Consider the following 144,179-nt stretch of genomic DNA (forward strand, 5'->3'; position numbering starts at 1 on the left):
GTCTCTGTCAGTCAACAGACGAGGTTGGCCTGTACGCTTTTGTGCTGTACGTGTCCCCTCCCGTTTCCACTTTACTATAACATCGGAAACAGTGGAGCTAGGGATGTCTAGTAGTGTGGAAATCTCGCGTACAGACGTATGACACAAGTGACACCCAATCACCTGACCTCGTTCGAAGTCCGTGAGTTGCACAGAGTGCCCCATTCTGCTCTCTCACGCTGTCCAATGACTACTGAGGTCGCTGATATGGATTACCTGGCAGTAGATGGCAGCACAATGCACCTAATATAAAAAACGTATGTTTTTGGGGATTTCCGGATACTTTTGATCACATAGTGTATGTTCGGAGCGTATATTCATACGGAAACAAGTTCCTTGAAGATTATTCGTTAGAGAGCGTCTAACCTCCACCATCCTCTTATAACCCACAGTCGATTCATTAATTTTATTTTTAAATTAATTCAAATTTGAGCGGCTGGTCATAATTTCACAGCAATTGCCACGCTGAGATAGTGACACGCTACTGGGACAGGTAGCAACTGTAGAATTTAAAGAAACAGTTTTCATAATACTCATCTGTTATTGTTCATCGTTGTTGTCGAAAGTTGTAGGCTCATAATCCACGTCCATTCTAAATTCTGAGATGCAACTTCATTTACAGGTCTAGGGGATGCTCGGATCCATTTTCTTAAAAGATATGAACACTGGTTGAGTTTTTGTTGTCGAATAGATATATTTTTAGTTGTTTCACTTCACAATACAGTTAAGTTCAACCTCGATGCTAATTCAACACACACATGACGCGTACGCCATATTCGTACTGAACAAGAACAAAGATTTACATATGACAATATATAGCAAAGAAAATACTATAATATATAGAGTGGCCGAGCGGTTCTAGGCACTACAGTCTGGAACTGCGCGACCGCTACGGTCGCAGGTTCGAATCCTGCCTCGGGCATGGATGTGTGTGATGTCCTTAGGTTAGTTAGGTTTAATTAGTTCTAAGTTCTAAGCGACTGATGACCTCAGAAGTTAAGTCGCATAGCGCTCAGAGCCATTCCAAAGCAGGCTGCTTTGGCACCTTTCCAGACGCCATTAACTGCACACACATACTGATGTTCGCAACGTCACAAATGGTGTGCACACTGACTACTTGTAAAGTGATTAAAAACTTTAGATATATCTGCTGTGCATTCTGATCTTATTCTTCTTCGCCGGCCTGTGTAGCCGAGCGGTTCTAGGCGCTTCAGTCTGGAACCGCGTGACCGCTACGGTCGCAGATTCGAATCCTGCCTCGGGCATGGATGTGTATGATGTCCTTAGCTTAGTTAGGTTTAAGTAGTCCTAAGTTCTAGGGGACTGATGACAGATGTTAAGTCCCATAGTGCTCAGAGCCGTTTGAACCATTTGATTTTCTTCTTCTTCTTATATCTTCAATCATCAGGTTGGTTAGCAGCAGTTCCCCATGCATTTCTTTCCTTGCCCTTCCTCTTGAGAGCGGTAAAAGCGAGTATCCTCCAAGATCTGGTTGGTGTATTCTATTCTCGATCTGCATTTTGTATTCTTCCCTTCTGCTGTGCCTTCTGTGATACCTGTAAGGGTACGGTTGTGGCGAAGAAAGCGCTGTATCATTGTGAGAGACACAGATGCGAGCGAGGGTGTCGGGACTTGCCCCAGTTCACTACTACCAGCGCCACATCATAATGTGCCTGTGCATAGCATACAAAGTATTGCACCGTAATAAAAGAGTGAAATTAAAAACCGGAAATAGCTTTTCCAAACTTTGCCAGTGTATGTTTCAGTACATCAATGTTAAAATTGCTAAATCTCATAATGATCAAATGTTCAAATGTGTGTGAAATCTTATGGGACTTAACTGCTAAGGTCATCAGTCCCTAAGCTTACACACTACCTAACTTAAATTATCCTTAAGACAAACACACACACCCATGCCCGAGGGAGGACTCTAACCTCCGCCGGGACCTGCCGAATGATCAAATGAATAAGCTTCGTTAAATACATTATTTTAAGAAAAAAAAATAAGTGGCGCTAAATAATGCAGCTAGAAAGCTAAAAATTGTTCAGAATGTGCAAACGTATGTCACAATGAAAACTTACAAGTCTCAATTTGATCGGAACAGTATTTTGGTCCAAATCGGCGTTCTTACGAAAAATTAAATGCGCTAAATATTAGGCTCAGAAAGATGAAAATTCATATATGGTCTTAGTTTGGCATAAGAACATTAACTATGTGACTTCATGCAGCTACCTCTATCAGTTTTCAAGTCATCTACTGAAAACTAAATTTGGAACAAAAACGTCCTTATTCATAATAGATTAAGGATAATTTATATTTATGACAGAAAGTTCTAATTACAGCATTTAATTACACTCATTAAATAATACCGCTGTACCAAGTCTCAAGACCGTAGTGTAAATAACAATCAATATAATGGCTTTTAAAGAGGTAGTTCAGAGGTCTTGTTCTATTGTCGTTTTCCATTTTAAATTCTAGCCGTCAAAGTTTAAATGCAGTCAAGTTAAAACTTTTTCAGTAACTACAGAAAACTTAATTTAATTACATAAAAACTATGAAGATTGCACATTATTAAACAATAGAGATATTAATTAATACGTGTCTGAGATAGGGACCATTTAATACCACCGATTGACAGATGTTCCGTTCGGCGGTCCGCTTTACCCATGTAGAGGTATAAATACAACCAGAGAGGCTGTAACAAGAGGCTGATCGCATTGAGCTATCAATGTCTACGTCAGTCAAACGATGGCATACGCTGTGCCTCAGATGATGTCACGGCCAGGCTGCTACCGAACGCGTTTTCGGCAAAAGTAGGAAGTGAACTCGCAAGGACTGTACACCGTCCTGGATCGGTTAGTTTTCACTGACGTAACATTTGTTTGCCTCCCTTAATGTTGACAAGTGGTGAAATTATTTTCCGCTTTTGTGGCGAGCAATTAACTTTGATGATTGGGAGTCAGGGCGATAGACCATTTTATGTGGAACTAACCGTAGAGGTCGCCTCTGAAGTGCTAATAATGCTGTTTCTGATAGGGACATTATTATTATTATCAGGAAATTATTATGTTTGTACAGGTGAACTATTAGAGAATATATTAATCAGTTAGAACTCAGAACGTTTCTTTACAGTCATAGCCCGTGATCCCACAGAGTAAATAGCAAAAAATAGGAACATTTTCTTTCAGCGGGCACAAGAATAATGTGGACTTGCAGACTGGAAACTATGGTTAGTATGTTCTTCGTCGCTTTCTGACTGGCGGCAAAACTAGTTTTCAGACTCTTGAAAACGGCGACGAATATGATAAATCTACCTGCCGCCCCCCATCATCATGTCTCAGCAAATGGCCGACCCATGTGTCCCTTCTGTGTTCGATAACCTTCAGGAGACAAGGCTTCTCTTCCTCCGCTCCGTGGACCACCTCTTCTGTTGGTATCTTATCTGCCCAGGAAATCATGAGCATTCTGTGGTAGCACTACATCTAGAAGGCTGTTATTTTATGTTTTACTCCTTCTAGAGTGTCAGTGTTTCACTTCCATACAGCAGCACATTCTAGACATCTTTCTGGATCTGAAAAGGTTTCGTCTCTTGTGAAAAGCAGCTTTTGCCTGGTGGATTTGGCTACAAATATCCTTTCTTGACGTTCTGTCTGATGTAAATTTATTACCTAGGTATGCAAAGGATTCGACGGTTTTCAGGCGCTCAGTTTTAAATGAGCATTGGGACGTGGTGTTTTGTCAGCTCACAACAAAGATTTTTGTTTTACATTTATTAATTTCCATATTATAGGAAGCGTTGAGGCCCCTTTCCATCTGGGCCAGGATCGCTTCCAACTGTTCTTCATCTTCACTTAACACTACGAAATCATTAGCAAATTTCAGCATGTTTATTTTTTTACCATAATTTTAATTCATCTTATAGCTCCTAGAGTCTCCCTAGGTTCATCTATTGGCCTCTTAATGTACCCATTGAACAAGTCAGGAGATAAGGAGCAGATCTGTCGTACAGCCTACTTAATAATAGTTTCTACTTGACGTTCTCCACACCTTATCAACCAGATCTTCTCTATATAGTCTCTGCATCACTCTTCTGTCCTTATACTTCATGCCAAACTCTCTCAGCAACTTAAAGTACGAGGATCGGTCAAAAAGTAATGCCTCCCATTTTTTTTCTACTTAAAGAAATTAAGTTAAGTGAAAAATTTGAATTTGGCGCCATTCCTCAAACCTTCTTCTGCAATCCACTGCAGTAGTAACTTTCTGTGTCAACAGGTGGCAGCACAGCAGAAGTTTGTAAGATGGTCGACATCGATGTTCGTTTGAGACAGCGTTGTGTGATTGAATTCTTGAATGCAGAAGGTGAAACGCCCATACGCATTCATGAAAGACTGAAGAACGTGTATGGTGTTGTGACAGTGGATGTCAGCACTGTTAGACGATGGGTTCGTCGTTGTAAGGAAGCTGAAGGGCAAACACCGTTGACTGACGAATAGCGGAGCGGCAGGCCGGTGAGTGCAGTGACTCCACACAACATTCAGCAAGTTGATGACATCATTCGTGGTGACCGTCGGGTGACTGCAGATGAAGTGTGTCGCATTATTTCTCTTAGTAAAGGCAGTGTGATCACGATTATTAAACAATTGGGGTACTCAAAAGTTTGTGCACGGTGGGTTCCAAGAATGTTAACCGATCAGAATAAAGAGGCAAGGAAAACAATAGCCTCCCAACACTTGCAGCGCTTCCGTTTGGAGGGAGATGAGTTTCTGAAAAAAATTGTGACCGGGGACGAAACATGGGTGCATTTTTTTGAACCCGAATCAAAGAGGCAGTCAATGGAGTGGCGTCACACAAGCTCGCCGAGGAAGAAAAAATTCAAAACTGTGCGATCGGCAGGGAAAGTTATGGCAACAGTTTTCTGGGATACAGAGGGTGTGATTCTGGTTGATTTTTTGGAGCAGGGATGCACAATAAATTCTGTTCAATACGTCACAACCCTCAACAAACTTAAAGCACGTCTTCAGCGAGTGCGCCCAACAAAATCAATGGCAGATGTTCTTCTTTTGCATGACAATGCAAGACCACACACCAGTCGTCACACCTCTGACGAGATTGTCAAAATTGGATGGGAAGTTTTGCCTCATCCCCCATACAGCCCTGACCTGGCACCATCAGACTTCCATCTGTTTGGGCCACTAAAAGAAGCTCATCGTGGGATTCATTTTGAAGATGAGGAGGCCGTCAAAACATCCGTGCGTCAATGGCTTAGGAAGCAGAGCTGTGATTTTTACCGTGCTGGGATACATGCCCTTGTTCAAAGATGGACCAAAACTGTAGAGATGGGCGGAGATTACATTGAAAAATGACAAAATGATCCTCAATGTTGTGGTTTTCAACCTATGTAATTGCATTTAAATTTCCTGACAATTAAACGTAGAAAAAAAAAATAGGAGGCATTACTTTTTGACTGACCCTCGTACTGTCACCTGCCTGCCCTGTGAAATGCCTTTTTAATCATAAGCCGAGTATTGCTTATCGTAAGTCTACACCTCTTCTAAAGTAAATCTGGTAGTCTGTGATCTTTGTTCAAAAATGGTTCAAATGTCTCTGAGCACTATGGGACTTAACATCTGAGGTCGTCAGTCCCCCAGAACTTAGAACTACTTAAACCTAACTAACCTAAGGACATAACACACATCCATGTCCGAGGCAGGATTCGAACCTGCGACCGTAGAGGTCGCGCGGCTCCAGACTGAAGCGCCTAGAACCGCTCGGCGTGATCTTTGTGTCTATCCTGCCTTCTATCCGCCCTAGACTGATAGAGGTCAAGATCTTCGAGGCGTGTGTTACCAAACTGAGGGTCCTATATTATTCATATCTGTTTGCAGGTGCTCACTTTGGTGTCGGCACTGTGATACATTTTTTAAAGTCTGTTGGGAGCTCCCCTGTTTTGTATGTAACTTGTATGAGTTGGATCAATTCTTGATGTAGCCTTTCTCCAGCAGTCTTGAAGAGTTCTGCTGGTATATCATCAATTCCAGTGGCTTTCCTCAGGTTTTAGCTGTCTGATTGCAAGGTGCAGTCATCGCGCAAGGTATTGTCTCCCTCTTCTTCGGTTTCGTTCTTCTCAGCGTTCTGCATTTCCAGATCTTCATTATTTCCTGTATACCGGTTTTCAAGATATTGTTTATATCTTTCTAATATATCTTTCTGCTCATGTAATACTATTCCACATTCATTTTGGACTCTACTGCATTTTATTAGCCTCTTTCCAAAAAACTGTTTAACTGATTTATAGGCAGATTCTAGCGTTCCTGCCGTGATCATTTCATTTATCTCTTTGCACTGGTCCTCCAAGAATCGTTGTTTAGTCTTTTTTGATACTTGGTTGATTCCTCAATGCTCTGTTTTGCCTCTGTTCTTCCTCGGTGTTGACCTGTTTTAGCTTACATCTTAAATTTATTTTTGTTATTATGCCTTCTGTAATCTATTCCTTTTTATGCTTTGCCTTCTGTCTCCGAACTACTCCGTTTGCTACTAGCAGGATATTACTTTTCAAGGACTCGCATCTTTCTTCAACATTTCTGGTGTTGTTCATAACTATAGATATGACTGTTTGTTCGTTATATGTCCTTAATCTAGTCACATGCCATTTTTCACACGTTCTTTTGTTCAGTTTTTTGAACTTCAGATCACATTCTCCTATAACTACGTTGTGGTCATTATCTTTGCCTGGGTCTGGCAACCTCTAAAGATTCTTACTTGATTCTGGAGCCTTTGTATAACTAGAAAGTAGTCGAAATGATATTTCTTCCTCTCTCCAAAGGCTTTCCATGTATACCTTGTCCGTGTATGGTGTTGAAACCACGTGTTACATGTTAGTAATTGATGTTCTGTACAGAATTCTACCAATCTATATGCCTGTTCACTTCTTTCTTCAAGCCCAAAAGATCCCACTACAATGCTATCTCTGCCTCTCCCACTGTTGCATTCCAGTCTCCCATAATGATAAAGTTTCTAATTCTTTGACCATGTTTACAGCTCCTGATATGTATCTGTGTATCTGATATGTATCTATTTTCTGTAGGTCTTCTAGTTTTCATATAGTTGTCTTCTGAGACCTTTGAAGTAGTTATGAATAAATCTGTACATAACTATAAATTGATTTGCTGACGATGCTGTTGCAACAGAGCAGCTGAAACGCTAGAAAATTGTAGCGAATGCAGGAAGACATGCAAAATATCGACTGCACATGCAGGCATTTGCAAGTGACCCTCAACATAAACTAATTTAAGTTTCTAATTCTTTGACCATGTTTACAGCTCCTGATGTGTATCTGTGTATCTGATATGTATCTATTTTCTGTAGGTCTTCTAGTTTTCATATAGTTGTCTTCTGAAACCTTTGAAGTAGTTATGAATAAATCTGTACATAACTATAAATTGATTTGCTGACAACGCTGTTGCAACAGAGCAGCTGAAACGCTAGAAAATTGTAGCGAATGCAGGAAGACATGCAAAATATCGACTGCACATGCAGGCATTTGCAAGTGACCCTCAACATAAACTAATTTAAGTTTCTAATTCTTTGACCATGTTTACAGCTCCTGATGTGTATCTGTGTATCTGATATGTATCTATTTTCTGTAGGTCTTCTAGTTTTCATATAGTTGTCTTCTGAAACCTTTGAAGTAGTTATGAATAAATCTGTACATAACTATAAATTGATTTGCTGACGATGCTGTTGCAACAGAGCAGCTGAAACGCTAGAAAATTATAGCGAATGCAGGAAGACATGCAAAATATCGACTGTACATGCAGGCATTTGCAAGTGACCCTCAACATAAACTAATTTAAAGTACTGCACTCGTAAAGGTGAAAAGACTCCTTACTGTCTAATTGCAAGATTGCTGTACAAACACATCCATTAAATATGCATATTCAATTATTTAAAGTGGAATGCCCACATGAAACTATTATTAGGCAAGGCATGTACCAGGCAGAGTTAACGTGGAAGAATTTTCTAGAAGTGACGTCCCCCATACAAACGAGGTACTTCACAGTTCTGGCGCGAACAAGTATGCCCCGCCTATATCAAACTAATGTCACACTGTCTTTACTGTTGGCTACAATATCTCTGTTTGCTTCTAAGAAGAGGCTACTTCAATGACTACTGCATACTAGAACTGCTGTCCTCGAAATAATAGCGTTACCACTGTACTTTCGTAAAAGTAGTCAACCCATAATATAAATTTTTGGACAACTTTCGTCGAAACTGCACTGCTTTGGAATAGAACACACACACACAAACACCGAGTTACAATAACAATTAAATAATTACATTCTGGGTGTGACTGTATGTTTAGCTAATCAGTGTTCAGATATACTGTGACATACCGAATGATATTAATGTTGGCCTATCCTTAACTCTAACATACTTGCATACATGACCTTGACATATTTGCACATAGTCTGTACGGATAAATCTCACACTGCATTTGCCCTTCTGCATTTACACTGCAGGAGCTCTTGTGAATGTACGGCGTAGCTCCCTCTTGCACTTGCAGTTTTATCCTACATTGCATGAGCCCATGTGAATGCACTGTGTGGGTGCCCTCCTGCACTTATAGTTTTTATCCTACAATGCATGAGTCCTTATGAATTTACATTTTCTCCCTAAGAGAACTTGCGAGTGAGAGTTTGTTTTATACCGTAGCATGCGAATACTGCACTGCTAGTAAACCGTCCACAGTCTTTAAAATTTGTTTCTCGGAATGTTTCAATTAACCGAGCTGAAATAGAATTGGTAAAACTACAGCGTTCATATAATTGTGTACTAGCAATCTGTTTATTTTCGGAAAATGAAGAAGTGATATCAGAGACTACTGAACGTTGCGCTGTCGACCTTCCATTGCCTCCAGCTGCTGGCAAGAAGTCCTCTGGACCCCAGCTCCGTCGTTGTTTAGCGTCCACTGGTAACACGGCGATGTCTCCCTCCCAAAATTAAATAAATTAGCTGAAAATTTACCGGCACCCAAAATACCACTATACGCTGTTCGACGACAGGTATGATTTATGAATGGGATGCACTGAATTATTTCGTAGAACACGCTCACACACACAACTGTTATCGCAACAATGTATCCCACGCAACTATTCATTTCGCTGGAGGGAAATCAGTTTATTCAACGTTTTCATTCTCAACGTAAGTGATATGCTCTTACAACCAAAAACGTAGCTCCAGTTATAACACCAATATCAATGTTACCTATACTTCTTTGTCTGCTGATGTTTAATGTACCTTCTGTATCAACAAGCTCTTTGATGTAACATCTATGTAAATGTTTTGTTCATTATTCCGTTTCTGTCACAATGATTAATGTATGTGTGTAATTTTGAACGTAATGTTCTGTATAGGACTGGAAATGTTAAAACTTTACTTGTAGCACTGGTTCGTGCATAGGGAACTTAGCTGGTCCCTCTACTACGAAACTGACTTGACGGGAATGGAAAAGGTGGATTTGGCGGTCGAACTGCAAGGCTTCTTAGGGGTAAGGGTTAGCTCGTGGCTACCATGCAAAGTGTTCGCATCTTATATGCTGAATGAGACAAGAAGTGCAGCAAGATTATTTACTGGTAGCCTCTGACGTGGAAGAATTTGGACTCATTATTTATGGCATACTTTGGTAGCGCTGTACTACAAAGACCCAACGCTAAAAAGAGAATTTTCAGAGCTTGTTATACAGTAAGATCCACGGATACTTTTGCCGCCTTTTTGAATAGCCACAGAAAATCACCACAGCCACAATCTTCGTCTCAAATAAGCAGTTCAGTACTGTATACCTGCATGGACTAGTTATGTGGTTCTTTGTTCAGTAATAAGATTGTGTTCTTTAGACATTATATTGAAAGCCCGCATTTTATCCTGAGTCATTTACCTAGACAGGGTCCCATTCCAGGTTCTACGATATTTCTGAGTATCCTATTTTGTTGAACTGACCTTTTGTGGAGTATTCTTTACCATTCAGTGAGTTTTGTTTCTGAAATACTCCATGTGTTTTTTTCTTAGAAGGATAGTTATTCACCAAAGTACCATTGGAGAGAAATAATCTAAAGTGTTTCGCTTAATTGTCATCCTTGTTGAATGTACGTATGAACGTTCAGTATTGAAGTTTCCTGTACGAAGCTGTGATTAGTCAAAACAGTCATTGACCCGTAAACTTGAAAGGCCAAAGTAAGGAACAATTAATGTACACGTTTGTAAAAATATGTATATTACATGTGTCTGCAGTTAACAGTGTTTTTCATACTGTATAGCAACAAAGCTAGTCAGACTTGATCATAGTCACTGGTAGAATAGTTCCTGTTCTCACCCCCAACAAATTTGTTGGGCCAGATTTGCTTCCCGTATTACAATAACAGTAACGAATGAAATGCAACTACCAATTTTATAACATTTGTGTGCTATCTACATCCACATTGGTACTGCGCAGTTCACTTACGGCATGTACCACTACCGGTCATTTCCTTTCCTGTTCCACTCTCAAACAGAACGAGAGATAAACGATTGTCTACATGCCTCCGTATGAGGCCAAATTTCTCGTATCTTATCTTTGTGGTCCTTAATGTGAAATTTATGCTGTCGGCGGTAGAGTAGTTCTACAGTCAGCTTCAAATGACGGTTCTTTTTTCTCAATAGTGTACCTTGAAAAGAATGTCGCCTTCCCTCAAGGGATTCCCATTTGAGTTCCTGAAGCATCTCCGCAACACTTGCGTGTTGTTCTAACCTACCAGTAACAAATCTAGCAGCCCGCCTCCGAATAAATGCCTTTGTTTAAATGGACCTGTTACGTATCCAATCATTCGTGCAGTACTCAAGAACAGGTCGCACTAGCCTCCTACATGCGGTCCTCTTTACAGATGAACAACACTTCCACAGAACTCACCCAATAAACCGAAGACAACCATTCGCCATCCCTACCACAGTTCTCACATGCTGGTTCCATTTCATATCGCTGTGCAACGTTACTCCCAGATATTTAAACGACGTGACGCGTCAAGCGGACGCTACTAATGCAGTATCGAAACATTACGGGTTTGTTTTTCACACTCACCCGCATTAACTGTAATAAGTAACTGGCTGCTGCTATTCAAACCACAACAGATTCAGGGACCACATGTATATTTGTACCCTATCCGGTACAAAGAAGTGAATCTTCCCCGGTAAAACAAATAGTAATCAGAACAAATAACACTTCGAATACAATTTCAGTGAAAGTATTTCCCAGTAATTAAACAGACAGACAGATACACCTGTCCCTCCTGTCCAAGTTAGTAGAGCTCCGCCATTAGTAATCATTTACCTGTAATGAACATTAGCTTTCTGCTTTACTATATAGACATTAAGTGTTACTGACAGTCAGTTGTTGCCAACATGTTTTAATACTCCTTCTGTACTGTCCATGCAAAACCACTGGATATCGCTTGCTAAAGTGTACTACTGTCTCGTGTCCTATAATCAAAAAAAGTATTTCAGTATTAAGTACAATAAATAACCAAGCTGAATTCAGGACTAATCAGCATGTGCAATACACACTCTAGAATACCCACCAACAAGTACGTACTACCGTTGAATTGCTTCAGCCATTTGAACCGGGCCATACTCTAGTCGTTCAGCAAGCTGGATGGACGTATTGAAGGATTGCTGCACATGTTGGGCATAATGTATCGATGGTGTGTCACTGCTTTCAGCAGTAGTCTATGGAACATTCCCACACCAGCAGACCACCTTCTGGACGTCCGTGTAATACAGACGGGGATGGAGATCTCTTCTGAGCAGCGCGTTGCAAGGCATCCCAGATATGCTCAATAATGTTCATGTCTTGAGTATTTGGTGGCCAGCGGAAGTGTTTAAACTTAGAAGAGTGCTCCTGGAGTCAGCCTGTCGCAATTCTGGACGTATGGAGTGTCGCATAGTCCTGCTGGAATTGTCCAAGTCCGTTGTAATACACAAGGGACAAGAATGGATGCAGGCGGTCAGACACGATGCTTACGTACATGTCACCTATCAGAGCCGTATCTAGATGTATCAGGGGTCCCATATTGCTTGAACTGCAGACGCCCCACACCAATACAGAGCCTCCACCAGCTTGAACAGTTCGCTGTTGACATGCATGGTCCCCGGATTCATGAGGTTCTTCCATACCCGTACCCATCCATCCGCTCGATACAATTTGAAACGAGACTCGTCCGACCAAGCAACATGTTTCCACTCATCAACAGTCCAGTGTCCGTGTTGACGGGCCCAGGAGAGGCGTTAAGCTTTGGGTCGTGCAGTCATCAAGGATACACGAGTGGGCATTCGGCTCCGAAAGTCCGTAGTTGAATTGTTCGCACACTGACACCTGCTGATGGCTCAGCATTGAAATCTGCAGCAATTTGCTGAAGGGTTGCACTTCTCTCATTTCGAACGATTCTCTTCAGTCATCGTTGGTCCCGTTCTCGCAGGATCTTTTCCCGGCCGCAGCGATGTCGGAGATTTGATGTTTTACCGGATTCCTGATATACACGGTACCCTCGGGAAATGGTCGTACGGGAAAATCCCCACTTCATCGCTACCTCGGAGGTGCTGTGTCCCACCTCTCGTGCGCCGACTGTAACACTACATTCAAACTCACTTAAATCGTGATAACCTGCCATTGTAGCAGCACTAGCCGATCTAAAAACTGCACCAGACACTTGTTGGCTTATGTAGGCGATGCCGAGCGCATCGCCGTATTCTGCCTGTTTACAAATCTCTGTATTTGAATACGCATGCCTATACCTGTTTCTTTGGCGCTTCAGTGTATATAGTGTCACAACGAATGCGGACATCTTCCCATAGTTTCCGGAGAATCTACAATATTAAGGTTCACTAATTTCACTGTTTATCAGTTGTTAAGAATTCTTTTAATTAGAGATTTGTATCTTGAATATATATATATATATCCTTGACACACAGCAGCACCTGGCTAGCAGTGGCATCCTCGACGGCGAGGCGGTCGGAGGGCTGCTATACGCCGCTTCCTGGTACAAAGTAAACGCGCTTCTAACACGTCAGTTTTTTCACCTCGTCAGTCTGAATCACAACGCCCTACTTGTTGTGGGCGACAGTATTTTATTTTGAGAAGGCTGAGTCCACTCCTTCCCGTATCGGGGCTTAAATATTTTACTGACTGAGCCGTGCTGCGGCTCGCGTTGGTGCCGTGTGTAGGTTTCTGCCAGACCGTATCGTTTAGTTGGCATGGTTGCGTTGTTTGTCTTCTTCTCGTGTTCACTGGCGCCACTCGGTTTCGTAAGAGTTGTCTGTCCGCTAGTGGCATCAGCGGCGCTTATCGATATGTAGTTCTGCTGCCCTATCTTTGGGGCGACCTCGTTCTTCTTCCGTGTGGCGTGAGTGAGGAGTTCGGTTGGGGACGCAGGAGCAGCGAGGTCCGCACAGAGCGACAACACGCCGGGACCGCTGGCGACGTGTATGGACTGTCCCATCGAAGGGCAGTGGTCACGAGGGTGCACGACCTCGTCGAAACCGAATCCTGCATGTTTAAGTTGAGTGCATTGCAATTCGCGTAGAGAAATCTCCAGCATTGTGAAATCTAGCGGTTCTCCAGTGACTTGGGTTCGTGTTGCTGCTTGTAGTGTCGTCGAGGCGAAAAGCAGCGAGTGGAGTACCTGGGGAAGGCGGATCTGATCAGCCTTCCTGAGCTTCTAATTACTATTTACTATTTTCAGCTTCTTACATTGGTAAGTTCAACCACAAGCGGTATTTTTCTGTCTTGTGGCCGCTAACGCCCCAGTTACCTACCCTGGGGGTTAGTGTATGTAACGGCTGTGTACATTTCCTCGCTCTGTGGCCTCACCAAGACTATCATTAGTCGCTCCTTAGACTGCCACTAGTCCGAGTTGCCATCTTGTGACCTGAATGCAACTCTTGGCTCTCTTTTCTTCGCTTACGAAAGTGTTTTTGGTGCGACCTACTCAGAGGTCGATTCCTGGAGCACCGTCTGTCACTGGCCCTTGTGTTTTATTTTATTATTGTATTATTAAGTTACCATCATTTGTCTCACCTGTTTGGTGATCTGTTGTTTTTTTTTAGTTAACTTTTGCCATGCCATTCGCCGTTTGGCATATTTTATGTATGTTTGTTCAATTTTTTAATAATTGCCATTTTGGGCATTAAAGGCCTTCAGTCGTGAGAGTGGTTACTTGCTTTAAAATTCTAATTGCGACCTCATTGCCTTGTCTTCAAAACAATTGGCTACCTGTATTTTATGTATTGGCTAAATTTTAAATAGTTGCCATTTTTCGCGATAAAGGCCTTCAACCGTGATTGTGGTTACGTGCCTTAAAGGTCTGATTACGACCTCATTGGCTTCTTTTCAAAAATTACTTATTAAAATAAAAGAGTGGAATTGCAAACCAAACCATTAGTAACTGATTCGTGCCCCGTCCACAATCGTAACCCAATCCTGCCTTCCTTAATTACCGGGTTTCACTGACGTTTGTAGAACTGAAGATGTGATACGAAATGACGAAACGTATACAGCTGAAAATGGTTTGTTTCAGAAACAGGTTTTTTAAAGGCATCTACAGGAAATCGGCAGTTATCACTGCAAAAACTAGTTTCTAGTGCTCTAGATGGAGTGATTCAGTCTCAATTAGCGTCAACTCCTGCTGCGAGTCAACAAATTTTTTGAGTTGTAACTCACAAGTGGTTGGTTCCAGATCCGTGGTTCGGTGCCTTATTCCGCTGTCTGAGTGCTCCCCACATTTCAGAGTATTGTTGGGTTAGTTTGGCACTCTTCTCCGCTTCCCTCATTTGACAGCTGTCATCCTTAGTTCAGTACAACTGCCGCAACCCACATCAGTCACGTACTCGCTTGTGTTATCATATGTACGTGCCCCATGCGATTTTCTCCTTCCGTTATCCTCCCACTTACAGCTTTCAGTAATGACTCTTGTCGTAATATGTGCCCACTTACTTCACCCTTTAGTTTCATACGTTATCTGATCCAAAGTATCCGGTAAGTTATTAGTGGACATTATTGTGGGGTGTGTCCTGTAAAGTCGTAAAGCTTCGACTGCACCGCGACCAGAGCAGCTCCGCGAAACGGCACAGTGATGGCGTAGATCTGCACGCCTATGGAAAAATCAGGCAACGCCACACCTCCAGGAAGACAAGAGTTCAGCGCCCCCTGTCAACGCTGACTTAACCAGCCACCCATCGCTGGTCGGGCCCAGTTCGGTAACAGACTTCGAGAGCGTCAGTACTGAGTAATGGGAAGAGGATATTTAGCTTGCGTTCTGTGAGCAGTAATTGTGTGTAAAAGAAATTGCATGTAGGATGCTCAGGAAGCACATCAAGCCACCTCATAACGGAAGGGGTTAAGTAAGGTTTCTTTCTTTTTTATAAATAAAGTGGTCTATTAATTTGAAATTGTTGTGTACAGATCATTTTGGATTCCTGCCACCGGCCGGCACAACTTCTCTCCTTCCTTGTTTGCATCTATTCTGATTCCCACAGTAGCCTACACAACATATCCAATCTCCGCCTGTGTGACAGCTTGAACACTACAGGTATTTGAGGTACGTAAATGGTTGTGCAGGAATACAAGCCTGTTCTTCCTCAACAGCCAAGATCTGAGGAGACAGTAATGTTGGATGCAGGGGGTTCGAGCGAAGTAGACTTTCTAGTTCATTCCAAAGGTATTGGCTTGGCTCTCAGCACTATGGTACTTAACATCTGAGGTCATTAGTCCCCTAGAACTTAGAACTACTTAAACCTGACTAACCTAAGGACATCACACACGTCCATGCCCAAGACAGGATTCGAACCTGCGACCATAGCGGTCGCACGGTTCCAGACTGTAGCGCCTAGAACCGCTCGGCCACAGCGGCCGGCTCCAAAGATATTCTGTTGGGTTCAGCTCGGGGGTCTGGGCAGGTCATTCCGTTTCAGGAATGTCATTATTCAGAAACTATACCCGCACAAACTCTGTTTTGTGACTGAGTTTTCATATCCTTCCGAATGTAGCGTTATCTTTAAATTCAATGAGGGGACCACAGCGCAACTACGAAAAACGCCCTCTCCTACTTCACGGTTGGTTCTCCACGCGATGGCAGGTAACACTTCCCAGGCATTTATCAATAGTAAACCCTTGCATCGGATTGTCACAGAGTGCAGTGCGATTCACCAGTTCAAAGGACTCGATTCCAGTCATCCACTGTCCAGTGCCGTCGCTCTTGACACCACCTGTGCATCTCTTAGCGTTGATCAACTATTGGACCCCATTCTTTTTAACCCCCGAAGTACAGTCAGTGTGCTAGGTGGACACAACCACACTCTGCAATGCTCGACGCTCCTTGTACGTGAAGTCTACATGGCGTGATGTAATTTATTTTGATTTATATGTACGTTGATAGCTTTTAATAAAGTGCCATCAAAACAAAAGAGAAACAACTCTAATAATGCTATGAACAATGTAATGTAATTTAATTTATCCCGACGCGGATCAGCAATCAGCAAACTAGCTCAGTATTCAGGGTGGTTACGGGATTATAAATAATTAATTGTCTCTCTCTTGAATCATCACAGATATTCCTCAACATATATAAAAAATGTAGTTAAACCTCATGTGCTTATAACACCAGATAATATTTCATAGGTCATTTCAATGTGAAGCAATAAAACTCGTAACTCCAGAACGGAGTGTCGTCTCGAATACCAACATAACATAACAAGCGTAATCTTTTGCAGATGAAATCTTATACTAGAACTAGAATCCTGTGACCAGGCCTCTCTGCCTGGGATGTTATCTCGCAACCTTGAGAAAAATCTGAAAGTGAAATGTATTAAATTATTCGTTTAGTGTCCTAACCGGTGGCACGTTTCGAAGATGAGCTGAAAGAAAATTACTAATTATTTTCTAGCATGGTGCCTAACAATGGACAATGTTCCGTTAAGGCCACGTCTACTCAGGACACTAAAGGCTTAGCTTTACAAATATTACATACCGTACACAAATTTTAAGTCATGAACAACTATATTTTAGTTTCGTTTACAACTTACATAGACTGTTACAGCAATATGAGCCTCAGACAATCGTTCTTTCCTCTTCGAGACCAAGAACAGGAGAAGACAAAAAAAAGTTCAGTCACATAATCTCGAATGTCCATGGAACTTATTGCAACACAATGTATTTGTTTAATCTCTGGCATAATCGCCAGTTATTCATACAATAATTATCACTACCCGGCCGCTGGTGGCCGAGCGGTTCTAGGCGCTTCAGTCTGCGGTCGCAGGTTCGAATCCTGCCTCGGGCATGGATGTGTGTGATGTCCTTGGGTTGGTTAGGTTTCAGTAGTTCTAAGTTCTAGGGGACTGATGGCCTGAGATGTTAAGTCCCATAGTGCTCAGAGCCAATTATCACTACATGGAATTCATAAATTTCACATTCATGACCACTCCAGGAGATACACTACTATGGCCATGGTTCAGCTGTGGTTATTTCTTCGCATTTCTACTTTCACAACTACATCATCAACAGTCCCGACTTGGGCATCTTTAGAAGAGTTGAAATGTCCGTGCTGGAACTGTTACTCAGGTAAGAATGGAAATGAGCGTTTGGCGTCATTGGCCGGGAGGCCCTGACGGGGTAGGTCCGATCACCTTGGTGCAGGTCTTATTACATTCGACGCCATATTGGGCGACCTGCGCGACGGTGGGGATAAAATGATGATGAAGATATCACAACACCCACTCCCTGAGCGGAGAAAATCCCCGAACCAGCCAGGAATCGAACCCGGGCCCCCTAGGACAGCACTCCGTCACGCCACTATGAGACTGGTTTTTATGCTGGTCTGCACCCCACTTTGCGCCTCAGAAAGTACGATACACATACAGTTAAAGTACGATCGATACACACAGATCAAAGCTTACACAGTTCACTGACAGGGTCACACAAGACTTTCTTGCCTTAGGTACCTGAGGACTGCGGTGACAGAAAGAGCATCCGGCTGCAAAGCTAAATAAAATAAACTTGCCAAAACTGGAGTACAACAGAGCCGCTAACTAGCCAGGTTAAACACTAACGAAAGGAAGCAGATGATAAAATTAATGCATCTTTTTACAGGTTTCCAATTCACTCAACTCTTATTGTAGCAATAATGAATATGGAGTACATCAGATGATTACATTTACAGGTCAATAGCACAAGCGGTTTTGAGGTACCAGGTAGTGCATGGTGTACCTTCCATGGGCGGCAACGCAGGCGCTGCCTCTGGTATCCAGTCGACTGTGCAAATGGCGAATACTGTCCTGGGATACGCTATCCAACGGCTGCTCGACCTGTTCACGTAGGTTGTAACAGTTGGTTGAAAAGGCACACGAGTCCCATCCTATCCAAAACGTGCTCGATTGGAGACCAATCTGGACATCGTGCTAGCCAGGGAAGTTGCTGCGTGTCTTGCAGAGCACGTTGAGTTTCAGGGGAAGTGTGTGGGCGAACATTATCCTCTAGGAACCACTCATCACCTCGCTGTTGGTAAACGGCAAAAGAACAAGTCTCAAACATTTTGCACAAAGCGTCCCTTCCATTAACACCAAGGGTGAATGAGAGTTTCAGCACAGCCCTGGAGTAGGGCTAGTGTGTCTTGGACGAATGCATTCCACGAGACAGCGCTCACCAGATCTACGTCGTGTGCGCAAACGACCATCACTTGTGTGCAGGCAGAATCTACTTTCATCGCTGAAGATCACTGGCCGCCATTCCATCTTCCAAGTGACCCTTAACGGTGGCAGTGCAACCGTGCACGTCGATGCTGTGGCATGAATGAAAGATGGCCTAGAGGTATGCGGGCTTGTAGCTGCACTGCTAATAGCCGGTTCGCAACTCACAAGCCCTCTTATCTGTGCTGTAGTAGCTGCTGCTGCCCTTACAAAACGACGGTACTGGCGCACGTCTGTGCTGCATGAACGTCCAGAACCTCGGCTACGAGTGTGAGAATGTTCACGTGACAATTGATTCCAGCATCGTTGCGCAACTGATGCAGCGCCTCCAATATCTGGCGATTCTCCGAATGGACCATACCGCCACTGGGAAGGCTACAATTTGACCCCTATCAAACTCGATCAGTTGGCTGTAGGAAGGACGAGTGCGTCTCCGTGTCATCGTTGCCTGTTATACACACCTGCACCACACTGAGCGTTCCTTGTTGTGAGCTTTCCCTATTAAAGAGTAGACACAGGTGGCGCTCTGGTAGCTATGCCACTACGCTATTGTTGGCAGACGACGTTGAAACTACTGTCACTACATCTACCATCTCCTAGGTGGCATAAGAAGCCCCCGGATCAAAATCGACGTCGTCTGCTCAAGTGTACTAATTTTTTCCGGCTGCGCTCCTTGGCTTGTTGACAGCAAGAGATCCAGTATCTCATCATACCTGGCCATTTGTTCCTTCCGGGTTCGTAAAATGCTCTTTGTAGTTCAGAAAAGATTGTTATATCAGAGCCTACAGTGTTTACAGTTCAGGTTTCTAGCAGGTCACTACGAACAAAACTTCCTCCTAGTGCTATCGTTCTGTGGTTTCCTGTTGAAACATCGCCGCCACTCCCATTATCTGGAAGTAGCGTCCGTTACGACTAGAAACAATCACCAGTCTCAGAAGCCTGTAATAGCAATCAGCTGCCTTTCTCAGCTGCTCTGTAGAGTAGGCATATCTGCGAACTGAGCATCGTGTATTGCTTAGATCACCAACATCAAACTGGGATCGTTATATAACTTTTATGTAACGCTCTCTGTTTACATTTTGTGCTATGAGCGGAAATATAATACTAAGCATCTGTTACCTTTTCTTACACCTTTATTTATTAGTGAATCATTTATGGTCCGACGGTTGCAAATCGAAATACGCCAAAGGAGAGAAACTTACTTTATACAGGTCATTACCACAAAGGTGTGCTTACAGTTACGAAGCCGAGCGGTTCTAGGCGTTTCAGTCCGGAACCGCGCCACTGCTACGGTCGCAGATCCGAATCCTGCCTCGGGTATGGATGTGTATGATGTCCTTAGGTTAGTTAGGTTTAAGTAGTTCTACGTTCCAGGGGATTGATGACCTCAGATGTTAAGTCCCATAGTGCTCAGAGCCATTTGAACCATTTTTGAACAGTTATAAAACTGGTAAGAGGTGCTTCGTAGGTTGGAAAATAACGAGACACAGTGTAATAAAGAGTTTATACCGAAGAGTTGATTTGTGTGATTGCGTAGCTTTATATATTTAAGAGACAATTTTATATCAATTCGGTGATGTACAAGTGTGCTGCTTGTCAATCCATTCAAAGAATACACATTTCGAGCATTTTTCACTTCCTCCGGATTACATAGATCACGAAGCCATTAACCACATTTTAAACTAGATGTTACTATCAGTAGTACCTAAAACGTGGTGGATGATTACGTGCGAGTAATATTTTAGTTTCTCTACGGATGAACGAAGATTAAAAGCATTGTACCAGAGGCTAAAAGCGGAAAAAATTTGTCTCTGAAAAATATTTCAATCCCATCGGCAATTTAGCTCCAAATTCGAAGTTTCACTTCTGCATGCCCCTGCAGCATAATTCATAGAAACAGATATTCACGAATACCACAAACAGCAGCACAAAATCTAATAAAAATATAGCAGTGTCTATCGCAGTATTTCTATAACTTTTCTTTAGTATTAGGTATTTTATTTGTAGCTTAACGGAGGCTAAACGAATAGAGTGATCGTCTTCACGGCAACCAGCTTGATTCCTTAAACATCGGTCTAACTAAACACAACTAGCGATTTTCTCACACGAGATTCTGGAAGTCATGGGACAACGAAAGTAGATACAGCATTTCTTGACCCGCGAAAAGGATTTGAACAAGATTATAAGCGAAAGGGCTTTGTACTAATCTCTTCAAAGCTTTAACCCACGTTCATTCCAGGTATCGAATGCAAGTTGTTACGACGCCAGTGAATCGCGTATAGAGATAAAAGTGCTCTTACGGTGTCGGGTGCTTTTCCCTTGCTTGCTGCTACTTGTAACGGTTGGCCCGATGAATCATGAGTCAGACTTAAATGTGTAATGAGGTTGTCGTTTGTAATTTTCAATGGTTCGTAAATAAAGTTATCTGGGATATTGTTCCATTAATTTAGAATTTAATCAAATGGTTGGAATTCTCGGTAGAATCGGAAATAAGACATGCAAGTAGATTATTGCAATCACGAAAGTATACATCGAGCTACGGTATAAATCAGTGTATTATGGCAATAACGTGAAATGCTGCTTTTTTAAATAATAGAATATGACCCAATCTTTTAATTAACGCTAAAATACATTAAGAATTAATTTTTTCTGTGTAAATAAATCTGCAAAGTAAGAAGAAAAGGTCACGATTTAATGTAAGGAATGTATTCTTTTGCTTTTACGCTAAAGAATGTTCCAGAGAAATGTTTATTTATCACAACTGTAAAGCAAGATGAAGGCCGTTGCCGCAATTTGCTTTTGGGTTATATAAAAGCAGAAGCTGTGAGCTCTCTCTCTCTCTCTCTCTCTCTCTCTCTCTCTCTCGATAGTTTTCGACGGCGTTTCACAAAATGTAAGCGTCGTTCTTGTATCCATAACTTTTGATTAAATAGTTACGCTAATTTAATTACAACAGCCATGTTTAAATTAACAATCTACTTTCCCTTTTCATTAATTCCACATATCAAACTATTATGCTGCATTTTAGAACTTTTTCAGGTAGCAGCGAAGCAGAGTTGCCGACGAATTGTTTGGTGGCCACAATCGAACGCTAGTGTTCAATCGGCTGTTACTTTATCAAACTTTTATTTCAGCGTCCCTGAGATTCCTTTACTGGTCGTTTCTATCAGTATTCGGGAAATGCAATTACGCAGACTGCGTAATTTTGAGACCTGTCACTGGCCTCTCAATAATGCCGTCGGTCAACACGTTTTCGTCGGTCTGATGGGAATCTGATGCTGGTTGGCGGGATATATAATTTCATTATCCACAAGTAAAAATTTTCTATGCGTCATTTTACCATTTCAGAAGCTTTGCCACCAGTAAAAGCGATAAATATAATATTACATTTTTTAAAGTACCAGTAATATTATAAACGCTTTCGTGTTGAGATTTGTTGGCTTCGCCAACCAACAAGCAGATTACCGAATTCCAACCTGACCTAGGCCTCAGGCTTAGGTGTGAGCACATTTGGGTTTTTCCAGTCACTAAAAAAATCAGAGCAAACTTAAAATTCATAAAACCACATCACTAACAATTATTATGGCGCACTCCATACCGAAAACAAAAATATGTAATCAATTCGTACCTACTGCCAAAAGAAGTCATTAGATTTAGCTATTCTCCTTGGCTACTGTATGTTATCATCTGCTTGGCTACGGCCAATGTCAATGAATTGCCAATATCAGCATGCAATGCGAGAGCCGCCGACAACGTGGGTGTACTTTGGGCGTGTATACAAGATTCGTGATACTGTTGAATGGGATCTGTCTGTGCCAATGATTCAATGACTTTCAAATGCTGCGGGGCACTTAAGAACAAACTTTACGGCTGGCATAGTCACGTGACGTTGGATGCAATGTATGTTCTGAATGTTGACTCCGCGAAGCCCCTACAAACGCAACAATATATCGGCTGACCCACCAATTTAGTGGCAGCCTACATTCGTCGCGACCGACAGCACTGTGTCCTTTTGTCGTGATTTTTTTACCTTATGTACCTTGAGTTTATGTTCAAAGAGATTCCGCTTGGTTTTACACAGAAACAAAAATTGAGTTTTGCCTTGGCTGTTTTAGAGGTAACAAGACAAAAAAAAAGCCAACAGAAAGCTGTGATTATATGAAAGCATGGTGTCTGTTCTTTCGCCCGTGTCCGTGTTCATATCATTGATACACTTAGCTAGGCAAGGGATCCACCTTCTTCAGTGCAGATGCACGAATACGTCCGACCTCCTGTGGGAATCACAGGGTAGCGAACTAGGAGGAAACTACGACGCGCGGAGTGGCCGTGCGGTTTGAGGCGCCATGTCACGGATTGCGCGGTCCCTCCCGCCGAAGGTTCGAGTCCTCCCTCGGGCGGGGATGTGTGTGTTGTTCTTAGCATAAGTTAGTTTGTGTGTTAAGTCTACGGATCAATGACCTCAGCAGTTTGGTCCCTTAGGAATTCACATACATTTATACGTTTGAACATTTAGAAGAAAAGAAAAGGGACTGCGGGTAGATGGCCCTCGATGGAAATGTGGGTTGGCCTTGAGGCGTGCCAAGATAGTCTGCACAGTTGCGCTTATGCTGTGTCCCATATGGTGCAGTAGTTAACGCATCTGCCTGATAAGCAGCAGATCCCGGGTTCAAATCCCAGGCCGGTACACATTTTCACTCGTCGCCGCTGATTCCGCGTAATGTCCCGATGTAGCTGACAGATCCCCTCCTTTCCGTTCTTTTCTTCCCCTCTCCACCTTCAATTTACATATCAAGAAAACTATGGGCAAAGAAGTGGCTAATTCATGGAAAGAAGTTCGCCCACGTTGTTTTCCTTGAGCAGCTGAACCAATTTTCGTAATGGGATGAATCATGCATTTCGGGGCTGAACATCATCAAACAATTTATAGTGTCCCTTTTGAAATATTCAAGCCGATATATTTGAAGTAAATAATGAAAGGAATCTGAATAATATTATATGGAAATAAACGACAACTTAATAATGAAAATGTATTAAATTAGCTTCAAAGAAGATTATATCGATTGCTAACTTTGTCATTATTTATAAGAGAAAAAAATATATTTAAAATCACTTCGAGTCAGATCTTTTCTACTGCTGTATGTAAGGTACGCTTGATATTGTAAAGCGGTAGCGTTTTTTCTTATTTGTTCTCGTACGTAGCGAATAATTCAAGTGTGTATTCTGTGCTTAGTGGAAATATATTTACAAGAAGTGAGTGCATTGTGTTACTTAAAGAACCCATGCAAACAATTTTTCCTGAATTAATAATTGCAAGAAGTTATTTAGAATTTTTTCAGTCGCTGCGAAGCGAGCAGCGGTGATCTTTGACTGGCAAAAATTGGCTACCATTACGCGGCGTATTTAAATTTATTTTTTTGTATAACATATCACCACAGCCGGAGCAGAAAGAATCATTTCAAGTTATTCAATTAACTAAAGTGCAAAGCTACACTAATTTTATTTCGTCAAAAAATGCATACTTTCAAAGGTACGATTTATTCTAGGTCATTGAACAGCCTGCATTACATTTCGCCGAAAGCATTTGAAATAATTTGCAGGGAGCCTGGCGCAAGTAATAACCACAGAAAGAGAGGGATAATATATATTCTTAACAAAAAGAATTCAGTCATGAGAGAGGTTGTAAGCTGCAAGGAGAACTTTACGATTTCTAGTCGCTGGCCGAAGTTAAGTGGTCCTCAAATCCAGTGCTGTTGAATCCCCACAACTGTTAACTAGAATGATTCCTGAAACCTGCAGCGTGATTTATAATTGAATAAGGAAATACATCATGGTAAAGCAAAATAAGCAAAACAAAAGACCTTCATGTAAACTTAATTAATTCATGTACGTAGCATAAAAGATGAACTGTAAGTTTAAGAAACTCTTTTCAAAATCGAAGAAGAGAGACTACGCATGGTGGTGGCACACGCCATCTACTAAATACAATACCGGATAAATGAGAAATAAAGCATTTAGCAACAGTTAGAACTAAAAAAAAGACACTTTTGCTCTTCATAGCATAGGGCTTGCATGTAGGCTAGACCTCTATTTAGCAAAAGAATGAAGCAAGTACATTTCATGAATCAACAACCGTTGAATGTCGATATTTCAGTTTTTAAATTTCGTTACCGATAAATATCGAAAACAAAACGTAAAGGCAGAAGTACAAGAGGTCTACGGATTTTTTTCTATGTGCCACACGAAACCATTTCAGAACCGTTGAAAACAGTGCTTCATTTCTTGCTTCCATATTGCTGTAATCCTCGCGCGACGTGTCCCACAAACATCTGCAATCTTTAAATTCCTCCAGAAACTTTGTCTTTAAAGGGTCGTCCACCTCGCACCCTGTCACGTATATTAGAACAGCACTGAAACCGACGCGCAGTGGCGAAAGCGAACTTTTGTAGGGACTTTGGCACGACAGTACTACACACGGCAAAATTTGTTGCGTCGGCGTGGCGGGAAGGGGGGGGGGGGGGGGGGGGGAAGGTTCGTCGGCTGTCGATAGTGCTAACCTCGACATTCCGACAAGTAAAGTTCGTCGGTCGGTCGGTCAAAATACCTACACAGGTCTATTTTGTCGGTCGGCCGGACGGGTGACGCGTGTGCGATTCTACTGCTCCCTGGGTTGCCCCTGTGCAGTAGCAACGTCCTCGACGGTAAGGCAGGTGGCTGGTGTTCCTTGACCTCGGCGGACGGCGGCTAAACGGCCGGCTGGCGCGCTTGCGCACTGTGGGCGGGTTTGACGCGCCGTCCGAGGCCGAGATGCGGCAGATCGTCCCCCGCCAGTCCGCAGTCGCCAGCTACCAACAAACAGCATGCGCGCGGCTACGCAGGTCAGTACTCCGCCGTCACACGCCACTCGCTACCGGCTACCTGGCCGTCTTTTCATCTTTGCTATATTTCAAAATCACTGCCATCCGCTCCAACCAGTAAATCCCAGTTCTTTAAAGAATCGATCACTATCGTGTAAAGCAGCTTCAGACTTCTGAATACTTTAAAATGAGGGACTGTGTTAAATATTTGGTAATTTCGAGGAATGAATGCCTATCGAAGTCGATACATATCGAACGTGCGATCGTAAATCGATCATGCGACTCCGGTGGCGGGGGTTGTGAGTATGTTTACAGTGGTCATTGCAGCAACGACAAAAGAAGAGCGTTACAAAAATACTTGTAATTGCAAAGAAGACAACTTACCTCACTCGTCGTCGGTGTTGTCGTCATGTGAAATTCCATTACGGTAGTCTGGATGGATAATTTGGTAGAGTCGAACCATGTATTCTTCCTGATACTCGTTCATTTTCCGCACTCTCCGCAATGAAACTGTAACGGTATTTCAGCATCGAAACTGTTCTTACGAAGTTTTACACACTTCGCACCACCACAGTCTACACAGTCCCTTCTTTCCTCATCCGATAGTACTCCATATTTGCGACAAATAGTGGAACAATTTTCTACGCTGGATAAACATGGAATTACATTTTTCCGTGTGAGAGAATCCGCCGAAGAAACGTCAAGAACACCATACATCCCACTCACTAACGACATAAATCGTCTAGGTTTCTCTAGCAACTCACAAACAATTCGTGGAGGTATGTAATTTAGAGCAACTAAAGGAAGGACGGAAAACAGATAAGAATTACGATCACAAATAATTGATCACAACACCCGCCAATGGACTCGCATGATCGATTTACGATCGCACGTTCGATATGTATCGTTTGGACCCCACGACTTCGATAGGCAATCATTCTTGGAAATTACCAAATACTTGATGTTAAGACTTAAGCGAGAAGAAACTTAAGAAAACATTTGTAGTTATGTTTAAAGTTTTCTGGAATCCGCTAAGCCTCTCATTATCAAACACTGGATGAGTATAGTCTAGGCAATTCGCACTCCATTTCAAGCAAGGCCACTTTTTCACATATTTCAATGTTTATGACGTCGTATCTCCTATACCATGAGTCGTAGAATGATATAATTTAGCTGTTTGTTCGGTGGTATATGTGAGTACTGTCTGTGTTGCAAAGAGTCAGTAGAATAGCCGGTAGTAACTATCATCTTTCTTTCACAAAGCTGCTTTGTCAAACATTACGTTGGTGTCTAAGATCGTAGAGTTTCTGTTTTGCACTTTGGTATTCCTGTTGCTATGAGTTTATTTATCGATTGTCATTTTTAATTGTAGTTTACTGATGCTATCTGAGTTGACATATTGTCATTTGGAGATAGTGAGCTGTGGACACTATAAAATGGGTGTCAAGTGGAGAAATGGAACATTTCCGACATATTCTTCTGTCTGGGTTCAATAGATAGGCGATAGCTGTCTATTCAGCCAGGATCGTTTGCATCATGTATGAGGGTAATGTCACTGCACAGAGCACGGCAAGAAAATGATTTTCTATTTTCTCTGCCTCGTGATGACTGGCTGTTGTGTGCTGTCCTTAGGTTAGTTAGGTTTAAGTAGTTCTAGGGGACTGATGACCATAGATGTTAAGTCCCATAGTGCTCAGAGCCATTTTTTGAAAATGATTATCTCATTTTAAGGAGGATAGTTTTGATATTAGTGACTACCCACATTCAGGAAGATCTTCGGGGTTTGATACAACGTTTAAACGCTTTAATCCACAATGATTCACATCATTGTAATAGAGAAATGTGATGAACTATGATCATTCCACCATCGTGTGACATTTACATTCGAAGGAGAAGTTTCAAAAAGCGGGTGTGTGGACGCCACATGCTCTAAGCCAAAATAAAAAATAAAATAAAAAAATCAGTAGATGGGCATGTGTGCATCTCTGCTTGCTCATCAATTGGCTCTTGAACAATACCGACTGTTCCTATCCTGTATCGTCATTGGTGACGAGAAATGGTGTTTTTACGCTAACATAAGAAAAAGAAAGAAATGACTGAATCTAAACAAAGCAGCAACACCCAGTACAAAGCTCCACAAAAGATAATGTGGTGGAACAGCGACGGTGTGATGCAGGACTACTACGAATTGCTTCCCCAAGGGTAACCATCGCTACTGACATTTATTGTCAACAGTTGAGACGTCTTGTAGCCGCTGTCCAAGAACAACGACCAGGAAGGCCACGTGAAGCAATGCTGCTCAATCGAATAACCTCAAGGAACTTCCTCTCCGGGTGAAAATGCGCTCCGAACACAGCCTCAAAACCACGTGATTTCTACAGTCTCCGAATCGCAAAAGCGCTCCAACGTTGGCAGACTGTTGTAAATAGTGAAGGGTAATATATAATTGATGACTAAAGTCTCTTGTTATGTGTACCTGTTGTGTTTATTAAAATTATGCAAAAATGCTAGAAACTTATGCACAACCGAAAATATCTGATGTAGTGTCTATATGATCAAAGCTAACGCCTTGCCTTTAGATTTGATCAAAGAAAGCGATTATCTTCTGTTTATTGCAAGCGGCAGGCGTGTACCGGGTGGTTATAACTGAAGTACAGCTGTTTACGGAGGTTTAGTGTGAGCTGCAATTATCATATGGCAGCGAAGCTTGTCGGATTCCCTAATGCTTTAATGCGAAACAATATACAATGGAAAAAAAATTAGTTCCAACTTTGGTCACCTGGTGCAAATCTGGCACTTCACAACACCTCGTTGACATTTCCAGTGCTCATACTGAACAAACTGTTTAAGCAGCAGTTACTAATAAAATCAACAATATGGCTTTCTGACTTGTTCGAACCTTTCTGCCCATGTTCCACTCCTAATCCGTTACATATTGACTCATTTCTATACATCTTTCTTGCATTCAGAGAGCCAGATTTGCACCTGGTGGCCAAAATTGGAACTATTGTTTTTTGCTAGCGTAAATCGGTTCCGCATTAATGCATTAGAATTGCTGCCAAGTTTCGCTGCCATACGATAGTCATAGCCTTCACTGGACATACGCGAATAGCTACGCTTTAATTGTAACCACCCGGTGTAAACCTACTGTGAAACTGTTGTGTGTTGTGTATAAGGAGTGGAGAAGCACACTTGATACACTCTGTCTCTCACTGCGCCCCGGAGAAAGAAGTCTACTGGCGTCAAATCGGGGGACCGTGCTGGTCATCGCACAGTACATCCCCGCCCCATCCACCTATTTGGAAATGTCGCATCTAGAACGTCTCTGGCAACTTCTGCATTGTGTGCGGGACATCCATCACGTTGGAACCACGTTGATAGACGAGTTTCCAGTCCTAGATCCTCCATGAGGAGCGCTAGTGTGTTGAAGAAATGATGCCTATCGCTGTCCATTCAGTGTTCCGCGGTAAAAATAGGGACCCACAATACAGTTGTCTTTGATACCGCACCAAACACTGACGCTTCACTGTCGTTGATGAACAACTTGGCGAATCCAGTGGGGATTTTGCACGGACCAGTAGTGCATGTTCCGCATCATTACGATGATTTGTAAATGAAGCCTCGTCCGTAAACAACGTATAGCTGAGGAATACTGGATTACCTTGCAACTGCTGAAGTGCAAAACGACAGACTGCAATGCGGGATTCAAAGTCATTCCCGTACAGTTCTTGGCGCAGTGAGATATGGAACGGATGAAACCGATGCCGATGCAAGATTCTGCACACACTACTGTGACTTATTCCTACACTTCGTGCAATTTCTCGTACACATACCTGAAGATTGTGCGCTACAGCATCCAGAACAGCAATTTCGTTTCCATTGCCAGTCGCTGGCTTGTACGTTGACGTTTTGTGGGAGCCCAGCTTACCATTTCCGTGAGTATCTTGCAGATGTTGCCAATGGTTCGACGTGACGGACACCGCTGATCTGGGTAGCGTTCGGCCGATCCGGGTAGCGTTCGGCATACAGTCTCACAGCTGCGGTTGCATTTCTGTGACATTCGCCATAAATTAAAATAATATCCAGTTTTTCTTCTCGCTCAAGGCCGGAATATCGACTAGATGACTGCAAATGTAACAAGTCACGAGAAAACAGGTTTTAATGTAGCAACGTATGTGAATTACGTTACAGTACGAGAGCAGTTCAGCAGACCAGATAAGCAGAAACTTGTACACTGAAGGTAGAGCGTGCCGTGGTGATATTGGTATGTTTACAGCAGGATACAGGAGCCAGTGCAGGCAGCCCCTGCTCTGAGCACAGTACTGCATGCGATGCATTACGTCAGAAACTGCGACGCCGTTGCTATCCTTTACAAGCCACATATTTCAAAACTTATGAAGTTTAGAAACGTGAAACCAAGTGTGTTATCACTAATTGTACCTCTAGTTCTCATTTCGCAACAATAAATATTATGCGCAGGACATCCATCATTCTGATACCGCCTTATTTGACACATTATAAGAGGTGGACTGGTTCAGGTAAGGTACAGCTCAAAAGGGGCTAAAGTATCCTCCCTTAGGAGTGCCATCAATGAAATATTGACCAATGATGTGTTATCATACAATACCACACCATACATTAACACTCCACTGACGTAGTACGTCATTCACAGCACGATTACCGGCAGCTTAAGGTGCACGCTTGAGTCTCAGGACGTGCGCTAGCTGTGCGCTTCGTATACACTCCTGGAAATGGAAAAAAGAACACATCGACACCGGTGTGTCAGACCCACCATACTTGCTCCGGACACTGCGAGAGGGCTGTACAAGCAATGATCACACGCACGGCACAGCGGACACACCAGGAACCGCGGTGTTGGCCGTCGAATGGCGCTAGCTGCGCAGCATTTGTGCACCGCCGCCGACAGTGTCAGCCAGTTTGCCGTGGCATACGGAGCTCCATCGCAGTCTTTAACACTGGTAGCATGCCGCGACAGCGTGGACGTGAACCGTATGTGCAGTTGACGGACTTTGAGCGAGGGCGTATAGTGGGCATGCGGGAGGCCGGGTGGACGTACCGCCGAATTGCTCAACACGTGGGGCGTGAGGTCTCCACAGTACATCGATGTTGTCGCCAGTGGTCGGCGGAAGGTGCACGTGCCCGTCGACTTGGGACCGGACCGCAGCGACGCACGGATGCACGCCAAGACCGTAGGATCCTACGCAGTGCCGTAGGGGACCGCACCGCCACTTCCCAGAAAATTAGGGACACTGTTGCTCCTGGGGTATCGGCGAGGACCATTCGCAACCGTCTCCATGAAGCTGGGCTACGGTCCCGCACACCGTTAGGCCGTCTTCCGCTCACGCCCCAACATCGTGCAGCCCGCCTCCAGTGGTGTCGCGACAGGCGTGAATGGAGGGACGAATGGAGACGTGTCGTCTTCAGCGATGAGACTCGCTTCTGCCTTGGTGCCAATGATGGTCGTATGCGTGTTTGGCGCCGTGCAGGTGAGCACCACAATCAGGACTGCATACGACCGAGGCACACAGGGCCAACACCCGGCATCATGGTGTGGGGAGCGATCTCCTACACTGGCCGTACACCACTGGTGATCGTCGAGGGGACACTGAATAGTGCACGGTACATCCAAACCGTCATCGAACCCATCGTTCTACTATTCCTAGACCGGCAAGGGAACTTGCTGTTCCAACAGGACAATGCACGTCCGCATGTATCCCGTGCCACCCAACGTGCTCTAGAAGGTGTAAGTCAACTACCCTGGCCAGCAAGATCTCCGGATCTGTCCCCCATTGAGCATGTTTGGGACTGGATGAAGCGTCGTCTCACGCGGTCTGCACGTCCAGCACGAACGCTGGTCCAACTGAGGCGCCAGGTGGAAATGGCATGGCAAGCCGTTCCACAGGACTACATCCAGCATCTCTACGATCGTCTCCATGGGAGAATAGCAGCCTGCATTGCTGCGAAAGGTGGATATACACTGTACTAGTGCCGACATTGTGCATGCTCTGTTGCCTGTGTCTATGTGCCTGTGGTTCTGTCAGTGTGATCATGTGATGTATCTGACCCCAGGAATGTGTCAATAAAGTTTCCCCTTCCTGGGACAATGAATTCACGGTGTTCTTATTTCAATTTCCAGGAGTGTATTTCAAGCGTCAACTTCGCTTCGCAATTTCTCGGGATGTAATTGATGTATTGCGATGCAACCAACTCTATTATGTTTGTGATTTTTCATGCTATTGATTGCATATGAAATAATACGGGGTGTCTATTTAAAAATACACATGTTTGTGTTGAAAATAGTATTTATTTTCGTTTTAAAATTTCTCATAGTATTTGGTTTCCTAGGCCCCTGCAGTTTTTTAATATCTGTTGTTGTTCAGAGATATTTGAGGTGGCAGAGTTAGGTGAGACACCCTCTCGAAGTTTCACACACACACACACACATATACACACACACACACACACACACACACACACACACACACAGTCTCAAGAAAGTTTCACATTAATTAATTTGTTCGAAATTTAATTAAGTATATAATATATATTTGAACAATTGAAGCATTGGCAATGAATGAAGTTTTATAGACTTGCGGGTGCTCACCCATATCATGCTGAAGCAAAGCTGAATTCTGCTCAACAACATAGAATAAGTTTGTATCAGTGCACACGCCTTCCCAATGTGACACCGACTAAAGGCAGTTAGCACTGATCGCATTCCACCATCAGTGAAACACCGAATGCCGCCGCCCAGTGCGGTTACAACAGCCAACTCGATTCGCTACAACGAGGAACTTCCTTCACGTCGAACGCCTTATCTCCATGTAAGTCCGCGCACGACGGTTTAATAACACTACACTGCTCGGCTTTCACTGCCGTGTACAACTAGTTTTAAATTACACTTTGGCCCCATACCACTTCACCCCTGGCATAAACTCAGCTTCGATGAAGCACTGTAATCCACATTCACTTGCCCGTGCACAAATGTATCGATCGGTTCGCACTTTCCTCCTTTAAAGCTTCAGCGCTGCACGCTCATCATCTCGCGGTGAGCGATACGTCGCCGGCCGATAGGAAGATTCTGTGCAATCGACTTCGGACCGTTTCATTTAGAAGGGTCTTCTGTTTCTTCTTAGCCTATAAAACTTCCATTTTCTCGCTGTGTGCAAGTTTTCTCTCCTCTGTCCACTTCGATCTGCTGGTTTCTGTACTCCCGCCCCTTGTGGAGTGACCTGCCGGAATTTTGGACTGTTCTGTATGGTTTCTAGCGAAATTTCAAGATGATCCAGGTCTAATTTCACTGTGGTGGCACTTTTTTTTCTTGGACGCTCTCCCTCTTCCTGTCGTGGTGAAGCTCCTATTCGTGAGTCTGCTGAGGTGCATGTGGGTCAAAATGTCCTTAGAAGGTCAGTTGCCTCTTCCTAAGAGATGTGTATGTCTTCCTGGAGTTGGTACAGCTCACGGTTGTCTGATCCTGTAGTTGCCATTTTCTACTCTTATTGGTGATAGAGTTCTCCTTGGGATTTTCCGTTCCTTGAACTCTGTTTCCTGAGTGGATACTTTCTGTTCATCAACAGACGTTCAGGAAGGCATGCAATACGGAGGTTCTTACCGCTAAGTTGTGTTGTTTAAGGTTATTGGAAAGGTATTTGGAGATGTAAATGTTCTTTCAGGAGTGGTATACCATTTCCAACTTAGCACTTCTGGTATCTATTGCCAGTATCTCTCTCATCTGCTGAAATCCACTCTCCTAAATATTTGACTGCAGGGGTTTTACGAACGGTGGTGCTTTCTAATCGAATTGCAGTAGGACTCCCTTTATGTTACTAAGGAACTCAGTTTTTTCGATACTGACTTTCGAACAGGTATTAGCTGCTGTGCTGTATAATCTCTGTAGCTGATGAGTGACTTGACTTGACTTAATTCCTTTGGCGCCTGTGGGGGTATAGGACACCCAGGAGAACTCGCCATCCATCTCTGTCTTTGGCCATTTGCCTCAGTTCTGCCCAGGTCTTGCCAAATCTTTTTGCTTCCCCTTCCACTATCCTCTTCCATGTACCCCTTGGTCTTCCTCTCTTCCTTGTTACCTGGGGATTCCATTCCAATGCTTTTTTCCCGATGGCTCCATCTGGTTTTCTCAAGGTGTGCCCCAACCAACCCCACTTTATCTCTTTATCTGGACTTCTATAGGTATCTGGTTTGTTATTCTCCAGAGCTCCTAATTACATATTTTTTCTGGCCACCAAATATTCATGATGCGTCGAAGACATCTATTTATGAAGCTTTGTAACTGGGATGTTATATTTTTATCTATTTTCCAGCTTTCACTGGCGTACAGAAGGACAGCCTTCACATTTGTATTAAAAATACAGGTTTTTGTTTTGTACGTGATATTTCTATTTTTCCATATTGGGTACAATTGTATGAAGGCAGCATTTGCCTTTTTAATGCGATTTTTCACTTACTCTCCAGCTCCACCATCTTCCGTCACTATGCTACCCAGATGCAGGAATGAGTTGACAGTCTCCCCCCTCTGCTCACCTATTAACAGTGGCACCTCCATGTTCCCTGAATTTACTCTCATTTCCTTTGTTTTGCCTGTATTTATCTTGAGGCCAGCAGTCTCTGCTTCTTCTTTCAGCACGTTTAAGTTAGCTTGCATATCAGTCAGCCTTTGAGCTAATAAAGCTATGTCGTCTGCAAAATCCAAATTCTCCAGACGTTCATGGATCCCCCACTGGATTCCTCGTCTCCTGCCTGCTTTGACTCTTCTCATAACAAAGTTTAGAACAAATAGAAAAAGTGTTGGTGACAAAATGCAACCCTGCCGGACTCCAGTTGTTACATTTATGGGCTCTGTCATATTTCCCTTGTGCAGTACGCAACATTTGTAGCCATCATATAGATCTTTTATGATGTTTAAGATCTTCTTTGGTATGCCATACTTCCGCAACACCTGCCAGAGCACTTTATGTTTCACAGAATCGAAGGCCTTTTGAAAATCAATGAATGCCAGGTACATGGTTGCTTGGAATTCTTTGCTTTGCTCTAAAATGATCCTAAGAGTGTTAATAAGATCAACATAACTGCGTTGTGCCCTAAAACCGGCCTGTTCTTTACGCAGTCGCTTTTCAAGGGATTCTTTAATTCTGTTTAAAATAATTCTGGTGAGGACCTTACTGGGCACTGACAACAATGTAATACCACGCCAGTTGTTACAGTCTGACAAATTTCCATTTTTTGGGAGCTTTACTACCAAACCATTTTTCCACTCCTTTGGAGATTTCTCTTCAAGCCAAATATGCCTCAGCAAAGGATGGAGCATTTTAACAGTACTTTCAATATCGGCTTTTAAGAGCTCCGGTGCTATGTTGTCTAGGCCTGGAGCCTTTGTATTTTTTAGTGTTTTCAAGGCAATCCTAATTTCGTCCATTGTGGGACACTGCAAATTTATATCTTGATCTTCTTCGACTTCCTCTGGAACATCTCTTACCTGTCCCTCTTGGTTGTCTTCACAATTTAACAGTTCCTTGAAGTGCTCCTCCCATCTACGTAGCTGTGCCTGTTGAGCTGTAAGCATCACCCCATCCTTGTTCTTAACTGGTCCTTCATGTCTGAAGTTCTTCATTGACAACCGTTTGGTAATGTTGTAGAGCTCTTTCGTATTTCCTTGTCGTGCTGCCTCTTCTGCTAATTTTGCTTGCTCATCTATCCATTTCCTTTTATCTCGACGTAGCGATATTTTCACTTTTTTGTTCGCCTCCGTGTATTCTTTATGCGCTTCACTCTTCTGCACTCTTGTCTTACAAAAACTTAACTTAAGTTTTAGTTCTTTCCTGTGGCTGATTTCATTCCATATAGCATCGGAGATCCATTCCTTCCTTTGATGCGCCTTAAATCCTAAGATTTTTCCTCCCACATCTAAATAACTGTCTTTGATTTTTTGCCAACATGTTTCAATTCCCTCTTCCATAAAGTTTTCTTCAGAGAGGACCTGGAATCTGTTTTGTAGTTCAAGGGCAAATGTTTATTTGATCTGTTGGTCTTTTAACCTTGCCCCTGTGATTGAGATTGGTTCTATTTGCCACTATCTTCAGTCTGAATTCCGCCAAAACTAGGTGGTGGTCACTTCCAATGTCTGCTCCTCTTCTATTTCTGACATCTAACAGAGAGTGTCGGAACTTGCTGCTTATGACTATGTGGTCTATTTGATTTTCGGTAACGTGGTCTGGAGAAACCTACGTTATCTTATGGCAGTTCCCATGTGGAAACAATGTGCCTCAAATGACTAGGTCATGATCAGCGCATGTATCTATCAACAGTTCACCATTTACATTCCTGATCCCCACGCCATGCACGCCCATGATATGTTCAAACCCTTCATTTTCTGAACCAACTTTTGCGTTCAAGTCACCTATTAAAATTTTTATGTCCCTAGAATTTGTTTGCCTAAGGACTCCATTAAGCTATGTATAAAATGCAGCTTTTAATTCTCCTTTAGCTATTTCAGTAGGTGCATAGCATTGAATTACAGTGACATACCGCACATTTGTTTTAAAGCGTGCGGTTATTATCTGTTCTGAGACTGGTTTCCACTCCAGTAAGCTCTTCTTGCTGCTTTTAGATAGTAAGAGCCCTACACCATTCCTATGCATCGCGTCCTCACGTGTCTGACCCGCATACAGCAACACTCCACCATTTTGTGTTTGGAATTCCCCAGATTCTGGCCACCTTATTTCACTTAGTCCCCATTTATATAGTCGATAGTTCTCCATCTCTTTTTCGACCAGTCTTAGCCACCCTGCCTCTCTCAATGTCCTTACATCCCAAAAACCAATACGGGTTTTCCTTTTCAGGCCAAAGGTCATATCCTTAAGATCCATCCGGCTGTTTCTCCTTTTAGTTTCTGTTATATGTGTTTTTTGCTAATGCGGGTTATCAGCCCACAGCCCCCGAGTGTCCTGGTGGGGCTGACACGCCATGGTCTGGACACCTGCCAAGGTTTTATTTCGGGGCCTTACCCCTTAGATAGCTTTTCCTCACCACGACTACAGAACGCCATCCATCGCTTCGCAGTAAGGCCTTTGTGCGTCAACGTTGTCCTGGTTTCCAAGGATCTTGCACTATCCACATTAGGGGACTGTGTCTGCTGCCACACAATCACAGGGAGGAAAAGGAAAGGAGGGGAGTGTATAGGATGGGACAGAACAGAATAGGATAGGACAGGACAGGACACTAGACGGGACGTTGTGTGACACACTTTGTCTGGATCCTCTATGGAGACCTGTCTGGCTTGGGAGGCCCTGCTGGTAGTTACACAACCGTCGGCATAGCCCTCCACTTCATTGGATCACACAAACCCCCTCACCCACACGGACAGTCTTTCGTTAAGGCGGTGTCTCCTGAGGGGGAGCTGATGAATAGCCTCCTCTATATTGTTAGCTAACAAGACAAGTTCATCTCAAAGTCTAGGCAGGATACATTGAGGTTATCTTTCTTGCATCTAGTCTTCATTCCAGTTCTTGATGGAAGTGTGCAAGTCCATTCCCTTGTAATCTTCTCCAGCGAGCAATTGAATAGCACACACGAGAAGCCGTCACCTTGTGTAACTCCCATTTGAATGGTGAAACACTCAGAAAGATTATCTCTGCATCTGACTACGGAGGTGGTGTTCCTCAGAGTGGCCCACACTAGACTGGTGGTCTTCTCATCTAGTTCCACTTCTCATAGGGTAGCAGTGAGAGCTTGTCTGTCGAATCATGTGCCATTTCAAAGTCCACTAGGAAGGCTACTGTAATGGTACTTGAATTACGCAGCCATTACGGCATCTCACCTGAACCTCTCGATACCAGCTATATTCTACTGTGTTTCTGCAAAGTAGTTGACATATTTCTGAGACAACATTTAGATTTGGTTTCATTTGTGATACATCGATATGTTTATATTGCAATGATATTATTCTTATGTGTATTCTTTCTTTTGTCACTATGATCTTTGACGTACTTGTAACTCTGATTTTTGGGCGCGTAAGCGATTATTAGTTAGTTGAGTTGTTAGAGAGTCGGACGTTGAGAAGGTCAAGTCTTGGGCGTCATGTTGGAAATATGCATATTGTAGTTGGCTTATAAAATGTGAGGAAGATGTTTTCAAGTATGTTTTGTATTGTGAAGTGATGTTTTGTGTGTTACTTGATATTGCAATAAAAGCAATTAAGAGGAAGGGTAACTTAATTTCGGAGTGCTGATTATTTTTTTACATCACCATTGTCCAGCAAAAGTGTAATCTTCAAGGATGGTTTGTGAAGCGCATCTACAAAACTTTTGAATATAGCGGAATAAAACCTAGGCCTTTTTGCATCCGAGCTTGGAATCATAACCTCCTAGATTTTCAACGATTGAGCCATGATTTTACGACGAGACCAGCGTGGGAAACACAAAAAGATGAGTGCCTAGTTTTTTCATTATTACATGAAATGACTATTAACTGTGCTCTAATGACACCTGCCACATAATATGACTGTTGTTGCCCGATAATGCAGTATTTAGCAGCGTGAGCAGCACCACAATCGTTATTAAAATTTTGACCTTATATAAGGATGGTCTTGACTTTTTATTTGCTCTGTGCAAGACCTACTAGCTCGAAAATCAGCCCGATGTTCACCTACTTGGGATTCACCTTGGTTGGTGAATAATTATTCTGTCGTGTGATAACTGACGCCTATCTTCAACCATCAGCCAATTGAAGTTTTCAGCATTTCCGCGACCCTCTCCCATCCGTCAGACAAAACGGTGACCATTCGAGTAAACGTCTAGTGTAGCTGTCAGTCCTATTTGAAACGGGTCCCACATACCTGAGCAATAGGAAGATCTCACGAGATTTTTGTAAGCATTCTCCTTTGTAGCCTCACTGCATTTTCCCAGAATCCTACCAATGAACTGAAGTCTACTACATGCTTTACTTACGACTGAACCCATGTGATTATTGCATTTAACATCCTGTCAAATTGTTGCAACCAAGTATTTGCATGAGTTGAGGGATTCCAGTGTTCCTGGGTGAATTACTCGTTCCCATCTCTCATCGAATGAGGATACGTCCAGAATTGTCGAACATGGTCGTTTTGGATGATCAGGTTTTGTCGCATGGGGAGGCATAATGTTGCATGGGCGTACTTACCTCCAAATCGTTGAAGATGATACACTCGCCGGTCAACATTATGCTGACATTGAACTCCTTTCCCATGTTAGTCTGTTCATGGGTGAATTCGAATCTCACTTCGTTTTTATGGATTAAAATGTGCGACCGCACTGAACAGCGCATGCGGAGCAACTCTTGGAACGAGGCAATTATAGGCGAATGGACTGGCTTGGCCGTTTCACGACTTAAATCCCATCAAGCACGTATAGCACGCCTGGGGGGGGTTTGCACCACTTTCACGTGCACCAACGACCATCCAACAGTTTTCAACAGCGCTGATAGAGGAATGCAACGCCTTATCACAAGAGCTTCTTACCAACCTTCTGGACAGCATGGGAGCACGTTGCAGAGCAGGCATTACCGTCTGTGGTGCTCACACTCCCTGTTAAGAACCATTTCCGACTTTTTGTAATGTACACGGGACCATAACGAATTGCGGTGACTTCAGTGTAATTATTGTCTTTGAATAAAAGTGTCATTTCTGTTGGCCTCATTGCGTACTTCTTTCAGTTACCTGCTATACTATACTGTAGCAGTTCATTCTATGTATGGCCTAACTTTCGTCGTGCTATGTTATTAGGCAGGTACACATCATGAAAAAGTAAGTTTTGCACAGTAGTGTATTTTATGGGCGTTACTCACTTATCACGACATTGTGGGCTATTTTATGATGCATTCTGTATTTGTACTTGTCCCACCATGTTTGAATTACTGACGATTTTATTAATGGCATCAATAATGACTCCCTGTAATAACGACTAAATACAATTTTACAGGTAATTATTTAGGATGCAAGTTGATTCGGACGTTGTAGGATTACACAGTGTTCCCATCATAATATGATTACTTGGATGACTTCCTCAGTTCTCAATTAATTATGTCAAACTGTGTCAAAACATTATTCTTTCACACAAAGGATCCTAGTATCCAGCGATGAAAATATTTGACCAACTTCCTTTGAATTAAACCTACTGGAAGATAATGATAGTTTCAAAAACAGATTGAAATTAAACACTCAACAACTCCTACTCCACAGAGGAATTTGTGTGCAGGTTGTACGTATGTGGTTGGATTACTTTTAACGAATGTGAAATGCTGATACATTAATATTCGGTGTATCTGCCACTATGCTGAATGTAAAAATGCAGAAGTGAATGCATTGTGTTGTACAAGTGCCAGATGTCAGTTTGTGGTATGGAATTCCGTGTCTGTTGCACTCGATCGCTCAATACAGGGACGGTTAATGCTGTTTGTGGATGACGCTGGAGTTGTCGTCCGATGGTGTCCCATATGTGCTCGACTGGAGACAGATCTGGTGATCGAGCAGGCCAAGGTAATACACTCCTGGAAATTGAAATAAGAACACCGTGAATTCATTGTCCCAGGAAGGGGAAACTTTATTGACACATTCCTGGGGTCAGATACATCACATGATCACACTGACAGAACCACAGGCACATAGACACAGGCAACAGAGCATGCACAATGTCGGCACTAGTACAGTGTATATCCACCTTTCGCAGCAATGCAGGCTGCTATTCTCCCATGGAGACGATCGTGGAGATGCTGGATGTAGTCCTGTGGAACGGCTTGCCATGCCATTTCCACCTGGCGCCTCAGTTGGACCAGCGTTCGTGCTGGACGTGCAGACCGCGTGAGACGACGCTTCATCCAGTCCCAAACATGCTCAATGGGGGACAGATCCGGAGATCTTGCTGGCCAGGGTAGTTGACTTACACCTTCTAGAGCACGTTGGGTGGCACGGGATACATGCGGACGTGCATTGTCCTGTTGGAACAGCAAGTTCCCTTGCCGGTCTAGGAATAGTAGAACGATGGGTTCGATGACGGTTTGGATGTACCGTGCACTATTCAGTGTCCCCTCGACGATCACCAGTGGTGTACGGCCAGTGTAGGAGATCGCTCCCCACACCATGATGCCGGGTGTTGGCCCTGTGTGCCTCGGTCGTATGCAGTCCTGATTGTGGTGCTCACCTGCACGGCGCCAAACACGCATACGACCGTCATTGGCACCAAGGCAGAAGCGAGTCTCATCGCTGAAGACGACACGTCTCCATTCGTCCCTCCATTCACGCCTGTCGCGACACCACTGGAGGCGGGCTGCACGATGTTGGGGCGTGAGCGGAAGACGGCCTAACGGTGTGCGGGACCGTAGCCCAGCTTCATGGAGACGGTTGCGAATGGTCCTCGCCGATACCCCAGGAGCAACAGTGTCCCTAATTTTCTGGGAAGTGGCGGTGCGGTCCCCTACGGCACTGCGTAGGATCCTACGGTCTTGGCGTGCATCCGTGCGTCGCTGCGGTCCGGTCCCAGGTCGACGGGCACGTGCACCTTCCGCCGACCACTGGCGACAACATCGATGTACTGTGGAGACCTCACGCCCCACGTGTTGAGCAATTCGGTGGTACGTCCACCCAGCCTCCCGCATGCCCACTATACGCCCTCGCTCAAAGTCCGTCAACTGCACATACGGTTCACGTCCACGCTGTTGCGACATGCTACCAGTGTTAAAGACTCCGATGGAGCTCCGTATGCCACGGCAAACTGGCTGACACTGACGGCGGCGGTGCACAAATGCTGCGCAGCTAGCGCCATTCGACGGCCAACACCGCGGTTCCTGGTGTGTCCGCTGTGCCGTGCGTGTGATCATTGCTTGTACAGCCCTCTCGCAGTGTCCGGAGCAAGTATGGTGGGTCTGACACACCGGTGTCAATGTGTTCTTTTTTCTATTTCCAGGAGTGTATGTCGACACTCTGCACAGCACGTTGAGTTACAACAACTGCATGTGGGCGAGCGTTATGCTGGCGGAAAACATCCACTGGGAGCCTGTTCATGAATATCAACACAATAGTTCGAATCACCAGACCGATGTACAATTTTGCCGTCAGGTGTGTGCGATAACCTCAGACCGCAACTCTGGGTGTAGGTCCAGTATGTCTAGCATGCAGACAAGTTGATGGCTAGCCTCAAATGGCCCCCTCCTAACCAGCACACGGTCATCACTGACACCGAGGCAGAACCAGCTTTCATCAGAAAACTCAACAGATTCCACGCTGACCTCCAATGACGTCACCAGTGTCTCAAATGGCGATGGTTTGGAATCTGTACAATACACGCTACAGGGGCACTTGGTTTGGAGATGTCTTTGAAGTAACCAATTTGTAGCAGTTCGTTGTGTCATTGTGGTGCCAACTGCTGCTCTAGGTGCTGCTGTAGATGCAGTAAGGTGCACCAGAGCCATACGCCGAACACGATGGTCTTTCCTCTCGTTAGTGCCAAGCGACTGTCCGGAGCCCGGTCTTCTTGAGACCGTACACCCATGTGACCACTGCTGCCAGAAATCATGTACAGTGACAATATTCATGTCAAGCTCTTCAGCAGTTTCGCAGAAGGAACATTCAACATCTCGTAGCCCTATTGCACAACCTCGTTTAAATTCAGTGACGTGTTGATATTGGCGTCTTTGTCTCCTTACAGGCGTTCTTGACCAACATCAACTCACAACGGCCAATCTCAAAGACAACTAACGTTCACGAACGTTATTGCGTGTATTTAAAGCAAACCTGATGTGCATCCTCGTACTGGCGCCATTAGCACCACTATACTATGACGTCGACATCATCATTTAGTTGCAGGAATACGCCTGTCAACTTTCATTTGTGTCGCACAGCTCCTTCTTGGTGTTGCGATCTTTTTTCCGTCATTGTATAAAGAGCAAATTGTATTGCAGTACCTCAGATCTCCAACTGTCTACAGACTGAAGCATATCTGCTAATGACTACGTTACGTCGTCAGTATTTTTAACACGTTGACCTTTGCCACAACAATCAGGAGAGATATTCTTGAGTGAAAAAAGTACTTGAATTAAATTTTCGTCTGTGATGCTATACGGCCGTAATCGAGGTTTAAATGTGTCGTTCGACGGTACGACGTTGTCTGTGACGTTTCAGATTCGACTGTAGGAACTCAAAAAATCATAAAACTAAGCCCTCATCGTCAGGACATGCAGGTCTAGCAAAATCAGTTGAATATGAATTGAGTAGAAGATTGTGAACGATACTGTTTTATTGGCAGTAAGCTTGCGTTTCGCTGCTATCAGTTTCTTTTATATAATAAGTTTTTGTAGCTGTAACGCTCAAGTAAATTTTCTTCTCTAACTCATCAGATACCGTAATTTCTCGTAATTGGGGTCCAGTTTCAGCAATTATTTTTCAGTTTGTTTGCAGAGGTTGTATATATGACATTTAAATCACTTTTGCTTTTTTTCAAATGTTCAGTACACTGAAAGGAATATTAGCATTTTCCGGCCGTTAATTTTAAGTACTATCAAAGCAGTTATCAATTATTAATTATTGGATCATAGTCAGGTGCTGATGTCTCTAATTCTGGCCCACCTCACATATATTGTGGGGCTTACGGTTATGGCTCCTTTATTCGTTATCTTGAGTAGTAAATAAAAAAAAACGTTATTTATTACATTTACTTTGCAATCAATGAAATTTAAATATCAATACATTTGCCCCACAGGCCTTCGAATTCTTTTTCAGAATATAATACTCTTTCGTTGGATAACTCAGATGGGGGTTAAATTATGCAGATTACGTCATATTCTACATACACACTTCACAAGCCACAGTATGGTACATGGAGGAGGATACCTTGCACCAATACTAGTTATTTCCCTATAAGAAGAACCCATTCGTTAGGCCAAATCCACAATTGCGCATTTCTTTCCGTGAAACTCACTTCTTCCCCAGTTTTGCAAACTTTAATGACTCTACCTGCCCAGACTTCGCCCCCATATTTGACAATGTCAAAATCTTTAATTTTAGACATTATCCCCTGTCTCAGCGCTTTCTATTATTTCCCTTAAAGATAAGTTCATTGTATCAGCGGGATAAGAGCTGTGTTGACTCCCACCTATTCTCTTTAGCTGTTTATTGTTCATCATTTACTGCTACTTACCCGTAATTTGCATTAAAAAGAGCTATTTTAACTTGAAGTGCCAAAGTACCGTACCAACAACGTAAAATAATTTAAACTGAACACCCCATTGATGGAAATTTTGGAGCATAGTTACGTCTCAAAATTGAAGTCTTTATCAAATATCATACAATGCAAATTTCTTAAAAATATCTGTCACTCATCATTACACGGTATATTTAAATTTCCTTCTCTGCCTATGGTCACACGCGAAAGTTTGCAACAAAATCAAAATTACGTACATTTCTAGTAATTTGGCGGTTCCATAGAGCGCAGGACTTACTAGACTTCCAAATGCAGCACAAAAGACCTGTAGGCGACATGTGTACTGGTCTACACAATAATATAATAATCTAGACCGGCAGCTTACCCCACATTTACGATCCCGGACCACAGTTGTGGGAAATTACGGTAGTACAGGATGGAATGTATTGAGTTCCGTCTGGCTGCCTCGTTCTAATCAGCGCCGGCTGCTTTTAGCACCAAGCTCACAGGTGTTGTTAGAATCTTGCAGGTAGCAGACGTTAGAAAGCTCTTGTCCTTTACGACAACTGTTCGTGCATTAAAGCCGAAACACTAGGTACTCATTGTTTGCAAACAGTACGGGAGTTTGAGAGGTAATGTCTGGATGCACAGACATGGGGTTGCTAACTGGTGCCTACGAAACAAGCGAACTCGCAGTGAAGGTCACTTCGCGGCAGAAGACAGCGCTCTAACCAGTCTCGCGTTCTTCGGCTGCGACTCGCAGCAGTTTTTTGCACGCTTATGTCTGCGTCAGCACCAACTCAGATAAAGCTATGCGGTCTGAATGACGAGATTTCTTGGAACCACAGCGTTTGTAATTGACTGCATCACAATAATGATGAGAAGAGACGTAGCATAGACTTCAAACTTTTAGATCGCTTAGCTTTAACACTTAGTGGTCTTGGAAAATAGGTATCAGGAGTTTAACTAAACTTCAGAAAATATTTAACGTGTTTCTTTCCTGATAATAGCATCCTGAACGTGAATACTGGGAGTTCTTTCTATCCACAGCCGTAAAATTTGTCCAAATAGAGAGCCCGCAATGTAAAAATGAAATGTCCTCATCATGGGAAGGATTCCTGTAATAATAATAATAATAATAATAATAATAATAATAATAACAAAATAGGAAGAAGAAGAAGAAAGTTCAAAATTTAGCATGGATGTCTGTGACTAGGCATCGCGGATAGTTTAGAGCCTCTAAGAGCAAGCATGGCAACAGTTCTCAAGTAGTCCTACAGTCCAAGAATAACAAAGAGGAACGGATGTAAATTGCATGTAGACTGTGTCATTAACCAAAGAAGTACACTGACATCGATTTCCTTTGACCTTCCAACGTGCAAAACGGGATGTTAAGAATACTAGTTGCGCTACTGCAAAAAACGAAAAACAAATATTGTAAACTGAAGGCCAGTATCGGAAGGTAGAAGACAAACTGTGACCGAGAGGTTTCATCTCCCAAAGTATATATATTAACGACATGAGAGTAATCTGATTCCGGATCTACGGCCATAATCCACAAAGTCTGCAGAAACGATATCTCAAAGCCAATACGGCTATGCTCCAGTGATTACCTCGAAATGGGCTAGGACACAGAAGATTGTGTTAATCCAGTTTTGTGTTCACCACAATGCTCACATCTTTTCGATATCCTTCTCGACACGTAACCAGCACACTTGACACTGAGCAAGGATTTTTTCGTTCATGTGATCAGTATCACCGTATCATTTCATGTGTGTGTCCATTGAAGTAAGCACTAAATGTTAGGCTGTAGTGAATAAGCAATGACCAGACTCTCGTTTTCCCTGTACTTTACAAGATGACTCCTCAAACAACAGGAATCAGTCAAGGAGTGAAATGGTCACTCATAGCTTACCATTAGCAGATGGCCGGAAGCTAGGAAGACAAACTTCTTGAAGAAATCTCTATGTAGAGTCGTATTCTGACAGGTGATGTGTATTACTTTCCTATAGGTACATACACTTCAGACCTCAGTGAAGTGCATGGACGAGGGTAAGTAACTACAAAATTTTCCACAGCACTGAAGACCAGAGTGCCAGTCTGTAAGCACTGATTTTCATGCTAACAGAATTATATTCTGCAAATGGTGTTTCTATTTTCCAGCAGGCTGGTGCTGCGAAAATGAATGTCCTAGTCATAACAGCGCGAGCTAAAGAAACGAAGGCGCTGCAGTCCGGAACCGCGTGACTGCTACGGTCGCAGGTTCGAATCCTGCCTCGGACATGGATGTGTGTGATGTCCTTAGGCTAGTTAGGTTTAAGTAGTTCTAAGTTCTAGGGGACTGATGACCTCAGATGTTAAGTCCCATAGTGCACTGAGCCATTTGAACACTTTTTTTGAAACGAGCCCAGAGCATTAGATGCTCCGCCATTTTGTCGTAAGCGTTACAAAACATGCCTAAAATGCCCATCATGGGCTTATGATTTGGAACTACATGGAACAGATTTCCACATAAATAGCTGTTGAATCCCTGTCATTACATATGTGGCAGCCAATACATTTTCTTTCGGTTTGGGAATAGTTTAGTTCCTAAAGCAATCGAACAGTGGATGGATGGATATGGTGTTATGGGCGCTCAACAGTGTAGTCTTTAGCGCCCGAACGGAAACAATAACGTACGAGTGTCACTAAAATGCAGCAAGTGCAAAAATAGGACTAAAATTAAAGGTGAAAGTCTACATAGGCAGTGTGCACGTCAACAGTAGCAAAGTGGAAAGCTGCACATAAAGAGAAGAACTGCAAGAGAACGTACGGGAAGGGGTTAAAATTAAACACATAGCACATGTCTGGAACTGGCCTATTACAAGAATAAAAAGGAGTGGTAAGCCACTCGGCAACACACTAAAAATTCCAACCTAAAATTTTAGGCTGAAGCCCAGAAACGTCACAGTACCTTAAAACTTTCTTGACACTCGCCTCGTCATCGGCTAAAATCGAGAGCGAGAGCAGATCCCCACTAATATTAACTTCCGCCCTGACAGAACGATATAAATCACACTCAACTAAAATGTGGCGTACAGTGATTCGGACGCGACAGGCATCACACAGCGGGGGTTCCTCTCGCAGTAGTAAGAAGGCATGTGTAAGAGGACAGTGCACTATGCGAAGACGTGTAAGGGTCACTTCGTCCCGCCTAGGTGACCGGCAGGAGGAGCACCACGGCTGGATGGTGGGTTTCACCAACCGCAGCTTATTTTCCCTCACCGCCAGCAATTCCTCCTCCCACAATTGCATATACTTCCGCCGAAGCACAGAAACGACACCTTGCAAACGAATAGAACATTGTGTCACCTCCGGTAATCTGCAGGCGTCCTTGGCAGCTCTATCAGCTTGTTCATTTCCCCGTATGTCCACATGCCCTGGCACCCATCAAAAGGACACTTGCTTGCCCTGTTGTTGGAGGATGTACAGTTGGTCGTAAATCAGCTGTTCCAACTTCTCCGCTGGGTACAGGCTCTGCAGTGACTGTAATGCGCTCAGTGAATCAGAGCAAATTAGGAAGTGTTTGCCCTGAGTAAACCGTATCTGCTCCAATGCCTTCAGGATCGCGTGACGTTCTGCGGAAAAAGGAGTGTATTCCTGGGGAAGGCGAATCCTGATGACACGTTCGGGGAACACGACTGAGCAGCCAAGAAAATCCCCCTGTTGGGATCCATCAGTGTAGACTACTGTCAAATCATGATGCCTGTCTTAAATGTTAAAAAACAAAGATTTGAAAGTAAAATCTTTTGTACTGTCTTTCTTAAAATTTGCCAAATCCAAAATCAGTGTGGGCCTCTGGAGGAGCCAAGGTGGATATCTGCTCCAACCTCAACGTGAAACATTAAAACCGGCCACACCCATCTCTAAAATGCAATCCTTTGCACGAATCCCATAGCGCCTTGTTGCTCGTTGCCGGTTGCGAAAAAGCCTTTCCAGTGGAGGCCGAGCAACAGTGTGGTATGCAGGTGTGTATGGTGTGGATAATGTTTGATAAGCCTGGCGCACCATTAGTAGACGCCGCCGGAGGTGAAGTGGCGGTTCACCTGCCTCTGGACAGAGGCTCGGTATGGGGCTCGTTCTGAACGCCCCAGTGGACAACCGAATCCCCTCATGGTGCACCACATCCAACAGCTTCAAATAAGATAATCTGCAAGACCCATACACCGTGCATCCATAATCAAGCCGGGACCGCACGAAGGCTCTGTAAAACCGGAGTAGACAAGTCCTGTCTGCTCCCCATGTCTGGTGACTAAGACATTTTAAAATAGACAGCGCCTTAAGAGACCGTTTTTTCAGTTCCTTAATGTGTGGCAGCCACGTAAGTTTAGAATCAAAGGTGAGGCCCAGAAACTTCACCGTGTCTCTAAAATTCAGAACGGTGTCCCTGATCCTCAACTCAGGCAAGTCAAGAATGGAACGAGAACGGTTAAAAAGAACACACACCGACTTATCAGTTGAAAACTGAAAACCACTCTTCTGTGCCCATTCATCCAAACGTCGCAGAGTGAGTTGCAACTGACGAGTCGTCGTTGCAAGGCTTGAAGAAGAGCAAAATACAGAGAAATCGTCCACAAACAAGGAACACTGCACAGGACTTTTCACAACAGACGTAATACTATTAATAGCAATAGCAAAGACCGTCACACTTAAAACACTACCTTGAGGGACACCGTTCTCTTGTTCAAAGCGACTAGACAGTACGTCTCCGACTCGGTACCGAAAATAACGTGGCGACAGGAAGGGCCGAATAAAATTGGGAAGACATCAACGAAAACCCCATTCGTGGAGCTGCCTGATGATAAGATGGCTCCAAGTAGTGTCGTATGCCTTTTCAATGTCAAAAAATATTCCCAACAGGTGATGCTGGCGCAGGAGAGCCTGTTGTATAGCCGCCTCCAGGAGGGCCAGATTATCAAAGGTGGAGCGATACCTCCTGAACCCAAACTGAAAGCGACTAAGGACCTGTCTGGATTCTAACATCCAGACAAGGCGGCGGTTGACCATCCGCTCCAAGGTCTTTCCCACGCAGCTAGTGAGGGCAACACTACGGTAACTACCCGGGCACGTGCGGTCTTTCCCAGGTTTTAAAAGAGGAATTAAAATTGCTTCACGCCACGAGTCGGGGAAGTGACCGGACATCCAAACAAGATTAAAAAGTCGGAGGGGGATTTCTTTATTTCCCCCTGTGAGGTGCCGCAGCATGCTATAGTGGATTCTATCCTGACCAGGGGATATATCATGAGCCCCACACAATGCAGAATCCAGTTCCCACATGGAAAATGGGCAGTTGCACTCTTCTGTATTGGGTGAGCAGAAGTCAAAACTGCTCCTCTCAGCAGCCACACTGTGGGGCTGGAAAGCTGGATTCTGACTGGCGGTTGCAGTAATAGCTGCAAAATGAGCCGCCATAGACTGGGCAATATCTTTTGGGGTCGTTTGGAGAGTTCCATTCCACATTATAGCAGCCATAGGGCACCTCCCACCTCTCCCAGAAATCCTCCTTATGGTCTCCCATACAATGGAACTTCGTGTAGAACGATTAATGGTGTTCAGGAACTGCTGCCACGACCTCTTCTTGCTCTCTCGTATAATCCGACGACACTTTGCCCTCGCCACCCGAAAGGCTGCAAGGTTCTCTACAGTTGGCCGGCATTTGAACCTACGCAGAGCAGCCCGCCTAGCCCTGACTGCAGAGCGGCATTCGTCGCTACACCAAGGGACAGGCTGCCGCTTCGGTTGTCCCATGGACTGTGGGATGGACGCTTCACTGGAGCGATGGATCACTTCAGTAATATGATTCACCCATTCCTGGACACTGACCCGATGTTCAAACTGGGCTAGTTGACTATACAGTGCCCAGTTGGCTCTACCGAGCACCCATCGAGGTGGTTTCCTTTCCGGTTCCGCTGCATGTGGCAGGTGAATCTAGATGGGGAAGTGATCGCTGCTGTGTAAGTCATCAACCACTTCCCATGCAGCCGTGTGGGCGATGGTTGGAGAGCAAAGCGATAGATCAATGGCAGAGAACGACCCAGTTGCAATGCAAAAATGCGTGCTTTGATCTGTCTTTAGCAAATAGACACTGGAAGACAGAAGAAGCCTCTCGATTGCTCTACCCCTGGGGCAAGTACTCACAGAGCCCCAAAGCATATTGTGTGCATTAAAATCACCACAGAGGATGAAGGGGTGGTGGAGCTGTGTAAGAAGATCACTGAGAGCCTCTTCGTCGAGCACATCATGTGGGGGGAGGTAAAGCGAACATACTGTTAGCATATGATGCACATGTACTAATATTTCAACTGCCTGTAAATTCGTCGTGAGGGAGAGAGGCGAGGAGTGGTAGTCGGTGTTGACGAAGATACCTACTCCTCCTCGAGCTCGCTGTCCACTCAGGTCGTCCTTTTTGTGGAGGACAAAACCACGTAGCTCAGGGGTGTATGTTTCACTGAAATTTGTCTCTTGCAGACATACACACATAGGTCTATCCTGAATCAATAGACGTAGTTCCTCCACATGTGTCCTGAACCCTTGCAGGTTCCATTGTAATATGGGAGCCATCACGGTGGTTGTATTTTCTGCCTCTCTTTCCGCCGAGGTGGGGAGACTGCAGCGGGTGGAGGCTCAGTCTTGGGGCGAGATGATTGCCCCATATTCTCAGACTCCATCAGCTCTGGGGAAGAGTCTGATGAAGCGTCTAGTGGGACCACATTAACATGATCCGAGGGCTTACCAGCCGGTTTAGTCTGTTGGTGCTGCTTGACGTGTGCTTTCCTTTGTTTAGGGGGCTTTGCTGGAACTGGAGCTGGGGTGTTTATGATCATGCTGGGCTTTGAAACAGCCTCAGCAATCGGAGATGCCTGGGGCTCTTCAGTGTTAGCTACTGTACCTTTCTCTGCTGTTCGAGGAGGGGCTACAGGCTCTGATACACTTGCTGCCTTGCAAGTGCACTGACATGTGCAGGTGTTCGTGCCAACACTAACAACCTCCGGCTGTGTAGATGCATCGACTTTTGGAGACGGCTTCTGAACAATGGAAGCAAAAGACGTAACGAATGTGGGGGGCTGCATGGCCTTAAAGATCTTTCTGGCTTCACTGTAGGGGATACGCTTAGTTGTTTTTATTTCTTGTATTTTACGTTCCTCTAGGAAGATTCTACAGTCCCTACTCCAAACAGGGTGGCTTTCAGAAAAGTTTATACATCTGACAGGCGACGAACAGTCAATTCCGTCATGGGCAGCCTTACTACAGTTGCCACACATCGCTTCTCCTTTACACCCTAGAGTTGTATGCCCAAAACGCTGGCACTTAAAACAGCGCATTGGGTTTGGGACATACGACCGTACGTTTAGGCGAAGAAATCCTGCCTTGACGTGTTCTGGGAGTTTGGGGGTATTGAAAGTAAGAATGAAGGAGTCAGATTTCACCAGGTACCCATCCATCCTTTTCATGATGTTCTGAACGTCAACAATTCCCTCCTGAGCCCACTCACTCTTTAATTCTTCTACACGAATGTCAACGAGATCCCTACGGGTAATAACACCCTTACTGGAGTTCAGGGTGCTGTGAAGCTCTGTATCGATTGTGTATTCCCCCAAGCTTTTAGCTGTTTGAAGGTTAACTGCTTGCTGAGAAGTTGATGTTTCAACAAGCAGTGTCCCATTCCGTAAATGCTTCACTGATTTTAAAGTTCCAGCTATTCCTTCTAGACCCTTTTGGATATGGAATGGCGAAACCTTTTCAAAGGAACCCTCTTTCCTTTTTATTATTAAAAACACATTCTGGTTGTCAGTATGTGCTCTGTTACTCTGAACTGCTGTACGTTTGCTGACACCTAAGTCAGGAGGACTGGCTAACCTAGCCCTCTTGTTGGATTGGGCGGTAGTGCCTACCAGCGGTTCACCCATCCCACTGGCCAGCGAAAAATTAGGAGGAAAAGAGGAAGAATTTTTGGTATCCATGGTCGTCCCACGAGCAGCTAGGGAAACTTATGTCCATCCAGACAGAGCCCCGCATGCCTGGATAAGCCTTGTACAACTGAGGTGCGGCAGGTTCCCCAGAGGTTGCCCGCTAGCGTCTGTTCCACCTCAACAGCCATGCATCTTATCGGCGCTCAGCACACCTTAAGATTGAAGGTTTTTTTTATAGAGGTATGTACCGTCCTCGCGGGACCCCGGGTTCGCCAAGCCCGTACCCAGCAAACGAATGTTGAGCCCCCTGAGGGAGCAATCGAACAGTATACGCTATCACTGTTCTGATGAGCTTCAGCGACGCCATTGCTGTATTGTTACGAAATGGTTGCCGGAACCAAGGGATTTTTCGGGTTGTACTGAAACAAACTATGGGGCCAACGTAGGAGCTTCCTCCGTGGTTTGTAAATTTGGGCCGGGCGGGATTAGCCGAGCGGTCTGAGGCGCTGCAGTCATGGACTGTGCGGCTGGTCCTGGCGGAGGTTCGAGTCCTCCCTCGGGCATGGATGTGTGTGTTTGTCCTTAGGATAATTTAGGTTAAGTAGTGTGTAACCTTAGGGACTGATGACCTTAGCAGTTAAGTCCCATAAGATTTCACACACGTTTGATTCTTTTTTTTTTTTTTTTTTACTTAAAAAGAACAACATTCTTACGAAATCCGTAAAGTGTTTGTGCGAAGTTCATCTGTCCAGGAATGACAACGTAACTTAGAAATAGGCTACTCTAACTGTTTATGGCTGCGTGTTACTGAACGACTGTCGAATCTAACCAGATTGTGTTTCGTTAGGTAGATCTCTTCATGATTATAAACTGCTATAAGCCTCTTAATATATATTTGTAATGATCTTAGTATGTGGAAGAACGTCTTCAGAAAAATTTCCTTGAGCATTTGCCCCTTCCTACACAAAATTTTGGCCCCAGAGACAATTTATAACGCAGTCTGATGACATTTCATTAACACTTTTCAAGAGTGGAGAATGCTTACATTGGGCAAAGAAAAGGAAAGAGGGGCATAAATGAACAATCGAGTGAATTTTAAGGTCATAGTTACTTCTAGAAACTTCATAGTGTGATGCCATGAGGCAGATCAAATGTGATGAGCATGCGAGCCTTATATCTGTCTATCCTGAAATGTGGGGTAAATATGTGTAATAGTCAGGTCAAACATTTGATAAGCAGCAAGCTGTCTCGGAGTCTCCAAAGCACCACTTACCATCTAAGCTGTAAAGCTGCTAATAGCAGTTTCCTGAAAAGCTTCTGCTGGCTGCAGTTTTGCTTCACATTGACCGACTTTCCTGCTGAAGACAAAATTCAGAGTCAAGATCATTCTTGAATTTAGTGCATATTGGAAAATGGCAGATATGCGGCCGCATTTTGGACATGAATTTCGTAAGTGACGGAGGACTGAAAATAAATGGTACAGGCTTCAGTTAAGTTTCTAATTACTGTGACTCAATTTGCATCGTGAAAGTTAACACTTGTCCTGTAGTGGACCATATGGCATTCAAGACCACCGTATACAGGGTGTATCTCAAAGAAATGTAGAAAATGAGAAGGCTGGGAGAGTGGATCATAACAAGCATATTTCACATAGCAGACCATTTCCGCGTCCCTAAGCGCACGGCGTTAGGCTTTGTACGAGGGTCACTCCAGAAGAAATGCACACTATTTTTGTAAAAATACAGTTTTCATTCTGCATGTGTGAAAGCTTTACAGTGTGTAGATACATCCTTCCCGCTTGTGTTCAAACTTAGTTCAACCAGTTCCCATGAGTGGCGCCGTCACAGCATGTCTTCCAAATGGCTGCTACACTTGACGTTCGTCAGAAGCAACGTGCTGTCATAGAAATCCTGTTCTGTGAAAACGAGACAGTGGGAAACATCCACAAAATCAAATGGCTCTGAGCACTATGGGACTCAACTGCTGTGGTCATAAGTCCCCTAGAACTTAGAAATACTTAAACCTAACTAACCTAAGGACATCACATACATCCACGCCCGAAGCAGGATTCGAACCTGCGACCTTAGCGGTCGTGCGGTTCCAGACTGTAGCGCCTGTAACCGCTCGGCCACTCCGGCCGGCGAAACATCCACAAGAGGCTGAAAAAGGTGTGTGAAGATGCTGCTGTCGATCGCAGTACAGTTAGTCGGTGGGCAAGCAGATTACATGTTGAAAGCGGGCACGGCAATATTGAGGATTGTCCTCGCAGCGGCAGGCCTCGTACTACACACACTCCCGACCATGTGAAGAGAGTTAACGAATTGGTGACTGCTGACAGACGCATCACAGTGAACGAACTGGGATAGGGGAAGGAAGCGTTTGCAGAATACTGAAAGTGTTGGCGTTAAAAAAGGTTTGTGCCGGGTGGGTTTCCAGGATGCTGACAGTGGCTCACAATGAAACAAGAAAAACGGTATGCAGCGAACTTTTGGAACAGTAAGAGAATGGTGGATTGAATTTCTTGGAAGAACTGTGACAGGTGATGGAACATAGCTCCATCATTTTTCACCAGAGACGAAGAGGCAATCAATGGAGTGGCATCATACAAATGTACACAAGAAAAAAATTCAAAACCACGCCTTCTGCTGGAAAGTTATGGCTGCGGTGTTTTTCGATTCCGAAGGACTCTTTCTTGTGGACATCATGCCAAGTGGAACCACCATAAATTCTGATGCATATGCGACGACACTGAAGAAAATTCAAGCTCGACTGAGTCGTGTTCGATCACATCGGCAAAAGCAGGATGTTTTGCTGTTGCACGACAATGCACGGCCACATTTCAGTCAAAGAACCGTCGAAGTGATCACAAGACTCGGATGGACAACACTGAAACACCCGCCTTACAGTCCTGACCTGGATCCATGTGACTATCATCTCTTTGGGAAACTGAAAGACTCTCTTCGTGGAACAAGATTTGAAGATGATGACTCCCTGGTGCACGCTGCCAAACAGTGGCTCCAACCGGTTGGTCCAGAATTTTACTGTGCGGGTATACAGGCGCTGGTTCCAAGATGGCGTAAGGCAGTTGAGAGGGATGGAAATTATGTGGAGAAATGAAAATATTGTTCCTAAAGGATGTATCTACATACTGTAAAACAGTGTCGCTCGCCGCCAAGAGGGTAGGCAGAGGGTGCGCACGCAACATACCATTTGAACAGTCATGGTGACAGGTCTGTAGGGCTACGTTTTCAATGTATTGGCGGCATCAAAGTAAATGAGAAGTCAGGGTGAAGCTTTATAACCTTTATTTGAAAACAGTTACAAAAAATGCTCGAAGTTAAGCTCTTCTGCTCTAATGCAAACGTACAGCGATCCTGTAATGACGGTCGGACCCTTTGAAACACTCCTGGCAAAATGGAAATTGCACCAGAGACTGCCACAATACGCGCTATCAGCTCTTCACCAGTCTCAACAGGTGTTTCATAGACGACAGATTTCAGATAGCCCCAGAAGGAAAAAAAAAATATATCAGTGGGCGTCAAGCTGGGGGAACGTGCAGGCCATGTAACCGGCCCAACACACCCTAACCAGTTCTCACCAAAGGTTTCATCAAAATGTACTCGCAGTGCGTGTGCGAAGTGCGCAGGTGCACCATCGCTTTTGGGCCACATTCGCTGTGGCACGTTGAGTGGAACGTGTTCCAACGACTCTGGCAGAATGTCTCGTAAAAAGATTAAGTATCCGTTTGCGTTTAGTCACAGGGAGAACATGTATGGACCAACCAGATTGTCGCCCACCAAGAAGACCCAAATGATGACGGTGAAGCGATCTTGCTGACCACGGACAAAGGCGGAGTGCGGGTTTTCCCGTGCCCACACGTGTTGGTTGTGGCTGTTAAGCACACCGTCTCGTGTAGAGGATGCCTCATTCGTAAAAAAGTCTGGTTGAATGACACACTTTTGGAAATGAAATGAAATGAGTGTATGGAATTGTTGGCCGGGAGGCCCCATTCGGTGGAGTTCGGCCGCCGTATTGCAAGTCCCTTTTTAGTTGACGCCACTTCGGCGACTTCCGAGTCAATGATGATGATGGGCACACAACACCCAGTCCCCTGCCGGGAATCGAACCCGGGTCCCCTGCGTGGTAGGCGGAAACGCTACCACTACGTTATGGAGGTGGACACCTTTGCAAAAACCAGTGGCAACTCAATTTGACGTGTAAAATTTTCTGGGTTAAGGGCGTGAACCTTCTGAAGGCGTTAATGGTGAAAATCATCTTCACGGTACATACGTCAAATTGTGGAACCTGTCTCTCCTAAGGACCTGTGCATGGCGGCAAATGTGTGTGGATCTGGCACTCGACGATTCGGAAACCGCCGTACGTACAAACGTTGTGCACCGTGAGTATTTCCATTCTCCACCCCGTAAGCACAGTGCATGTCTGCCCTTTACTCCCATGAAGAGCGCTCCATTTCCTGTCCGCTTCACACAGTAACAAACACGAGAGTGCTCCAGTTTGATGACAAATTGACGCATGGCGAACCAGCCTCCTCAGTGTATACAGGTGCTGCCCTCTATGCAACCCCTATCAAACAGGCACTTGCGCGGCCAAAAGCAACGCGTTCACGTCCCAGTAAGAGGCCGAAAACCTGTAGTGTTGTCCCGACTGGAATATCCGCAACTATGTCGACTACAGCGTTTACAAATGAGGGTCATAAAACTTCAGCCCAACGTCTCTTTTACCTTGAGTCACAAATACATTGAAATCGTTGGCCTGCAGTCCTGCTACCGTGACGGCTTGGATGGCATGTTGTGTGCCTACTGTCTTGGCGATGCGCTACGCTGTCAATGTCGCCTAGCGCCGTACTCTAAGGGATGCGGACATAGGTTGCTAGGTGAAATATGCTTGTTGTGATCCACTCTACCAGCCCTCTAATGTTCTTCATTCGTTTCAGATACACCCTGTGTAAAAGAACTGAACATCGAAAAATTCTAGATACAACAAAAATTCTAAACACATCTAAATTAACGGGAATGTGATGTAGTCAATATAGCAACTCTACAGATGCGCGAGTGAAAAGTCGATCCTGCATCATGTGCATCGACGGTTATCTAGCTCTCTAAGTGACGGAAGTTAAATCTGAATACAAGTAAACACACACTTAAAACCCAGAAAAAAACTACAGACAAATATTATACTAACATAAGTAGCAAAATGCATGTCACAACCTCACCATATTTCATGTAGTTCTTTGCTTGACAAGGGCCTTCACAAAGGAGGCTAAAAGGTAGTTATCACACCAGTCGCCCACAAGAAACCGTGGAAGCAATGGGCAATAACAGCATCAGAACCAGAGTAGCGTACCGAAAGCCGAATGGAAGCAGAGCAGAATCACTATGTCCTTTGTTCAACGAGGCCCACAAACAAGCTACCCAACCTACATCACTCTGTGACTGGTTCATACTTACTGCCTCCAAGGTATATCCTAGCAGACATACCTTCGCTGGACCAGTGAAAGTCTATAATAGTTTAAGTAATCGATCACCTGGTACAGCAATATAAGGAAAGAGATTACAATTTTAAATATGGCTGTGAGCCAGCAACTGTACAAGAATATGATTTGTATAATGCATCCAACTGGTTGCAACAAGTTTTTACTTTAACCTGGTTTTGACACCATCTGTGGGTGTCTTCGTCAGTAACTCCAAAACAGATACATGTAGCAACAGGTGAACAGATTTACAGGCAAAATGCTACTCATGGTAAAGATGACACGTTGAGTTGCAGACAGGCACAACAAAAAGACTGTTACACATTTAGCTTTCAGCCAAATCCTTCTTCAGAGCTGCACACTCCCACCCCACAGCGCTCTTCTCGCCTCCCACCTGTACTCTGCTGTCCCTTCCCCTTCCCCGCCATCCCTTCCCTTTCCCCTTCCCTGCCCCCTCCAGGTTGCTGCTTTGTTCAACATGACAGCTGCAGTCTGGTCCGAGCTGCTGGAGATGGTGTTCATTTGTGCATAAGGTGTGCTCGGTTGTGTGAATAAATTACGTGTGTGTTCTTTTCTGAAGGCGGCTTTGGCCGGAAGCTAAGTGTGTATCAGTCTTTTCGTTGTGCCTTTGTGCAGCTCGATGTGCCATCTTTACAATGAGTAGCAATCTATCTTTTTCCTTATATTGTTGATGCTTCAGCATGTACTTTCCATTTTTAATGAGAAAGTTGGAATTTCAAAGAACAACTTTGAAAATATAGTCCAAGTTTTTTTCTATTTGTAAAACATATACTCATTCAGACTGCAACGCCAATCTATTTCCTGTAAAGTTTCTAAGTGCTATTTCTCAGTCGTGTCTTCTAAGCAATTGATATACACTCCTGGAAATGGAAAAAAGAACACATTGACACCGGTGTGTCAGACCCACCATACTTGCTCCGGACACTGCGAGAGGGCTGTACAAGCAATGATCACACGCACGGCACTGCGGACACACCAGGAACCGCGGTGTTGGCCGTCGAATGGCGCTAGCTGCGCAGCATTTGTGCACCGCCACCGTCAGTGTCAGCCAGTTTGCCGTGGCATACGGAGCTCCATCGCAGTCTTTAACACTGGTAGCATGCCGCGACAGTGTGGACGTGAACCGTATGTGCAGTTGACGGACTTTGAGCGAGGGCGTATAGTGGGCATGCGGGAGGCCGGGTGGACGTACCGCCGAATTGCTCAACACGTGGGGCGTGAGGTCTCCACAGTACATCGATGTTGTCGCCAGTGGTCGGCGGAAGGTGCACGTGCCCGTCGACCTGGGACCGGACCGCAGCAACGCACGGATGCACGCCAAGACCGTAGGATCCTACGCAGTGCCGTAGGGGACCGCACCGCCACTTCCCAGCAAATTAGGGACACTGTTGCTCCTGGGGTATCGGCGAGGACCATTCGCAACCGTCTCCATGAAGCTGGGCTACAGTCCCGCACACCGTTAGGCTGTCTTCCGCTCAAGCCCCAACATCGTGCAGCCCGCCTCCAGTGGTGTCGCGACAGGCGTTAATGGAGGGACGAATGGAGACGTGTCGTCTTCAGCGATGAGAGTCGCTTCTGCCTTGGTGCCAATGATGGTCGTATGCGTGTTTGGCGCCGTGCAGGTGAGCGCCACAATCAGGACTGCATACGACCGAGGCACACAGGGCCAACACCCGGCATGATGGTGTGGGGAGCGATCTCCTACACTGGCCGTACACCACTGGTGATCGTCGAGGGGACACTGAATAGTGCACGGTACATCCAAACCGTCATCGAACCCATCGTTCTACCATTCCTAGACCGGCAAGGGAACTTGCTGTTCCAACAGGACAATGCACGTCCGCATGTATCCCGTGCCACCCAACGTGCTCTAGAAGGTGTAAGTCAACTACCCTGGCCAGCAAGATCTCCGGATCTGTCCCCCATTGAGCATGTTTGGGACTGGATGAAGCGTCGTCTCACGCGGTCTGCACGTCCAGCACGAACGCTGGTCCAACTGAGGCGCCAGGTGGAAATGGCATGGCAAGCCGTTCCACAGGACTACATCCAGCATCTCTACGATCGTCTCCATGGGAGAATAGCAGCCTGCATTGCTGCGAAAGGTGGATATACACTGTACTAGTGCCGACATTGTGCATGCTCTGTTGCCTGTGTCTATGTGCCTGTGGTTCTGTCAGTGTGATCATGTGATGTATCTGACCCCAGGAATGTGTCAATAAAGTTTCCCCTTCCTGGGACAATGAATTCACGGTGTTCTTATTTCAATTTCCAGGAGTGTATATGCTGAACTCATGCATCATTTGCTCAAGATATGTGGGGCATTTCATATCGACTTACAGTTTATTTTTTGTCATCATTCTCGGTTCGCCATTTAACTCGTCATTACAGTTGTAAGTATGTAGTACTTCGGTCTAACCTTAGCTGACAGGACAATCACTAGAAGTACAGCACATTTGTCCACTTCCTGGCACTGGATAAGTGTGATCATCGAAGACGTGCTTTCAATGTAAGGAGGGTGAAACGCTGCTGATATTCACAGGCGATTGGTGAAAGTTTGTGGAGCTTGCGAACTGTCACATAAATGTGTTCTTGCAACAGGACAATGATCAGCTTCATACGAGTCGGAAAATCATGAATACCACGGAATGTGTGCTGATTACGTGGGTGCTCCCACGTACATAATCTTGTGTTTGCGCCGCACCCACAAAATTTTTAGTTGGTAAAAACGAAAAAATAAATATTTCTCACCTGCTCTTATCAAAAAGTAACAAACTATTAAAACACTGAGATGTAAGTTGAAATAACTGACCACTAAAACGTATCTTTTTGTTTCAAATCTGTTTATGCAAAGGTAACCAAGCAACACTCTCCCCACTACTTGCCTTTCTTTGGCCAGGGCAAAGGCATACCGTGATCGGAATACCTTCATTTCAGCATGCTTTTATGTTTCCTTACAAGTGAAACGCTACAAATACCCACTCCATTTGTCAACAATTGTTTTAAAGTATCTGCTTGCCAATCACAGGCGATTGGTGAAAGTTTGTGGAGCTTGCGAACTGTCACATAAATGTGTTCTTGCAACAGGACAATGATCAGCTTCATACGAGTCGGAAAATCATGAATACCACGGAATGTGTGCTGACTACGTGGGTGCTCCCACGTACATAATCTTGTGTTTGCGCCGCACCCACAAAATTTTTAGTTGGTAAAAACGAAAAAATAAATATTTCTCACCTGCTCTTATCAAAAAGTAACAAACTATTAAAACACTGAGATGTAAGTTGAAATAACTGACCACTAAAACGTATCTTTTTGTTTCAAATCTGTTTATGCAAAGGTAACCAAGCAACACTCTCCCCACTACTTGCCTTTCTTTGGCCAGGGCAAAGGCATACCGTGAACGGAATACCTTCTTTTCAGCATGCTTTTATGTTTCCTTACAAGTGAAACGCTACAAATACCCACTCCATTTGTCAACAATTGTTTTAAAGTATCTGCTTGCCAATCACAGGCGATTGGTGAAAGTTTGTGGAGCTTGCGAACTGTCACATAAATGTGTTCTTGCAACAGGACAATGATCAGCTTCATACGAGTCGGAAAATCATGAATACCACGGAATGTGTGCTGACTACGTGGGTGCTCCCACGTACATAATCTTGTGTTTGCGCCGCACCCACAAAATTTTTAGTTGGTAAAAACGAAAAAATAAATATTTCTCACCTGCTCTTATCAAAAAGTAACAAACTATTAAAACACTGAGATGTAAGTTGAAATAACTGACCACTAAAACGTATCTTTTTGTTTCAAATCTGTTTATGCAAAGGTAACCAAGCAACACTCTCCCCACTACTTGCCTTTCTTTGGCCAGGGCAAAGGCATACCGTGAACGGAATACCTTCTTTTCAGCATGCTTTTATGTTTCCTTACAAGTGAAACGCTACAAATACCCACTCCATTTGTCAACAATTGTTTTAAAGTATCTGCTTGCCAATATTGAGCTACAATAAAGAATAATCGGACGTAAAATGCAGCCGGTTGTTACATAGGGGAGAGTGGGGGAAATACGCGCACCTAAGGAAAAAGCGATGTGAACCATTCGTTACGTCATTAAAACCTACGAAAACAAGTACATACCATACAATGGACATTTCTCCACATATTCCTATCGTCTGTAAATAGTTATAAACAGTACCTTAATTTTGAACAGTAAAATTAAAAAAAGTGCAAATGCGTGGTATTACCCACCCATGAGGGTAATGACACGCAAAAGTACTGGGTAATAACACGTGAAAAAAACAAACCATAAAAATGTACAATACTTGCTATTTTTATTTATTAGTTACTACAAATAGTAAACAGTATGTTTAAGAACGAAATAATGTAATTCTACAAACATCTCTTATAATTTTCGTTTTTTACTTTTTTTTTTTTTTTTTAAGTGAAAAGAGTTCATTTTCTCATACCGTACAGCAAAGATCGCACTTGGAACCTTTTGGAGTGTTACAGCCACTACATTCTTCATGACTCCATCTGCTACAATAAATACATCGGTACCATAGTTCTCCATCCTTCCCAAACTCTCTACAAACTAAACAGACATCTTCTGAAATCGCCACGTTTTTATCCCTTTCCCAAGACGTGGCTCCACCTATTTGTTTAACACCTTTAGGAGCCAAAATTCTCTCGGGCTTTTGTACAGTATTTATGCCCGTTTCATCGACGTTGAACACTCACCCCTCTTTAGATTTATATTTATCAAAGACATGTTCTAAGTTTTTAAAATATGCATTAACCTCTTCTTCATTAAATGCCTGTATTCTCTTAATGCTAGTTACTTCAGGTTTTCTCATGCTAATACATCGGTTTCTTTTTAAAAATAGAGCTAGCCAATCCTTTCCAGCTAATCTAGATGACTAATCAAAATTGTTTGCAGTGCTGTTAGCCTCTGCACACTCAAATGCAATCTTTCGCAGCTGGATGCATGTAATGCCATTGTAATAACATGATCCCTTATCTCATTTTCCTGTTCTGTCGAAAATGTTGGGTTTCGTCCAAGTTTTGGACCCTCGGTATTTTTAACGTTCATTCCCGGTCGCAGAGTAGCTTCATCAATCCCGAAAGCTCTTGATACTTCTTATTTTTCTTCCAGATTTGATGGCATCAAGAGCCTTACAAAGTTCCTCTTGCGTCCATTTTGCTTTCTGGGTTTTTCTTTTATAATATCTACCCATCTGAAATTTTAAAAAGAACTTGTTAGTTTTGAAAATATAACCTGCAAGGGGGAATACCACGCACTTCAACAGCTGTGTGGCTTTACCCCACTGTAAGTTCGATGACTAACCTAAGCATAACTCGGCACCTAATTCAAATAGCGGGACAAATCTACAATTAAATTAAAGGTTTTATCTAGGGTTAGTAGTTGATACGCAAGAATTACATTAAAGCAACATATAGTAGTACTTACCTCGCAAAATGCAGCTGACCAAAACTACATGAGACATGCCGAAAATAAACAATACTTCACTGCTCCAACAATGCCACTGGAAAATGACTTGCATAAGCCGCGTAGTAGTTGTTACTCCTGCCGGCAGGGTGTAGCACCAACTGGGAACAGCTTGCGCCATTCAAACTGCGTAAATCAGCATGCGTGGGATTACCCACATGCGTGTAATTCCCCCACCTTCCCCTACCACCCCAATGGTTATTTTTTAAACATAACAGAGGTGTGGTTTAAGATTTGAGTGAAATTGTTTTCATGTAATCTGGATTGTTATCGTTTTGTTTGTTGAGACAATGGCTTTGAAGAACACGGCAGCTCCGCTGTTGATACGGACCTATTTTGGAAAGTTGGCGCCATTGTGCCATAGCTGCAATGGGGTTCCAGTTACTGCCACACCCACCATATTTTCCTGATTTGGTCCCTGACGGGAGTGTTCTCCTGTCGAAGTATCGGTGGTTGTCGAAGATGTCACCTGGCTGCATTCCCACAAATTGTTTGAACGTAACTGGATGTTACTGCAGTTTTAATTCAGTGGAATTAGGTAAGTGCATCATCAATGAAGTCAGTAATATGTAGTACATCAGCTATTGTCTTATTACACTCCCCTGCAGCACACTATTACTTCAGCATCTTAAGATGATAATTTTATTTGTTGTGACTGTCAGAAAATTATCGAGTCTTTTGAGAACTTGGTTGTATGCCCAACAGGTACATATTTTTTATGGAAGAAGTCGATGTGGTACTCAGTCAAACATTCACCGAAAGTCTAGAAACATCGAATCAACGTGGCTTCGCCAGTCCATTGTATTGGGTAAATCATATGGAAGAGTGTGATTTGAATTGCACATTAATGTTTTCGAAACTCAAACTGATTTCCGCAGAGTAGTTTTTGGCCTAGGTAGATAACACTGTTCTAGGATGCAGTTACAAATAGAAGCATGTGTTGGAGAGCGATTGCTTTAGGAATTGCTGGTGACATACAAAGCGTCAGTTTGAATACTGCCCGTGCTTTCAGCGTATTTAGTTTGATGGTGGCAGCTATGATTGCAGCCGAAGACGACACACTATACTATATCGCGGCGCCTGTGTTTAGCAGCACATAAAAGCGGCGATTGTTTACAGGTCGGCCTCCTTTTGGTGGTGGCCCTAGCACTGGCTGCCGCCAGTGACGAAGACACGACGCCGCTAGACTCCTCCACTGGGTCACCAACCAACTCTGTCGACGAGGAATCTTCTAGCAGCGAAAATGCTGCTGTGCTCTCAGGTAAACCGCCCAACAAACTGATCAGCGAGCTTCTCAAGAACAAGCAAAATAAATTAAAAATAAAAAACTACCTCTTATGGTAATCAAACCTTATAACTTGATTCACAGCATATACATTCATTACTGTCCTTTGTTGTTCCTTGTGCTGGCATACGCTGGCGCCAGCACACCATGCGGTATTGGGGTTACGAGACAATCGATAGAGGCTAATGACAAGACCCGCTGGAAACACGCCGCCAACGCTCTCTCAGCCGCCAGATAGCCACTGCGGACCGGAGGGCCAGTTCGTTCTAGTTAGTCAAGCATTTAGTTCGAGTTTAGCCAGCTAGTTCGAGCCCGTTACGCCAGTTAGTTCGAGTCTGTACGCCATGGAGTTCCAGCATATCACTGAGACAGAGCCACAGACTTAGCCTCTAGCACAGAGGCAGGCAGCACATCGCAACCTTATAGTCGATATAGCGGACTTCTACTTTAACAGAATTGAGGTTACGTGCACTATACATAGAAGAGCTTCTGCCACAGCACATGGAAACTAAAGTTAAGCTGTTTTTTATTAATAAAGAACCCATTTATTAATTGTGTGCAGTTTGTGTTATAGAGCGAGGATAGCGGCCACCAACCAACATCCTCTCCTTGCTTCCCAGAGACAACGAGACGACATAAAATCGGCTAAAGAGAATACGACCTTCCTAATACGTCTTTTTTTTCAAAAAGCAATGCATAGCACAAATATTATAATAGGACGAAAATAACCTCTACAAAGACTTCGAGGGCTTAACAAAATACAGAAAGAAGTGAGACAGATAGCTATACATGTCTTCAACAGCCTGATTAAAGTAACTATTAACAAGATGGCTTGATCAGGCTACAGTGTTAGTGGTCGTCGAAGGTAGGCACCAAGACAGGTTTGGGTCTAGCTACATCAATGTAAGAGGGTTTTTAGGATCACGCCCTCCTTACACTCCCATCTCTCCCCCACTATGACGTCACGCTTCCACCAAAATCCAAGATGGATATAGCGCATTTGTCTCAGAACCCAAAACTTTCTGGATTCGAGGTCTGTCATCTTTAAAATTTCTTAAATATCATCTGTTTTCCACGAATTTCATGTGGTGATAGTGTCTTGAGGGTAGTGGTGGGAGCAGCCCCCAAGACCACTATAAGGATAGGCCATCAGTGAAACAACTGCAGAGTTTTCATTAAACAATTGGAGCATTGGCAGACCAATTTAAACAGCTGCAGCGTCCGCCACTTTATGTAAACAATTAGCGACAGTGCGCGTTTTTCACGATTGGTAAAGAATTTAGAGAGCGGTATTATGTTACTTTATTACCGAAACAGCTGTGCAGAGCGAGCAGCTCCTAAACAATAATTATTTCAATATGCACACTGACGGGTGACCGATTAAGATGGCGGGCCAGGATTTCCCATCACATATAGGCCCTAACATTGCGAAAATTCTGGAATTCAAATAATGCCAGTTTTGCACGTTTTCCGCTAGCAGATCCACCCTTGCACCACCCCACAAACAATTGCCTGATAGTGTCCTTAGTCTGTAGGATGGAGACGCAGCAGTCGTTCCTTGGGACCTAAAGGCTATTCTTGTGGAGACACACAGAGATCGCCTCGATGGCGCGTGAAAGAGAAAATTAGTGACAGTCTTTGGTTTTGCCTCTTGTTTGAATATAGAACGCCTGTTTTGTACATAATTTGTTGCAGCAGAGAGCGACAACTAATGCTTAAGAAATTACTAGAAAGCTAAGTACAAAGAATGTAAAGTATTTTAAGACACAAAGCAATTACAGACATTGACAGCGAGTAGGCATTGATTGAAATCAAGAAGGAACGTTGAAAATCTGTACTGGCCCAAAATTCGAGCGTGGGCCTCCTGCTTACTAGACAGATACTCTGACCACTAAACCACACAGACACAGTCGTCATTACAACTGCATGGACTACCCCAGCACGCCTACCCTCACACTCAAATTCTCAAGTTCTCCACACACTACTAAAGTAGTGCCCCTTGCCCTTTATCCTCGTTACTCGCGGCATTTTCTCGATTCCTGTAAGAGTTCGATCCTGGTGTACATCTACACTAAACAGATCATTGGCCGTCTCACCTTGGTTATATATACAAGTAGCGTCTGTTCTTTCAGACATGTCCGAAAGAATTGACACGACATATACAGGGTAAATCACCTAAAATTTGCGTCGCAAATACTGCGGAAATGAGAAGTGCTCTTTATGTGCGGCTTTCACAGAATGGGTTGGTAGCCAGGAGCTCGTGTTTTTAGCCAATAAACAGATTGTAATAATACCCAGAAAATGTATTTTTAATAGAAATTGCCTATTGAAATTAAGAAACTAAAAATGGGGTAAATCAGAATGTCAGTAATATTTGTTGCAGGATCCTACTGCGAGTCGTTTACGAGATATCGTATTTTGAGAAGTTTCCACACCGACACTTTTTCAATACCTGTGGTAGCATACACTAAAGAATAACACAAGTACATCCACTAGTTATGTGGATTCTGACCTGTAACGAGAAAACTGAGCATCACAGGTTGTCTTCTAAATGACCGCTGGCAGCGGCAATACACACTTCCAGCCTGGTTTGGAACGACTGCTCCACACGTGCTAGTATTTCAGCGCAGACTACAGTAATACACCGTACATATCATCGGATGTAGTTGGTGTGTCCTTGTAGACACTATCTTTCTATGTACTTTCCCCACAGAGAAATGTCCACAGGCATCAAAACTGAGGAACGGGCTAGCCAACGTACAGGTCCTCTGCGTCCAGTCCAACGATTTGGAACGCTGTAGTACTTCGTGCACTATGGGCTGGACAGTCATCATGTTGGTACCATAGGTTCTTCCTGGTCTTCTAGCGTCCTTGAAGATGGTCTGTTAAGAGGGTGTGATATTTGTGCATCTGGAGAAACCCGTCTTAATACCCATGTACAGAAGTTAACAAGATTCACATAATCCTTTCATGCAGCTCTTGATGGAGAGAGATGTGATAGGAATCGAACCTATGTCGATGGAGAATGCATAGGACACTTGCCCGACTCACGCCACTTCCTCGTGCGATTTCACAGGAGCTAACGAGCGCATCAATTGTAACAGCAGCAAGATATTAATTTCCCCCTCTTGCGTCTTCACCTGTTTCCTTCTGTGACGTTGTCTAGGTGTTACTCTACCACTTTCACATAACTGGTTGAAGCGATTGATGGATAATTGCCGGGATGGTTGACATACACTGGGACATATTGGTGCAAGAAGAAAATGAATGCTTCCTACATTCTCCCATACACCATGAGCACGTTGGTAAATCCCATCGCTCACAGACGACCTATTCCTTGGACTGTCACACACAGGCCAGCAAGTCGCAATACACTCAGGGAACACTCAAGCACACTGTAAGAAAACATAACATCATCGTATCTAACAAGTAAGCAGGGTGAATGGGAACTTTTCAAAATACAGTATCTCGTATACGACTCGCACTGGAATCCTGCAACAAACACCACTGACATTCTAATTTACCTTACTTATAGTTCGTTAATGTCAATACGCATCATTCAATTTAAAAAAAGCGTGTGTTTGAACAAATAATACACTTTCTAAGTATTATTATAACCTGTTTATTGGCTAATAATACGAGTCCCTGACTACCAACCCATTCTGTGAAAATCGCGCATCAATAACACTTTCCTTTTCCGCAATATTTTCAAAAATGGTTCAAATGGCTCTGCGCACTATGGAACTTAGCATCTGAGGTCATCAGTCACCTAGAACTTAGAACTACTTAAACCTAACTAACCTAAGGACATCACACTCATCCATGCCCGAGGCAGGATTCCAACCTGCGACCGTAGCGGTCGATCGGTTCCAGACTGAAGCGCCTAGAACCGCTCGGCCACAACGGCCGGCGCAATATTTTCAGTGAAAGTTGTAGATGATTCACCCTGTATACGTAGTGCCTGTTCTTTCAGAGATGTCTGAAGTCTGCAGTGAGAAGCCTCGTTTTTTAATGCATATTACGATTCTACGGCAAAACCTAGATAAGTTTTGTCTGAAGCATTTTCTTCGTTTCACCGCAGATAACGCTGTAATCGGAGGAATAGAAATTGGTACACAATAGTAATTTACGCCATGCTACTCAATAGCACTTGAATATCCGATGGCACGTGGGATCCAACCTCCATGCTGCAAGGGTAGGACAGGCCACTACTTCATAACCTCTAATGGGAAACTCCATTCGCAACGTTGTATTCCTCCTACATATCGAACAGGGGACTACGCGACACACCACCGTGGTCGTGTAACGAACTATGATGTATAATGACAGGCAGTACAATGCGCCGGAGCTTACGTATCGTGCAGACGCAGTACAGATAGCGCTCTGAACATTACAGTATTGTGCAGTGTTTATTACCTGCACACCTACCTGTCATTTGGAGAACAGACGTGCAAGTGGACGATGGATGTTGCAACAACAGAAGAAAAAAATTATAACAATCCCGATTTACGGAGAATATGGGAGCAACGTTAAGGCCATGAAATATATTAGAAGTTATGGAATACTGGCCTGTCCTAACCTCGCAGCGTGGAAGTGGGGTGCAACGTGCCATTGGATATTCAAGGGCCATTGAGTAGCATGTGATAAATTACGGTTGTGTAGCCATGTCTATTCCTCCAGTCACAGCGCCATCTGCGACGAAGTGAAGAAAATGCTTCAGACAAAACGTATGTAGATTTTGCCGTAGAATTATAATCTGCAAAAAAAAAAACGGGGTTCCTATTGAAGATTTCAAAGTTGCTTCCTGCCTCTCACCCGCGCATGGTGAGAGGTGGAGTGGGGTGGAGTTTCGAGTGTAATATCATTGGATGTCCCCCCTCCGAGACATACAAATCTGAATTATAACTTTCTTGGTCCGATGCGTAGTTTTCGAGATATTTCAATGTCTTCAGTTAAAATCAACACCCTATTCTCAAAAAGTACTTGACAGATTTAACTGAAAATTATTGGCCGATTTACTTCAAATTTCTACAGTCGCATAAAACAACGAAGAAAATTAATCAAAAATTAAATTACTAACAAATGAATTACTATATCGTGGTAACCTCTCCGTAATTGCTATCGGGAGAATAAATTACAGCGGCAATTACCGTCTTGGAGGCAGTACCATCAGACGTCACTATATCGCGAGACAAGCGAAAGCCCGAGGATTTGACAGAAACATGATTGCAAACTCTTACTTACTGATTAGTTGCCATTGTTACATATGCAGCGGAAAACGCTGGCTTTGAAGAACCTACTGCCGAACGTAATAGAGGCCACATGGGTATGCCGCAAATGAAGACGTATTCAGCACTCGCATTCTGTTGGTACCCAGAGATTTAATTATGTACTTCGATTAAAGCGACTGAAGTTTCACATGCGGCTTGCATTCCCTGTGATTATCAAAAACACACAGGGCCAGTCACTTTGTGTGTCAGATATTCAACATCTCTGGCAGCGTCGGTCACTGCAGCTAGTTCTAGTTAACATTCCCTGGAATATAGAGGCTAAAGATCTCTCTAGTACTATTAAAACATTCACAGTAACGAAAGTAAAAATTAAATTATTGAGACTTTCACTTGTTGCTCCTTCATATTTTTCATTGTGATTAAGTTGACCTCCGGGTCTCTTCTTATATTTTAGAAGAACTTCCTTACTCAATATAGCCAGAAAAAAAGAACGAGTAAGGGTTGATGTTCCGTTGACGAAGAGGTTGTTGCAGACGGAGCCCAAGTTCAGACAGTGGGAATGTGGGGAAGGGGATCGGCCTTCTGTTTTTCAAAGAAACAACCCACGCGTTTGGTAAATCACAGAAGACATAAATCTGAATTGCCGGACGGGGATTTGAACCTCCGTCCTCCCGGATGCTAGTCCACCGCTCTACCACACTGAAGTGACAAAGCCGGCCGGGGTGGCCAAACGGTTAAAGGCGCTACAGTCTGGATCCGCGCGACCGCTACGGTCGCGGGTTCGAATCCTTCCTCGGGCATGGATGTGTGTGATGTCCTTAGGTTAGTTAGGTTTAAGTAGTTCTAAGTTATAGGGGACTGATGACCTTAGAAGTTAAGTCCCATAGTGCTCAGAGCCATTTGAACCATTTTTGAAGCGACAAAAGTGATTGGATAGCGCTATGCACGTATACAAATGGCGGTAGTATCACGTACACGATATGTAAAACGGTAGTGCAGTGGAGGAGCTCTCGTTTGTACTGCTACCTCGATTTGCTGCATTACACCACGCAAAAGGAGACCCGAAACGATATTGGTGGTTATCCCAAGACTTGTGTCACCTCAGTGTATTGCGCCACTTATCTCAGTACAGTCTATGGACCTACCATTCGTTTGGCCGCAGATTTCGGCAACCTCCATTTAATTTACACTACAGCCCTAATTAGAAGTAAACAGAGCAGTGTCATCATCAAAACGAAGGTTGCGCGCGGACGCTCTACTGATACATATTCCTTCTTCGTTTTCCCAATGTAAGGATTGAATATTTATGTATGTCCGTGTCCTACGTGCTTTCCAAAAGGAGCAAGTTTTTTTTTGTTTTTTGTTGTTTTTTTTTTTACTTCCAGATTTTATCCCAGTACAGTTCTTAAAGTTCTGTGCGCTAGTGCACCCATTGAATGTGAAATCCACTGATGGCTTCACTCGCTTTTAAGAATGGAAGAAAAAATCACACTAGGACAGATGCGGGACGTCAAGCCACGATGGAAGATTTGTATGCGTGCCTTCTCAACAAATGCCTTCGTTTTGTCTGCTCTGTGAGTAAAATTGTAGCCTGTGGAACACGTTACCACGTTGCTCTACATTTGGCTTCGTCCTCTGTTCTTTCCAAAAAGCTTGACATGATGATGATGATGTTTGGTTTGTGGGGCGCTCAACTGTTCGGTTATCAGCACCCGTACAAATTCCCAACCTTTTCTCAGTCCAATCTCGTCACTTTCATGAATGATGATGAAGTGATGAGCACAACACAAACACCCAGTCATCTCGAGGCACGAGAAATCTTAAACAAAGAACGCTCTAAGCACTCTAGTTTACGGTTACTTACCTATCTTCTCTAATTGTGATTGTGGCTATGCGTTCGTTTGCAGTCAGAAAGTTCTACACAATACTTGTTTCAAAATTCCATGCTCCCTTTCATCCCAAGCGTAGTATCAGGGGAAAATCCTAATGCTTCCTCTTTGTCTAATATTCGGATAGTTGCGGTACAATGTTAAAAATTAACATACGAACCTCCTTTTCAGAACTCCAACTGTGTCTGCCATTCCTGAGTAATGATTTTTTTCTTTTTTATTCGACGACTGTAAACATTCCTGAGAAGTCTCTCAGGAAAGTTAAAAATGACATTCAATACAATCTCACGACTAAAGTTTTTCTTAATAATTGTAGCCTACTTCACCGATTAGAAGAAATATTTCGTATTCTCGTTGCCCAAACGCATTTGTTTTTTCTTCTTTCTTTACGTATCGCTTTTTATTTGAGTCTCACACAACAGAACTATTTATTTATCTTACGAAGACAGGAGAAAATATTAGACAACTATTTACTATAAATATATACGTTTCTATACTGAAATACGCAATATCAGTTTCTCCAGGCAGAAACTTTTTCAGACGGATTGTGAAGATCTTCTCTCGTCCCTTCGAATGCTCTGAGGAAACATTCAATGTTATATGATGTAAAGTTTTGTGCACTTCGGGGCAGTCACATTGAGGGAAGGACTTCCATCCGCATTAGTGCAGGAACGCTCCACATTTGCCCCGGCCAGTTCTGAACCTATTTAGCATGCACAAGTGCCGCTGGGGCCAATGAAAACTTTCTGGTCGCTTCCAGGGAGTTTTAAGTAGTTGGAGATGCACCCAGAAAGTTTGCTCCTGCTATTGATCGTTCTAGGCATCTAACATACCGAACTGACTGCTTTGCAGCCTGATTGCTATGTGTCACAACGATTTTCTAGATCTCAATCGCTGCGGTTCTGTTAATCAAAATTTTGAGTGAGTTTATAATTCTGGTTGATTTTTATTCTTGTACGCAGCTCAGCAATGACTGTGATCTTCCTATGGATGCTGGTAGAATATTGTCACGTGGAAAAAGGTGTGAGTAGTCGAATGACGAACACTAACTTCACTTAACGAAGATTTATTCAGCACTTGCACATGCATGAGCGCGGAGCGAACTGCCTCTGGCCAGAACACATACGGTATATATACAGCTACAGAACATTCCAGTACAATGATTCTTGAGATTTGTGGATACTTCTAGAATATACTCGAATCGAGTATAGAAATTAAAATTTCACATTTTAGGTGAGGTTTGAACTCACGACGCTCCATGCGATATCCTAGCATCATAAACACTACACATAAACTGAAAATAAAAAATTAAACTTTTCACTCGATGGAAGACTTGAACCAAGGATCAGGTAGTGGGGTGGCGGAGGCAAGGTGGGCAGGGGTCGCAACCCGAGGCCTGGCCACGACGTCTCCTCCCTCCCATTCTGGGGATGTGGTACAAGGGATGCAGTTGGTGTATTATTGTGAATTTTTTTTGCTATTTTATTTTATTCATTTATTTTTAATTTTTTTTTAACAGTAAGGAACTGAAAAGTAGTAAGTGCACTCGTTGCGTCGAGTTGAGGACGAACTAAAAACATGCTAACAGTTGTAGAAAAAGGCATAAAGAAAGAGAGCAAAGCGCGGGGCTAAGGAAACCTTGAAACAAAACTGAAGGGTGGAATCCATACCACCATTAACCAGTGCTACATCTTGCACCGGATGGGAAACAAAAACTGCGAAGACCTTTTCGCACCGGGCACAAAAAGAGGAAATGGTGCAAACACTGCTACAGAGTGTGAGGGTTCACAACGAAACTCTCCATCTGCTGGATCATCCAGGTATGACTTCTCGTAATGACCAAGGTAGATCCCACGTTGTACCGTGTAGTGTTCTATCATCGTCTTGTAATTTTAGCTTCTCGTACCCGTGATGTTCCAGCTACGTGGAGGGTCATGGAACGCACTCCACAAATAATTGGAAAAATATTGTCGATACTTTGGGTTACGGAGGATCTTGCAATGTCATTCCTGCAAATAGTTCCAAAAGTCTAAAGTATCCTTAGTGCCGTCTTGAAACAAATAATGCACTGCATGTCCACGAAGCCACGTCATTGCATTAGTTTTAGTGTGTGGGTAATACGTCTCATCCGGGAAGAAGATAGTCTTGGGGTCGATACGATTCGGCGTTACTCGAAGGAAGTATGCAGACATTTGCCTCACTAAGTGCCACACTGCCGCAGACTCGCCACAGCTAAGACGGTGTTCATCGTTGTCTTGAACGCCACAGCTCGGGCACGTGGGTGAGTCTACCATGTGGATCGCATGTAGCCTTGATCTGGTCACCTGCTTACCGTTGACAGTGATATACCACATCGCCGTGACGTCAGTGTCCAGTGTTACGTGGTGAATTGTCCTCCATACTACTCGCCAGTTGACGTTCGGGTGCTTCCTCTCCACGACGTTATCGGGTCGTCCACGTTGCAGGACCCGATAAACCGTCTTTGCCGTCGCCAGGTGAGTCGCTGGTAAGGCAAGTCGAACGTAACTGAGTTCGAGGTAAAAGACACCGATGTAGAAGAGCGAGGAGGGGACGTGGTGTATCGGCACAGGTGGCGACAGGGAGGGCGGTGCTGGTGCTTCTATTAACAAACTGGTCAGACTGTCCGGACGGCGGTGCCATAGTTTGACTAATGTGCTCACAAATAGAGCGACCGCTCTGTCATTAACGTGATAAAGGCCAAGCCCTCCCCGATCCGGGGGAAGGGTGAGAGTCTCATATTTGATCTTGAAAAGCATTCCTGAACTCACGAAGGACCCAAAAGCCGCAAGTATACGGCGAGCGATCATCACCGGTATAGGTAATATCTGGGCGATGTGCGGAATGCGTGACGCTAAATGTGTGTTGACATACTGGGTCCTTTGGACGATGTCCAGGGCTCGTAGGCGGTTGTTGGCTATGCCAGTCCGAACATTTCGTAAAAGCCGTCGAAAGTTGTGAGCAGCGGTCCGTCGTATATCGTCTGTGAAATCAATGCCGAGACATTTCAAACTATCTCTGAGCTGTAAGGGGGTGACACTGTTCTCAGACAATCCGACCCCGATGTTCATCGCCACCGATTTTGCGACGTTGATACGACTACCAGTGGCCATGCTATATTTCGCTATCCAATTCAGTGTGCTAGCGGTGTCGTCACCATTGCGGATGACTATCACCAGGTCGTCAGCGTACGCTTTACATCGGAAAGTGTGGCCTCGTAACGTCATACCCGTTAGTCGTTGGCGCAGGCTGCAGAGGAGTGGTTCCATGGCCACAGCGTAAAGTAAAGTGGACAGAGGGCAGCCTTGGCGTATCGATCGAGAAATGGTGAGGGGCTGCGTAGATCGGCCGTTGACGATCACCTTGGACGTCGCGCCACGCAGTAGTCGCTTGACGACAGTGACGAATGGCTGTGGGTACCGCATATGTTGGAGGACCGCTTCCAAATAGTCGTGGTCCACTCGGTCGAAAGCTTGACTAAAATCGATTGCTGCCAGTGCACCCTTCAGACGACATGCCCTCGCCAGTGAAATCAAGTCACGATATTCACTGAGTGCTGTTTGAATATTACTGTCGCCTCCTAATGACGTTTGATCGGGTGAGATAACATTTCGTAAGGTCTGGCGTATCCGCGCTGCCAACAGTCGAGAAAAGATCTTAAAGTCGCAGTTCAATAGCGTCAACGGGCGGTAGTCCTGCAGTCGTGAGCCACCGGACGGTTTGTGAATAGGAATAATCATCCCTTCCACAAGGGCCGCAGGTAGCGGCACTTCCGGGGATAGTAGTTCGCGACAGATGTCCGTCCATCGGGAGGCTAATAAATATTGAAAAGTCCGGTAAAATTCCAAGGGGAGGCCATCAGGACCCGGAGACTTGTTGACAGCTCCTTTTCTAATGGCGTCGATCACTTCTTCTTCTGTAATTTCTTCCATCAAGGCCGCTTCCATTGCCGGGGTGACGGTGCTGTAAATCGTCTGAGAGACGTCCTCCAGTGCTGTCGGATCAGGGGTCTGAGCGGAATAGAGTTGGGAATAATGATTGTAGAACGCTGTGTTTATGTCTTGTTGCGTGGTGAGGCGACGACCGTCCTCCGCGTCGATGAAGCGTATCAGCGCTCGTTGGCGTCGTTTACGTTCATGAAGGACGTGGAACATTGACGGGCGTTCCCTCGGTATCCGATCCTGCGTCCTCGAGCAGATGACTACCCCCTCTAGGTGGCGTCGCATATGAGCGATGATCTGAGCCTTAGCACGGTGGACCGCCGTTTGTCGCTCCGGAGACGGCGCCATAGCATCGCAGTCGCGCAGTACCCTGAAGTAAAAGTCGAGTGTATGTCTACGCCAAGTAGCGTGATCGCGACCGTAGGTTATCAACGTTCGCCTCAGTGCCGGTTTGGCGCAGTCCAACCACCAGCGGATCATTGTGGAATATGCATGGAGGCGATTTTCACACGAATGCCATGTATCCTCAACGGCTTGGCGGCAATCCGGGTACGACAGGTGAGCGATGTTTAATTTCCACGGGCTGTGGCTTCTCCACACTTGTTGCCGCCGCAGGGTGACGGCACAAATGTAAGCTGAGTGGTCCGAGAAGGCTGCAGGCCACAGTTCCGCATCCTGTGTTCCAGCGGCGAGAGAGCGAGAGGCATAAATCCGATCAATACGACTGGAAGAGTGACTCGTGAAGTGTGTGAATCCCGGTCGGTGGCCGTGAAGATGTTCCCAAGTGTCCACCATCTGCAGGTCTCGAATTAGCGTCTCGAGTTCCGGGCACGGATTATGTCGCGGGAGTTGGTCTCTGGGCGCCAGTACGCAATTGTAGTCACCTCCAAACACCAGATGGTCGTGGCGGCCTTGGAAGAGCGGGGCGACGTCTTCCGCAAAGAATCGTGAACGTTCGCGACGTTTGTCCGTCCCAGAAGGTGCGTAGATATTGGTACGGCGGACACCCAGTACTGTGAGTGGCATTCCTCTTGCCCCAGGCAGAAACAGGATATCGTCCGCCACTATCCTTTCCCGAAGTACAGCGACACCGCTGCCTACAGGGGAAGCTGGAGAGACGCAAGCATCGTAACCGTACATGCCTGGGAAGTCGTCGACGTGCACTTCCTGGAGAAGGGCTATATCGATGGAAGCAGAGTTCAACATATCCTGAAGCAAGGATAACTTAACGCGCGTCCGTATAGTGTTGATGTTTATAGTTCCAACGCGATAAGATTGAGATCTGTCCATAGCACCCGTGTTGGCCATCAATATCCTTGTAAGGCTGTCTCGTCACTGTATCTGATGGCGGAAAAGGATCAACACTGGTGGGGTAAATTTCCCCGCGTGTCGTCTGACACGGTGGGCAAGGAGTTTTCCTCACAGTCGCCCGCCCAGTCGCCATGAAATACCATCGGCTGTTGGTGGCTGTTAATGGCTGCTGCGGCACTCGGCGCTGACTGCATCGGCTCTACTGGCTGGGAATCGGCAGCGGCTGTCTGCTTGTGATCCTGCTGTTCTGTGGGGTCGGAGGGGCTGAAGCCGTCACCACGGCGAACTGTTGAGTTTGATGTTACAGCGGCCTCTGTACCGCCGGTACCGTCATCGGAGTGTCCACAGTCCATGTCAGACGATCGCTGTAAACACTCGTCCGATGGAGCACGCCGCCGTCTCTTGTGTTTTCGCGGGGAACGCTGTTTACGGACGTGTGTTTCAGTATCTGAATGTGGGTGGATTTCTTCAGCTGCTCCGGTGTCAGGAAGAAAAGCCGCTGTCGGCACAACCCGTGGGTCAATGTCCATCCTGGCATCCATGTCTTCTTGCAAGGTCGATCGGTGATTATCTTCAGGTGAGTGCGCCGTTGTAGAGGCCGGATCCTGTACTGCAGAATCCATCAGTCTCGCTATCGGGGGCGGCTATCGGACTAATGTGGTCAGCATCGGAAAGTGTTGCTGCCCGTGCAACTTCGGCGTAATTCAGAGGAAGGGTCGTCACCGTAGAAGGAGTCATAGATTCACCTGTCGGGATTTGAGTTAGCCGTCGTCGGAGACAATCCGACCGGACGTGCCCTTCTTGGCCACAACCAGAGCAAGTGCGTGGCTGACCGTCATACATGATGATCGCCCTACATCCGCCGATGACAAGATACGACGGTACATGTTTGGTCAGTTCAATTCTGATCTGTCGTGCCCCATTAAGAACGGGGTACGTTGTAAAGGTGGTCCATTTTTCGGCCATATGGCTGATCACTCTGCCGTAGGGCTGGAAAGCCGCGGTGACTACGTCCGGTGGTACTTCGAAAGGGAGTTTGAAGACGCGTATCGTACTGAGGCCAAGCCCAGCGTGATAGAGACTGCCCCAATATGGCCATCAGAATGTTTGAATTTAAGATCGTTTGCATGTGCGCGCACGATTCTGTTGCACACCTCGTCACTTACTAACTTGACGTAAACAACACTGCTCGTGATAGAGAGATGGATACCAAATATGTCTCGCGGTTCAATTTTAACGTCGTCACGTAGAAAACGTTCCACTTCAAAAGCTCGCGGTCGTGCATGATCGGGTTGAAAACTGATCTTGATGGTGGTTTGTCTGTATGAATGTGCCATGTTGCATCGGTAGTGATGGACTCTAAACTAGCGACAACGCAGTAGTAAACAACTACGGGCTCTCGCGACCGCGCGGACGGGACGTAAACAAGACGTCCTCGCCGCAGCGCTGCGGAAAGCAGACTGCACTCCGGCGACTGTGCTACTCAGCTTCTTATGCGACAATATTACCAAGAACCGGTAGCCACTGCGTGTTTGTGGAACGAATGCACCCTGTGATAAGGCGCATTGTCTGACGAAGCTGTGTGCCAATTATTTTAGTGTGAGCACTGTTTAATCAAATTGAACAGCAATGTTTTGCGACTATTAAAGAGCTAAAATTGATGCATAAAAAGTTCTCGGTTTACTTGCCGCGTCAAATTTGGATAAAATCCCAAGCTTTCGATGACTACCTTCGTCATCTTCGTTTTGCCCCTGACGAAGATGACGGAGGTAGTCATCGAAAGCTCGGGTTTTATTCAAATTTGACGCGGCAAGTAAATCGAGAACTTTTTATGCAAGGACTCCGTCGCGAAAGACTTCGTAGTCATATTAGCTAAAATTTATGATATGAGGTCTGTGGCGTCCCAAGCAGTTCTTCTGGAGTGCATTGCTCCGAGTTTTCATTTTAGCTGACACATTCCAGAATTGAGTTTTGTACGTCAGTAACCCGTGTTGGATCGCACCTAGCTATTTTTGAGTGCTGCAATATTCAAGATTCTGATCTCAAAATGTGATGTTAGATTTGGCGTTCGCCATTGTTGTACATGTCCACAGCATTTGCCTTCTATTGCTCTGCACCTGTCACCAAGGTAGTGCTAAGAGAGCAACAACCTTTAAGAGAGACAGCTGGGTCAGGCATTAAGAAGGAAAGGTACTCGAAGAAGTACTTCTCAGGTCCATCAGCATCGTAAGATTGGACCCTCAGTATCAATTTCCCAACTGAACGTTAAGTGCATAGTCAGAGCAAAGAGCGAATGTTTATTCGAAACACTGAAAGAACATAAAATGGAGCTTTCTAATCTTCTTGATGGATTAACCCCGTTGTGGGATGCCAGTGCTTGAAACTGAATAATTGTCTTTCCTTTAATTCCTGACACACTGTAGCGCTTTTTATGTGTCAATAAAATGTTTGACTACTAACGTCACTTTTCCAATTTTATTCTGGAAAGGATCTCGTTCTCTTACACTGCTCATCATAATAAGAACTGCACACAGAAGGACACGACCGATCCACTGAAAACTGGGTGGACATGTTGCATACCATCAGATATGCCAATTATTACTTTTGCACAGTTGGCCACACACGCAGTGAATGTTAGTGAGGCTGTGACGTCGTGTCCACGGTTGATATAAGAGAGCCACAAACAGCCATGCTGCCAGTACAGCGGCCAGCATAGCAAGAGCATCACCTGAACGAGCACTATGACCAGGTGACACGTTCGACAGCAGGTTGCTTAGCTAGACGACCTACAGGCCCACATCATGGGGCCATAGGAGGCTGTGTGTTCCAATTTCGCACTGCGTGCTACGTCAGTCGTACGCACACAGCCATTGGCAATGGATACAGGAAGGAACACATGCACGAGATGTACAATCTGGACGTATGATACGCAGCACAAGGAGGGATGATCGACGGATCGTGTGCCATGCGTGAACGGATCCAACAGGAACGATGGAGGACATTCAGCGGGCTGTTCTGCCTCTGTGCAATAGCCCATAAGTGCCAGTATCTTCATACCAACCATTACGACACTTGCCATTTACACCCTCCGCAGCGTTGCACCTGACGGACATAGCGCCCCAGATTGGTAGCATGTCATGTTTAGCCATGACTCCCACCTCGGGTTTGTAGGCGACGACCACCAGTTCCTTGTTTGGAGGCGCAGTGGAGACCGCTATGAAGAGCTGGTTGTAGTCTTCCATAACACTTGCTGCCAGCCTGGTGTGATGGTGTAAGACCCGATATAAACAGCGCCCATTCACCGTCAGCGTTCCTAATGGGCTCTGTGGCAGCCGCATGGTACATGGAGGAGGTTCTGCAATCAGTGGCTCTGCCATTCGTTAACACCCTCACCCACGCCTCATTTCAGCAGAGCAATGCTTGTCACTATTACTCTTCCACATCCTGGGCGTTCCTTCCAGCTGTTGATTCTCTGCCATGGCCAGCCACGTCACTTGATCTTTCGCCGATCCAAAACTTGTACAGTGCCATGGAGTGTATCAACAGGACTCCACGTCCACCAATCAATTTGCAAGAACTGGCTACTCTGGTGCAAGCAGCATGGGGTGGAGGATTACAGGACTACGTCACAGACCTATACAGTTCTGTACGCCTATATTCACAACTACGAGGGCCTAATGCCATGCCAACATACAATTTTTGTGGCTATGCAGCACAATAAATGTTGGTCCTTTCTAAATTGAAAGTGTAATCATTTCACATGTGTGGTACCATCTGCTTACCTGACAACAGTGGCCGCAGTTTGATTTTTTAAGTTCGTTCTTTCTGAATCGCGTTTGTCTATTCCCAGTACGTTTCTGTCTTACACGTCCATTACATAGGGGCATGTAACTTCCAGGTGGCCAGCGCCGCGGCCGCGTCACTTGCTACTTCGAGAGCTGGGCTGTGTACCGGAAGAGGTTACGGTATGGCATCGAGGACATTCCAGGAGATATGTGTACACACATCATCTATTCATTCGTCGGGCTCAACAACGTCACGTGGGAGCTACAAGTACTCGACGAGAAGGTAAGGTCACAGCTTGCAAAGTAGCATCCCATATGGGTAATCTCAAAATCTATGTCAATTTCTTCACTTAGCTGAATTGGTCGAAAAGATAGCACCAATACCCACGAGACTAATTTCCATCCAGAACAGTACGGGGTTACCAAAAGCCAATGATGACAGAGTTTATTTTCTGCTAGTGATATTTGGTATTGATGTATTTAGGCACTTTAACACAGTTGTTGAAGAGGCCTCTAATGTCTATTGTACCATTCATGCAGGTCAAGAACAGGAGCGAGTACAGCACCAAACTTATTTTATATTTTTCCCTGGAGCAGGATGGCAGCAACATATGCGCTGCTTTTCAGATGAAAGACAGTAATTGTACAAAGAAGACATTTAAAATAACAGAATGGAGAAAATAGATATAAAAATGGGGAACAGTACGGAAGGGAACAGACAAAAAGGGGGGTACTGTAAAATGGAGATAAAAACCATAAAAAATTAGCGCACACAAAACAAAACCACACACTGGATCATAAAAGTATCGGCGGATGGCGTGGAATATCACAATCACTGACAATAACGCTATGTACAAGTCCAGCACACAATTAAAATCACAGCACTTGACGAACAGGAGAACAGCACTGAACACAACACTGTTGTAGTTCACTGATGACGATGAGCAAACAGAGAGGATCTGCCACAGGGCATACAGATGAGGGAGGAGGAAAGAATGGAGGGAGGGGAGGAGAGGGGGAGAAGGGAAGAAGGGAGGCAGGGGAGGTGAGGGAGGAGAGAAGAAGAAGGGAGGAAGGGGAGAAGATGTGGGAGATGGGCGGGGGGTGCACTGAAGAGGGCCAGGGAAGGAAGGATGTGGGAGTGAAGCAGTCGAGGAGGGGGTGCAGGAACTCAGAGAGGGAAGGAGAAAAATCCACTCTGGGAGGAGGGGAGAGAAAAAAAGAGGGCCCTGGCGAGGGGGGGGGGGGTGGAACAAGCCCAGGTTACAGTTGGAAGGAAGGGTATATGTCATGGTGAAGTTCAACATCCGGGAGGCGGAGATGCTGGAAATTGCCCTAATGATGGGTATGGAGGGTGTGGAGGTGGAGAGAGGGAGGGATACAGCCATAGAGGCGCGGCAATGGGTGGAGGGGTCGAAGCACCAAACTTTGTGGAACACCGTATTTAGTTTAGTCTCATGGCTGTGAAATCATATGCTACGGAAACCCCTCTGTTTTTCGTTGTAAAATAAGGAAAGCTCTGGAGGACATTGCAGTTGAAATGGCGAATAGCACTTGAAAGTGCTGCCTGCATTTCTCGGCACTTTCCCAAAGCGCTTGCTTGTCTGCCAACAGCTGGACGTGCAAGATGGCGGCTTTGAGAACTTCACGGCGCTGAGGCAGGAGTTTCCCGGCGTGCGGCTGCAGGTGGCGCTGGGCGGTTGGGCCGAGGGTGGCCACAACTACTCGGCCATGGTCGGCGACCCCGCCAGGAGGGCCAGCCTCGTGCGCAGCGCCGTCGGTGAGCCGTTCTGAGTCCTCGCTTTACTTCTACCATATTCCTTCAAATGAAGTCGCAGCCCATCGTTGGCAACTGCAGGATGAGAGCATTCCACTACCTGATACCACTACCTATTTGTTTTGTAGTCATGCGAGGCTAGTCCAGAAAGTAACGACCTGTTGTACACTCCCTCCATGCAACTGATATCTTATCCAAAGTCGAATGGTTTCCTTGACATAATGTCCCAAAAAGGGAGGGTGGTGCAAAATGACGTCCCGATACACCTGACCTGTTACAGTTCCTCTGTCAAAGACATGCAGGGGTGTACGTGTGCCAATGACAATCCCAGCCCACACCATCAAACCACGACCTCCATGCAGGTCCCTTTCAAGACATTAAGGGGTTGGTATCTGGTTGCTGATTCACGCCAGATGAAAATCCCGTGATAATCACTGTTCATACTATACCGTGAACATAACCTGGGACCACTGTTCCAATGACTATGTACTGTGTTCTTGACAACAGGGTTTACGGGCTCTCCTGTGACCAGGGGTCAGTGGAATGCACCTTGCAGATCTCCGGGCGAATAAGCCATGTCTGTTCAGTCGTCTGTAGACTGTGTGTTGGGAGAGAACTGTTCCAGCGGCTGCAGTAAGGTACCGAGCAAGACTACCTGCAGTACTCCGTGGCCGTTTGCGGGCACTGATGGTGAGATATCGGTCTTCCTGTGGCGTTGTACACGGTGCACGTCCCGTACCGTAGCGCCTGGATACGTTTCATGTCTGCTGGAATCGTTGCCATAATCCTGAGGTCACACTTTGTGGCACTGAGGGCCCGTGCTACGACCTGCTGTATTTGACCAGCCTCCAGTCTAATATTGTACCTAACGTCATCAATATGTGTTCTTTGAGTCATTTTCAATACATAGTCACCATTCGCACGTCTGAAAACGTCTGCACACTTACTCGCTGCACCGTACTCTGACATGCACCAACACACCTCTGCGTAAGTGGACTGCTGCCAGCGCCACCCGTGCGACGACCGCATGTCAAATGCACCTGACACGTTCCACATCATTACGAAGTGTCGTATTCATGATCTATGGAACGAATACTAATCTAATCTAATCTAATCTGCACGTCGGGAATTAACAGACTTTGAACGCGGAATTTTAGTAAGAGCTAGACGTATGGGACATTCCGTCCTGAAAGGAAGCGCAGCAAGTCTTACGAAACGTCGGCAATTTAGTTGCTTTAGTGTTTTATAATGCATGGCCTAATAGCCAAAATGATTTTATTCAAAACAAAATGGCCATATTTGCATACGTTTTACGGAGTGTAGCCACGTATGGAAGTGAAACATGGACGATAAATAGCTTGGACAAGAAGAGAATAGAAGCTTTCGAAATGTGGTGCTACACAAGAATGTGTAAACCTACAAATCGCCCACCAGAGCGTTGTTTCACCATGTGTCAGCATTATCCTTAATTTATGAGCATGAGTGTATATTGCCTAGACAAATGTATTCCCGAAGTTACGTTACTCCACATCAGTTAGTTTTTGATGGTGCGATTTTTTTCCTGTCACTGTATTTCGACGAATCTACGCCGTTCAGATTTTGAGATGAACGCGTGTTGTTTCAGCTTTCCTGCACAGGTACGGCTTCGACGGCTTCGACGTGGACTGGGAGTACCCGGGCAATGCGCCACGAGGAGGAGTGCCAGAGGACAAAGACGACTTCCTGTGCTTCATGCAGGAGCTGCGGGCCGCCTTCGACGCGGAGGGTCTGGGCTGGGAGCTGACCATGGCGGTGCCACTCACAGAGGACAAACTCCGCGATGGCTTCCACGTGCCGCAGCTCTGCAGGTTCTCTTACCCTCTTCTGCTTTCAGCCTTAGTACCTCACTGGCCATCAAAACTGCAGCGCCATGAAGGTGCCACGCAACAAACGTCAAACTGGCATGTGGCGTACTACTTGCTTCGAAATGCAAACGATCAGCATTTCAACACACCCTTACTAACTAGACACTCGTAACGCCATCGAGCCGGCCGCTGTGGCCGAGGAGTTCTAGGCACTTCTTTGGGCATGGATGTGTGTGATGTCCTTAGGTTAGTTAGGTTCAAGTAATTCTAAGTCTAGGGGAATGATGACCTCAGATGTTAAGTCCCATAGTGCTTAGAGCCATTTGAACCATTTCGAACGTCGTCGATACTGCCTGTGTATGGCAAGATTACGCAGCTGTTTTCTCATTCAGCAATAGCATTTCAGTATCAGACGATTTGGTTGTGCTTCTTGTAAGAGGGTGAAATATCGGTCAGCATATGTCACAAGCCGACAGAGGCAATTGGGTTCTCGCGACTTTCGTGCGAGTATACACTGAGATGACAGAAGTCATGGGATAGCGATATTCACAAATACAGATGGGAACAGTATCGCGTACACGAGCAACAAAAGGGCAGTGCATTGATGGATCTGTCATTTGTACTCAACTGATTCCTGTGGAAAGGTTTTCGACGTGATTATGGAAAATCATTAAGTGGTTCTCTGCAAATGGGCTATCATTAAATTTTGACAAAACACAGTATATACTGTTCCACACAGTAAATGGAATGATCCCATTAATAAATATAGACTTCGATCAGAAATCGGTAGCTAAGGTAGAATATTTAAAATTTCTAGGTGTATGCATTGATGAGGGGTTGAACTGGAAAAAACACACTGAGGATCTGCTGAAACGTTTGAGTTCAGCTACTTATGCTATTAGGGTCATTGCAAATTTTGCGATATACGTCTGAGTAAATTAGCTTACCATGCCTATTTTCATTCTCTGCTTTCGTATGACATATTCTGGGGTAACTCATCATTGAGTAAAAGAGTGTTCATTGCACAAAAGCGTGTAATCAGAATAATTGCTGGAGCTCATCCAAGATCATCCTGCAGACACTTATTTAAAGAGCTAGAAATCTTCACTGTAGCCTCACAATATATATATATATATATATATATATATATATATATATATATATATTCACTAATAAAATTTGTTATTAACATTCCGAACGAATTCAAAAGTAATAGCAGTGTACATGGCTACAACACTAGGAGAAAGGATGATCTTCACTACTCAAGGTTAAATCTAACTTTGGCTCAGAAGGCGGTAAATTATGCTGCCACAAGTCTTTGGTCACTTACCTAATAGCATCGAAAGTCTGACAGATAGACATATAGCATTTAAAAGGAAATTAAAAGAATTTATTAATGGCAACTCCTTCTACTCATTCGATGAGTTTTTGGATATACCGGTAGTAAGTGAGTAATTTCCCAACCTCCACAAAATATATAAATATATATTGAGTGTCATGTAAAATTTTGTCTAATGTAATATCTTGTATAGACACCTTTTATTAACCTGACACGTTCCACATCATTACGAAGTGTCGTATTCATGATCTATGGAACGAATACTAATCCAATCTAATCTAATCTGCACGTCGGGAATTAACAGACTTTGAACGCGGAATTTTAGTAAGAGCTAGACGCGTGGGACATTCCGTCCTGAAAGGAAGCGCAGCAACTCTTACGAAACGTCGGCAATTTAGTTGCTTTAGTGTTTTATAATGCATGGCCTAATAGCCAAAATGATTTTATTCAAAACAAAATGGCCATATTTGCATACGTTTTACGGAGTGTAGCCACGTATGGAAGTGAAACATGGACGATAAATAGCTTGGACAAGAAGAGAATAGAAGCTTTCGAAATGTGGTGCTACACAAGAATGCTGAAAATTAGATGGGTAGATCACATAACTAATGAGGATGTATTGAATAGAATTGGGGAGAAGAGAAATTTGGGGCACAACTTGACTAGAAGAAGGGATCGTTTGGTAGGACATATTTTGAGGCATCAATTTAGTACTGGAGGGCCGCGTGGAGGGTAAAAATCGTAGAGGGAGACCAAGAGATGAATACACTAAGCAGATTCAGAAGGATGTAGGTTGCAGTAGGTACTGGGAGATGACGAAGCTTGCACAGGATGGAGTAGCATGGAGAGCTGCATCGAACCAGTCTGAGGACTGAAGACCACAACAACAACAATACGTTTTACGCACAAACAAAATAAATTATCTTTTATTGGAAGACCTCGTTACGAATAGTTCATAGTGCAGCATAAGCTCTCTGAGGGAGTGCTTCGTTTCACTGATCCATCACACATGGTATACCGTGATTTTCATTGGACAACTGATAGCAACTAAAAAGTGCATTTTCATTCGTAATTACTAACAAATTATCTCAGAAGAAGATTGTAATGCCAAAAACTAATGTCTTGCACAAAACGAAAGTGAATGAATGCATCAACTATTATTTTTACAAAAGAATACAAGGTGTACAACTTTGCTTCCCCCGTTTGCCGATAGGTGGCGTCAACGGTAAGTAGCGGTCGAAAGAAGCAGATCGCAGACGTCAGTCAGTTAGCTTGGACCTCGGTCAACATAGCCTCATTCAAACATTAGTCGGTTTGTGTCTGCATCATAAAGTTGTTCTTGATTGAAAATGTCAGTTTACGAGCCTAATTCTCGTCATTTGCGGGAGGTGTTACTGTTTTGTTTCAATATGAAGAAAACAGCGGCTGAGTCTCATCGAATGCTCTCAAGTACGTATGGTACGGACGCTATTAGTGAAGGAACGTGTCGTGAGTGGTTTCAACGCATCAAGAACGGTGATTTTAACGCCGTAGACCGGCATAGTGGTGGAAGAGAGAATGTTTTCGAAGATGCAGAATTGGAGACATTGCTGAGTGACGACTCGCGTCAAACTCGAGAAGAATTGGCACGATTAGTAGGAGTGACACAACAAGCCGTTTCAAAACGTGTCAGGAAGAAGGAACTTGGGTCCCGTGTGAGCTGATGCCAAAAGACGTTGAATGGCGTTTGTGTGTTTGTGAACAGTGGCTTCAGAGGCAAAAACGGAAGGGATTTCTGCATCGCATTGTGACCTGGGACGAAAACTCGGCTCATTACGATAACCCTAAACGCAAAAAATCATGGGGATATCCCGGCCATGCTTCCACGTCGAAAGCCAAACCGAATATTCAAGGCCCCAAGATCATGTTCTGCATTTGGTGGGACCAGCCCGGCGTCGTGTACTATGTGGTGTTAAAACAAAGTGAAACAATCACAGGTGCTCGTTATCGAATGCAATTAATGCGTTTGAGCAGAGCATTAAAAGACAAACGGCCGCAATATAGCGAGAGACACGAAAAAGTGATTTTGCAGCACGACAACGCTCGACCCCACGTTGCAAAAGAGGTCAAAACGTACTTGGAAACGTTAAAATGGGAAGTCCTGGCCCACCCGCCGTATTCTCCAGACATTGCTCCCTCTATAACCTATTTAGATCAATGGCGCAATGCTGACCAACATTTCCGATCTCGTGAAGAAGTCACAAATTGGATCAATTCGTGGATCGCTTCAAAAGATGAACAATTTTTTCGACGCGGGATTCGTACACTGCCCGAAAGATGGGAAAAAGTAGTAGCCAGCGATGGAAAATACTTTGAATGATACATGTGTAACCAATTTGTTTCATTAAAGCATCAAATGTTAGCGAAAAATGGCGGGAGCAAAGTTGTACACCTTGTATTTCACAGGAACGAGTTGTTTTTAGTTCTAAATGTCATCCAATAGCCTTCATGTATCAAATCCATTCCAATCAAATAATTTAAATCGTGATTCCAAACCAAAGCAATTGGTATTCTGCACTGTCATTAAGCCCACCGGGCTAAATACAAGGGGCCTTCAATAAGTAATGCAATACATATTTTTCCCCCATCAGTTTCCGCTGCAAAATGCGGAATTTGTTGTGGGATATAGTGGAATATCCCAGATTCAGCCCATATAGTTTCATTAAGTTCAGATAGAGGGCGGCGCTTATATAACCTTCCATCTCCATCTGCATCTACATATATACTCCACTAGCCACCAAGCAGTGTGTGGCGGAGGGCACAATTCGTGCCAAAGTCATATTTCCCCCTCCCTCTGTTCCACTCGCTGATCGCGCAAACGAAAAACGACTGTCTGAACGCCTAAGTACCAGCTCTAATTTCCCTTATCTTTGAATTGTGATTTGAAAGTTGGCGGTAATAATATATGCTCTAAATCCTCGGCGAAGATCGGATTTCGGAATTTAGTGAGTAGCCCCTTCCGTTTAGCGCGTCGCCTATTTGCGAGTGTATCACACTTCAAACTTTCTATGAGATTTGTAACGCTCTCGCGATGGCTAAATGTACCAGTCACGAATCTTGTTGCTCTTCTTTGGACCTTCTCAATCTTTTGAATGAGACCCAACTGGTAAGGGTCCCATACAGACGAACAATACTCTAAGACGGGACGAAGTAACGTACTGTAAGCAATTTCCTTTGCTGAAGGACTTGCATCGCTTCAGGATTTCACCAATAAACCGCAATCTAGAGTTCGCCTTGCCCGTTACTTGTTTAATCTGATCATTCCATTTGAGATCATTTCGCATAGTCACACCCAGATACTTGACGGATGTTACCGCTTCCAAAGACTGGGCATTTATTTTGAACTCGTACATTAATGGGGATTTTCGCCTTTTTGTAACCAGTAGGCTACACTTACTAATATTGAGAGATAACTGCTAGTCATTAGACCACGCATTTATTTTCTGCAAATCCTCATTGATTTGTTCACAACTTCCGTGTGATACTATTTTCCTTAGACTACAGCATCATCGGCAAACAGTCTAATGCCGCTGTCGATACCATCAACCAGATCGTTTATGTGGAGCGTAAAAAGCAGTGGACCTATTACGCTGCCCTGGGGCACACCTGATGTTACGCTTGTTTCTGTTGAAGTCACCCCATTCAGAACGACATATTGCTCTCTGTCTGTTAGAAAACTTTCTATCCAACCGCATATGTCATCGGATAGACCGCAAGCGCGAACTTTTTGGAGCAAGCGACAGTGCGGAACTGAGTCGAACGCCTTTCGAAAGTCTAGAAAATTTGCGATCAACCTAGGTGCCGGGATCTAGAGCCTGTTGTATATCATGCACAAAGAGGACCAGCTGTGCCTCGCATGACCGCTGTTTCCTAAAACCGTGCTGGTTTCTGCAGATGAGCTTCTCAGAGTCTAGAAAGGTCTTTACGTCTGAACACAAAATATGTTCCATGATTCTACAACAAATGGCCTCTGTAACAGAGGTGCGTTCCAAGCAGAGCTGTTATTGAGTTTCTTCTGGCGACAAACAAGAGCATCGCAGGTATTCATTGGCACTTGCAGACTGTCTACGATGACCTGGCACTGAACAAAAGCACGGTGAGTCGTTGGGCGAGGCGTCTGTCACCATCGCGGAAAGGTCGCGCAAACCCATCCGATCTTCTGTATGCCGGGCGGCCGCACACAGCTGCGATTCCTGCAGTGTTGGAACATGCGAACACTCTCATTCGAGGTGACCGTCGGATCACAATCAAACATATTGCTGCATAACTGTGCTTCTGTTGGTTCTGCTGACACACTCGTCCACCAGTTGGGGCACTAAAGGCGTGCGCCGGTTGGATTCCTCGCCGCCTAACAGAAGACCATCAAGAGCAAGCAAGGACCATATGTGCGGAATTGCTTGCTCGTTATGACGTTCATAGTGACAATTTTTCTGGAATTTCGTCACAGGTGATGAAACATGGGTTAATGAGTTCGAAGCGGAAACGAAACGGCACTCCATGCATTGGTACCACATCACCTCTCCTCTGAAGAAAAATTTCAAAGTCGCACCCTCAGTTGGTAAAGTCATGGCGACGGTGTTCTGGGACTCTGAAGGAGCTATTCTGTTTGATGTCTTCCCTCATGGTGCAACGATCAAGTCTGAAGTGTATTGCGTTACCCTCAGGAAACTGAAACCTAGTTGGACTGTTCTTCCTCATCCACCCTACAGCCCAGATGTTGCACCTTCCAACTTCCATCTATTTAGCCCAATGAATGGTTCACTCCACGGGAAGCGGTATGTGGACGATGGGCAGGTTACTTACACAGCAGGACGTCGACTAGTAGAATGCTACAATGAGGGCATACGTGTTCTCCCAGAAACTTGTCCTAAGGCCGTCACATTGAATGAAGCTTTCGTTGATAAAAAGGGTTTTTTAGCCAAAAGAGTGGGTAGTAACATGGTTTACAGCAATTCTGAATAAAAACAGCCCGCTTTAAGAAAAAAAAATGTTGCATTACTTATTGGACGCCTCTCGTATCAGTTGTTCCTTCAAAGAGTACACTTATCGTTTTGGAAGACTGTGCATCAGCATCGGGCACAGCTTACAAAACTGCACGCGTGCACGATGTAATGCGTGTGCGCGGGTCGAGCATTGGCCCGTCTCGGTTTTGCTCGTCATTCTCGGAAATAGTCGGTAAAACGCGACATTTCACTACAATTGCGGGCGGCACGACATTTTTAAGGTTGGCAGAATCGTGGTGTCAGCTCTGTTTACCCATCGCTATTTGTGATATAAAGAAAGCTGATAGGTCCTGTAGCTGTTCGCACAAAAAAGAGGCAGTCTAGTGAACTATCGTCACAATATCTACTATGCAGTCTCGTGATCGACTGCAGCGCTATCTCAACCAGTTGCCTAGCGAACATTGTAGTGTAGATATAGAGTTGCCTATCTCCCAAATTGCTATTGCTTTTAGTGGCACATGATCCTGCACCTCTTAAATGTACCTAACAATGCAGAAACTAGACAGCAGCTGAACAGATGCGTGGTGTGTGGCCCGAAGATTACGCAGGGCGGCGAGTGTACTGAATGCTCAGTGAGGAATTTGACCAGAGTGTGTGAACGGTCCAGTCCAGGGTGGAGGGGTTTTGTGATGTTTTGAGCTAATTCATTCAGGTTACCGTGAACATGAACTAGAATGTTTATTTCAAGATTGCAGTGACCTAGTGTTATTCTTTCTCCTAGATCTTTACCGAGCGAGGTGGCGCAGTGGTTAGCATATTGGACTCGCATTTGGGAAGATGACGTGTCTAACCCGCATCCGACCATCTTGGTTTAAGTTTTCCATGATTTCCCTAAATCGCTTCAGGCAAATGCCGGGATCGTTCCTATAAAAGGGCACGACCGACTTCCTTCCCCATCCTTCCCTAATCCGATGGGACCGATGACCTCGCTGTTTGGTACCCTCCCACGAGTCAACCAACTAATCCCCTACATCTTTACGATGAGTATGCCGTGAACACTCCCGTCCTCAAAGACGGAAACAGATGATTTCATAGCGCTGCCCAGACACGCTGGATTGACTCTCTCAGTCACCCAAATCAAACATCTATTGGCTCTATAAATCAGCCAGTCTTCATCCCACAGAAAGTGTCAGACTATTTGGAACTACAGGAGAAGTGTAGCGATCAACATCCCTGCGATTTTGTAGCTATACGAGATATAATCACCAATGATTGGCTTCAGATGGATATGGCATGCGTGACGAAATTTGTGGAAACTGCTCCTTCCCAGACTAAGAACTTAAGCAAGGCTGATGACGGTGTATTACTGCATTAACTCGCTGCTTCTGGGGGGCGACTAATTATTTGTTGTTTTGGTTCATTTACTCATCAGTGTAGATTGATCGGACCAAAGGGAGTTGGGACCCTAGTATTATCAGATACCTCGTATCCTGGCGCTATAAATTCGCAACTCACTCAAGCAATTCCCTGGGTATTGCCTTTCTCTACCTGTGGTTATTAATCAGGTTAGGATTTTTAGCTGCAAATTTCAGATGAAAAAAAGAAGGGAAGAGGTACTAAAATAAGGTAAAAAAGGACAAAAGGTGCTGATTTACTCAATCAATTCAACAAATTCTCTTTCTCCTATTCTAGTTTATTGAGATCATCTCTCATTAGAACAAGGAATAAAAAAGGAAGCTGTTGTACTTCAAGACATTAAGCATCACTACATTTTTAAAACGAAATCTGATTCTGTTAGGAGATAGAATGTCTTTGTAGATGCTAAAGGTACTTTAGGCACGCACACACACACACACACACACACACACACACACACACACACACACAAGTTAGTGGGGCGAGGCTTTGTATTCACTCGCAATGGCAACTCCACAGATGAGGCCGTTCCCTCAATATCAGGATTTTTCTGAGGCCTGGACGCAAGTTCGTCTTCGGTAAAACCATCTAACTGCCCCCTCACGGAAGCAAAAATTTTCCATCGTTTTTGCTTTTCAAGACCTCCTAATGGTTTAATAGCAGCTCTCAGTTACTTGTAGCTATGGATGCAAAATAGTGCTATCTGCAAATTACATATTTGTTTCAATAGCCGATGTCTCTGTGGATTGCAGATTACACCTGCATCGTCTGGATCCAAAGAAAGCACAAACTTTTTAATCTTGCCAAATTCTCAAACAGCGTTGCAGCACACTCAGTCCCAGCTCCCCAGCGAGTAATGACCGTGAAAACTGCAATGGGCAAACCAGTGATATCCTCACAACCAATTACATGACTCGGAGCTTTCAGTAGAGTCTTCTTCAGGGTAGAGATGAATTGTTCTGCGATGTCGTGTTGAATTTACAAACCCTGTGAAGGGCATGGACCAATCACGTACATGCTTCAATTTAGGAGATGAAGTCTTCAGTTGAGTAACAGCTGAAACCATGTGTAGGGCCTGATGCGTAGCCACCAGACGAACTTATACACTTTCGATACCAACAGCCCACAGTTTTTGACGGAAGTCCGTGACTGACTGCATTACTGTACTGGCAGCTCGTACATTTTTAACAACACGGGCTTAATTTTGTCCCCAGCCAAGGGGAAATCTAAAATTTTCAAAACCTGTAGTTTCATAGAGTCTATGGTTTCATCCAGACTGATTCTCGCATCGCAGCCAGACACTTTCTCCTTGACTCTTTCTACGGTTTTTGGTAAACGGACTCCATTAAGTTTTTTTTCTTTTTTACGGAACTCTCACCGAGCTTTGACATTTTTGAAAAAATCCCTTGGAGGCTGGATGGTTTCTCTTATTGAGTGGTAGTCCTCTGTGCTGCACACAAATAAATGTTGAATTCCTTCAAATTTTGGATTTTTGAAGAGCACTATTCAGATGCATTTCGTAATAAAGGTTCGTGTGATTTGTTTGTTTGAAGAGTGTCGTTCTTTCGATGTTCAGAGCTGGATGCGATCCCGCTGGTGTTTTTCACGTAAAAAAATTCCAGAATCGCAAATAGTTCACCGCATAACAGTTCCATCTATTTCTATGGAATCTTGTTTGAATTCCTGAGCCAGAATTTAAAAAAAAGAAATCGGAACCGATAAAATGGAAAAACCTAGTAATACACTCACTTAGTAATAGATATCCATTCACGAACCGCACGCAACTCATTCTGATGAAGTTAAAAGGATGGAATGAAGTGCACTCATCGTCATTTGTAGTGTTTCGGGCTATTAACGTTGACGTAGATACAGTTATCTTCCATTGTTGCGGGTGTGCCTTTACTGAAATGGGTAGGCTTACTTTTCGCATTTCACTGCAAGCTGAGGAGGCGTTAATTGGAAGTTAAACATTTTATACTGGTTCTAACCCGCGTACAAATGCGTCTGAAGTCGCAAGTCGTTTCTCTCATAAATAATAAAATGTGTTCAAGAAGTTACAGTAAAACAAAAATGGGAAAAGAAAGGGATTATGGATATGGTTGGTGGAAAAAAGGGATGAAAGTCCCAAATAAGCGGAAAAGGGGCAACTAGAGGCAAAATTTCTAGTGTGATGTATTTCCGAAGAGCTTTCATTTACCCTAAGAAAGAAGGTGCGCACCTAAAAATTCTAGCCCTACCCTGATTATTATGTTTCTTTAATATAGAAATGGGGCTGGAGGAATTCGAGAAATATTCAGTTAGATTATGCTGTAAAGTTACACATGCCAAAATACAAACTTCTTGTCTCTTCCTTTATAGCATTGTGGACGCAGTCCACGTCATGGCTTACGACTTACGTGGGGAGTGGGACCACTTTGCTGACGTCCACAGTCCTCTTTATCGGAGGCCCCACGACACGGGAGCTTACGCCAAAATAAACACGGTAAGAGAGTACTTCTTGTTCGCTATCATTTGTGCTTTCGTTCTTCGCTCTTGCGAAGCCCTGGGTGTACTGGATGTGTGGATAACTTGCAGCACGATGGCTTACTTCTGTGGGAGCAACTGGGCTGCCCTGCAGACAAGCTGGTTGTTGGGGTGCCATTCTACGGCCACGCCTACAAACTGTGTGCCAACGTCACCGACTACTCTCCCGGCGCTTGCATCGTTCCGTGCACCAGAAATGACGTCTGTGGAATGAGCTATTACCAGGTAATTTTCACTACCTTCCATATTTCACTCTACGTCATCTTAAAGCGTTACCAGAACTGATTAGAAACTAGCGACGTCACTGTGAGACGCAAGCATCGGGTCTTCCACATCCGGGCTCAGTGCTACCCTCCGTGGCCCACGGGCTGTTTCACTGTCGGCAGCCCAAATTAATCCTACACAGTTTTTCGCGGCCATTGTACAGGGTGGACTAATAAAACTGGCCGAGAAAGTATTTTCAGTAAGACTGACGCGAGACTGACCTTTGTTAATGAACATGACAGAAGATAAAAATGACCTCTGTTGGCGTCGATGAGGCACTGTGCTCCTTTCACCAAACTGAGATGCACCTGAGGAATAGCAGCAATAGCAAAATGGTTCAAATGGTTCTGGGCACTATGGGATTTAAGTCATCAGTCCCCTAGACCTTAGAACTACTTAAACCTAACTAACCTAAGGACAACACACACATCCATGTCCGAGGCAGGATTCGAACCTGCGACCCTAGCGGTCGCGCGATTCCAGACTGTAGCGCCTAGAACCGCTCCGCCACTCCGGCCGGCCAGCAATAGCATTTTCAGTATTCTGTTGTTGTTCTTCCAGTATGTGAGTGGTATTTGAGTACTGCTGACCCTTCAATTTGCGTCCCACAGGTAAAAATCACAAAAGGGGGAGGCAGCGGGAGGGGGGATAGCCAGCGATCGAGGTGGCCAGGAGATTGCACATTACACTGAAAAATTATCGCTGAAAAACCGGGTTTCGGTTATATCGGTTTTTTTCAACGCCAGTTTAGCCTGAGTGTTAAAATCGCTCAAAATAGCCGGTATCTGATATAACTGATTTTCGGTTTTTTTATTCCTATTATTTCCTACAATAAACGTAGAAATCGAACAAAGATTAAAATTTTTGACTCTTTCAGTTACACGATGCATAGGCAAATAAAAGAAGACCATTTGCTGATTTTCTCGAAAAGTGAGATGGGTTAAATAGCACAAAAAATCACCAGTATTCTCCTATTGATTTTAATGTTTTGAAACTCTACTCAAAAATCATGTTGCAGTCGAAGATCATACCACCATTTGGCATTACAAACAGTCAGTGCTAAAAGGTGAAAACTACGGTTGAAGAACTGTATTTTTCATTCATGATACAATGTTGGCTTTCACGGCCAGTATTGTCTTCACTTAAAACTTCCGGGCTGATAGGCCGTGATCGATGTGTAAATTATATATACTGCCTATATAACCAGCGCTTCCTCGAGTTCTCTTTGCAGTTCGCCTCTTTACCTCCAGGATGTCTCCCGCAGTCGGAGACGAAACGTCGGGGGAGAGTTTTACACACCGACCACGGCCTATCAGCCCGGAAGTTTTGAGTGAAGCGCGTATTTTTCGTGTGACTTTCTCCGTTTTCAATGGCTTCAAGTAAATACAGGCATTCTACGTAGTTATAGGCATCAGATCAGCTACTTCCTATTTTTATTGCAAACCATGAATGAAATGTTAAGCTTTAAGTGTTCTCCTTATCAGATGTCGCAATTTAGTTTTTGCTCGTCCCGTTCTTAATCTTTTAAAGGAAATGGAGCATTGAACTTCATTGGTACCGCACTTCGTAAAATACTTGAGACTCAGCAGTACAATTATCTCCCAACGTTGATAGGCCAGATCGGGCAAGTCTTGCGCACTACATGTAAATTCGTACCATCCAACAGGCAATGCCACATGGCAACTGGTCCAGTACTATACCAACTCTTATGCCGTATGTTTGTAGTTTGTTTCTGTCGCCATTGTTATTAAAATAGCACTGATCGCTTTGCCCATTTTCTACAATAACGCAATATTTCAAAGCTATGGAAATTTTAGGAATAAAAATTACACTTTTTTAAAATGATTTATTTAAAACCCGAAAATTTTAACACTGGTGCTCTGGCTAATTGATATTTCGGTTTATTTACCTGGTTATTAGTAAAAAATTTAAAAAACGCCTGTTACAGCCGAGACCAAACAAATACCGGAAAATGCCGGTTATTCAGAACTAAAATACCGGTATCCGTTTTCATCTGTCGGTTTTTCCCATCCCTAGATTGCACTGCCTCATCTGATTGTCCTCCCCTCACCGAACACCTCTTGCACGTGTGACAACATTGTCAAGGCGATGTCAGCCGTTGCCCAGTCTTGCTGTAAATATCCATACAGTCGTTCATGACTTTTTAGTGGATCCACATATGGATTAAACAGGTTTTAGACACACCAGTCGGCATTAACATTTTGGTGAAAGAATCATGTTACAATATGGACACCACACACTGCACACCAAACGTCAGTCTTGAGATTATGCAACGGCTCTTCAAAGTACTGATGGGTATTTTATGATGCATAACGGTGCATGTTTTGTGAGACCATATACATTGACAGACTGAACCAGGCCTCATCTGAAGAAATGAAAACCTAAGGATAGCCGAGCGGTTCTAGGCGCTTCAGTCTGGAACAGCGCGACCGTTACGGTCGCAGGTTCGAATCCTGCCTCAGGCATGGATGTGCGTGATGTCCTTAGGTTAGTTAGGTTTAAGTAGTTCTAAGTTCTAGGGGACTGATGACCTCAGATGTTAAGTCCCATAGTGCTCAGAGCCATTTGAACCATTTTGAACCTAAGGATACAAATTCCCCATTCCACTTCAGTCAGAAGCTTAAGCACGAAAGTCCGTCTGAACGCTTTAATTCATGCACAACAGTAAATTAGTAACATATAGATCAGTCTTTTTATTACATTTCGACTAGACGATGTTTTAATTTCCAGTTGCACATATAAACAGCGCTTAGATTTCGTCGGACTTTGTTCAAGGCTTCCTGCACTCTAGCTACGTTCTCCAGTGCTCGAAATCTGACAAACAGGTTTCGGGCTCTATCTGTGGCTGGCGAAGTCCCTGGGCCAGATGCAGCCCTGTTCCAGAGGAAGCCCCTCAGCCTGCAAGGTCTGCTCACTCACAAGGTTTACTGGCAATTGGGAGCTCCAACATTAAGCGCTTGGGGATATGGCTGCCAAGGAGGGGAAAGAAATCAGTGAGCACTCTGTGTGCATACCGGGAGGAAGGAGGTGTCATTCCACATGGAGAGGGAGCTTCCAGATGCCGTGAAGAGCACAGGGTGCAGCAAACAGCGGATAGTGGCTTATGTTAGTAGTAACCATTGGTACTGCTGTGGATCTGAAGAGATTCTCTCCAGTTTCGAGTGGCTAGCTGAAGTGTAAGGACTGCCAATCTTACTTGCGAGACGGATTCGAAGCTCACCAATCGAAGCATTATCGGCGGAACCAACTGTGGTCCTTTTGTACAGAGCCGAGTGGCGGGTCTGAATCATAGGCTCAGGCAGTTCTGCGACAGTGTAGGCTACAGATTCCTTGACCTGCGCCATTGGGTGGTGTGTTTCTGGGTTCCACTTAATAGGAAGCAGCTGCACAGGCAGCAGGGGATCTGCGGAAGGGACTGGGCGATTTTTTAGGTCAGAGGGTCTCGGGAAACTACTGACAGGGAGTCAGTCTAAATGGGTGCAGGGCAAAAATACGAAGGTAGATCTGGCAACAATTATTATTGTAGTTGTAAACTGTCTTGGCTGTGTTGGAAAGAACCAGAGTTCCAAGCGCTAATAGAAGGCACTGAAGCTCAAATTGTTACAAGTATGGAAAGCTTGCTAAAGCCAGAAGTAACTTCAGCCGAAAACTTTTTCAAAGGACCTAACCATGATCAGGAAGGATAGATTAAATACAGTTGGTGGTGGAGGGAGATATATACCACATAAATTAATAAGAGATGATGCTGATCTCCCAAGGGACGCAAAATGGGTCAGGCAAATATTGCAGAAGCATCGAAAAAAGCATGCCAAATTTAAAAGAACTCAAAATCCCCAAGATTGTCTAAGTTTTGCAGAAGCTCGAAATTCAGTGCGAACTTCAAGGCGAGGCGCTTTTAATGATTTCCACAACGAAACTCTGCCTCAAAATGTGTCATAAAACCCAAAAATATTCTGGTCATATGTAAAGTACACCAGCGGCAAGATACAGTCATTACCTTCACTGTACGATAAAATAAGAATATTCTATTATTTGCTTCTGTGAACGTGAACGCGTTATGCAGGTCTTGGAGTCACTCACGTCCACCTAGAAAGTTTTTTGAGGTTAACGAAGGCGATGTTGGCCTGATGTACTCTGCGATGCCCTTTAGGTACACTGTCTAATGGATCGTCCTAAGAAATACCAAATTAAGATCAGCCTAAAGATGCCTAAATAAGGCGAAACGCGTAGTTGATAAATAAAAAAACTAAAATTGCAACCAAGCCTGTTGTTAACTAGTACTACTAAACACTGGTTTGCTGAGTCATGCCACAGATGGACTGGAAAATTTTCTATAATCTGAAAGGTGTACAGTCACACAAATACCCAAGAAAGGAAAAAGGATAATCCGCTGAATTACAGACTCATATCACTAACGTAGATTTGCAGTAGGATTTTGAAACATATACTGTTTTCGAACATTATGAATTACCTCGAAAAAACTATTCATTGGCAAATAGTCAACACTGATTCACAAAATAGCAATCTTTGCTATCGACAGGGGATGTGAAGTTGATCCCATGTCTTTAGATATCCAGAAGGCTTTCCACACCATCTCTTACAAGCGTCTTGTAGCAAAATTGCGTGCCTGTGGACTATCGCCTCAATTGTGTGATTGGATTCGCAATTTCCTCTCAAAAAGATCGCAGTTCGTAGTAAGTGATGGAAAGTTATTGAGTACAACAGACATAATATCTGGCGTTCTCCAAGGAAGTGTTATCGGCCCTCTGCTGTTCCTGGTCTAATTTAATGCTATAGAAGACAATCTGACCTGCTCTCACAGATTATTTTCAGTTATACAGTCGTTTACCGTCTTGTAAAGTCAGCAGATGATCAAAACGAAAATTGCTCAAGTCACACCAATACCCAAAAAGGGAAGTAGGGGTAATCCATCGAATTACAGGCCCATATCACTAACGTCGATTTGCAGTAGGGTTTTGGAACATATACTGAATACGAACATTATGAAGTACCTCGAAGATAACGATTTATTGACACGTAGTCAGCACTGATTCAGAAAATATCGTTCTTGCGAAACACAAGTAGCTCTTCATACTCATGAAGTAGTGAGTGATATCGACAGGGGATGTCAAATTGATTCCATATTTTTAGATTTCCAGAAGGCTTTGACACCGTTGCTCACAAGCGTCTTCTAACCAAACTTCGTACCTATGGAATATCGCCTCAGTTGTGCGGTTGGATTCGTGATTTCCTGTCAGAAAGGTCACAGTTCGTAGTAATAGACGGAAAGTCAACGAGTAAAACAAATAATAATGGTTCAAATGGCTCCGAGCACTATGGGAGCGGTCGCGCGGTTCCAGACTGTAGCGCCTAGAACCGCTCGGCCACTAAGGCCGGCAACAAATAATATCCGGCGTTCCCCAAGGAAGTGTTATAGGCCCTCTATTGTTCCTGATCTATATTAACGACATAGGAGACAATCTCAGTAACCGTCTTAGATTGTTTCCAGGTGATACTGTCATTTACCGTCTTGTAAAGTCATCAGATGACCAAAACGAATTGCAAAATGATTTAGATATCTGTGTGGTACGAAAAGTGGCAGTTGAACCTGAATAAAGAAACGTGCGAAGTTATTCACATGAGTACTAAAAGAAATCCACTGAATTTCGATTACGCGATAAGTCACAGAAATCTGAAGGCTGTAAATTCAACTAAATACTTAGGGATTACAATTACAAATACCCTAAATTGGAACGATCACATAGATAATGTTGTGGGTAGAGCCAACCAAAGACTGCGATTCATTGGCAGAACACTTAGAAGGTGCAACAGTTCTACTAAAGAGACTGCTTACGCCACGCTTGTCCGCTCTATTCTGGAGTATTGCTGCTCAGTGTGGGATCCGCATCAGATGGGCTTGACAGACTACATCGAAAAAGTACAAAGAAGGGCAGCTCGTTTTGTATTATCGCGAAGTAGGGGAGATAGTGCCACGAACATGATACGTAAATTGGAGTGGCTATCATTAAGACAAAGGCGTTTTACGTTGCGACGGGATATTCTCATGAAATTTCAATCACCAGTTTTCTCCTCCTATTGCGAAAATATTCTGTTGCCACCCACTTACATAGGGAGAAATGATCATGATAAAATAAGAGAAATCGGGGCACGCACAGAAAAACTTAAGTGCTCGTTTTTCCCACGCGCCGTTCGAGAGTGGAAGAAGGGTTCAGTGCCAGGCACTGTATTGTGAATAGCAGAGTAATGACGTAGATGTATATATAGAAAACCAGTTGCAAATTAAGTTGGAGGAGATACATGTACATTGCAAAGAGTGGCAATTGACACTAAATAAGGAAACGTGTGAAGTCATCTACATGTGTACTAAAAGTAGGGTTGCCTTCCATCAAGATACATCGGGAACGTCAGTGTTATGGACCTTCTAGTCCCGAAATACCAACAAGACCCAATTTTGTGCCGATATCACAAAATACTGTTACGAGCTTGACTCAAGTACTGAAGTAACGCCATCTGTTAGCTCATCATGTAAGTGCAGCCTCAGGTCTTCTCACAGATGGCATAACATGTTGCGTATCCTGTTCGACGCTGCAAGCACCTTCTAGATCTATCGCCATCATTCGAGAAAATACCAGACTTCTCCAGTAGTATGGGCTAGAACTATTTAAGCAGCGCCATGCGGAAGATTCGGGCAGCTTCCATTTGAAAAGTGATCTGATAAGACGATTATTTCTAAACGTAATATGAACAAAGAATGCAAGTTAGTAATGTTTGAAGAGTTTACTCCGGTTGTATAGGACGTGAAGTGTATAGTGACATGTACTTCGATAACTAAAGTGTTATTGTAGACTGTTTACCGACTAATAAATTTATCTTATCATAGCTTACGAAAAGTGACACTTTTCGGATGATTATACAAAAGAGTGGTCTTTTGTGTGACACGTGTACCTGTTTCATCTCAGCAACTCACGAAGATACAGCAAGTGTCATTTTACGGCATAAGCACCGGTGCATCGAACCACAGGGCTGAAAAGATGTTCTTTTAGTTTTTCAGTGCTTTACTGAAACTGACGGAATCCAACAGAAGCTGTTTCAATTTTATCCGCTGAATAACGAAACATCGGAAACAATTGCAAAGTTTTGTCTAGACACTTTGAGACAACTGCAGATTCCATTAGATAAATTTGTGAAGACAATAACTATCAACTTTGAAGGGCTTCATCGACACGACACGACACGACCAGGACTAGGAAAAAATGTAGGAGTTGGATGCCCTGCCCATATTCTCCACAACACTATATCAAGCGCTGCTGGAGTCTTTAACTGTTGACTCTGAAGTAATCTTCAAGGAAATTATTTAATTTTTTTCAGTTTAAACGGTAAGGACAGGAAAGGTGAAAGAGTTCTGCTTATACGTTGACGTCAGTCATCAGACGCTTCTACCTCATTCAGAAACAAGGTTGTTGTTATGGCTGGTTCAAATGGCTCTGAGCACTATGGGACTTAACATCTATGGTCATCGGTCCACTAGAACTTAGAACTACTTAAACCTAACTAACCTAAGGACATCACACAACACCCAGTCATCACGAGGCAGAGAAAATCCCTGACCCCGCCGGGAATCGAACCCGGGAACCCGGGCGTGGGAAGCGAGAACGCTACCGCACGACCACGAGCTGCGGACTGTTGTTGTTACTAATGCCCGGAGTTGAGAGAATTTTTAAGCTCTGGATTCCACTAAAACAATTTTTTGACGCCAAAGACAAGCCATCTAAAATAATTTCAGATTTTTTCAGTACTCCGATCATTGAAATTTACTTAATGTTTCTGCAGTCAAACTTGGCTGTGTTTGAAGAAAATATGAATAGCGTGGAGTAGAATAAAGTCTCGATAGTTGCAATAAGAAAACCATTAATCGACACTCAAAGATGTCTCAATTAAAAGCAAGACTGTCAATTTTACTGGCATGCAAAACAAAATAGGTTTGAACAAATTAAAGAATGAGGATCCTAACCAAGAAGTAATTAATTTGATTTCAAAATTTGAAAAAGAGACAACGGTTTTCTGAACCATATCATTTGATTACCTAGAGAAAAGGGCCATTTCTTTTAATAAATATCAAGTATTGATTGGATGACGCTGTCCGAAACCATAGATTGTATACCTGACTAAAAATGGTGTGAAGATTTCAGGCGAAAATTGTTTTCAGGAATATATGTATCGAAGAGCTTTTTAAAAACTAAGCGTGACTCGGAAGAATGGAATTCTAAACACTTCGGGGAAGAAGGGCGGATTTACTTTCTTACGGAAACCGAAAATCCTGAACACAAATGGCAACTGCTGAAATTATTCGAGTATTTGTTTTCTATTTCCGCACACGACGCCACTGCTGCCAGGGACTGTGGAAACAGTCTTCCAATGCCAGTCTTAACTACATGTTGACTTGAATGGCGTTTTATAAATAGCTGAAAGGGAAGCAAACGCTTTTTAAAAAGGTGAAATCTTCCGAAAAATATGGTGTACCAACTACTTCTGCCACAACAAGTTCCATTTAATTGCGTTCTAAATAAAAGTAATTATATTAAATATTTTTTTTACTTCATTTCTACAACCCCATCTCAGGGTGTCCCGACGAGGTCCCAGCTAGGTACTGCATCTCTAAGTAAAAGGAATCTGCTAAATTTCGGTTGTACGATAAATCACACAAATCTAAAGGTTGTAAAGTAAATTAAATACTTAAGAGACTACAATTACAAATAACTTAAGTTGGAACTATCACACAGATAATGTTGTGGGCAAAGGAAACCAAAGACTGCGATTTATTAGCCGAACACTTAGAACGTCTACTAAAAAGCCTCCTCACACTACGCTTGTCCGCCCTCTTCTGAATTACTGCTGTGTAGTGTGGGATCCGCACTAGATGGGACTGACAGAGGACATCGAAAAAGTTCAAAGAAGCCCCGCTCGTTTCGTATTATCGCGAAATATCGTGAACTGGAGTGGAAATCATTAAAACAAGTGCGGTTTTTGTTGCTTCTCATGAAATTTCTGTGGTGTCACCGCCAGACACCACACTTGCTAGGTGGTAGTTTAAATCGGCCGCGGTCCATGTAGTACATGTCGGACCCGCGTGTCGCCACTGTGATCGCAGACCTAGCGCCACCACCAAGGCAGGTCTCGTGATACGAGAGTGGTCTCGACCCCAGTTGTACGAGAACCTAGCTACCGCCCAGTTGTACGCGAACCTAGCTATCGCCCAGTTGTACGAAGCCTTTCTCTCTCATTAGCCGAGAGACATAATAGCCATCAGCTAAGTTAATGGCTACGAACTAGCAAGGAGCCATTTGTATCAGTGCCTATAGCTTACGAGTATTCAAGAGAGATGTATTCCAAGGAATTATTAAAAGTTAAGTAAAAAGCATCTACATACTTTTCTTCTTATTCATTCATAAGTTTTTATGTTCCAGACTTCACGCCCGTATGCTTATTGCCGTGCGTGCACTATCGGCTACAGCTTTAGTCTAGCTTTCATTTTCAACAATAAACTTCACGGTGTCGGTCCAGCTACCGACACTACAATTTCAATCACGAACTTTCTCCTCCGACTGCGAAAGATTTCTGTTGGAGCCCACCTACATAGGGAGAAATTATCATCACGATAAAATAAGAGAGATCAGAGCTCACAAAAAAACTAAGAGTTCGTTTTTCCTGCTCATTGTTCGTGAGTTGAGCGCTAGAGAAATATTTTGAAAGTGGTTCGATGAGTCATCTGCCAGGCATTTAATTGTGAATTGCAGCGTAGGCCTAATCTTATATATGCATCTGTAGATCCCTTTCAAGTGCTGTCTTAAACTATCGATTTCTGGCATTCATAACTTGCTCAATATTCAAATCTGGTAATAATCTTCAGAGTGCCTTTACAGTATGTTTCTGCTCATCTGAAAGTTAGGAAAACTCCCCAACACGTAAACTATTTACGACATTCATTTTCACTTATTCTCTACTACAGTGATAAAGCAATATTCACAATCCATAATCAAGCAGATACAAGAATACCGGTACCTCGAAAACTATCTGGAACCATAACACTGTCACCTCGAAACACCGCAAAATTTATAACACGTGATAAGCATATACATAACACCCACAGTAACACCAACAGTGCACTATCGCTATAGTCGTGGCAATTTACCATCTGTCACAACGTTGACACTAAGCTCGATTTACAGTTGACGAAAATAAAAACTGAAATTGCGCTGAGGTGAAAACATTTCTTCCGACACTCTGTCCCCGTAAAAATTCTTTGGACAAACCACATTGGTTACGACTGTTGATAAAATATCAGTACTGGTAACATTGTGAGCGGACAGTATGATGTAACCTAGAGGCAAGTATGTTAATCTCGTTGGCTAGTGGCGTGGAAAGGATTTATCGTTGCAGGAGGTGAGAACATAGGGATGAAATCATCTCCCCTGAGTAAGGCAATGCAACAGGGACATTTGGAACGACTTCTTCATAGTGGGTTTGCGGGTGGGACCCAACACGCAAGGGAAGATGCAGGCATGCGTCCGCTGGGAACTACAGTATAGAAACAATTCTCAGCATTTATTGGTTTTCTATGAAGCATTAGGGCATTAAACCGCCAAAGATGCTGATTTTAACAGATTTTTGGAAGATATACTAGGTTACTTAAACCAAAATTTTAAAAGAAAAGGTGGCAAATGAGTGTAAAATTATTGGGAGTAGAGAAATGCTGCAACAGTATCGCCCACCGCTCTGGGTAGTAACTACAAAATTGTATTCCACAAATTTGTTGACCGTACATTCAGGACAGATAATGATGTTCGAAAGACATGATTCAAGATGTTATAAAGTCCCTAATGAACTCCTACATTTTACCTAATATACTTACAGTATCTGTATATGGAATCTGCAAACCACTTTTGAATGATGTGTGCATTGATTATAAACCATTAAAAGTTAGAAGACATCAGGCTGCTAGCATTTTGAATCCATCCGCTAACAAAGTTAGCAATCAAACAAGTAGTAGTACTGCAGTAGCCATTTTGGAACATAACATTTCATTTTGTAATTCTTTGTTCTGTTTATGCTAGAAAGCGTATTAAAATAGTTCCTGAAACATCATGGGCAATGCCTTATTCCTTCTTTGAAAAAGAAAGCTCTCTTCCAAATGAGGTTAGATTGTCAGTACGCAGCGCAAAATATGAGTGAACTGTCTGAGGAATGTAAGGCCCACTCCCTCCACAATACATTTCTCCCCACAGCAGGTGAATGAAGCTTGATTCCTTTGCTCCTCACATCACTCTCTATGAGCACTCAAGAAAAGTTTGCAGACCATGTGTAATCCAATATAAAATATCCAGTTTTTAAGTTCTCGAAATTTTTGAGATCTTATGGTTACAATAAGACTGAAGTGATGAGTTGATGTTAGTCAAGAACACCTTTAAGGTGACCAAGACGCCATTATCAACAACCCACTGAGTTTGAATGGGGTCACATAATTGGTCTATGAGAAGCTGGAAGTTCCTTTTGCGATACTGCAGAAAGACTTGGCCGGATGTACCCACTGTACATGATTGCTTGCAGCAGTGGTCAGGAGAGTGTATGGTCGCAAGAACTCTGGGCACCCACGTGTCACTACCAAGAGGGAGGTCTGCAGTAGGGCTCTGGCGCACCCTGCTGCATCTACAACAGCAATTTGCGCAGCAGTCAGCACCACAGTGAGACAACAAACTGTCCCAAATCAGTTACTCCAAGAACAACTCCAGGCCAGATGCCCTGTAGTGTGAATTCCACCAACCTCAAACCACCACTATTTGCGATCTTATTTGAGGGCAGGGTGGAGGTCTGTTGTGTTTTCTGCTAAAGGCTGGTTTTGCCTCGGTGCCAGAGATGGCTCTTTCTTGGTTGAGAGCCTGCAACCAACCTGTTTGTGTGCTAGGCATGCTGGACCTACTCGTGGATTTATGATCTGGGGTGCATTTTCATATGACAGAAGGAGCACTCTCGTCGTTATCCCACACGCCCTGACTGCAAATCTGCATGTCAATCTGGTGATCTGACCTGTTGTTCTTCCATTCATGAACAGCATACCAGGGGGTGTTTTCCAACAAGATAACACTCACATATTGCTGTTGTAATCTATCATGATCTACAGAGTCTCAACATGTTGACTGGACCTGTTTGATGATCAGATTTGTCTCCAATGAAGCACATGTAGGATATGATTGGGCAACAACTCCAGCAAGATCCACAAATAGCATTAACCATCCCTGTACTGACCAGATGCAACAGGCATGGAACTCCATCTCACAAACTGACATCCGGCACCTTTACAACACAATGCATGTGCATTTCCATGCTTGCATTCAACTTTCTGGTGGTTACACTGGTTATTAAAGTACCAGCATTTTACATTTGCAAAGGTGTATCTTGCGCTTGCATTATCCTGCACTCTTGCAATGTTAATCACTTAAATATGTTACCAAGAGAAATGTATTCCAGAAATTTCATTGCTCTACATTAATTATTTTTTGGTATTGCGACTTTTTTCTGTCAGTACACACGCACAAACAGGTTGTTAATTTTAACTGAAGACATTGAAATACAAGTATATCGAAAACTACACATCAAATCAAACAAATTTGTTTGCCTCGGAGGGTACACTCAATGACACCACACTCAACCCACCACCCCACCCCGTGCGTTGGTGGTGTGAAGGGGGGAACAACTTTGAAATCATCAATGGGAACCCTCGTTTTTTATTGAAAATGTCAATCCTATGGCAACATCTACATATGTTTTGCCTGAAACATTTTCTTCATTTTGCCATAGATGGTAGTGTAATCGGAGAGACAGAAATAGGTACACAATTGTAATTTAAGACATGTTACTCAATGACTCATGAATACCCAGTGGCATGTGGAACTCCACCTCCACATTGTGAGGGTAGGATAGGCCAGAGTTTCATAACTTCTAATTGGAAACCCAACTGGCAACATTGTATCCTATCAAACAGTTGACTAATCAACAGGCCACCTTGCGCATGTAGCAAACTAAGATGTATCACACTAGGCAGTACACTGAGACTGGAGCTTACACACCATGCAGACTTCAAACAGATAGTGGCTCTAAACATTACAATACTTGCACTGTGTTCATTGCCTGCTCACCTACCTATCAGTTGGAGAACAGACGTGAAAGTGGACCACAGAAGAAAACAATGAAATGATCCTGGTTTACGGAGAATGTAGGAGAAAGTTAAGGCTTCTGTTGCCTTGTATGCTGAGCATTTTCTGAAGAAAGCTAGCTCTCATTTGTCCTTTTACAAGATTGTGAATGCCTCTATCTCTGATGGCAGTGAACAGACCACCAATAGGAAATGAAGCAAACATGTTACAGGATAAGCTAATGAAACGGCTGTACTAGCAGAAGTGCATCGAAACCCATGGATAAGTGCCCAGCAATTGCAAAGTGATTCTGATATGTCCATAGGTAAAATTGTCATAATGCTGCATCATCATAAGTATCAGCCATACAATGTGTCACTGCATCAAGAACGTCATGGTGCAAATTTCCTTAACTGGGTAGGGCTTTGTGAACAGGCACAACAACAAATGCAAACAACCCCCCAAGTTCTTTGCTGAGGTACTATTTTCTGATGAGTCTACATTCACTGACCACGGTAGCATTAACTGGAATAACATGCATTACTAGAGTGAAGACAATCCCCACTGGTTATGGAAAGCTGATCATCAATTTCCTTGGTAGGTTAACATATAGTGTGACAGCATGGGGAACAAACTCATTGGTCCTATTTTTATCAACAGCACACAAAATGGATACAAATATTGAACGTTTCTGGAATAGAAATTACCGGTAATACTTCAGGATGTTGCACTGGACGTTCGACAATGTATGTGGTTTCAGCATGAAGGTAGCCCAATGCATTACGCAAGTTAAGCATGGGAGGAGTCAGACCATGTTTATACTGGTCAGTAGATTGGCAGAGGTAGCCCTATTAATTGGCATGCTAGGTCACTGGAATTGATGTTGCCAGATTTCTTTCTGTAGAGATATTTAAACGGTAAGGTGTTCCAGTAAGTGCCAACAGGCCATGAAAATATGGTCAACTGCATCAGAAACGTCTGTGATGACATTCTGCTGATTAGCTTCTGTCCTGAGTGTGGTCAATTGAAAAGCAAATCACCAAGTGTATTGAAGTTGGCAGTACTACATTTGAACATATACTCTAATTGGAAAATTAGACTAGCATTCACATTGAGCCACAGGCACAGTGGCACGTCAAGTAGTCCCCTGTTCAGTATGTCAGAGTAATACAACATTGCAATTGGGGTTTCCAATTAGAAGTTATGAAATACTGGCCTGGCCTATCCTTGCAGCATCAAGGCGGGGTCCAACTTGCCACTGAATATGCAAGGGCCATTGAGTAGCAAGTTGTAAATTAAGATTGTGTACCCACTTCTATTTCTCTGATTACAATGCCATCTCTGGTGAAATGAAGAAAATGCTACAGACAAAACGTCTGCAGATTTTGCCATAGAAGCATAATGTGCAATAAATAATGGGGGTTCCCACTGAATATTTCAAAGTTTCCTCCCACCACCTACACATGGGTGTGCTGGGGGTTGAATCTGGAATCATTGGATGCCCCCTCTGAGACAAACAAATTTGAATTATAACCTTTTTGATCCAATGTCTATTTTTTGAGATATTTCAATGTCTTCAGTTAAAATGGACACCCTGTGTGGGGCACTGTCCCCTGTAGCTAATGTGAAAACCAATAAGACATTTAATGAACAGGAAAAAAGGCCCCAAAGAGCCTTGTACTCTCAGATCTCAACTCAAAATAGACTTTACATGTATGAGAAAGTATTGTTTATGAAAGTGCTGACTAAACAAATAATTCCTTTCAATCTGATTCATGAATGTGTTCTGAACCTAGCAAGGGTTCATGGTGCAGTGTTCCAAATTGTGAGCATTATGTAGTAAGGAAGACTGAAACTTTAAATAGATCAATTACCATTAATATTCCTGTCCTCACAACTTTTGTGTCTGCTTTGCTAATTTAAATTAATAAAAGTACATTATGCCAGAAATCAGCTCAAGCAAATGCACCAAGTATTTTCAGAAATAATTTTTACTTATTTAAACCTTTAACTGCTCTGGATGTGTTAACGCGCGTACCTATGTACCTGTCCCTGTGTGCTCTGAACGTGTTTACGCGTGCCACCAGTCCTTCTACCTGGTACTCTGAACATGTCTACACGTAGACATCTATGCTGTGTCTACGTGTAAACACTTTCAGAGTACCAGGTATAAGGACTGATGGTGTGCGTAAACACGTTCAGAGCACACAGGGACAGGTACAAAGGCACGTGCGTTAACACATCCAGAGCAGTTCCAAAATATGCTTCAGATTGACTCTTTGCTTGCTTCACTTTTATACCATTATCATAAATTCATCCAAATTTTAATCTGCAGCCACAATGGATAGTATGCCTTTACAAATTTTATTCACTATCTGTTTAAAATTTCAGATATGTAATGAAATTCAGAATGTTGGCGAATGGACTGTGAAATGGGACAAATATGGCATGGTTCCATATGCTTACAAAGGTAATTTGAACATTAAATGGTAGTTCTTGTAATTAAATTGATTTTTCATTATTTGTAGAAACTTGAAGAAAACATATTTTTACATATAGCTCATTCATCTATTGCAGGAAGAACATGGGTAGGCTATGAGAATCCCCATAGCCTTCAAATAAAGATGAACTTCATAAAACATAAAGGCTATGCAGGTGCTATGATGTGGGCTATAGATGAAGATGATTTTCAAGGGCTATGTGGTGAACCAAATCCTCTTCTTAGTGTTCTCCATAACAACATGAAGGAATATGTGGTTCCAGAATCAAAGAAAACAAATGCTATGGAAGTATGTAATACATTTTCTTCTTCCTATAATTCTTACTGTATAATTTTTTGTTTTCATACCTTTCTCTTTCCTTCTTTGCTCTACTGGGGACAATTACCGTTACAGAAAGATTCATTCTCCTCTCCTAAGTCTACTACAAAGATGCACCAAATGCAGTTAGGGTAAACTCATAATTTATTTTATAATCAGTCTAGTTTAGTGCTGCTGCTTCATTCACATTGACTTTATGATCTGCACAGTTTTTTTGTTTTTATTTAATGAAATGTTTATGTCGTTATGCCCATTGGTCCAGTGTAAAGCAACACACTATGCAATCACTGTGAAACCAAAAATCAGTTTTCTTAGTTCTAGCTTCAAATTTGCCTTAATAATGCATATTTTCAAAAAACCTTTCGGCCTATTTCCTCCCCTTTTAGGAGTGTAATTTCAAAAAGCCCCTTCTTGAGCTTAGCAGAGGTTCATGCATATGTGTAAAGACATATGCACAACGCATACAACTACTACCACCATCACACCTTAGCAAAAGCCCTGGCTGAGAACCTGAGAAAATGCTGCTCCTACAGTATGTAAAATTGCTAAGCAGCAGGTCTAAGGCTTCCATCCAGTCACTCACTGACCAACCTGGTGTGGCAGGTGAAGAAAGCAAAATGACAGCCGAAGTGTTAAATTTCACATTTGAGAAATAGTTCATGCAGGAGAATTCTACAAGTGCACTGCCATTTGACCATTAGACTTCCATACAGATGACATAGTAATAATCATCCCTGATACAGAGAAATAACTGAAAGAGCTGAAAAAAATAAGTTGTTGGGTTTGGATGGAATCCCAGTTTGGTTTTACAAAGACTGCTCTATAGCTTTGGCGACTTATTTAGCTTGCATTTACTGCAAACCTCTCACTCAGCATAAAGTCCCAAGAGATTGGAAAAAGCACAGGTGAATTCTGCATATAAGAAGATAAAAGAATGGACCCACAAAATTACAGACCAATATCCCAAACATCAGTTTGCTGCAGAATCCTTGAACTCATTCTCAGTTCAAATATAATAAATTTTCTTGAGATGAAGAAGCTTATGTCCACATGTCAGCATGGCTTTAGAAAGCATCGCTCTGCCCTTTCCTCACGTGGTATACTTCGAACTATGGATGAAGGGCAACAGGCAGATTCCATATTGCTAGATGTCCAGAAATCATTTGACACGGTCCCCACTACACACTATTATCAAAGGTAAGAGTACATGGAATAGGTTCCCAGGTGTGTGAATAGCTGGAACACTTCTGAAATGATAGAATGTAGTAAGTTGTCCTCAACAGCGAGTGTTCATCAGAGACAAGAATATCATCAGGAGTTCCTCAGGGAAGTGTGATAGGGCCACTATTATTTTCTATGTACATAAATGATCTGATGGACAGAATGGGCAGCAATCTGTGGTTGCTTGCTGATGATGCTGTTGTGTATGATTTACACAACATTTCTAGTTGGTGTAATGAATGGCAGCTAGCTCTAAATGTAGAAAAGATAACATGGTTGTGTAGGAAAGATAAACCTGTAATGTTCGGACACAGCAGTAGTAGTGTTCTGCTTGACACAGTCACATCATTTAAACGTCTGGTCATAATGCTGCAGAGCACTATGAAATGGAATGAGCATATGAGGGCTGTGGCAGTGAAGGCGAATGGTCAACTTCAGTTTTTTGGGAGAATTTTGGACAAGTGTGGTCCATCTTTAAAGGAGACTGCATATATGGTGCTAATGTGCCTATTCTCGAGTGCTACTCAAGTTCTGGGAACGGTACCAAGTTGGATATAAGGAAGACATCAAAATGATTCTGAGGCAAGCTGCTAGATTTGCTTCCTGTATGATCCAACAACATACAAGAATTACGGACATGCTTCGGGAACTCAAATGAGAATCCCTGGAGGGAAGTGACATTCTCTTGAAGAAACACTACTGAAAAAATTTAGAGAACTAGCATTTGAAGCTGGCTGCAAAATGATTCTATTGCCACCAACATACATTTTACATAAGGGCCATGAAGATATGAGAAATTAGGGCTCACATGAAGGCTTATAGATAGCCATTTTTCCCCCACTCTGTGAGTGGAACAAGAAAGGAAATGACTAGTGTGATACAGGGTACCCTGTTCCATTTGTTGTACAGTGGCTAGCAGAGTATGTATATAGATATAGATGTAGATGCACAAACAATGTCTACAATGAAAGATAACACTTTCTCTAAATTTCTAGTTTCTGTCCTTAGCAGTTTGGGCTGGGCGATGATGAGCCAGTGAATCAATCAGGCCCTTTAGCCCCCCCCCCCTCCCCCCTTTTTTGTGTTTCAAAAAACACTGGAACAAGTATTCCTACCAAGAACTCAGAAACCTATTTTCATAGATGTAGCGTTAAAAATGCTTCAGTGGTTATTTAATAATGATTTATTTAAAGAAAATCAGCCACTATTTCACCCCCTTAGGGGCTGAATTAGAAAAATGCTGAAACAGGTATTTTTTTTAATTTCTTTTTGAGAAACCAAATCCCAGATTTCATAGTTCTAGCTTCAAAACTGGGTTAATAGAAACATATTTTCAAAAAACTTTCATCCCTTTTCACCCCCTTAGGGGTATAAAATTGAAAAATCCCATCCTAAATTATGCCTACAGTATAAGATCAACTTCCTCTCCAAATTTCAAGTTTCAATCCTTAACAGTTTGGACTGGGCTATGATGAGTTAAGTCAGTCAGTCACGTCATTTCCTTTTATATATACAGACCTTTTCAAAAAACTGCATTCCATTTTTTTTTTAAGAAGATGGAATATATTGACACTACAGTCAGTCATAAAAACTAAATAGCACATTTCCAAACATACTGAACACATGACATTGCAAACAAGGAGATTTTTTTAAATGTACCCTCAATGGAAGGAGGAGCAGACGAAAGAAAGGAGAAAACAATTCAGTTGGTAAAAATCTACTGCTCAGCTATGCAGTAGTTCCTCCAATGCACAAACCTGAAATGTAGTGTTCTTAACATGCATTTGGATACTGCACTGTTCTTTAGTGTATCAATTTTTTCTCCAGTTAGGGAGCACACCAGTGTGTGGTGCATGTGGTATATCTGTGTTTTTGATAAGGATAGGAGCTGAAGCAATGAATTGAAATTTGTGCCTCAGCCGAAGCCTTGAAGCCACGTCTCCTACTTACTAGGCAGATGTGCTAACCACTACACCACCACAGCACTGCGACTGCCACAACTGCATGAACTACCTTAGCCCAGTGTTCTCCCTAACACAAACTTCAGTTCATATCTTCAGGGAGGGCATTGGGCTACAGTAGTATGTACAGCAGTGGTAGTCCCAGTGCTATGATGTTGTAGTGGTTAGCCCATTTGCCTCGCAAGCAGGAGACCTGGGTTCAAGTCCCAGCTGTGTCACAAATTTTAATTTATTGGTTCAGCTTCTATCCTTATCAAAGATAAACTTGAGATTCATATGTCTCCAAGAAAATGTAATTATGTCAGATCAAGTGTCTTTATGCCACTTATTCACATAATACATGGTAGGGTAGGCCTTAAGTTTCCTTGTGGAATGTTAAACATGTGCAAGTATCTTGATGTACTAACTTAGTACGTCATGAATGATACAAAACTGGAAAAGTAATAGTTGTAGTCCTCTAAGAACCCCTAAATAAAAGAATAATGCCCATCACTCTGCCGAGCAAGATATTGCAGTGGTTAGCACACTGGGCTTGAATTCGGGAGGATGACTCTTCAAACCAGCATTCAGCAATCCTGATTTAGGTTTTCCATGATTTCCCTAAATTACTTAAGGCCAATGCTGGGACGGTTCCTTTGAAATGGCACAGTCAATTTCCTTCACCACCCTTTCCTAATCCGAGCTTGTGCTCCATCTCCAATGTCCTCATTGTTGACAGATGTTAAACACTAATCTCCTCCTCCTTCTGTCACTGTAAAAAGTGTCATGAATAACAGATCAGCTAAAATATCATGAATCAAGCAACCTTTAAACACAATTTATAATTGGAAGAGATGGCTACAAGAATTAGGCAGTGCAGGTTCAATGCAATGCAAAATTAAAGTAAAAGTAACTTTATCTCATTCTTAAGTGTCCAGGTATATCATAATATGAGCCAACAAGTTGTAAAGACAAAAGTATCAGTGGAAAACAAGAAGTTTGCCTTTGATCTGCACCTGCTGGTTGGAGCTGCTCGTGGTAGTAGCCAGATGTGCAGGAGATGTGCTTGCTTGTGTAAATGTCTGTGTATTTTCTTTGCTGAAGAAGGATTTGGCCAAAAGCTATAACATGTAAAAGTCTTTTCGTTGTGCCTGGCTGCAACTCAACGTGCCATCTATACAGTGAGTAGCAGTCTGTCCTTTTCCTGATGTTATTGTAAATACTTCACTGTTTTCTCATTGTCTTATAAGCATGCTGTTGCATATTTCATATCATTAAGAGTTTCACACTAAGTCAATAAACAATACACTGGGCATCGCAAGGAGGTATGCATCTACATTTCAAGGGAGTTTCAGTCATCAAAAAAGGTCACCTCATCAATCACAACATGCCATCAGCTGCACTCAAGTGCCTTCATTATCCCACTGATAAAGCTTTTAATGATATTTAATTCATATTCATTGTTTACCAGGAAGGTAGAAATGAAGAAAACACCATAAAAAATTGGTCATAACGTATTGTTCAGTTTTCCTCTTTGCTCTCTGAGTAACACATTCTTTCATTTACTAAAACATTCTCTCATGCACATGGTAAACAGTCTATACATTGTTACAAAATTTTACTAAAATTGTGTTAAATTTTTCAGTCTGACATGATGCTGGATCTCAACTGCAAAAGGATACGACAGCAGCCAAAACTTTCACAGAAAGGTTCACCTGAGGTTTCTGAAAGCACTGCGAATGAAACTCAGGAAGCACTCATTTGTAATACCACAACAGAACGTAATGAAGAATTAAACTTGTCCACTACAACATAAAATAGCACGTGTAGTTTCAAAAAACATGTGGCAACAAAAAATATTTACTTTGAAACAGTTTAGGATGATATCTCTCAATGAAACTAGACAATGATAGCAGTTAAAGTTCTGTTGCCAGTTATGAAAAATGTGAATCAAATTAAACTTCCAATTTCACTGTATTTCAGTGCTTTAAAATGTCAATAAATGAACATTGTTTCAGTGTATTATATATATTATAAGGACAATAGCCATAGTTTTGAGTATGCATGTGCATATTATGTAAGCCAAAACCAAACATTTAAATCAGATTAAAAATTATGAGTAATTCAGTACATTTCAGTCACATTTAATAAAATGCAACAATTCTGAAACAATGAAATCATATTGAGTTACTTGGTGGAATCACACTCTTAGGTTTATATTTTTTCCATATTATCCTTCATATTAGTGTCAAGATGACACCTTCATTACATATATAATTGATCCTTTTCCTCCATGTTACCACAATCACAACAGCCAAATAAAAATTTGATTAATGAGAAAAAAGAGTCAAATGATGGTGTAATCACTGCACATGTTTGAAGTAGAATCAATAACTCTGATGTGACATGAACATTAATTACAAAGGTATCATCTCATATCTCATTTTCTGAGTATCAATGCAGTATATGTGCATCATGATGTTATACAGTTACTACTATAGTTTAACTAGCTGTTTAAATTAAGGATACCTACTGAAATTATTAAAACTGTAAGCTAACCACAAAGGAAGCTTTGAAGCCTCTACATTGAATTATCTGTGTCATCAGTCAATGATTCAAGAACATTACTAAGTGAAGTGTTACAGTGGTTATGTCACTCGATTCGAACTTGCAGGTTCTTTTTAGCTGAAGAAGATGTTAACATTTCTGCCAGATGTTAGGTAGTTGCACATTTCCATTCTGTTAAAAAAAAAAAAAGTTTTATCTGAATCCATTAGTTATTATGTAGTCATCTACAGAAGGCCATTGCAAAAGTGCAGGCTGGTGGTCCATTTCAATGTCAAACAGATCTGCTTTGGGTGGATTTCTTGTGTCCCCACTGCATCCATATCAATTTTTTTAATATGCTTCCTGCTGTTGACTGTGGGAAATGGTACAATGTCTCTAGAGTGCATAGACTTCTCCCTATTCAAGTACTGATATATGACGCCATCCTTCCACCCAACTTATAGTGTATACATTAAGAAACCAAGCATCCTCTACCACCAATTCTGATTACATTTGCTGTGTAATGGTTTTTGCTAAACTGATAAGATGCATGGCAATAGGCAGCACTCAGATTGCCTTTTTCACCCTGTAATACAGTCCAATGCAGAATCCAGTTAATACTAGGGTAGTGTTGTGTACATGTTGCAAGGCACTTATTACTGAAACATATGGAACTGTATAGCACAGGTCTTAACAAAAGTACTCTATTGGGGGATGAAATGAAGTTCTTCTTAACCCCATGGAAGACTGGATACATAGTCAGAACAGTTCTACTGTCTGTCAACTCTAAGTTTCAACAACGAAAATTCACGATTTTCCAATGCAGGTCAGGAGGTGTTGAGATCAGTGTAATCACTGTTATCACATTAAGAGCAGCTCTAAGTATAACTGATCTAGGAAAAAAGAAAAGAATGTATTTTAATACAGGCAACAGTACATCTGCAAGGAAAGAACAGTACTTCCATTCCTTCCTAGATGCAAATCTTAAACAGGCATGCAGCACAAAGGGATCACAGCGGTCTTGATGCATACACCCCTCTTCCGCCCCACCTTTCAACTCCAATGACCTCTGGTTGTGGTTTTGCTCTTCCAAAGAGGGATTGTTCACAGGCTCCTCAATTACCAGCAACCCACACAATTCACCCTAACAGTTCACAGCTTGAGCCTTCAGTCACTGCAGAGGCGTGTGACATCGCTAGCCCGCTGCAGCTGATAGTGCAACCTACCAAGTCAGAAATGCATTGCATGCACAGATTACTGTCATTGGGGGAGTGCACCAACATATAACACTCATAAATCCTTCAGCACCTCCACTTAGTTAAAAAGCCTAAGATCATTCCCGAAATGCTGTTACTCATGAATTGTCTCCCTTGTCTGCATGCCGAGCTCCCGTGGAATTAGTCCCACATGACTATACAAACGTTGATGTGGCACCATAATAGATAAATTGTGATCAAGACTGTTTTTAATAGTAAATATTTGAGTCGCTTAGATGCAAAGCTGTCCATGTCCACTTTTTAAAAAAATTGAGTTGGCAACTTTGGATTGTAGAGCATGACATTTTACACATGTTTGAAATGCTATTTATGCTCAAAGCTCTCCATGTCCTATGTAAAACAGCTCACGAAAACTGTGGTTGGATTCAAAACTGTCCATGTCAATCAGTAAGTTGGGTGCAAAACTTGCCTTGTCCCTTTTGATAAATCACATTGAAGGCTGGGGTCATGTGACTGTAATGCAAGATGGCTACCATAAGCATTTAAACTTTATATTTGTGTGGTATCTTACAGCTGTTTAGTATGAAGGTTATACACATTCTCAGAATGCTATAAAAGTCCAAGGGGAGCCTAATTATAATTCTGAAATCAACCTACCAGTGTCCATATGCAAACGTGGGGAACACTTAGGACACACAAACTCGAGCTGCATTACGAACACGGTTGTTCCTATTAATGAAAAGAAACTGGAGGATGTTTCAAAACTCCTCGAGAAACACTATAGCAAGTCCTGGAGGGAACGTGAATCTTTGTCGTGGTACATGACATTACTAGGTTCCAGCGGGTCAGGGGCATCAGTTGAATCAGAATGCCTAGCAGGAGAAGATGAAGACATTGTTCCAGATATGATGTATTAAGTGGATTGCAGTTTGTCAGTTGTTACACCATGTACCTTCAGAAATATTAAAAGAAATTAAAACTGAATACACAGTTCCATGTTCACCCCATATCCTCTCCTCATGTACAACTAGTCAGGTTCAAAACTGTCCATGTCCACTTCAGTTGCACGCAAAAGTGGCCATCTGCAAAGTCAGATGCAAAACTGTCCAAGTCCATTTTTATTTTGCTTATATCTTACATGCATTGAGTTCCTGATTTTTTTTCAATAGCCCAAATGGTTTTGTACTAATCCATACTTACGTATACAACATACAGTGTAGGGCAGTGCGTATTTACCCAGTGAAAACAGTTTTTCCACTTTTTCTCAATACCAGTTATGGAGGACATGACCAGTTTTGCATCTAGGCGACTCATTTGTAACACATGATCACTGTTCACTCCCATAATGTATTTGGATGTATTGTGCTGAAGGGTTACGATACGAGCCGAGTTGGGTGCAGTAGGCCTGCACGGTGACTTACAAGAATGTGAAGGCGGAAGGACACAGAAAAGCCAGGGGTAGCTTAGAAATATGACACAGTATCCACAGGGGATGAAGAAGGTTGACTGGTCTGACTAGAGGCTGCTAAAGGGTAAAAAAGTAATTCAATTGAAAAAACTTTAAATTGGAGCAGAGGGACAGAGTAAAATTTACAGAAAAGTGTAATCAAATGTGCAAAAATCAACAGGGAAAGTATAAAGTAGAATGTGTCTATTTTAAGGGAAAAGATGGTTGCTGATGTCACAAGCAGCTTAGTGGGGGAGAAGGGCACACAGCACGCCATAGTTGAGGGCTAGCTGCTCAACTGGAGAGCAGTACGGATGGCTGGCAGTTGTGCTCCCGCAAGATTAGAAACTAAGCTTTGCTTTTTGGCTACATCTAAATAAGACCACGGCAAAGTAATGTTCGCCTAGGTTATTAAGTTATTTTGACTGTGAATGAATGTTTATCTTAATATGTCACAATAACTGAGGTATAGATGCAAAAAGGTACCTATTTACTCGAATCTAAGCCGCACTTTTTTTCCGGTTTTTGTAATCCAAAAAACCGCCTGCGGCTTAGAATCGAGTGCAAAGTAAGCGGAAGTTCTGAAAAATGTTGGTAGGTGCCGCCACAAATGACTTCTGCCGTCGAATATATGTAGCACTCCATAGTCATGCTTTGCAGGCACAAAGATAAATACTAGCGCCAAAATCTCCGCGTCAGTAAATAAATTTAAAAAAAAGCGGTGGAAGACAAGCCTTCTCCGCCCCGAGTTTCGACCACTGCATTTTATACATTATCCAACGAAGTAAATACAAATTCCGTATTCTTCATCTTCGAATGTAGCAGCATTTCAATGTAGTACCAAAATCCGACTGGCAAGACTGTTTTGGGATGTTTGTCAATATGGCCAACACTACGTTCTGAATTTATTCCTACCTGTGAGAAGAGATGGTTGCTAATAGGAACTTTTATGAATTGTGAATCACATACAGTATTCTCTTCGCCATAAGAATAATACGAATATAAACATTTTGCCGTGTATTCTTTCGTGTTTGCTGCTATCTCATTTAAATCCTATCTGCCGAATAAACTACGAAACTAGGGTGAGACAACAGCAAACGCGGAAGAATATACATATCATGTCATGTTTATATTCGTATTATTCTTATGCCTAATAGTGATACAGGCAGAAATGAAGCACGACAGTTGACTAGATTTTTAAATCTAAGATGACTCTAATTTCTGTGCAGAATGTAATGTACTAAAGAGGCGTCTGCAAAAATTTTCAAACGGAGAAAAATTTTCGCTAAACTCTCGTTCAGAACGTCTTCTATCAAAAGCAATACATTATTTGGTTCTTGTTGATCATTATCAAAGAAAGCAGCAGTGTAAGTAACAACAAATAGCAGTCTCTTGCCATTGTTTTGCTAATGAAACAACTCCTCTCTTTTTTAATTGTAAGCGGCGGTAGCGCGCACGAAAACAAGCCATGCCGCGAGCAGGGACAGGCCGCAAACACTCATTATCAGAACGCAACAAACAATTCATGACACAGTACAGTAATGCATTTTCAGCTTAGAGTGACGTAAACACCTATAACAAACAGAACGGCATTTACCAGATCAAAGCAAAATAAGCAATTAATTCAAACCAGACGAAGCAGGTGAAAAAGGAAAGGTACCCGTATATATACGGACGGAGCGCGTGACGCATAGCAATGGCTACCTAGTAAAGCTTAACTGCTAAGCTTACGACTCGAGCCTACTGTAGCTGTATCGTCATTCATTCGACCTAAATTGTGTCTCATATTACAATGGACCAACTTCGTTTCGATTTGGAGGTGCGGCCTAAAACTTTTCTCTCCCCTTGAATTTCGAGTCTCAAATTTCAGGTGCGGCTTAGATTCGGGAAAAATTTTTTTTCTTGATTTCGAGTCTAATTTTTCAGGTGCGGCTTAGATTCGAGTGCGGCTTAGATTCGAGTAAATACGGTAACTGAGCAAAGCTTATTGTGTGCAGCAACATGACAGTCACTGAATACAATAAGTTAGCTGCTGTGCTCGCTTCTGCTGTTGCAATTCTGTTTTTGCTTTCTGCCAATGATCCTTATGACCAATTGGTTATGATCATGCTCATTTTTATGTGGGGTATCAAGTGTAAGTAAATATGTTCAAATGTGTGTGAAATCTTACGGGACTTAACTGCTAAAGCCATCAGTCCCTAAGCTTACACATTACTTAACCTAAATTATCCTAAGGACAAACACACACACCCATGCCCAAGGGAGGACTCGAACCTCCGCCGGGATCAGCTGCACAGTCCATGACTGCAGCGCCTCAGACCGCTCGGCTAATTCCGTGCGGCAAGTGTAAGTAAAAATTGAATTCCCTGGCATCAGTAATAAAAGATCCTGACCTTGTGCATTAAAAGACTCATGTAGCAGCTGAGTGAATTATATTAATACTATCACAATTGCGATTAACCTGACAGTGACAAAAATCAAATGCAATTGGCATCTGACAGTGGTATTTAATCCACTTACAGGGGCATACCAGTCTGACCATTATCTGGCTGGATTCTGGTGTGTAAACTACGATTTTGCAATTATTTTTTGTAATAAGTTATATAATAGGAGTTTGTGTCCAATGTGTCTCTAGAATATAGCTGCTTTTATCAGAGCTGCGTTGCATTATTTAGTAGCATCAAAATTCCTCTCCAAACCTTAGTTCTACGTATTTGCTAAGTCCAGAATCCACAGGGTGCCGAATAACATACGAGCAGCTGGTAAGGGCATGTAATATTACAGGTAGAGAAAGTGCGGAGGCTGACTATGCTGCCACTGCACAGGTAAGTCACATAGAGGACCTATCATGCACACCAGTAAATCTACTGCTTACCATGCCAGACAGTCCAAGGGGTCCAGTACGTTATAAGGTAGGGTTTGTCATTCTGCAGAGGGGATGTTACAATGTGGTACATTGGCCTAGGGAATGTTACAAGGTTGCAAGAGAAGGTCCAAGAGAATTTGATTGCACAGGCACACAAAAAGAGTCAGAACTTTAGGCTACTGTGCCAAACTTTCAAATAAAGGATTTGGTATGAGATCAGGATTTTCATCATAACTCGAATTTAAAGAGGGAAATGAGACCCTGATACAGAGCAAGATAAAGGTTTACACAATACAGATATGATTAAAAGATTTAAGCCCACAGGAGAGTTTGCACCCTTTGTGAGTTCGGTGGACAAATGACCATCAGCTGTCCCAGTTAAATTGTTTCTGTATTTCTGCGTAAGTTTCTTTGGGACAACTTCTATCTTTTTTGGCTACTGTATTATCTTTTATTAATATTATACCTTCTGCTACCACGTCTTCCAGAAATAAAACTAAAAAAAAAAAAAAAAAAGAAATACGACTCCAACATCTTGTAGTCTAGAGTTTATTCAATAATAATTGCATTGGTATGTTTACAAAGATAGCCATGAGCTTAGTTAATAAACTTAACTGTAAATTAACATTTCAAAGAAAATTTTGAAGATGTATGACAGATAGCATATGAAAAGACAAGAATAAGAATAATTTTAGCTCTGTTATCATAGGATGGTAATAGAAAGTGGAGGAAGTTATACCACTATGACACCAGCAGAGAAATGGTTTAACTCACAAGGTCTTTCCATACGCTATGAATATAGTAAGCTAAATATTCTGGAATATAGAGTAGAACTTATTGGTTTTGTACATTTTTTTGAACATAAAGAAAGACGAATAGAATGGGTGGGTTTGTATTAGAATTTTATTGAGTATTGACCAACAAATAGGCTCACCACAGAAATTATACTGACTATTGACAATGACTCACATGAATATACTTGCCAATTCCACTGCATTTCAAAGGAGTTTGTTAGGATCAATTTTCAGGGTTTCTGCGTTGGTGAAGCCACAGCAAGTCAATTCTGTAGGGAATGCCAAACAACTTCTCCCCCCGGTGCCATGGCGAAGCATCTTCATGAAACTGGTCCCTAGGGTGGGGTGTGGTAAGGGAATCCATCTATGGGGTACTGTCTTCTTTGATCCTAGCATACCTGTCTCTCTAATTCCTTTCCTTACTTCTCCATTAGGAGTATGAAATTTATGTTCCCACTGTCCATACACAAAATTCCTATCAGAGGATCTATTCTTTTTACAGTCTATAAACTAGAATTTATAGCCTGCAACAGTAGGATTGTACTGGTGGATATTTCACGTGTGATAATGACAACAAAGTAAGTGGCACATATTGTGGGGGAAAAGAGTTGAGGTAGGAGATGGAAGGCAAGGCAGACTGATGGACTGCAAACATCCATAGCCGAATAAGAAGCAAGACCTTAAGAGTTAACAACAGAATGAGAAGTTTGATAACTAGTATTCAACAAGGAGTAGGTTCATGATGGATAAATTTTAATAGCAGGAGACAAAGTGCTAATGTTATCCTAGTGTATTCACAAGAAATATCTGGAATAAAATCTTTTGTATGGTCTAAATCTATCAATTAAAAGAAAGTAAAGGATAATCTGTATATTATCAGTAAGCAGAAGTGAGACACAAATGCGTATGAAGTAAGGAGAAAAAAGAAGTTAGAAGAGAGGAGGAAAGATATTTAGATAGATAGCAATTATGTAATGTCAGCAGAAAGCAATTATGGGAGAAATGAGAACAGATAGTAAAAGGGTGCTAGTAACTGTGTTTACAGATGAAGTTAAGATGGGGCATACCCAAACAGTGAATAAGATGCAGGAGAGGAAAAGGGTAAACAGATCCATATAAAGAATTGCCTATGCCGTGATCAGGTGAATCCTTGGAAGGAATGACCTTACCATTTAATGGAAGTAGGAGAGAGGAAGGTTAGAAGGACCCATAGAAGGGATGGTCTATACCTTAGTCAGTGAATCCACTGAGGGAATGACCTGTACCATACTTTTTTTAGGTAAGTAAGGGTACACCCACATCTATAATGGTATGGACGTTTAACACAGTGACTGCATTAAGAAGGAGTGCAAGCGCAGTGAATACAGAAGTAGGAAACTGTATAATGTCTGCTGGTCATGGTTACAAAGTTTTCTCCAAAGTAATTCTATAATCAAATAAACTTACCTGAGAGTAGAGATGCAAATGGTTGGAGCAGGAATGTTCCATGCTTGCTGACTAGGGATTGTACTGAGATTTGATTCTAGAGACTGCTAGTACGCATTTACCTGACAAGAAGCCCTTCAGGTAATAATCATGTGAGAAAGAATAACAGGTAACTAACTATGTACACATATAAGAAGTAAACAAGAAACTCTTGAATATACTGGCTTGAAGACAACAATTGATAAATAAGTATAAAAACCATAAGTAAGTTGACGCAAAGTGATATCTTGTTTTATACAAAGACTGGCCATTACAGGACAATTACTTGCTTCAAACAGGATGTGAAGTAAATAAGATGAAGTTATGCAAAGTAGACTAACACTCTTTCACATAACTTACCTGAAATGAAACAACAAAATTGAAAAGACTTGTTATTAAAAACGAAGTTTTATTCTTTGTTAAAGAACAAAAAATATCAAGTGTTTTTTTATGTAATTAGGTTGTTTATAGTTGTATGTTAAGGAGAAATCAAATTTTTTTGACATTGTGAGAGATCATAACATCTTCCCTTTAAGTGGAGAAATACGAAGCATTAATGCCCTTTTTGCAAATGTGCAGTACAAGTAAAAATGATCGTGACAGAATAATATTAAGTATGGAGTAAGTTTCCAGATATATACTGTGCACAAGGGCGTTTGTTTTTGTAAGTGCAGATATTAAATGGAAGGTGTGGAATATGAGAAAATGGCAAGATGTGATGACAAATAAATGAATTCACCTATTGTGAGTGGGGCCTTTTACAGTTTGGCATCATTGGCGTCGCCACTTGGCATTGGCACAAGCATCAAAGAGCAACCACACTCTCCAACAATGAAAACAAAAGACAGGATGGTTTTGTGACAAATGAAATACAATGTAATCTGCATTGTCATGTTGAGACTTTGAGGTATGTGTAATATAAAAGTTGTGTTCTACTCTAATTCATAGATCACACCCATTCAAGGAAATATATGTTTGTAAAAGGAAAGCAGTGGATGTGCCTTTTCATGATGTGAGTAGAAGTTATCTTCTTTTGCTCCAATAACAGCTGCAGAACATGAAGAAGTTAAGCCTTTCCTCGGCTACACGAGATTTCAGAGGTACTGATTAACAGGACCTCAACTTCAAGATAATGAACTAAGGTGACTGGACTGAAAGAAAAATGTAAATATGTGAGATGTTACATGGGGCAACAGATCTCGTGAACTGTTCTGACTCAGCTTGAACTACAAGGAGTGAGCCAGCAGCTACGTAAAAGCCTAAGCCAACAAGAGAAAAACATTCAATTTCACAGGAATAAAATGTTCAATGGAATGTGTACATTAGAAAACACTACTGCCCTATATCATTGATATTCACTGTAGAATATTAGAACATATTACGAGGTGGAAACTTAGTGAGGTATCCTGAATATAATGAGCTCCTCCCTTCCAACCAGAAAAATTTCAAAACATCAGTCATACTAAATCAAATTTGCACTCTTTATACACGACAACCTGAAAGCCACAGACCAAGAAAATCATGTGAATGAAGTGGTTAGTGACTTCAGAAGAGCACATGACCCAGTCCCACTTGAAGAAATAAAAGTAGCATTCAATGTATCCCAAGGGAAGTGTGGTGGGACCCAGTCTGTTCATGTTGTATATTAATGACCTGGCAGACAATATTTATAGTAATCTCAGACTTTTTGGAGATGATGCAGTTATCTGAAAAATGGTGCACAAATATCCATCTAGCATCATGAAGTTTGAAAACCTCCTTTAAATGTATTGCAATATAAAACTGCGCACTTTACAATATGCAGAAGCAACATCTTAAGACTACAATCTTAAGACTACAATATCAATGAGTCATGATAGGAATTAGTGGATTCATACCAACACCCGAGTGTTACAGTTTGTGGGATATGAAATGGAATAGGAAAAGCAGGTGGCAGACTTCAGCTCATTGATAGGAATATGGAAAAATGTAGTTAGTCTACAAAACAGGGCACTTACAAAACAATGGCTGGTGCCATCTTAAAATATTGCTCAAATGTGTCAGACCTGCAGCAGGCAGGATTGTCAGAGGATATTGAATGTATACAAAGAAAAGCAGCATCAATGGTCATAAGTTTGTTTGACTCATGAGAGACAACCATGGAAATATTGAAAAACCTGAATTGGCAGACACTTGAAGATAAACAACAGTTATTCCATGAGAACCTGCTTATAAAGTCCCAAAATCCAGTATTATGTGAAGAATTTATGAAGATACTACATTCTCCTATTTATCACTCACTTAGGAACTACAAAGGCAAGATTACACAAATTACAGTGCTCACAGAGGCTTTTAAACAGTCATTCTTCTTGCATAAATGAACTGAGAATAAACTCTAAGAAGTAGTTGTTGTTGTTGTTGTTGTTGTGGCCTTCAGTCCAGAGACTGGTTTGATGCAGCTCTCCATGCTACTCTATCCTGTGCAAGCTTCATCTCCCAGTACCTACTGCAACCTACATAGTATAGTAATTAACACTCATACTCTTTTACACACTACAGTAATAGAAATTCTTCTAAAGAATAAAAGGTGTTGCCAAGGAGAAACTTTTTCAGTTTGTTTTCGAATTTTTCTTTGCTGTCTGTCAGACATTTTATACTGCTGAGTATATGATCAAAAATTTTAAATGGAGTATTGTGTATCCCATACTGTACTAAAGACAACCTTAATGTGGAGTAATTAATGTCATTTTTCCTTTTGATATTGTAATTGTGTACATCATTGTTCAATACACATCAGTGTATTGATTTCTCTCTCCCCAAAATTTGCAGTGATAATAAGTACAGACAAGGCTGAAATAACTTGTTTTAGGGGTTCCAAAATGTGTTTTTTCCAGTTTAAGTCTATATAGGCATCTACAAATTTTGAAGTTTCCATGCTATTTATTATTTCCTCACCATGTATTACACTTATCATTGGTGCAGTACACCTATACGTGTGGAACTGAATATGTTGTGTCTTTTTAAAATTTAGGATGAGACCGAATAAGTGGCGAAGTACCACTGATACCCCAACCCAACCAGATGTTGTATAGAGGGGAAACGAAGATGATGATGATGATGAAGTTGATGAGGATGAGACCAATGGCAGAAAACCAGCCAATGATACATTCAACAACACTGCTTACCATTTCTTTTGATTCCGTGTGTATGCTTGGATTGATTACAACACTAGTAACATCTGAAAAAGAACTTGTATGCCTGGATTGATTACAACACTAATGTAATCTGCAAAAATAACTTATCTGCTTGTTGTATATTAGACAGAAAATCATCCACATATATGAGAAACATTAACGGACCTAAGACTGAGCCTGGGGGACCCCATACATGACTTTTCCCCAGTAAGAATTACTTCCCCAGAATGTATTGGTTGAATTACTAAGTATAACTATTTTTGAAAACAATGTAATTGGATGGATGGAAAAATCTACTTACCAAGCAACAGCAGGAGAACACACATATAAGAGATATTAAATATGCAAGCTTTTGGGACCAATGGCTTCTTCCTCTTCTGACAGAAAGGTTAAAGGGGAAGGAAGACGGGTGAATGAAAAGGCCTGGTGAGGTTTAGGAAAAGGGGCAGAGTTCGAAAAAATCATCCAGAGCACCAGGTCAGGGGGGAATTTTCATCCTGTCCAGTAAGTCTCAGGGTTCAGGGTGACTCTTCCAAACTCTACCCCTTTTCCTAAACCTCACCAGTCCTTTTCCTTCACTCTTCTTCCTTTCTCTTCACTTCTTCTGTCAGAAGGAGGAACCACAGGCTCAGAAAACTTGCATATGTAATACATTTTATGTGTGTGTTTTCCTGCTGCCACTTGGTTTGAATTCTTATGTTTAAATATGATATTATCTATTGGTTGGTTGTGCCATTCATCCCATAAACATAGATAGAAGGTAAAGTGGACAAAATGACTTTTTATTTATCATCATCTAATTTTTTTATTTATTTTTCATTTCAGTGGCTTCTATAATATAATGTTTTGGACGAGACAATATGAAGACATTTAAAATGAGGCATGCCAGACTTCAGTCTTTCAGACTCACACTCATTTCAATTTATTGTTCTCTTATCAATGTTGGTTGACATTCATAAACAACTGGAAATCACCGTACTACTGTAAAATGATTGGCAGCTGCAGCAACTTGGTGTGTTGGAAGAGCTCCCAGGAGTCATGTCCCTGGAATGATGGTACCAAAGGTACCTCAAGTACTATCCTCTCCAGTGGTTCCCGTCTCCTGTGCACAATGTACAGGATCTGTCATTACTCATCCACTTGACTGCGAGTGGCATATCAATGGTAGATCTAGGCATCCTGTACAGGGTGGACAGGGACCAGAGAGGACTCGGATGTTGTGCTGATTACCATAACCAACAAGTTTGAGGCGCTGTCTTTCAATGAAACTGAGCCAGTGGAACTCACTCACCTGTTCTGGGAAACCTGTTTTGTCCAGTGTCAGGTGAAAGCTAATGGCTTATTAGTCACTGACATTTCTTCTCAAACATACAGTGAATGATGGTACCCCTTAGTGAGACAGGAAACGACACCAGATTTACTCAGTATGTTACCCGGGGGCCTCCTTTAAAATGTTGAAGACATCATTCGTGCAGCCTTTGAGAGAACAGGGTGGAAGCAACTGCTGATTGTGATGCATGTTGGAACAAGTGATGCCTGACCTGCCATCTGAGTTCCAAAGACATACTTGGATCATTCAAGCAACTGGCATAGACGATTGAAAAGACCAGCCTTGCGCACAGAGTTTTAATGAAACTCACAATTTGCAGCACTGTCCCAGAATGGATTGTGGCCCCTTGGTTCTGAGGCAAGTGGATGAACTTAAAACAGGGGCTTCGGAGGTTCTGTGACAAGCTAGGCTGTGACTTCCAGGACTTGCGCCATAGGGTTGAGAACTTTAGGGTCCCCTAAGTGGTTCAGGTATGCACTCCCATCAGAGGCTGTTACCCAGGTACCTGACTGTGTGTGTGATGCACACAATGGTTTTGTAGATTAGGCAACTCTCCATCCAATCCAGATGATGACAGATGTAGGGAACCCAGAAGAATCAGTGTAGGATTGAAAGAAATGCTTCCCACAGGTGAGAGTATTAAAACTCTAATGGTTAAATCCTGAAGTATTCACAACAAAGTGCCTCAGTTTGAAGTGCTCCTGAAAAGCAGTGAAGCTCACATAATACTAGGTAGAAAAAGTTGGTTGAAACCTGAAATTCACAGCAGTGAGAGTAGGCAAATGGGAAATGGAGGTGGCGTATTTGTCACAGTAGACAAGAAACTCCAATACAGCAAGATAGAAATTGAAGTTGCATGTGAGATTGTTTGGGCAAGACTCTGTATCGCTAGTGGGCATAAAATGGTAATTGGATCCTCCTCTCACCCACCGACTCATCTCCTGATGTAACCAAATACTGCAATCATTGGTGGAGACTTTAATAATCCAAATAAATTGGAAAAATTACAGTTTTTTTAGTTGTGAGCATGACAGGACATCCAGTGAAACATTACTAAATGCTTTCTCTGAGAATGACTTATAACAGATAGTTTGGAATCCCTCTCATCATAGATATGTATTGGATGAAATGGCAACAAATAGAACTGACCTCTTTGAGAATGTCCACATTGAAACTGGGATCAGAGACCATGATCTGGATGTGGCAACAATGATTACCAAAGTACAAAGGACGACTAAAAGAAGCAGAAAGATATACAGTATGACCTCGTTAGTGCGAACTCGCATAAGACGAACTCGCGGTTAACGCAAAAAAAATATTGGTCCCACCAGGAATACGCTAGTTCTTATGGTATGTTTTATCGGTTAACATGAATTTCGGTTAAGGCGAATTACAAACTCTGTTTCAGTTCCTAGCATAATTAAATTTCACTGTAACACAAACTTCCGACCTTAGAGTATTCTAAAGCATAATTTTTTTTTCCGAAATACATGTAGAAAATGTAGCTACAAAGCTAATTATACTTATTGTTGACTCGTTTTTAACGTATTGTAGATCGGTAGCCATGATTATCACCTCAACAATCAGTGTATGCTGTACATTGTAAGACATTCAATAATGTGTGCAGCAGCATTTAGGAATGTACTCAGTGCCAGATTTGACAAGTGCTCTATTAGTCGTAGCCATACCGAATTGGAATACTGAATAAAAACTACAGTTACAAATGGTGCCGTAGCACGCAAAAATGGCAAAGAGGAAACAGACAGCTCTAAATGTACAGTTAAAGCTTAAGATTCTAGATGAATGTGGTATCAAGAAAACAGCAGTTGCGGAGCAGTTTGGAATACCTAAATCTACTTCATCTACGATTATTAAGAACCAAGAAAAAATTATTAATGCAGCGGCATCAGGTTCTGGAAACAAATCTAAATGACTTCGTACCACCAAGTATGAAGACATCAAGATGTTACTGCTAGAATGGTTCAATCATATGCGTGTATCTAGCATACCTTTAACTGGCCCTGTGATTCAGTCAAAACCAAATGATAATGCTAAAGGTATGAGCATTGAAGACTTCCGAGACTTCCATTGTTCTGCTGGTTGGTTGCATCGATTCCAAAAGAGACATCCAATTTCATCTGTACAAATTTGGGGTGAAGCAAATAAAGTTGATGAAGAAAGTGCAAAAAGCTGGTTGCATTAATTCAACAGAGTGAGGGAAAAGTATGTCTCGTGTGATGTGTTTAATATGGATGAAACTGGATTTTTCTACAATCTTTTTCTAAATCACACCCTGCGGATAAAAGGTGATAAGTGTCACGGAGGAGCACAAAGCAAACAACATGTGACTGTTGTACTGTGCTGTAATGCTGATGGCAGTGAGAAGTTTCGTCCCTGGGTTATTGGTAAATCCAAGAAACCACGTTGTTTTAAAAACATGAATATGGACACTTTACCTTGCATCTACTCTCACCACAAGAAAAATTGGATTGATGGCACATCATTTCGCAAGTGGCTTCTTCATTTCAACAGTCGAATGGTTGCTCAAAATAGACATGTTGTTCTTACATTGGACAGATGTACTGCCCATAATGTTCATGATCTGAACCTATCCAACATAAAGGTTCAGTTTTCTCCACCCAACGCCACAAGCCACCTTCAGCCTTTGGACCAAGGCATAATGTCTCTCATAAAGAGAGCTTATTGTAAGCGACTTGTAAGAGCTGCAATTCGTGCTGCTGAAAACAATAGTGCAACCCCAAATTGGAATCTGCTTGACGCAATAAAAGCCATCGCAGCAGCCTGGAACTCAGTATCGCCACATCATATAGGGAAGTGCTTTAACAGAGCTTGATGACATGGCAACACTGAAGATGTCCGCGAGTTAGAAGATGCCACTTCACCTGATGAATGGACAGTTCTGCAGGATGTTGCGAACCCTGGCATTAGTTTCGAAGAATTCATTAGTGTAGACGACAATGTTGCCATAAGTGCTAACGTGGAATCTGATGTGCCAAAAGCTGTGAACGAGGTGCAAGAAGGGCCATCAGAAGAAAGTGAAGAGGAAGAGAATACAGATACCATTCTGTCTACCCGCCAGGAAATGTTCACAGCCTTGCACTGTTTAGAACGGTTCTCTTCAACATCTGGTCCAAAGGCTGAAGGTGGCTTGTGGCGTTGGGGGGAAAAAACTGAACCTTATGTTGGATAGGTTCAGATCATGAACATTATGGGCAGTACATCTGTCCAACGTAAGAAGAACATGTCTATTTTGAGCAACCATTCGACTGTTGAAACGAAGAAGCCACTTGCGAAATTATGTGCCATCAATCCAAGTTTTCTTGTGGTGATGTGTCTTCCTAACCGCCGTCTGCTTCACATCTGCTGTGCAGCGAGCTACCTTAATTTAAGTATTAACTATATTTTTCTTACTTGTCACTTCTTCTTCCGTGTGTTTTTGCTTTTAGGAAGCTTTAATTGTCGAGTGCTATTAATAGTGTTCCATAGATTTCGTGTTTGCTTTGAATACAGTCAGAGAGAGTCCCTTTAGTCAGCCATAGTGCCAGTAGTGTCAGTGTCTTGCTAACCACCATCTGCTTCACATCTGCTGTGCAGCGAGCTACCTTAATTTAAGTATTAACTATATTTTTCTTACTTGTCACTTCTTCTTCCGTGTGTTTTTGCTTTTAGGAAGCTTTAATTGTCGAGTGCTATTAATAGTGTTCCATAGATTTCATGATTGTTTTGATTACAGTCAGAGAGAGTCCCTTTAGTCAACCATAGTGCCAGTAGTCCTAGTGTTTGTTTTCAATACAGTCCAGAGACAGGTAGTGCTATTTTCATTGTTTTCTACAAGAAGTGGCTAGCAATCACAGCCACCTTTAGTGAATTAGCAGTCTAGTTAAAAATTGATTAACTCTCTTCAGTAAATTGATTCCTTAGGATGGATAGGATGTGTGACTGCTGTGTACAGATGCAGGAGGAGCCGGCCACTGTTCGCGAACAGCTGAGCGTGTTGATGGCCGCTGTCAGCCGTCTTCAGGCTGCTGCCTCGGAGTGTAGTGGCAGTGGGGGGTCTGGTGCGTCGCAAGGTACACCCCAGGTGTTACATGCTTCACCCACTGTCCCTGCTGTCGAGACATCTTCGCGGGTACCGGGCACGGTTGGGCCACCCTCTCCCCAAGGGGAGTGGCGGGTTCAGCGGCGTTCGCGGCGCACGAGGCGGAGGGTAAATGTGGAGGCTGGCCGTGTGGCATCGCCCGCTCTGCCTGTGAGTGGACATGTGACTGCTCTTTCAGCAAGGTCCGAGCAGGCACACGGGGGGAGGGGTTTATTAGTTATTGGGAGCTCCAACGTTAGGCCATACCCGGGTGATGGAGCCCCTTACGGAAATAGCGGAAAGGTCGGGGAAGAAGGCCAGTGGTCACATCCGAGATGTGGAGGAGGCCCTACCGGCGGCGATACAGAGCACTGGGTGCACCCGACTGCAAATTGTTGCTCATGTCGGCACCAATGACTCCTGCAGTCTGGGTTCAGAGGTCATCCTCAGTTCGTACAGACGGTTGGCGGAATTGGTGAAGGCGGAAAGCCTCGCTCGCGGGGTGGAATCAGAGTTAACTATTTGTAGTATCGTTCCCGGAACCGATCATGGTCGTCTGATCTGGAGCCGAGTGGAAGGCTTAAACCAGAGGCTCAGACGATTCTGCGGAGATCTGGGGTGCAAATTTCTCGACCTCCACCATCGGGTGGAGAAATGTAGGGTCCCCCTGAATAGGTCAGGCATGCACTACATGCCGGAAATGGCTACAAGGGTAGCGGAGTACGTGTGGAGTGCACATGGGGGTTTTTTAGGTTAGAGAATTCCCTCCCTAGGCCCGACAAGACGCCTCCTGAGACGCGGCAAGCTAGGAGTAGGAAAAATGCAACAGGGAATAACAATATTAATGTGCTAATGGTAAACTGCAGGAGCGTCTATAGAAAGGTCCCAGAACTGCTCTCATTAATAAACGGTCACAACGCCCATATAGTACTAGGGACAGAAAGTTGGCTGAAACAAGATGTAAACAGTAATGAAATCCTAAACTCAGATTGGAATGTATACCACAGAGACAGGCTGGACAGTGAAGGGGGAGGCGTGTTTATAGCGATAAGAAGTGCAATAGTATCGAAGGAAATTGACGGAGATCCGAAATGTGAAATGATTTGGGTGAAAGTCACAGTTAAAGCAGGCTCAGACATGGTAATTGGATGTCTCTATAGGCCCCCTGGCTCAGCAGCTGTTGTGGCTGAGCACCTGAAGGATAATTTGGAAAATATATCGAGTAGATTTCCCCACCATGTTATAGTTCTGGGCGGAGATTTTAATTTGCTGGATATAGACTGGGAGACTCAAACTTTCATAACGGGTGGCAGGGACAAAGAATCCAGTGAAATTTTTTTAAGTGCTTTATCTGAAAACTACCTTGAGCAGTTAAACAGAGAACCGACTCATGGTGATAACATATTAGACTTTCTGGTGACAAACACACCCGAACTATTTGAAACAGTTAATGCAGAACAGGGAATCAGCGATCATAAAGCGGTTACTGCATCGATGATTTCAGCCGTAAATAGAAATATTAAAAAAGGTAGGAAGATTTTTCTGTTTAGCAAAAGTGACAAAAAGCAGATTACAGAGTACCTGATGGCTCAACACAAAAGTTTTGTCTCAAGTACAGATAGTGTTGAGGATCAGCAGACAAAGTTCAAAACCATTGTACAATATGCGTTCGATGAGTATGTGCCAAGCAAGATCGTAAGAGATGGAAAAGAGCCACCATGGTACAACAACCGAGTTAGAAAACTGCTGCGAAAGCAAAAGGGAACTTCACAGCAAACATAAACATAGCCAAAGCCTTGCAGACAAACAAAAATTACGCGAAGCGAAATGTAGTGTCAGGAGGGCTATGCGAGAGGCATTCAATGAATTAGAAAGTAAAGTTCTATATACTGACTTGGCAGAAAATCCTAAGAAATTTTGGTCTTATGTCAAAGCGGTAGGGGGATCAAAACAAAATGTCCAGACACTCTGACCAAAATGGTACTGAAACAGAGGATGACAGACTAAAGGCCGAAATACTAAATGTCTTTTTCCAAAGCTGTTTCACAGAGGAAGACTGCACTGTAGTTCCTTCTCTAGACTGTCGCACAGATGACAAAATGGTAGATATCGAAATAGACGACAGAGGGATAGAGAAACAATTAAAATCGCTCAAAAGAGGAAAGGCCACTGGACCTGATGGGATACCAGTTCGATTTTACACAGAGTACGCAAAGGAACTTGCCCCCCTTCTTGCAGCGGTACTATCTGAAAGAACCTGCTTATTCAGTCAGATCTTGATAAGATTTCAACATGGTGCAGAGATTGCCAACTTGCTTTAAATGTTTCAAAATTTAAATTTTGAACTTAAAAAAATTAAAAAGCTAGTATCCTATGACTATAATGTCAATGAGTCACTGTAGGAATTGGCCAACTCATTCAAATACCCGTGTGTAGCACTTTGGAGGGATATGAGATGGAATGATCACATAGATCCAGTCTAATGTAAAGTAGGTGGTAGACTTCAGTTTATTGGTAGAATACTGGTGAAGCACAATCAGTCTATGAATGAGACTGCTTATGAATCATGCCTGCAACTGGTTCTAGAAAATTGGTGGAGCATGAGGGGCTCATGCCAAATAGGACTAACAAGGCATATTGATTGTATACAGAGAAGGGCACCACAAATGGTCACAGGTTTGTCTGCACCATGGGAGTGTGTCATAGAGATGCTGAAGAAACTGAATTGACTGGCTCTTGAAGATACATGTAAACTATTCTGAGAAAGTATACTAACAAAGTTCAATAATCACCTTTAAATGATGACTCTAGGAATGTACTGCAATCCCCTACATATTGCTCACAAATGGATTGCCATGAATTAGATTAATTACACCCGATAGGAGTAACCATGGATATTGAATGTATACAGAGAAGGGCATCACAAATGGTCACAGGTTTGTTGATCTGTGGTAAAGTGTCACAGAGATACTGAAGGAACTAAACTGGAAGACTCTTGAAGATCGATATAACCTACTCCAATAAAGTTAATTAACAAAGTTTCACGCACTGGCTTCAATTGATAACTTTAAGAATATACTAAAACTCCTTATGAATCACTCAGACAGGAATCATGACAACGTGATTAGAATAATTTCTGCACCCACAGAGGCATTCAAACAATCATTCTTCCCGCACTCCGTATGTGGATGGAACAGGAAGAAATGCTAATTACTAGTACAATGGGAGGTATCCTCTGCCATGTACTTCACAGTGGTTTGCAGAGTATAGATATAGATGTAAATGTTGTCATCTCCACCTCACTTGCGATTACACAAAGTGTCAATCCTATTTTAACCTTTTAGTTTTCTTCCAACAAATTATTATCTTTCCTCATAATTTCACTTCTGATTCAGATTACTTATCATTCTTTCCAGCCCCCTGTTTAGGTAATTTTGCGCCCATGGACCCAGTAATTTCTTTCGCTGTCCCCTGCCCCCAAAACAAACTTGACAAGTCTGAAAGACATTTAGCAGCAAAACTACAAACAGGTTGTTTAAAACAAGTATATATATAGAAGAAATCTTTGAAAAAGGGAAATATTTTATGACATTATAGTAACTAAACTTGGGTTCAGAGTAGGAAGATCAGTTGGAGCATGTCCTATCCGCATCCTCAACTGAGGATGAAACGGCGATCGGATGGTCCCTATGGGCCACTTATGGCCTGAAGACAGAGTGCTTTTTTATGTCCAAAATTTAGAATGGAGACACTATTCATACACTGTTATTAACTGCATACATGTACAGACAAAGGATAACGCAGTGTCACATCGTTATCAGCAAACACATTTATCACATTCTCAAAGCCCATTCAGATCATTTTCTGTTGCTAGTACAGCCAGGTAATTCAAATGCTCTTGGGTCTGAGAAGCACCCAAGTAGTTCTTAAGAACTGGGATTCCAAGAACTGGGAAGAATTGTTCAGCAGAGCAGTTCATTTCTTTTGTGCTCAAATGAATTGAAAGAGTGATTCTGATGTTTGGGTAAATGTCAAAGAGATATTTCTCCCTTAGAATTTTATTTAAGACAGGCAAAGGAGGACCATTCTCATACCCAGAACTCAAAAGAGAGCTTTTGAAATGAACTCATTCTGTTCCAAAAGACCCCTCTGTATCCCCTGAGTAAACATGCTTCAGCAGTTTTGCAGCATTATAGACTTCCTCTCAGGTTCCAGTTTCGCAAAGCTGAACAAAAACAAGAACTTTTCAGAAAAATCTCTGTAGACACCAAGACACTTACTGAGCTCTGTAGATAGTCTGACCAATATAATTAAATAATTGGTCTTCTGTATACCACCATCAGATTTGTAAATTATAGTTTCATTTTGTGATTCAGGGTCTGAGTCATCAAAAAACTTCTTTTATTTCTTCACACATTTTTCTTTAGTTAGTATAAAGTTTCACTACACAGGTATGTCAATTTCTCTTACTGTATTGTTGTATTTATTGCATTGAAATGGCCGATAATAGTTTTTGCAATGTCCCTGCTGGTTCTGATTAATCACTTTTCTGTTCATAAATGTACTTAAGAACTTTATTGACTGCACCTCAATTAGCAGTTATGCTTTCGCAAGCAACTTATCGAGCTGACCATCTTATAATCCAGAGAGACTTTAAACCCAAGTTTCCGTCTTCCAAAACTGGCTGCAGAATTTTCAAGCATTCTGCAGGTGCTAACAAAATTTGTAAATTGTTTGTAGCAGGCCTGAAAAAGTTGTAGCCATTTTACAGTATGTGCCTGCACTCCTACCAGCTTCAGGGAATGAGAGGAACAAGGTATGAAAATTGACAAGATCACATATCATATAGTGAAACTTAATGGATCACGATGTGAAATATCAGGGGTAGAATCCACAAGAATAGAGAAATACTTTGCATCCACTACCTCTTTTATGATATATTCTGTGACAGTCTTCCCCATAATATTTAATATTTATATTTTTCTTCATACGTGCTAAATGATAAATATGAGGTGTTTCCTTTACATGGTTTTCTATATTTTCCTATATGACTTGCTAAGGATGGATCAGATTCAGCTGTCAGTTCCAGACATGTCATAAAATTACTATTCCTTAAGGAACCACACTGTTCTTCACCTCCATGAAACGGCAATCCCCTTAAAATATTTTGATTGTAGCCACTACCCTCTGTAGTACATTTCTCCAACACTTCACTTCTTCTTGTAGCTGAGTAGTAAATTGTTCATCAACTCTACATAGAATTTGACCCCTAACTTTGAAACTGGAAGTTTCAAGCCCAGTTAACCTTTTTTAGCATGTTTCCAATAACTACAGCCACTTGTACCAAATTGGGATGAACCCCCCAACTGTTTACATGGTGCATTGTAAAGTGACCCCTGACTGGGAGAATAAATCATGTAATCACATTGCACAATGTATCCATTCAACTATTATCTTTCAAATAAATCCTTGGAAATAGATCTTAGTTTTTCAGGATATGCTCACTCTGACTGAGATAAATTCCATTTTGTACTATGCAATCTTATGTTTTTCATTGATTTCCCTAAAGAAGGGGCCTACATTAAGTGTTAAGTCTGCTGAAACTTCCTCTAGTTCAAGTAGAAACTTGTTCAAAGAACTTGGTATTCTACCCATTGATTGTCAGTATATTTATTCCATCATGAAATCTGTTGCAAGTAATATATCTCTATTTACAGCCAATAGGTCAATACCTAGTATCAATACTAGGAATAAGTACAATCTATATAAAGACCTAAAATCACTTACATTGGTCCAAAAACGGGACCAATATTCAGGAATACACATTTTCAATAAATTGCCAGCAACCATTAAAACTTGGTTTCAGATAAAGCACAGTTTAAACAGAATTTGAAATACTTTTTGATAGGCAGCTCTACTCTACTCTACAGATGAAAATCTTAACAGGGACTGTTAGACCAGCTTCAGTAAAAATGTATGTTAGATTTCGGTTTTGGCAGCACGTGATCACAACAATCGAGATCAGATAAATTTATTAAAGTGTAAAACTGTGTTTCACTGACCGCATATTAATTCTGTAAATATTAGACGTTCCATCTCACTGTAATGTATTCACATAATTTGGCAATCTTCTGACAAATAATCAGGGTAGTGGGTATTATATTCAAATGTTTAATGTTTTTTATGTTGTACTTTCTAACTTGTTTCACATCCACAAGAATTATCTCATTTTTGGGCTATGTAACATAAACTGAATATAATTTAATCCAATCATTTACTGTGGAATTGCTCATATGTTGGTTATTACAATGTTGAGCTTTTCACAACTGCAATTGCACTGTGAATCATTTGTAGGTTTCAACTTCTCAGGGCAGAAAGAACTTACAGCTACAGAATCTAGTCCTTTGTTAACAAAAAACATGTTAACTGTGGCATTTAACCTAACAATTCCTCTTTTGTTCAACAAATTTTCTGTAACTTATGTGACTGAGACATTTCCTACATTCCCTATGACATTTACTTTGTATCAGAACTTCACTACATAAATAAAACAGGGAGAAATACACATAAACAATATTGAAAGCACCAAGTTGATGCCACACCACATCATAGCTTCTGTTTTTACATCTGAATACAATGGATTTTGTGAATGGAACTGTTACATATATTAAAAGTTCTTGCATGAATATACTTTGTGGCTGATGTTCATAATATAGAGACCATGGACAGATTTTTTATCATCAGGAATTATGACTGACTGATGCCAGAAGGCTCAAGCAGTCTTACTTAGGCAACCCCCTACACCATCTAAGCACAAGGGCAGCAGGACACCTGTACTAGGTATGTGATGCTGAATGCTTGCTAGTTGATAGCCAACTAGTTACATAATTCAAACAACTGCATCACTTTCTTAATGTCTACCTTTACTCATTCCACATTCCTGAAAGTTCTTCATTGTTATAAACCCTAGAAAACTATAATTTATTACTTGAACTGTATACACATATTAGAGCAAAGTACAATACAATGAACAGTACACAAGTGGTTGGGTGGGCCTTGCACTCAGGCCTATAAAGTAATTAGTTCCAATACGGAGTGCAGACTGTAGGCTGTGCTTGCGACTGCTGTCATATTAGCTAGCTAGGTGGCCTCTAATGGCTGACTCAAGCACAAACTTCACACAAGAACTATGAAGTGGCACACATATGGCATTGGTAGTTACAGCTTTCATGATGGTATCTATAGCGTGCAATTAATGTTCAATTCAAAATATTTTTTAGCAAAACTATATAAATTAATATCACAAAACATCACAATTACTAGTCTATATTATCAGATAATCATACAGCAACACACTGTCCCCACTGAATCCATGACTTTCCTCTCCTGAGCTATTACTGAAACCTGATGTTACTTTTGGAAACTGGTTGTTGGTCAGAAATGAGACAACAGGTTCCTTTCAGTTTCAGGAATTTTCAGGCAACAATATTTTATCGGCCAAACAATACAAATTATTTTCAAAAATGTCACATTTACCAATTTACATTATCAATCACTGATCTAGCTACATAGTTCACTTGTTATAAATATGATTTCTCTTCTGAGCTGTTCTTGAAACCTAGTATCACATTAGAACATTGTTTGCTGGTCTGTAGAACATCCACATACTTCGATCTTACGTCTGCAATGGAAAATAATTATAATGATTTTTCAGAAATATTGCCATGTTTGTCACCAGATACTATATCATTTTAAAAAGAGAGAGAGAGGTGGGGGGCAGGGTTTCGCAAGGGAAGGGAGGGAGAAAGAGTGGTGGGAGAAGGCACTACACAATCTGGATGGGGAAGGAATAGTGTAGACATAAGAGAGAAGGGGAAAGGTAATATGAGGTGGTGGGAAACAGGTTAGTGGAGATTTAGGCTAGGGGGCTGCAAGAGTGCACAATTTTCACCTGTGCAGTTCAGAGAAACTTGTGCTGGAAAGAAGTATCCAAATTGTCTGTCTAGTGAAGCAGCTGCTGAAGTCATTTGGGTTGTGTTGCACAGCATGCTCGGCAACTGGATGGTCAAATTTGCAGGTTCCCACAGTTTGGCGATGGCCATTCATGAATGGACTGTGGGCGGAGATGGTGGGTGGGTGTATGGAACAGGTCTTGCACGTGGGTCAATCACAAGGGAATGACAAGAGGGTTGCCAGATTGGGAGCAGGATCGGAGTATGGATGGACAAGAATATTCTGTAAGTTGCGTAGGCAGTAGAAAACAATTTTCGGTGATGTGAATAAGATTTTGGGTAGGATATCCCTCATCTCAGGGCATGACGACAGGTAGTCAAAACTCTGGTAAAAGAAGTGGTTGTGCTTTTGCCAGGGTGATACTGGGTGACCATTGGAGTGCTGGTTGGTGGCTGGTTAACAGGTTTTCTGGTGTCAGAGGAGGAGATGGCAGGGGAGATCTGTTTACAAATGAGCTGGGTATGATATTACTGTCAATAAAGGCTCTGGTAAGGTTACTGATATATTTCAACAACTCCTGCTTTCCACTGGAGATGCAGCTTGCAGGGCTGGTGAGTCTGCAAGGAAGATATTTTTGACACTGATTGAGTGACTGTTGTCAAATTAGAGTTTCTGTTGGCTGTTGGCACACTTCAGATGATCAGATGTATTAATGGAGCCGTCTGGGATATGGACATTGACATCTAGGAAGGCGGTTTGTTGAGTTGAGAAGGACCAGGTAAAGAGGATTTGGGAGCAGATGTTGAGGTTATGGACGAAAGAGAAAAGATTGACCCTGCCACGAGGCCAGATCATGAAAATGCTGTCAATGAATCTGAACTAGACAAGCTGTTTTAGGTGCTGACTGGATAGCAAGGCTTCTTCTGCATGGACCATAAATAAACTGCCATAGGATACTTAATAATCAGTATCGCTGTGACTGTTTGTCTGCGTGGGCAGGTCGTTGTGTGGGTGTCTGTGTGTTCTTCTACTAGAGAAAGAGCAAGAACTCAAAAGTGAATGTGAATACTTTTTTCTATTACATGTTTCTGTGTGATATGCATCAGACCACTACAAGTGAGTGGCTTCCTATATATATATATATAAAAGCTGTAACTTACCGAATGAAACCGTTGGTATGTCGATAGGAGACAAAAAACACACAAACACACACACAAATTTCAAGCTTTTGCAACCCACGGTTGCTTCATCAGGAAAGAGGGAAGGAGAGGGAAAGACGAAAGGATGTGGGTTTTAAGGGAGAGGGTAATGAGTCATTCCAATCCCGGGAGCGGAAAGATTTACCTTAGGGGGAAAAAGGGACAGGTATACAGTCGCACATACACACACATATCCATCCACACATATACAGATACAAGCAGACATTGCAAAGGAAAAGAGTTTGACAATATGGAAAGAATAGACAGGTACTCACCATATAGAGGTGGCACTGAGTTGCAGTCGGGCTTCAGTATCCTGACACAGTGATTGTATGTGTGAGGTGTGTGCACAAGCGTGCGCACACGTGCCCACACACACACACACACACACACACACACACACACACACACACACACACTAGCGCGTGCGTACGCGCGTCTCTGATTGTGTGTGTGTGTGTGTGTGTGTGTGTGTGTGTGTGTGTGTGATGTGTGTGTGTGTGTGTGTGGTTTTCTACTACAGAAGGAGGGCTCTGTTTGAAAGTTTTAATACTTTAGCAGCCTTTTTATTCTGCCTGTCTACAACTCAACACCTCCCCCGGTGAGTAGCAATCTACCCTTTCCACATTGTTGTTATTCCATCCTGAACTTGCCATTGTTTGTAGTGAAATTTAGGATAACAGCCAAAATTTCCACTTGTTTATGGTGAAATGCTGCTTGATACAAACACATAGGAGATAGTATAATAATACATTACTAATGAGATCTGACTGAATTTGTGTACATTTATGAAACAGGTATCTGTAACAAAAACATGTTCCACACTTTCAAGTGGTCAGCAAAAATATTTATTGGTCTGTTTAAATGGTTGGATGAAACATATGTAACTGCTTTTCTGAAGAGTTAGACAGATAGAAAAAAATGGGTCCACTCTACTAATTCATCGAAATAGTTTTAGCATAGTTAAAATAAAAAGGAAAAAAGTACATTACAAATGTAAGTAGATATATAACAATGGAAAGAATGGAAGTGTTCTGCTACATAAAAAGACACATACAACAGTGTGTACTGGAAGCAATTAGATAAAACATGGAAACCTACCTCTTGACTTTTTGAGTCTGTATACATTGTTGGCTCCACATGGACCAACCCCAGATGACTTTGGAGGCAAAAGCAGACCACCAGAGTAACTGTTTTCATTTGTAGTTGTATCAATCCACTGTTTTCTATCATTATCCCATACAATCTTCAAAAGATAAATGAATGACAATTAGTAAGTGTATCAACTCATACGAATTTGATGTTTTAATAAAAAAATAAAAAAATAAAAAACAAAAAAAAAACTATTCCATTAAAATGACTAGAGTAACATATAAACATACATGTAGTTGGTAACCAGAATAAAGTATACTTTACTAGCTATACACAGATGATGAAACTCTCTATTACAATTTTCAGTTCCATAGAGCTCATAACTCAGTCTTTCATATTTACTGATTAGGTCATGTTAAATGTATGTGGGGGTCAAAAAGATTCCTTTGCTGAACTAAATAAAAATTAAAACATCTGCAATGACACTTTTGCATTTAATTCATTTATACACCAGTCTCAGCATACTATTACACCACCTTCAGGCCCCTTGACCAACATAAATTTGGAGAAACCCAATCTCTTATTGTCCTGACAGTCATTGGTTGATGAACTAAGGGTCAGTGTCACATAAACCAGAAATCTATGGAAATCAGTTACTTAATATTGGATCCCGTTATGACTTCAAATGATATTGGGTTTGTCCCAATCGGTCAGTGGACCTGAAGATGGCATAATGGAACAGCAAAACTAGTTGCATAAATAAATTAAATGCAAAAGAGATAGCTGCAAGTGTTTTAAATTTCATTTCATACAGATGAAGAAATTGATGAAACGAATGATGAGATAAAAGAAATTATTCAGGTAGTGAAGGGAAACGAAAATTTAATAGTAATGGGTGACTGGAATTCGATAGTAGGAAAAGGGAGAGAAGGAAACATAGTAGGTGATTATGGATTGGGCCTAAGAAATGAAAGAGGAAGCCGCCTGGTATAATTTTGCACAGAGCACAACTTAATCATAGCTAACACTTGGTTCAAGAATCATAAAAGAAGGCTGTATACATGGAAGAAGCCTGGAGATACTGACAGGTTTCAGATAAATTATATAATGGTAAGACAGAGATTTAGGAATCAGGTTTTAAATTGTAAGACATTTCCAGGGGCAGATGTAGACTCTGACCACAATCTATTGGTTATGAACTGTAGATTAAAACAGAAGAAACTGCAAAAAGGTGGGAATTTAAGGAGATGGGACCTGGATAAACTGAAAGAACCAGAGGTTGTACAGAGTTTCAGGGAGAGCATAAGGGAACAATTGACAGGAATGGGGGAAAGAAATACAGTGGAAGAAGAATGGGTAGC

The 144,179-nt window shown here is 42.8% G+C and overlaps 1 protein-coding gene across 1 annotated transcript; it reads left to right on the forward strand.

The window, feature by feature from the left end:
* The first annotated feature begins 25,505 nt into the window (after nucleotides 1-25,505).
* Nucleotides 25,506-115,656, forward strand: LOC126412669 (endochitinase-like). The gene is made up of 10 exons (XM_050082372.1): nucleotides 25,506-25,677; nucleotides 63,943-64,084; nucleotides 80,397-80,566; nucleotides 81,898-82,063; nucleotides 83,685-83,907; nucleotides 94,000-94,123; nucleotides 94,216-94,389; nucleotides 110,049-110,127; nucleotides 110,235-110,446; nucleotides 115,283-115,656. Exons 1-10 carry the CDS (start codon nucleotides 25,660-25,662, stop codon nucleotides 115,451-115,453), a joined length of 1,479 nt encoding a protein of 492 aa, XP_049938329.1. The 5' UTR covers nucleotides 25,506-25,659; the 3' UTR covers nucleotides 115,454-115,656.
* The last annotated feature ends 28,523 nt before the right edge of the window (nucleotides 115,657-144,179 follow it).

The sequence above is a fragment of the Schistocerca serialis genome, chromosome 7 (genome assembly GCF_023864345.2).
Source record: "Schistocerca serialis cubense isolate TAMUIC-IGC-003099 chromosome 7, iqSchSeri2.2, whole genome shotgun sequence".
In the NCBI taxonomy this organism is placed as follows: Eukaryota; Metazoa; Arthropoda; class Insecta; order Orthoptera; family Acrididae; genus Schistocerca; species Schistocerca serialis.

Coding starts and splice junctions, on each gene's coding strand:
- LOC126412669 (XM_050082372.1), top strand. Junction 80,567..81,897: donor TACAAGTACTCGACGAGAAG/GTAAGGTCACAG, acceptor GTCTGCCAACAG/CTGGACGTGCAAGATGGCGG. Junction 110,128..110,234: donor GGTTCCATATGCTTACAAAG/GTAATTTGAACA, acceptor CATCTATTGCAG/GAAGAACATGGGTAGGCTAT.